The 133,238-nt window shown below is 45.3% G+C and overlaps 1 protein-coding gene across 1 annotated transcript; it reads right to left on the reverse strand.

Moving 5' to 3' along the window:
• Positions 1–27,577: 27,577 nt before the first annotated feature.
• Positions 27,578–99,711, reverse strand: HS3ST6 (heparan sulfate-glucosamine 3-sulfotransferase 6). The gene is made up of 2 exons (XM_087728912.1): positions 99,007–99,711; positions 27,578–28,473 (listed from the first exon to the last, which is right to left on the reverse strand). The coding sequence occupies exons 1-2, from the start codon at positions 99,453–99,455 to the stop codon at positions 27,855–27,857; spliced, it is 1,068 nt and encodes a 355-aa protein (XP_087585038.1). The 5' UTR covers positions 99,456–99,711; the 3' UTR covers positions 27,578–27,854.
• Between the last annotated feature and the right edge of the window lie 33,527 nt (positions 99,712–133,238).

Here is a 133,238-nt window from a genome sequence, read left to right on the forward strand (position 1 = left end):
GCTTGAAACATGGGAAAGAATCTGGGTAAGAATGTGAAATTTACACAAGCACAAAACTTGAGAGAAAATTTTTATAAGATGTTTTATAGATGGCACCTAGATCCTAAAAAGCTTGCCTCTATGTATCCAAATGTTCAACCTAAATGTTGGAGATGTGGTTCTTGTGATGCTACATATTTTCATATATGGTGGACATGTCGTAATGTCAAGGCATTTTGGATAAAAATATGGTGGATCCTGCAAAACATCTTTAAAAGAAGGATAAAATTTACCCCCCAGTTGTTTTTACTGGGTATATGTATTGATTTTACAGCAGCAGAGACTAATTTGGTTCTGTATTTAATAACGGCAGCAAGACTCTTGGTGGCGCAGTATTGGAAGAAGAAAGATTTACCTACAATTCAAGAATGGACTTTGAAAGTTATGAACTTAGCCGAAATGGCCAAAATCTCTGCATATCTCAAAGAACATTCAAACGAGAGATATAAACGAGACTGGAAAAAATGGATTGATTACATAAAAAGTAAATATGGGACTAAGAAACTCCAGATAGCTTATGCTTAGTATCAGTAATAATTTAAATTGTTTAAAATTTGGGTAACAGTAAGAAGCTGAGTTCAATGTAGAGATATCTTAGACTGTGATTGTTCAAAAGTTATACCACGTATGGTCTTTGGGAAGTCGGGGGGAGGGAAGGGAGGTGGGGATTTAGGGGGAGGGGGGTGGGGGGAAATACAATATGTGTTAAATTCCATGATTGTATTTGTATACTGTGGCTTTTCAATGTTAGTGCGAAAATAGAACAAACCGAATATACTGGAAGGTAATAGATACCGAAGGAAAGAGTCGAGTGAAAGAAGAAGGAGGGTGGAGAGGGTGAAAAGAGAGGAGGAGGAGAAGGGAGGGAGGGAATGGAGAGGGTGTGATAGGGTCAAGGTTAAAAGAAGGGGAGGGGAAGTAGGTGTAGAGGGGTGTGTGAGAAGGAAGAATGAAAGTTGGAGGGGGTTGAAAGAGGGTGTATGGCGGGTCAAGGTGGTATACTGGGTTTGTATTGTAGAGGGCATTTTCTATATTCAATGTTATATGCACTGATTAAGCACAGTGAATATGTGATTGTATAGAATGAAAACATAATAAAATATATATATTAAAAAAAGAAGAGGAGGAGGAGGAGAGAGGAAAGAAGAGGAGAGGGTAGAGGGGAAGAGAAGAGGAGGGGGGAGGAGAGGAAAGAAGAGAGGGTAGTGGGGAAGAGAAAGGAGGAGAGGAAAGAAGAGGAGGGAGTAGAGGGGAAGAGAAGAGGAGGAGAGAAAAGAAGAGGAGAGGGTAGAGGGGAAGAGAAGAGGGGAAGAGAGGAAAGAAGAGGAGAGGGTAGAGGGGAAGAGAAGAAGAAGAGAAGGGGAGGAGAGGAGAGCAAAGAAGAGAGGGTAGAGGGGAAGAGAAGAGGAGGAGAGGAAAGGAGAGGAGAGGGTAGTGAGGAAGAGAAGACGAGGAGAGGAGAGCAAAGAAGAGGAGAGGGTAGAGGGGAGGAGAAGAGGAGGAGAGGAGAGGAAAGAAGAGGAGAGGGTAGAGGGGAAGAGAAGAGGAGGGGAGAGGAGAGGAAAGAAGAGAGGGTAGAGGGGAAGAGAAAAGGAGGAGAGGAAAGAAGAGGAGGGAGTAGAGGGGAAGAGGAGGAGAGAAAAGAAGAGGAGAGGGTAGGGGGAAGAGAAGGGGAAGAGAGGAAAGAAGAGGAGAGGGTAGAGGGGAAGAGAAGAAGAGAAGGGGAGGAGAGGAGAGCAAAGAAGAGAGGGTAGAGGGAAGAGAAGAGGAGGAGAGGAAAGGAGAGGAGAGGGTAGAGAGGAAGAGAAGACGAGGAGAGGAGAGCAATGAAGAGGAGAGGGTAGAGGGGAGGAGAAGAGGAGGAGAGGAGAGGAAAGAAGAGGAGAGGGTAGAGGGAAGAGAAGAGGAGGGGAGAGGAGAGGGAAGAAGGGAGGGTAGAGGGGAAGAGAAAAGGAGAGGAAAGAAGAGGAGAGGGTAGAGGGGAAGAGAAGAGGAGGAGGATGAGATAGGAAAGAAGAGGAGAGGGTAGAGAGGAAGAGAGGAAGAGAAGAGGAGGAGTGAGAGAGCAAAGAAGAGGAGAGGGTAGTGGGGAAGAGAAGAGGAGGAGAGAGAGGAAAGAAGAGGAGAGGGTAGAGGGGAAGAGAAGAGGAGGGGCGAGGAGAGGGAAGAAGAGAGGGGTAGAGGGGAAGAGAAGAGGGAAGAGAGGAAAGAGGAGGAGAGGGTGGAGGGGAAGAGAAGAGGAGGAGGAGGAGAGAGGAAAGAAGAGGAGAGGGTAGTGGGGATGAGAAGAGGAGGAGGAGGAGGAAAGAAGAGAGAGGGTAGTGGGAAGAGAGGAGGAGGAGAGAGGAAAGAAGAGGAGAGGGTAGAGGGGGAAAGAAGAGGTGGAGAGGAAAGAAGAGGAGAGGGTAGAGGGGAAGAGAAGAAGAGGAGAGGAAGGGAGAGGAAAGAAGAGGAGAGGGTAGAGGGGAAGAGAAGAAAAGAGAAGAGGAGGCAAGGAGAGAGGCAAGGAGAGCATAGGGGAGAGGAGAGGAAGAGAGAAGAGAACTCTTTATTAACCGTGTGATTGGACATGCAAAGAATTTGTGTCTGGTGTATAAGTTTTCAGTGCACATACAGAAAACAAAGTGTCATAGATTGTAAAATATAGTTACAATCATTACTCAGTGTTGTGGCCCAGCAGGAGCCGTTGGAGCTGCCACCAGACTGCCACCAGACAGTGAGGGGCCCTGTGAGTCGGCTCTGGAGGATGTGGAGGACCCTGGACAGGGTTCCGACTCCGATCAGGGCGCAGAGAGGCTGGTTGGCCACCAGGAGGCGCCTGAGCCTTGGACCAGTGGGGAGGAGACAAGGCAGTGTGATCCCGATGTCATGCATTGGAGTAGTGGGGAGGAGACAAGGGAGTTGTTCCTGGATGCCCGGCACCGAAGAGCTAATAGGTGTAAGGAACAGTTGCGCAGTTACAGGAGATAATTGCACTCAGCTAGTGGTCATTAGGCTCCTCTCAAGACTATAAAAGGAATGATTGTGCACATGCCCTTTTGCAGGAGTCAACATATTCACTAACGTTGGAGAACTTTCGTGGCTAGCTTGGCAGGCTGGATTGCTTCCAAGGTTAGTCTGTGCTGGATTGCTGCCACCGTATTGTCTGTGCTGGATTGCTGCCAAGGCCTGGACTGTGCTGGCTTGCTGCCAAGGTCCTGTCTGTGTTAATAAATCCTTGCAGTATCTTTGTCTTGGCATGCTTTGGTGTAGGACGAGGGGGGTCAAAACAGTCATGATACAATCAACAAGTGATAAATCATAAGATACAGAAAGATAAGAGCAGAAATGAGAACAATGAGAAGGATAATAGTAACATAACCTACTACATGGGTAAATACTGTATCTTTAGGGCTAAGGGTGCTGTGGGAATTGGGTGTTCAGCAGAGTGATGGATAAATCCATCTAATATCCAGTAACATCCAGTAACAAAATTTTAATTCAGTCTTATTTCCTTGAAAATATACCATGTCAACACATTTTCTTTCTTATTTCCCCTACACTTTTCCCTCCCCTATTTTCCCCACTATTTTCTTTTGTACTTTTGTGTTTTATATTATAAAATAATAAAAAAATAAAGAAAACATACAGGTTGGGGAGGGGTGAGGGAGGCACTGAGAACAGGAGGAAAAACTTTCCATATAGTGCACAGACGTTTCCCAGAAAGCTGCCCACCTGGTACCTTTGTTACCTGTTGCCTTCTGGGGATGATGTAGTGATGCCTGGAACGATGGGAAGCATAGCAGGGTAAGAACGTGAGTGGTTAGGATATAGCAAAGGTACAGATTCCTCCCAAAGGAGCAGACAGGATGTTAAAAGGGCTGAAATCAGGGAACGGGTTCAAAGTAAATGCACACATTCTTAAGGATTTGTTCAAAGAAACATGATGACTTATGACACTGTTCACACTTATCACTTATCATTGCAGCATCCCCATCATCAGCTGATCAAAATTCATACGCTTGGAAATCGACTCCCATTTATGACGGTTGCCCTGTCCCATGTGATCCATTTTGCGACTTTCTGTCAAGCAAAGTCAATGGGGAAGCCAGATTCAATTAACAACCAGGCTACTAACTTAACAATGCACTGTTTCACTTACCAACTGGGTCAAAAAAGGTCGCAAAATGGGGCAAAACTCACTTAACAGCCATCTCACTTACCAACAGAAATTTTGGGCTCAATTGTGGTCATGTTACCTGTATTAAAATCAGATATGTAGCTGTTATGATGATATGGTGGTGCAGTGGTTAGAGTGCTACTTTTGCTGCCTGCTGGCTGCCTGTAATTTGGCAGTTCAAATCTCACCAGGCTCAAAGTTGACTCATCCTTCCATCCTTCCGAGGTGGGTAAAATAAGGACCCAGATTGTTGCGGGCAAGAGGCTGACTCTGTAAACCGCTTAGGGGGAGCTGTAAAGCACTGTAAAGTGGTATATAAGTCTAAGTGCTCTTGCCATTGCTATGACATTAATGTATTACTGGTGTACTAAAGAAGTTTTTTTTTTTTAAAGGAAAATTACATTTTGAAGTGATGTCTTTCATTGTACACACATTTCTGGAAAAAATATTTCCAAAATTATTGCTGAATATGGGATAGCTTTCTGTATTTAGGAGCTGAGATTTCACTAATTGCGTTGAGTTTTTCTACACATATGAGGATATAAAATATAACCAAAGCTGCCCATAGTTTAATATTCATTTCTTAAATGCATCCCAGTGTGGTCTAGGCTGAAATATGTTCATGCAGTTGCAAGGACTTAAAGATGCACCGTATTGTCTTTTGCTATTTTTAAAAATACCGCAGAATGAATGAAGGAGAGGGCTCATTTTCCCTGCCCTGCTGCCTGCTGCACCTTCAATGCACCAACCCATCAATATTTGATTAGCGGTGCTTAGAGATGGCCATTGATTTATACCTTCTGCCTTGTTTGACATGGCTAAGTCATGTTCACGTTAGGTGGTTGGCTTTCACACCAGATGTCACCCATCAATGTCAGACAAAGACCAGAGGGAGAAGCAGAAAGGAGAGAAACAAAATTAAAATACAATCAGTAAATCAGAGCATCGATTTTTTTTAAAAGTCCTGCTGCTTTTCTACCCTTTTACATTCACCCCCATGCAACTGCACACAACACATACACACATAGAACTTGTGACTGATGCGGATAGGCTGGTTAACATATAGATGGTCTTAGGAACAAAAATCGGCTTGCAGCTTTCACAATAAATGTTTCCTTCAAGGTATTGGGCAGTAGCCAGTATCATTTCACCAGTGACGTGCGGTGAGGTTTATGGCTGGTGAGGCACTGACACAGGGGTTTCAAATTTTTTTAGACTTGTAGACTTCAACTCCCAGAATTCCACAGCCAGGCATGCTCAGTTCTGATTTAAAGCGACAGCATTTGTTTTTCTCCTTTGCGAAAAAGTTTCCCTCATTCTTTTTCTTCTCCCTCCCCCTCCTTCATCCCTCTCTCCCTCCCTCCCCCCTCTCTTAAACAGACACACGCACACAGAGAAGTTGGATTCCTCTCTCACTCACTCTCAAACAAACAAATACAAACACAGAAGTTGGATTGGATATATTTTCCAATGGCTTGAAAGCAGCTCCTTTGCCATACCCCCCCACCCATTCCCCTGCTGCCTTCCGATCCGAGCCTTTGATTGCAGGTGGAGCCACGTTGCCTTTTCAAACTTGTAATCAGTGAAGTTGAGCTTATATAGTTTTATCCAGCTCTCTCTGTGTCTGTGTGTGTGTGTGTGTGTGTGTGTGTGTTGTGTGTTGTGTGTGTATGAAAAGGCAACGTGGCTCTGCATGCAATCAAACTACACTTGGGGAGGGAACTACACTTGAGGATGAACTTTGAATTCCTCCCCCTCATGAAAAGAAAATGTCAGGAATTTTTCAGCTTTTAATCCTTGCTTAACTCTGCTCGAGTGATCATAAAATGCCAGATGAGGCACGTCGTTCTCCCACCTCCTCCTGTAGAGGGCACTTTTTAAGAGGCTTTTTTAAACAGTTAAGCACTAAGCAGAGTCATCCACGATGACTCTGGCAGCAACTAGCTCAGCCTGACCTCAGCTCTTGCCTTTTTCCTTTTACATTTTTTTTCTTTTCATGATGACAGTGGTGAGGCTCTGCCTCCCTTGCCTCCCCTGACTGCACGTCCCTGCATTTCACCAGTATTGTACAAATACCTAGAATGGAAAGAGCAATTCTACACCTCCTTGCTGCTTTCAGATACCAACACATCATCAGTCATGAGTCCAGTGGTGGGATTCATTTTTTTTTCCTACCAGTTCTGTGGGCGTGGCTTTGTGGCCGTGTCTTGGTGGGTGTGGCAGGAGAAGGATACTGCAAAATCCCCATTCCCTCCCCACTCCTGGGGGAAGGTTAATGCAAAATTCCCTCCCTATTCCACTGACCTGTTTTCCAGCTGCATTCTCCTGTTCAGGGCAACAAAAGAAGATCAGCTGGGAGGCTGAGAGTCAGTGGGGGGTGGAGCCAACCTATTTGCTGGTTCTCCGAACAAATCAAGATTTCCGCTACCGGTTCTCCAGAATCTGTCAGAAGTGGCTGAATACCACCTCTGCATGAGTTCCTTCACACCAACAAGAGATCTAAGTCCATCCCACCATGAATTCGTTACCTACCGCTAAATTGCTTTAATTGTTAGTAGTTCGGATTCTTGTAGAGAGCTTAAGTTTGCCATGAATACACATTTGAACTGCCTGGATCTGCAAATTTCCCTGGCGCTTGACTGCAGGATTTTAATCTCAAGTAAGGCAGGCCACATTGTATGGTACAACATACAACACATACATACATACAACATTATGGGATATGGTGACTCAGTGGCTAAGATGCCGAGTTTGTCAATCAGAAAGGTCGGCAGTTTGGCAGTTCGAAGCGCCGCATAACAGAGTCAGCTCCCGCTACTTGCCCCAGCTTCTGCCAACCTAGCAGTTCGAAAGCACATAAAAAATGCAAGTGGAAAAATAGGGAACACTTTGTGGGAAGGTAACAGTGTTCCGTGCCCCTTTGGCGCTGAGTCACGCTGGCCACATGACCACAGAGACGTCTTCAGACAGCACTGGCTCTTCGGCTTTGAAACAGAGATGAGCACCACCCCCTAGAGTCAGGAACAACTAGCACGTATGTGCGAGGGGAACCTTTACCTTTACCTTTTTAAGGCAGGTCAGAGAAGACTAATATTGGGGAAATAGGAGATAAAGGCTTTGACTCCTTGAACTCAGTGGTATAATTTTACATTGAATTCCTTGGCAAGGGTATCCAACACCTTTGCTCTTCTGGTTCTCCCTTCTAATGTAGTATCTTTCTGGTCCTGCATTTTTGCTTCCAATTTCAAAGAACAACATTTTATATTGCAAAGTAGAATATAGGCTTGATGTCGTGAAGGTTCAGGCATGCTTGCCTGCTCTCAAACTATAAAGATGTACATATGGAACAAGTGGTACATGTGTGTGTGAGCGGGAGGGAAAACGTGTGATGAAAGAAGAAGAAAAAAAAGAATCCTTGCAGAAAAGCATTGTTCTTAAAGCATTCCAGTGCGGGACAATGACATGAACCAGCTGGGAGGGAATTCCAAAGCTTGTAATTAAAAGCTGACTCTTCTATAGGCCTTCAGACACCCCACATCTGATCCTGCTTTGTTTCTTTCCAGCCTTTTAACCAGAGCACCAGCCGCAAAATTCCTCCATTTCATTCTTTTTCTTTCCAGCATGAATCTCCAATCTGGTGAGGGACAGAAAATAAAGAGATAGTGAAGTTTTGGAGCACTGAAGAATTTTCCTTGCTTCATTCCCTTTCTGGATCTGTAATGGAATTTCTTTGGCCAGCCCCCATATTTTAGATGTCTTGAGGATGCGGGATAACAGGAATGGCAAGACCTAAGTTTTTGTTTCGTATTTGTAAGCCGCCCGGAGTCCTCGTATTTGTAAGCCGCCCGGAGTCCTCGTATTTGTAAGCCGCCCGGAGTCCTCTGGGATTGGGCAGCATATAAGCTTATTAAATTGCGAATTGCAAATTTGCTCTTCTCATCTGGAGAAGTCTTGACTGGACAGTCTTGATTCCACAACAGCCATCTCGGAAGACCTGTCAGCTGAATGGCTTGTGTTGGCTGCCACTTTATGCTTGGCTTGTGCTTTGTTGCTGTGTGGTGATAGACTGCCATGAATTGTGGGGAGGAGGACTGGAGAAGGGAATGCTTGGGGAAATGAAAGTAAGTTCTGTGTCTCCTTGAGACGCTGCCTCAAGGTCACCCAGCTGGAAGAAGGAGGGAGCCACATACTATACTGTGCTTGGACTGACCGTTATGAAAACATCTTGCCTGAACCTAACAGATGATGCTAGAGTGCGCAATGAGAGGTGCTATGGAAAATAATTCAACACCCTCTTCCCTGTCATAACCATTTAAGTATTGGAATACGGCTATCACACCTCCACTGAGTCTTCTCTTCATTAGGTTGAACATACCTAGTTCCTGTAGCTGTTCATTGTATGACTTAGTCTCCAGAACCCTTAACATCTGTTAGAATATAATATAATATAGTGTAGTGTAGTGTAGTGTAGTGTAGTGTAGTGTAGTGTCGTGTCGTGTCGTGTCGAGTAGGGTAGGGTAGAGTAGAGTATCATTATAATTTGGCAGGTTAGGATTAGGGTTAGGTTAAATAGAATAGAATAAGAATGGGATCTTGGAGGTCTTCTAATCCAGCCCTTGCTCAAGCAGGAGAACCTACACCACCTCAAACAACAGACTGTCCAGTATTTTCTTTAAAACCTCCCTCTATTGAGCTCCCATGATTTCTGGAGGAAGTTTCTCCTTAATTCCAGGTTGCTTCTCTCTTTGGTTAGTTTCCAACCTTTTGTCCTGACCTCTGGTGGTTTGGAGAATAATTTGACCCACTCTTCTTTGTTGCTCCTCTCTGTACTCTTTCTAGGGCCTCAGTATCTTTTTAATATCATGATGGTGACCAGTATTCCAAGTGTGGTCTCACCAGTGCAGTATAAATCGGTACTGTCACTTCTAGGGATCTTGATGCTATCCCTCTGATCCTTCTGTTGATGCATTGGCTGTTTTTGGTAGCTGCAGCTTCCTGCTGATTCCTAGGGAAGTGATGATCCATCACAACACCTAGTTCCCTTTCTCAGTGTGTGCGCATTGGCCCACCACTTGCACAAGGGCTGTGTGTGCACCAGCCCACCACTCATGCGACCCAGTTCCCCTCTCTTGCCCCCCAACTGAGCTGCAAAGGTTGGGGACCACTGGCCTAGAGAATCAATGTGAGTGAATAGGCAGCTACATAAATTTTCTAAATAAATAAAATGTTCCTTCCCTAGTTCTCATTTCTTTCTTCTCTGAAATTCCAGGGAGGTGAACTTTAATCTCATGATCGTGACCACTATTTTGACATTTCCAGCCCCCTCCCATACCAGTCCCATAAGTGCCAATCACACATCTCAACAGTATGTTATTATCCACTCAGATTGAGTTAAAGCCAATGAAACAAATAAAAAAGAGAGAAAGGTTAAATAAACATGTTCTGAAAATTTTACTGAGTGTGAAGCCCTGTGAGTCTGGCAGACTCAGGAAGCAAGAAGCATTAGATTTCTGGAAAAAAATCTTTATGATAGAAGGGTAATGTAACATAATCTTGAAAGCCTCCATAGTCATTCTCCTGTGCAAGCTATACCTACAAGTGTATTTAAGGCAGAGATACTCTGAGTCTCATACTTCTCATGCTTCCCATTTCCTCTCTTAAATGCTTTTCTGCCTCCACTCCTGTCCCCAAGTCCTATGGGCTGTAGGAAGTCCCCCCTCCTAGAAGAATGATATAATTTGGGAAATATTAAAAAGGCAGAATATTTTAATTTCCTAAAGGAGAAATGGAGAAACATATTTTTAGAGGTAGGAAGCAGCTCCCAAGTCTTTCTTAATAGTGCACAGCAGATGCCAGCACTTAAGAGATAAAGAACTTATTGAAAGAAGAAGACAACTATCTAGATGTATCTATTCATAAGCAAAGCAAATACGGCAGAAATCCATTCAAGACAGGATATTTCAAAATTCCTTGCAGCAAAGTTTGACAGTTAATGTTGTGGCCTGCCAGAGTCGGACAGCGAGGAGGTTGGGGAGGAACATGGGCCAGTCCTGGAGTCTGGGGAAGGCTCTGATGATGGCTCTGTCGGAGGCAGAGATGGGGCTAAGGCTGTCTGGCAGTGATCAGGTGCCTTCGAAGCTAGACAGCAGTGAGGGAGAGGAACAACTGGAGCCTGTTCCCAGTGTGTGCATGCGTGGAGCTGCCAGAAGAAAAGAACAACTCAGAAATCACGGTAGACTAGTCACTAGGGAATAAAGTCACAGGTGGAAGGTGAATGGCCCCTCTCATAGGAAATAAAAGAGGAGCAAAAGGGGAGTGGCCTTTTGCAGGAAACAATTTGTTCAGTTGGTCATTAGTTTTGTTTCAGGAGTCTGAAGATCTGTCCGTGAATCTCAGAGACTCTGTGCCCAGTCTTTCCTTGCACAAGACCTCATTTGGACAATATTTACATGGCAGCTTTCCAAGATAGATAAGGTCTGCAGTCATAAATATTCCTTTGAAAGACTGTTTGCCAGGCCTTGTTGAATGTGAATCAGAGGAACAGAGCAGAGCAGAGCAGAATAAAAGAGTTGGAAGGGACCTTGGAGGTCTTCCAGTCCAACCCCCTGGTCAGGCAAGAAACCACTTCAGACAAATAGTTATCTAACATCTTCTTAAAAACTTCCAGTGTTGGAGCATTCACAACTTCTGGAGGCAAGTTGATCACTGATTAATTGTTCTAACTGTCAATAAATTTCTCCTTAGTTCTAAGTTGCTTCTCTCCTTGATTAGTTTCCACCCATTGCTTTTTGTTCTACCTTTGGGTTCCCTCTACCCTCAGGAATTCACATTGTTTAATAAAAGAAGTTTTGTCGGGACTAGGACTCTGCCTTGTGCTTTTTGGGGAAGCCTCGGTCAGAACTGTTGACAATGGCAGAATGGTAGGATTCAAAAGCTCCATTTTGTTTCTCCTGGCTTGGAACTGATCCAGATGGATTTTTCTTCCAACAGAAACTTCCATCCCATTTAAAGATCATCAAAGCCATTTTTCAAATGATGCAGAAGATATTCTGGAAAAAGGTACCAAGGCAAGCACTGAGCATAGCTTTATGTCAGCTTCCTCTTTTTCTTCTATGAATGCCAGTCCGAAACGGCAACGAACACTTTATAAGGAAAACAAAGTCTGAAATCTGCTTGCACGTCTCTTTCTTCACCCTACTCTGCCTACGAAAGAGGCAGGCTGGTTTTTCAAAACTTAAGCTCCATTGGCATGCTCTGTTCAACTGTGCATCTCTGTATTCAATCCATGATGGAATCCCAAGCATTGTCAATTTGGCATCTCAGCCTGCCTAATACAGCAACTTTACGTGCTAGTTATGTTCTCACAGTGTGCTTGGCTAGCTTATACTAAGGCAGTGGTTCTCAACCTGTGAGTCGGGACCCCTTTGGGGGGGTCGAACAACCCTTTTACAGGGGTCGCCTAAGACCATTGGAAAACACATATTTTCCAAAAAAATACGGAAAACTTAAAATAATTCTATGGTTGGGGGTCACCACAACATGAGGAATTGTATTAAAGGGTCGTGGCATTAGGAAGGTTGAGACCCACTGTACTAAGGCTTGGGAACTGTACTGTACTCCTCCAATTTTAGGTTCAGCAGATCTGGGCTGCAAAGCATAGTAAGACCACTAGGTGGCAATGAAGGAAAACATGAAGGAAATATGCTGCCATCTTCTGGGGTTAAAAACATTTGCAGCTCAGGTACTGTATAGCCTGTTTTCCTGAAAATAAGTCCTCCCTGGATAATAAGCCCAATTGGGCTTTTGAGCACATGCACTAAAATAAGCTCTCCCCCCGAAAATAATCCCTTCCCTAAAATATTTAACCGCATGTGCAGCTGGTCCTCGCCATTTCCTGGGGAGAGAGGGGGAACATGCTCCAGGAACTCCACATGCATCTGCCATCCATGCAGAAGGGCCTCGCGGAGGCTACTCCCGCAAATCCTAGCTACCGCACCCCTTCTCTTAGTGGCAGACGCAAAACAGCAACAGGCCCAGCGACGCTATGGCTGGCACGAGTGTGCCAGAAACAGACAGAACTTCCAGCCCTCTCTGAATCAGCTGATCCGCGGACCATGGGCCGAGGTTAAGGGTCCTCCTGCACCTCAAAAATAATAAGACCTCCCTAAAAACAAGGCCAAGCACTTATTTCGGGAGTCAAAAGAAAATAAGACCCTGTCTTATTTTGGGGAAAACACGGTAGTAGCTACAGATAGTCCTCAAGTTACAACAGTTCTTATAGTGACCGGGGGTCAAATTCAGCAGGTTCTGACAGGTTCTGGAGAACCAGTAGCGGAAATTCTGAGTAGTTCAGAGAACCGCCAAATGCCACCTCCGGCTGGCCCCATAGTTGGGAGGGAATGGGGATTTTGCAGTGTCCTTCCCCTGCCACGCCCACCAAGCCACACCCACAGAACTGGTAGTAAAAAAATTGAATTTCACCACTGATAGTGACCCTTTGGGGAATCTCTTGAAGGCAGCTGAGTGATCTTGGCCAGTGATTCCCTCTCAGCTCAGGAAATAGGACGGGAGATAAAACGATTTCTGGAATCTTGGCAAGAAAATTGCAGGGATGTCCCATTGCCAGGAGTGATGACTGACCTGAAGGCCCCAAAATAATAATTAACAGAAACATACCAGGAGTAAATGGAGGACTATCTGTACAGGTAAGTCCTCGACTTACAACAGTCCACTCAAAGTTACAACAGCATTGAAAAATGTGACTTTATGACCAATTTTCACACTTACGACCATCACAGCATTCCCATCATTTACCTGTTTGACAACTGACACATTTATGACAGTTGCTGTGTCCCAGGATCGTGTGACCCCCTTCTGACCAGCAAATGTCAGATGGGAAAACCAGATTCACTTAACAACCGTGTTACTAATTTAACAACTGCAGCGATTCACAACAAATGCAGCAAGAAAAGTTGTAAAACAGGGCAAAGGTTACTTAGCGAGTTTCTCACTTAGCAACATAAATGTTTGGCTCAATTGTGGTTGTAAGTTGAGGACTACCTGTGCTTTTTTTGGGTTAGTCTTTATATTTTGTGATTTTCTCCACTTCTTTTTCTTCTATTTGGCTGTCCCCAGGTTTTATGATGTCCACCATCTAGAGTTTTATCATGAGGAAAAATCTATCTGGTCTCTTTTTCTTCTTCTGCCATATTCATCATGGAGATCATGTTATCGATCCTATTTTAATCTACAGCCCCACAAAAAAGCTCTGCTGAGTTTTGTCCAAACCGGTCCCTTAGATTTTGAAGCCCTGATGTTCTTCTTCTGCCTGGACCTCCTTCGCCTTCAATCTTTCCCCAGAGGATTAAGTGAAGGATACCGCATTTTCCCGGATGTCGGATCACATGTCTGAAATAATCTACCTTTCACTTTTTAATGGCTTTGATGTTGGGTAGGGAACCCTCAATCCAGAGGTGGGGTGCAGAGGTGGGTTCCTAACTATTCGTTTAGATAGTAACTTCAGCGGACACGTGACCATACCGGTTCTATGATCGGCGGCTCCATCTTGATTTTCTGTTCTGCACATGCGCAGAACAGCCTTCATTTTAAAAATGTAATTTTCATTCATTTTTTAATATTGTGCGCATGTGCAGATTGTTTTAAATGAAAAGGCGCATGCGGGTGGAACAATTTTTTTTTACTACTGAACCGATAGTAATGGCGTCTGGATCCGACCCCTGGTGGATTTTTCTCCCGGTTCGGCCCAGTTCAGCTGAACCAGTAGGGGCAGCGATGGGAGGCTCCACCTACCTGTCTGGACGCTTCTGCGTATGAACAGAAGCTTCGGCACATGCGTGCGAGCAGGAGTGATGTGGGAGTAAACCAGTTGGCAAACCACCACTGCCCCAATCTGCCACCCGGGGATGCATTCTGTGGGGGTTCCAGGCTCCCCTCCTAATAGATCTGGTTGCTAGGAATTGAAAATCATTTGACAGCACAGTCAAGAAGATAGCATGATGCAAGCAAGCATATATTTCCTCATGAACAGGTGAGTTTTTCTGTTTTTAATACAGTGGAACCAGATTTTTGACAAAATAGGAGAGGGTTTTTGTTTTTTTTGGATAGGAAAGAGCCACTGGTGGCATTCAATGTTCATTAGCTTTCCATTCCTCCAGGCATAGCATGGGTTCCATCTGAAGCCCAAAAAAGGCATTGTTTGTACTCAAGAAGCCAAAGGAGACAGCTAGATAATTATTCCTTTTTGCCTGTATTTTAAGTTAACCCTAGACTCACAGTCTTTTCCAGCCAAGTTCCAGAAAAGGATTTTTAAGGATTACATAGCATTTTGATGTGGCCCAGATAGAGAGATCATCCAGCACTTCCCATCCCTGGCCAAGGTAAAAGGTAAAGGCTCCCCTCACACATACAGTATGTGCTAGTCGTTCCTGACTAGGGGGCGGTGCTCATCTCTGTTTCAAAGTCAAAGAGCCAGTGCTGTCCAAATATGTCTTCATGGTCATGTGGCTGGCATGACTTAAATGCTGAAGGCGCACAGAACACTGCGTTCCTATGTGGGTTGATTCAGATAAGAGTCCGAGTGGTAGGATTTTAATTGAGAATAAGCAATTAATGGACACAAACAGAATTAAACAGTAATCATTCCATTTGCCGCAGCTTTGTTAGAAGTTTCTTTACTTCCATCATTTTAGACAACTTATTTATACCATGGAAACCACATGTAAATTTTTGCCATGGTTGCATGCCCTAGAACTTTGCCAGAGAGCTGGACTCACTCACAAATCTCACTCTTGTTCGAGGAGGAGCTATGATGCTAAGGGAATGGCTAGCTCTGTAGAACAGATGGGAGGCAATTAACTAAGGTTGCTAATGAAGCATTATCAGGTCACCTTTGACAGTAATTAGTTGTAAAAATATTTTTCTTTCTGTAATAGGAGCAAGATAAATGCTTGATTGATTGGGTAAGCATAAAATTAAAATATTCTGGGAATCATCCCTACAAGGGGGGGGGGGATTAAAAATGAAAACAAATGGAGCCAGAGAGAATAGTGTAAAACATTTCAAAGCAGATTGATTGATTTTATAGGATAAGGCCCAGGATTTTTGAAGGAAGAGGTTCTGGTGTAAGAAAACTTGCATGCTGGCTAGGGAATTTTTGAACTGAAACACACCTAATGGCAGATCTGCCACCAAACCACTTCGCTTCCCTTTGATGCCAGCCTGCCATAAAGTGTGGGGAGGGGGCAATGGAGGATGGGAAGGGGAATGACAGGAACCAGAGGTTCCATCCAGAGACAACAGTTGAATGATCCAAGGAATACGCCTGGGAATGGAATGCAAATGCCCATCAGGGAGGCACCAAAAGGTGGAACTGTTACCAAAATACCTAATTTGAACCTTATTGGGCACCACCAACATGACTAAGGGGGGAGGGCCTAGGAGAAGGGGAAATTACCAGAATTACATGGGAAATCCTCAGATCTGGCTTTGCTACATTGTAACCCAGAGGTGTCAAACTCTATTTCATTGAGGGCCGCAGCAGGTTTATGTTCGACCTTGGGGGGCCAGGAGTCGAGGGTCTTTCTTTCCTGAGAGCCCAAGCTGGGACAGGCCTGACACTGATTTTAAAGCTGTGAGGTTTCTGAAACACTTCCCTAGACACTCGTGATGGTTGATAGGCCATCAAATCCCTATTCAGGAGAAAAGATGATTGCCATGGCATTTGCTGTCTGCAACCAATAATTAATCTCTCACCTTCATGAGAGATTACCAGTCACTTCCAATCTCTTGATTTCTCTCCAAGGAAATGGGTGGCAAAGTCTCATTGATTTTAAGTCCCTTGTGGCTTGGGTTGGTGTGGGAGAGAACACTCAGTTGAGCCTTTTTGCAAGGCATTCCATTTATCCAATGTTAACCCAACATTATGTTCCATTGCTGGTGCCACTCTTGCTCTCTGTTCTTTGTCACTGCAGTGATTCTCCTGACTTTCCCCCCATGGAAATGGATGATAATGTTGTGGAAAACCTCTCCCCCCGGATCCTTTGTTAAATAAACAAAGGGATACAATCAAGATCATTGTGAAGCATTAGTACCACTTTACAAAACCTTAGTAAGATCCACATCCGAAATACTAGTTTTGGTCGCAAATATAATAAATTGAGATTCTGGAAAGAGTGCAGAGAAGAACAACTAAGACGATTAAAGGCTAGAGACCACTTAAGGAACGGTTGCAGGAATTGGGTATATCTGTTGTTGTTGTTAGTTGCGAAGTCATGTCCGACCCATCGCGACTCCATGGACAAACGTTCCTCCAGGCCTTCCTGTCCTCGACCATCCTCTGGAGTCCATTTAAGCTCAGGCCTTCGGCTTCAGTGACTCCATCCAGCCACCTCATTCTCTGTCATCCCCTTCTTCTTCTTTTGCCCTCCATTTTCCCCACCATTAGACTCTTCTCCAGGGAGTCCTTCCTTCTCATTAGGTGGCCAAAGTATTTGAGTTTCCTCTTCAGGATCTGGCCTTCTAAAGAGCAGTCTGGGTTGATCTTGTCTAGGACTGACCAGTTTGATCGCTTTGCAGTCCAAGGGACTCACATGAATCTTCTCTAGCAGCAGGGTATGTCTACTTTAATGAAAAGAAGAAACTAGGAGTGACATAATAGCAGTATTCCAGTATTTGAGGATCTGCCACAAAGAAGAGAGAGTCAACCTATTTTCCAAAGCACCTGAGGGCAGGACAAGAAACATATCATGGAAACTAACTAAGGAGAAAAGCAACCTACAACTAAGGGGAAACTTCCTAAGAGTGAGAACAATTAACCAGTGAAATGGCCTGCCTCCAGAAGTTGTTGGTGCTCCATCACTGGAGGCTTTCAAGAAGAGATTGGGATCCCCATTTTGTGATCTTTCTTGCTGCCACTGTTACGTGAATCACTGCAGTTGATAAGTTAGTAACCTGGTTGTTAAGTGAATCTGGCTTCTCCGTTAATGTTCAAAAGGGGATCACATGGCCTTAGGCCTCAACAATGGTCATAAATATGAAGCGGGTGGCAAGCCTCTGAATTTTGATCACATGATCATGGGGAGGCTGCAAAGGTCGTAACTGTGAAAAACGGTCGTATTTCACATTTTTAGTGCAAAGTTGTAACTTTGAATGGTCACTAAATATACTGTTGTAAGTCGAGGACTACCTGTGCAAGATGGGACTGAATTGAAGTTCCAGCCTGAATTAAAGAGCTTCTTCCAAACCAATGTGACACCCTTAGTGAGTGAAGGGAATAGGGAATCACGAGGAATCTCGTAATGGATATAACGGTGCATATATGAAGGAGGCAGCTGGGTTTCCTTTCCAGTTCAGTACTTTTCCTTATATGCTCATTTAAGATGGTACCATGTGATAATGGTTAAGTGGAGTAACTTCACATATTTCAATTTGATAAGGTTTGGAAAGAATTTGCAGACATGTGGCTATCATTACTTCGTTTCTCCCAAGGCATGGGCATTTGTTATTTCATTTTCTTTTGGGAGGTGGGCAATATGGCACACGTTTATTCTGTGTCAGAGGATTACACATCAATTCAAAACAGCAGACTTACTGTTGAATTAGAATGCTCTTTCTCCCTTCTCAAAACCTGGGTCGAATTCTTCAGATGTCAGAATGGATGAAGAACTTATTCCAGAAATGACCCTTTTCCCTTTTCTATCTCTGAGAAAATATAAATTTCTTTAGGGCATTAGCCTTAGTAAGATCACACTTAGAATGCTGTGTCCAGTTTTGGTCACCACTATATAAAAAAGACATTGAGATTCTGGAAAGATTGCACAGAAGATCAACAAAAATGATTAGAGGACTCATCCTAATATATATTGTAGAAATTGTGTATGTCTAGTCCAGTGAAAAGAAGGACTAGGGGAGACAGGATGGCACTATTTCAACATTTGAGGGGCTACCACAAAGGAGAGAGAGTCAACCTAGAGAAGCAAGAGAAGAAACAATGGAGAGAAACTAACTGAGGAGAGAAACAACCTAGAAATACAGTAGTGGCCAAAATTGTGGAAACCTTTTGGGAAAAGTGTATTTTGAGGTTTGATGGCTAATAGCTTCACTTTTTTTGGAGTAGTACCATAAAAGTATATATCAATTGATAAAAGATAATTTAATCAAGAATGTAATGCAACAAAATTATTTGTATTCTATGAAAAGCCATAGCCAATTATAGCAAGAAATAAAACCCAGTTAATAGAAGTAATCATTCAATCTTGGTTACACATTATAACAGCTGCAGAAAAGACTTGGTTCACTCCATGGGAAGATGTTGTAAGGCAGAAATTCATGCTAAAGGTTACCTAACTACCATAAGTATTAAATGACATGGTGATAATTTTTGTGTATCTCATTTTTTCTATGGTGATAATTTTTGTATATCTCATTTTTTTCTACGTTTCACTTTTCTTCTTTATAATAGAAAATCCTTTATAAAAGTTATGGCATTAGATTCTTGATTAGATTATCTTTCCATTGATATGAAATTTTATGGTACTACTCAAAAAAAGCAGTGTTATTAGCCATCAAAGCTCAAAAATATTGTACACTTTTCCCAAAAGGTTTCCACAATTTTGGTCGCTATTGTAAGGAGAAATTTCCTAGCAGTAAGAACAATAAACCAGTGGAAAAGCTTGTCTTCAGAAGTAGTGGCTGCTCCATCACTGGAGGCTTTTAAGAGACTGGACATCCACTTGTCTGGAATGGTGTAAGATCCCCTGTTTGAGCAGGGGGCTGGACTAAAAGACCTCCAAGGTCCCTTCCAACTCTGTTATTCTATGCTATTCAAGACCAGCTCTTCATTGTGGAGTGTCGGTTGGCCCATCGATCAAACAAAATAAAAAAAAATTCACTTCTTACTTAATGGCTTGGGGGATGCAGTGAATTTATTGAGGTGGACTCCATCTCTCGCTGATGCCAAACATTCTTATCAGTGTAGCCAACTCTCTCCCAGGCAAGTTAATCTCAGCTGACAGCAAAGCCTGCCCCCTGTCCAAATGCTTGACAGGGTCACATGACGAGAAAGCCAGGGAGATGGAATGGGAGGCCGGTGAGTGACAAGGTCACATGATCACTCGCTGACCCTTCCAGGAAGGGTGACTGTAACTGACACTTCAGTTCCCCAATGTTGAAATGGTGAGAATCCCAGCAGAAAACTCCAGGAGAGAGAGGACAGTGATGCTGGCAAGGATGCTAATGAATTCTGCAGAATCGTGTATTTCTTGACCAAAGGAATATTCACGAAAGAGAGATTTGCAATACTCTCAGCAATCAGGCTGAAAGTTTTCATATTAAATCACATATAATTTCATATTAAATTCACATTAATTTCATATTGAATCATATTAAGAGCCGTGGTGGCACAGTGGTTAGAGTGCAGTATTGCAGGTTACTTCTGCTGACTACCAGCTGCCTGCAATTTGACAGTTCAAATCTCATCAGGCTCAACGTTGACTCAGCCTTCCATCCTTCCGAGGTGGGTAAAATGAGGACCCAGATTGTTGGGGGCAAGAGACTGACTCTGAAAACTGCTTAGAGAGGACTGGAAAGCACAGTGAAGAGATACTGTATATAAGTCTAAGTGCTATTGCTATAGCCCTCCCTCCCTCCCTCCCTCCCTTCCTTCCCAGTGGTTAGAATGCAGTATTGCAAGCTAACTCTGCTGACTGCCAGCAGTTCGATCCTGACCAACTCAAGATTGACTCAGCCTCTCATCCTTCCGAGGTGGGTATAGTGAAGACCCAGATTGTTGGAGGCAAGAGGCTGACTCTGTAAACCACTTAGAGAGGGATGTAAAAGCACTGTAAAGCGGTATATACGTCTAAGTGCAATTGCTATTTGAGTTTCCCTATTAATTCTTGTGTTATAAAAGACCATAATATGCCATCAATTTTAGCCCATGACTGTCCCCAGCATAAATTAATCTCTGTTTAAATACAATGATAAAGGCATGTAGGTGACCCAATGTTGTTTTTTTTGGACAAAATCCAAGCAGATACTGCATATTTATAGCAAAATGAGAACTTTACATCACATGCATCATGACATCCTAAAAATGTCATTTTGTGTGATGATGTCATTGGGATTGCCATAGATTCTGTCAAATGCCCACATGCAAGTGGTTCATTTTTACTTTTCCTTCTTTTCTTCTGGGTTGTTCTCACACATTATTCCTGTTCTACATTTTGGTTTTGTGTGAACAACCAATAATGGGAAATATACTGGGTTCATATATCATAGTAAACTGTTAATATTGTGTGCTTGATTTCTTTGGACATTTACTTATTTATAAAGTTGAGAGGCCACCCAACTTACTTCAAGGTAACTCTGGGTGGCTTACAGCCATAAAATAAAACTATTGTTGTGGCCTGCCAGTGGCCATCTGAACTGGCAGCAATCAGAAAGTGAGGAGGTTGGGGAGGAACATGGGCCAGCCCTGGAGGCTGGGGAAGGCTCGGATAAGGGCTCTGCATCAGAGGCAGAGACAGGGCTGAGGCTGTCTGGCAGTGTTCAAGTGCCTATGGAGCTAGACAACAGTGAGGCAGAGGAACAGCTGGAGCTGTTCTCAGTGTGCAAATGTGCAGAGCTGCCACAAGAAAAAAAACAACTCAGAAATCAGGATTGACTTGGGAGTAAAGCCACAGAAGGTGAATGGCTCCTCCCATAGGAAATAAAAGAGAAGCAAAAGGGGAGGGGGCTTTTGCAGGAAACAATTTGTTCATTTGGTCATTAGATTCATTTCAGGAGTCTGAAGATCTGTCCGTGAATCCCAGAGACTCTGTGCCCAGTCTTTCCTTGAACAGAACCTCATTTGGACAATATTTACATGGCAGCTTTCCAAGCTAGATAAGGTCTGCGGTCATAAATACTCTTTTGAAAGACTCTTTGCCAGGCCTTTGCTGGATATGAATGATAGGAATTTACATTCGTTTAATAAAAGGGGTTTTGTCAGGACCAGGACTCTGCCTCGGGCTTTTTGGGGAAGCCTAGGTCAGAACAACTATATAAAATAAAAACGTAAATGAGTTAATATAAAATCCAGAACTTTATGGCCCAATTAAAAATGGGGGGAGGAGGGATCCATTATCAATCCATCAGCCACCTCTATTGATGCTCCAAGCTGAGTGGCAGAACGAGCTCTCTAAGCTTGTCTGGAAAGTCAGAAGGGTCAGGATTGACCTTAACCCTGGGGGGGGGGGCAAGGCGTTCCACAGGGCAGGTGCAACGGCAGAGAAGGCTCTCCCATTGGACCCTGTCTGTGCAATAATGGGGCTGATAGGATCCACACTGCCGTTGTAACTTCAAGCCGTGACTAAATGAACTGTTGTAAGTCGAGGACTACCCGTATCATGTATCGTGCCTGCACTCTGCATCCAATCCTATTGTCCAGCTTTGGGGAAAGAGGAAAGAGAATAGGGACTAAGATGCCATCCCATTATAATCCCAAAGATCTTTTCCAGGAGGCAACTGGACTTTCTGGTTTTTCTTTTGAAGACGTTTCGCTTCTCATCCAAGAAGCTTCTTCATCTCTGACTAGATGGTGGGGAATGGAAGGAGTGATACTCCTTGCAGACAGCCGGTCATTTGCATCTTTTTGGAGGGTCACTGAAGCCCTTGGAGGTTTACCTGTGTCCTCAGGGTCACCTGAGTGATGCTCCTGGTTGACACCCTGTGGACCCTGAGGAAACAGATAAACCTCCAAGGGCTTCAACTACCCTATAAAAGGATGTAAATGACCAACTACCTGCAAGGAATATCAATCCTTCCATTCCTCATTCTTCTGTCAGAGCTGAAGAAGCTTCTTGGATGAGAAGCAAAACATCTTCAAAAGAAAAAACAAAGAAAGTCCAGTTGCCTCCGGAAAAAGCACCTTTGGGACAACCATGACCTGGATGACTGAGAATCTCTACAGACTTTGAGATATACAATTTGGGATGAACAACCTTTGAATGGTGTGGGAGTGGGAATGGAAGTTCCAGAGGGAAAAACTGCAGACTACAGGAACCATTTGCACCACTCAGGTGACCCCGAGGACACAGATAAACTTCCAAGTGGCCTCAACAACTATCTAAAAGGATGCAACTGACCATCTGTCTGCAAGGAACAAAAATCCTTCCATTCCCCAGTCAGAGCAGTTGCCTCCTAAAAAAAAAAGCACCTTTGGGACAACCAATGACCTTGGCGAGAATCTCTATAGACCTCCCATTATAACTTATTCCCTTTCAAAGGGAGATCTAGCAGGCAATGACCCAAGGTTTCCCCTGACATTCTACAAATCGGATGGAAAGTTGACTCTTTCTGGCCTATGTAAAATGGCTTACTCCTCAAAACCCTTAGCAGTACACAAATTTTTTATTTGAACGCAGAAGCTTCTGTTCTGGAAGGAGCTGGTCTCCCTCCTTCCTCCTCTTTCGCCCCTCTCCTCCGCCCACAAAGGGCCGTTTTAAATTGTCTTTCATTGAATGAAGTGGATGCTTCACCTGGTCAACCCCACAAGTGGTGCCGCTCAATGCCATGAATGCAAACACTTGACCCCTTGAGCTGTGGGGCAGCAATTAGTTTAAACAGAGGGTTCATGTAGTCCTTCAAAAGTCTTAATCTGGGCTTGCCTCCCCACAACCCTGCCCTTCCCAGTCTCCTCCTGGACACAGAATGTCCTTAATGAGCCCCTTCCAGACCTTTGGGGTGGTGTCAGCGCCTCTGAAAGCCCCTCTCCCTCCGGCATTGTTTGTGGGGTTTTTTTTTGGGGGGGGGGGGAGAGATTCCAGCTTGCTTTTGTCAAAGCGGGGAGGGAGGAGAGACCCTTGCACGCCCACTCCCACCCCAACCCTATTTTCATAAGGCCGAGACAGAAAGCAGCTTTCCATGGGGCTCTCTGCATCTCAATGGCCCCAAGGCCTCAATGCAGGCATTCAGATGAGGGAGGAAAAAGGATCACTATCACAGCTTCCCCTGGCTTTTAGGAATCTTGAAAGGCCTGGGTGGAGAATAATTTGGTCGAATGTCAGGCTGGAAACAAAAGCTAAACAAGCTGGGGACAGTCTATCATGGGAGGCTGCCAGGAAAAGCCACAATGGAGGCTCCCCGCTCCCCAAGACCTCTGAAACCCAAGCCCCCTTGGGGGGGGGCATCTGGGATGTTACTTCCACTGGTATAATGGCAAGCCTGTGTGTGTGTGTGTGTGTGTGTGTGTGTGTGTGTGTGTGTGTGTGTGTGTGAAAGAGGGACAGCATACCAAACAATGAAGTTTACAAGGACCAGGTTGATTCACAGGTTAAAAGAGATGCTCAGATTGCAGTTTGGTTTCCCAGCATAAAATACTGTAGAATGAATGAGCTGGAAGGGATCTTGGAGGTTTTCTAATCCACCCCTCCCCCTGCTAAAGCAGAAGAATCTGTACCATTTCAGATAAGTGTCTAGAGTCTCTTCTTAAAAACCTCCAGTAGTGGAGCACCCACAACTTCCGGTGGCAAGCTGTTCCACTGGTTCATTGTCCTCACTGCTAGGAAGTTTCTCTTTAATTCCAAGTTACATCTTTCTTTGATTAGTTTCCAACCATTGTTTCTTGTCTTGCCCTCTGGTGCTTTAGAGAATAGATACAGATTAACAGAGTTGGAAGGGACCTTGTAGGTCATCTAGTCTAACCCCCTGCCCAAGCAGACCCTACACCATTTCTGACAGAAGGCAGTCCAGCCTCTTCCTGAAAGCTTCCAGTGACAAAGCTCCCACAACTTCTGAATAATTTGACCCCCTCTTCTTTGTGGCAGCCCCTCCAATACCAGAATACTGCTATCATGTCACCCCTAATTCTTCTTTTCTTTAGACTAACCAGACTCAAATCCTATAGCCATTCTTTGTATGTTTTTGTCTCCAGGTCTTTGATCAGTTTAGTTGTTTTAGTCTCCAGTCCCTTAATCATCCTGGTTGCTCTTCTCTGCACTCTTTCTAGAGTCTCAACATCTTTTTTATAGTATGGTGACCAAAACTGGATGCAGTCCTCTAGGTGTACGTGTCCATTCTTTGTGGCATGTTTTATGATTGCCAAATCATCACTTGTGCACAAATTGCAGCCCATGAAGAAATTAAAAAAAGCAAAATCTGGTAAATCTCTAAATTTTCCTACATCCTTCTTCTTCTTCTTCTTTTAAATCTTGCTCATCTCTGTGCTATCAGATGTGTAAAAGAGAGCATTGCTATTGTTTTTGGCTTTGTAAATCCATGCGGCACAGCCCTGTAAATGTATGAACAAGAAAAACCAGTCGAAAACATTTGGAGAGTGAAACAGAGACACCTTTGTTATTTTCTTTTTTTTTTACTAGCTACGGCTCAGAGTTACTACAGGAACCCTTGTTGAAGTTCCACCGAACCTTTGAGTTATCTTTACCAAAAAACAATCCTATAAAAATAACAACATCTCTGCCTCTTGTCCAAACTGTTTGTTATGTTGGCTGTTGCCTCTTGTAGGAAGTTAGCACTCACCGCTTTCCTAGAAGAATGAAATATTCTAGGAAATATTAAAAGGGTAGAATATTTCTCCTAAAAGGGAGGCAGAAACCAAGCCGCCCCCACCTTTGTCCATTAAGGCCTGGGCTAGTCTATTCTACATAACAAAGATCTACCTCCTTCAGGAAGAGCCATAGTAGGAATTGCCCAAAGCCCTTCCATTGCATCATCACCCAGCAAGGCTCAACCAAGCTTGGGACTCAGGACAGCCTACAGAGTTGCCCCTGCATGGCCCCATGGGAGTCTGACAACCAATCAGAACACAAGCTCAAATTCAAAAGCCCAGAGAGGGCATATAACCAGGCACTCTCAGCATCTCTTCCCTTTTTTCTTCCTTCACCCAAGATCTTCAAGGCATGGGATCCTGTCCACCATTAAAACCACCTTTCCAAGCAGCCTCCATGTTTCCAGTGTCTTTCTCCTTACTTTGAACTGAACCCAGATGGACATTTCTTCCAACAGTCCAGCTGCCTTTCGAAAAAGCACTTTGGAGATCACAAAACATTTTGTTTCCTCACTCACTTCATGAGTAGTGATGAAGTTTCTTGGATGAGAAACAAAATGTTTTGTTCTTCTTCCTCAAAAAAAACAACAACAAAAAAAACCCCAGTCCAGTTTGCCTTTTGCAAAAGCAGATGACTGAGAATCTCCACAGACCTGTAATGTAAAGGTAAAGGTTCTCCTCACAAATATGTGCTAGTCGTTCCCAACTCTAGGGGGCAGTGCTCATCTCCATTTCTAAGCCGAAGAGCCAGCGCTGTCGGAAAATGTCTCCGTGGTTATGTGGCCGGCATGACTCAACACCGAAGGAGCACAGAACGCTGTTTCCTTCCCACCAAAGGTGGTTCCTATTTTTCTACTTGCCTTTTTACACGCTTTCAAACTGCTAGATTGGCAGAAGCTGGGACAAGTAACGGGATCTCACTCCGTTACGCAGTGCTCGGGATTCAAACCGCTGAACTGCTGACCTTTCTGACTGACAAGCTCAGCATCTTAGCCACTGAGACTTCAATGTAGCTTCCCATAAATCTCAGTGGGAAAAAAATGACCCCTTGATTTTCAGATAGTGTGCAACTAACAGTTGTACATTTAAGCACATCTTCTTGGTCATAATGGCTGGAAATTATGAATTTTAAATTTCAAAAAAGCTAAAATTGTCAGGAGCTGAAAGCGCCAATGAAATACTGTCCCGCAGCCTGTGTTTTTGCTGTACAAAATGCACTCTTGATTTTTCTTTGACCAGTGGTTACTTCAGCTAAATGGAGATTATTAATTCTTTATATGCAGCCTAGACCTTGGGAAAGTGGCAGCACCTTATTTCACTTTAGTGTGAGGATTCTGAATAGGTAGTTGTGCTTTCTCACACTGCACACAAACATATGCTGGGCATGCAATGTGTGCTGTGCAAATTGAAATGTTGTGCATTAACATACTAATCTTGGTTCTTTGTAAATGAGAAAGTTTTGGGATTGTTGTGGCCCACCAATGGAGTTGGCAGCAGAGTCAGACAGTGAGGAGGTTGGGGGGGGGGGGAGGAACCTGGGCCAGTCCTGGAGTCTGGGGAAGAGTCTGGTAAGGGCTCTGTGTCGGAGGCAGAGTGGGGACCAGGGCCATATGCCAGTTATCAGCTGCCTTCAGAGGCGGACATCAGTGAGGCAGATGAACAGCTGGAGCCTATTCCCAGTGTGCGCATGCACAGAGTTGCCAGACGAAGGGAACAGCAAAGGAACAAGGGTCGACTTGGGAGTGAGATCACAGATGGATGGTGAATGGCCCCTCCCATAGTGAATAAAAGAGGAGCAAAAGGGGAGGGGAGTTTGCAGGAGACAATTAGTTCATTCCTGCATTCTTGCCAAGTATTGCGGCGTCTGAAAGATATCAGCCTGGCCACTCTCCATGCCTGATAAAGGTAATTGTGAACTATCTTGAAAGACAGTGGGGGAGGAAAGACTTTGCTGGAGAAGAATTCACAGTAAATAAAATAAAATAAAAGGGGTTTATCGAGATGAAGACTCGGCTTCGTGCTGCTGGGGAAGCCTAGGTCAGAACAGGGACATACCAAGAAGTTCTCACAAAATTGTTAGCACAATGAGAGTTTTCCCAAAATGAATATAGACTTTAAGCACATCGACTCATTTCAGTAAATTCTACGTTGGTGTTGTCCTATCCACCACCCACCATGAAGGCCAGTCATTTGATTTGGAGTGAAACTGTAACCTGACTTCTTTACATCATCCACATGAAATAAAACTAGTCCTTGACTTATGACAGTTCGCTTAGCGACTTTTTGAAATTACAGCAGCACTGATAAAGTGATTTACTTTTTGAAGTTACAACAGCACTGATAAAGTGATTTACTTTAAAGTGTAAAGTTTTTCAGCTTTACAACCGTTGCGGTCTCCACATGGTCCAGGGGTGGATTGCTGCTGGTTTTACTACCGGTTTGCAACCCATGCGCAATGCTGCACGTGCCTGCCCTGTTCAATATAAATTGCTCTTCGCACATAAAATATATATAAATGTTTAGTGACGTGCAGTAACTAAAAACCAAAATGGCGGTGGCCCGGGGTGGCTTGGGAACTGGTTCAGGTGTTTGTGACTCAATTAACAACTGTGGTCAGAAAGATTGTAAAACGTGGCAAAATTCACTTAAATGTCTCACTTAGCAACATAAATTTTGGGATCAATTATGGTCGTACGTCGAGGACTACCTGTACAATCAATCACATAGGTAAGAGGAAAACTGACCGGATGACATTTCAGACCCAAGGAAAGCTCTTTTTGACTTATTTTCTCTCACCCAACACGAATTCAGAAATCTTATCATTTTTGGCCAGATTTATTTAGCATAATATTTCAATCAATCTATGCTTCCCGTCCTTTGCTCTTCAGCTGGGGAAGGCTCAAAGGCTTTTTCTCTGTACACCGTAAGCATAACAATCCTCTCTTATTGGAAGGAAATTATATAAATTAGTAAGGGGTCAGAAAATGTTCCTTGGATATGGCATTTCAGATGCACCTTTGCCCAGCAGAAATATGTGACCTTGGAGAAGGCCTCCCATTGCCTCCATCTGCCTCCTTGGTGCCAGGAGATCTCTCAGTCCCACCCAAAGTCCTGCCCTGTCATTTGATAGAACTTTAAGTTGAAGGGCCTGTAGAATTCCTGCAGGCGTTGGACAACCTGCAGGTCGATTTTGGGGTGCGGCCGTCCTTTGGACTTCCCCAAACACCGTGGCCGGCTGCTCCCTTCCGGTTTCTTCAAGCAAGGAAAACCCTTGGTTTCGTTGAAGTAGAAATGCTTGTCCGTCACCACGCGCTTGAGGCCCAGGAAGTCTTGGACCCGGCCCATTTCCCCAGCTGGGTCACTCACCAACCTCTCCCCGCTGACAAACAGAAATTTGGAGAGAGGGAAGTAGCGCAACCAGCGGTCCAGATGTTTTGCGTAAAGGCCGATCTTCACTGCACTCCAGGTGGTATCGATGAGGCCCAGGCTCAGGTTCTTGAAGGCCAAGTTTTGGAAGCTGGGGATGGTGGGATTCTTGGAAAGGGTCTGTGTGTAGTCTGAAATAGCCCGAGTCACAGGGTTGCGAACCACCACGATCAACTTGGTGTCTCTGGACATGTTGTAAATGCGCCGCGGGGCTTCCTTGGTCACAAAATAACTTGGTGTTTTCTCCATGGTGATCTGTCCTTCCAAGGTCCTTGGCATCAGGTTTCTGTAGGGATAAAAGCCACACAGATGCCCTCAAATAAACACGTTCCATTGGTTTGTCAGAACACGATAACTGCAGGAGCATTGATTTTTTTATAGGAAAACTAGATGATAACCCAGCGTTGCCTGGATATTTATTTATAGAGGGAAAATGTCCGGACCAAACGTAATTTCTCATGTTGGTTTTTTCTCCTTACCAGAAGCCATTTTACGGCAGCACATAGAAGCCATTTTAAGGCATAACAGGCTGTATCTTAACAGAACACCCCCCACCAAAGGGGTGTTAGGGGTGTCTTATTCCCACATTATTTGTTTCCACAGGGTAAGTAATCTGTGCACCAAGTTTGGTTGAAATTGCTTGAGGTCTTCCAGAGTTATGCTAGAACATACATAGACACACAGACAGCCACACATACACAGCCACAGCCACAGCCATACACACACACACACACACACCACCTCTGGAACTGGGAGCTCCAAATAAACCCTTCCCCATTTAAGTAACTTTTTCGGGACAAGACCTTTGGTGTTGCTCTAGTTCTGGTTTTCTTAAAAGCAACTTGGAATTTTAAACCTTGCATTTCTTTTCTTTTTGAGAAATCTCATCAAAGCCTTGCTTAAATGATGCTTGTTGATACCTAGGCAGGGTCTCTCATGATGGGATAGGCTTAATTTTGTCAAAAAATGCATTTAATGAAAGTTAAAAAAAAACAAAAACGGAAATAGAACCATTTTTAATAATTGTTGCTAGAATAGAATAGAATAAATATAGAATGGAATAGAATAGAATATGGAATAGAATGGAATAGAATTGAATAGAGAATGAAATGGAATGGAATACAAAATGGAATGGAATAGAATATGGAATAGAATAGGATAGCATAGGATAGGATAGGATAGGATAGGAGAGGAGAGGAGAGGAGAGGAGAGAAGAGAAGAGAAGAGGAGAGGAGAGGAGAGGAGAGGAGAGGAGAGGAGAGGAGAGGAGAAGAGAAGAGAAGAGAAGAGAATACTTTATACAGGTCCTCCGTAGAAGGCAGGTTGGTAGCGATTGTTACCAACAATTTGTTGGTAGCAAAAATCAAAAATAGTTTGATTTTATTGTCTATTTTTCTAAGGACATTCAACAATGTTGCAAACAAAAGGAACAAATTTAAGCTTTGTTGTTCAGGTTTATTATGGCCAAAGACTGGATATTAAAGTCCACCCTTATTTGGATCAATTGGTATTTAAAAACGTAGAAAGAAGATGTAGAAATGTATTTTAAAATGTAGACACAGAAAATTGAGCCCAGCAGCAAAGAGCCTTGAAGAGTCTTTTTAATTACGCATGGCTTTATTCACATTTGGTTTGTGTTTTAAATAGTTCAGCCAAGTAATTATTAAAAGGTTTCTTCCTTTAAAAATATCTGTATTTTTCTGTACTAAGAGTGACATGATAGCAGTCTTCCCATACTTCAGAGGGGGCCAACCTATTCTCTTGAAGGCAGGACAAGAAGCAATGGATGGAAACTAATCTTAGAGGATTAAAAAACTCATGAGATAAGGAGGGACCACAGAAAATCTATCCTTGGTGTCATGCATAGCAGAGTTGTTCCAAGATGAATAGTTGCCCGCAGAAGCTGATGAATTGTTTTAACTGTCAGGAAATTTCTCCTTAGTTCTAGGTTGCTTCTCTGCTAGATTGGTTTACATCCATTGTTTCTCGTCTTGCCTTATTCAGTTCAAGATAGTGTCTTGACTTGAATAATTGAATTCAATTGAATAATTGGGTATCATTCCATTATTATTCAATTGCATAATTCTTCTTCCAATGCATTTATTCATTTGAATTGAATTATTCAGTTCAAGATAGTGTCTTGACTTGAATAATTGAATTCAATTGGATAATTGGATATTATTCCATTATTATTCAATTGCATAATTATTAGTCATTGCACTTATTCAATTGCATTGAATTATTGAATTCAAGATAGTGTCTTGAACTGAATAGTCAAATTCAAGATAGTGTCTGGCTTCTACTGGCAACTCCATCCCACAGAAGGAACTAAATGCCCCAAACAAGCCACGACTTCACAACACACCAGCCAGCAGGGGTTACAGCAGAGCAGCTGCAGAGAAAGGCAGAAGCAACAGATAAGAGTAGAGAACTCATTTTCTGGGATGACTAAATTCAAGTTTGTTTTGAATGGATATTTTGAAGCTGCATCTCCTTCAGCTAATATCTGTTGAAGATCCTATTCTCCATACATACATACTTAGATTCTTGAAGAAATTAGGTGCCACTTTTGTCTCTCCCTTCTTCCCATCATGTTGTGCCCACAGGTTCTACATGACAAACATTTGTGCGCTTATTTCCAGGCTTTGGACACAGGGTGACCATTTCCACTGGGCGGGACAGCTGTCAACACCTTCAGCAAGTTTTTATGGACAAATACAGTTCTCTCTCTTTCACTCTCTCCTCTCTCTCTTTCTTTCCCTCTCCCCCTCTCTCCTCTCTCCTTTTCCCTCCCTCTCTCTCCTCTCTCCCTTCTCACTCTCCCCCACACTCTCCCTTCTCTCCCTCTCCTCTCTCCGCTCCCTCCCCCTCCCTCTCTCTTCTCTCCCCTTCTCCTCTCTCCCCCACATTCTCCCCCTCTCTCCTCTTCTCTCTCTCGCCCTCTCTTCTCCTCGCTCTCCCTCTATTCTCTCTCCCTCTCCCTCCCTCTCTTCTCTCCCCTTCTCCTCTCTCCCCCTCCTCCTCCCCCTCTCTCCCCTTTCTCGCCCTCTCCCCGCTCTCTACTCCTCCCTTTCCCTCTTCCCCCTCTCCCCCTCTCTCCTCTCCCCTTCTCTTCTCTCTCCCCCCTCTCTTCTCTCCCCTTCTCTTCTCTCTCCCCCCTCTTCCTCCCCCTCTCTTTGTATGCATGTGCATGCTTTTTAAAAAAAAGATGTCCCAGGAAGTGTTGTGCCAATTAGCCTAATGGAAGTTAGAGGCCAGAAATTAGGACAATTTTATGGAATTAAATAAGACAAGCTTTATATGCATTTGAAAGATGTAAGAAAAATCCTCTTGGTTTTAAAGAGGTTAGCTGTCCTCTCTCATCTTTTTTTTAAAAGGTCTAAATTGCTTCATGCTCATTCTCAATCCACATTCCTCCCCCCCAAGCAGGGATAATTTAAAAAAAAAAAAACCATAAAAGGAAAAATTAAAACCAGAGCAGTTTGTCAACTTGCCTCTGTCCTGTAGCAGCTTTTTAAAAGGGTGTATAAAACCATTTTTTTCCTAAAGCAATGTTCTCTTTCCTGGTTTTCAAAAGGACATTTTCCAGAATTCCCAGCAAACTTTCTTTTAAGTGTTTACATTTATACTTTTTATGACATCTCTTCACTGCATCCCTACTTGAAAGAGAGATGTAGGAGAGAAATCTAGAGAGGAGGATTAGGGAAGAAGGACAAAAGGAAGTTAGGCGGGGATCAGGGCTGCAGAAACTCTGCCCTAAATAATCTTTTTGATATTTGCATTTATAATGCAAATGTGATTAAAGTTTCACCGCCTTTTAAATACAGGTAGTCCTCGACTTACAACAGTTCATTTAGTGACCCTTCAAAGTTACAACTGAAAAAAGTGACTTATGACCATTTTTCTATCTTACAACCTTGCAGCGTCCCCATAATCAGATTCATACTTATGACCGTTGCTGTGCCCCAAGGTCATGTGATCACTTTTGGGTCTGTAACCACTTTCTCTTTTTCCTTAAAGTCAGGAGAAAAGGATTAAAAATGGAAGCCTCCTCTGGTGATGGCAAACCTTTTTCGCCTCAGGTGCCAAATGGACGCACGTGCGCCCTATTGCATGCATGACCCCCCCTCCCTGCTGCCCTGCGCATGTGCGCACGGCTTTCTTGGAGCCTGGAGAGGGCAAAAATGGCCACCCCTGCCCCTCCGGCCCATTTTAAGGCTTCTGGTGGGCCCGGTAGGTCCATTTTTCACCTTCCCCAGGCTCCAGAGGCTTTCTAGGAGCCTGGGGAGAGCGAAAACATCCTTCCCTGCCCCCCCGGAGGCCCTCCCGAGGCTGGAAACGGCCCATTTCCAACTTCCGGGTTATCCGATGGGCTGTTTTTCTCCCTCCGGAGTCTTCAGGAGGCTTTCCTGAAGCCACTGAAGGGCGAAAAACAGCCCAATGAACAAACCGGAAGTTTGGGAAGAGACTTCCAGGTTGCCGCTTGGGCCATTTTTCTCCCTCCGGAGGCAAAAAACGGCTGAGGTTGAAACACAGCTGAAAACCAAGGCCAAAAATTAGCAGGCTAGTGCACGTATACGTGCTGGAGCTGACTGGCCGCAGTCATCCAGGTCATGGTTGCCCCAAGGGGGCAAAGGCCTGCCCCAATCTGAACCCTCAGGAAAGAAAGACCCTGGACTCCAATGGGTTGAAATGAAAATTTATTTTACTAAAAGGATGCGCACTGCAGTAAAGTCAGGTTAGCTCTGGATTTTGCCTGCCAACAGATACAGAAAGGTTTCCCCTCCTCCCTGCCCTCCTCCCATGACCAGTCCGTCTTCAGCCAATCTGAACTTGTCGAGAAATTATGAGAAAACAGAGATGTTTTGGAATAATAGACATCCTTTCTTAGGATGTCTGGCTTTGGATTCCGGAGCAAACTGGTGCTGAGCTTACTGGTCTTCCTGTCATCTCCCCCCAGGGGTGAAATTCAGCAAGTTCTGACAGGTTCTGGAGAACCGGTAGCAGAAATTTTGAGTAGTTTGGAGAATCGGCAAATATCACCTCTGGCTGGCCCCAGATTTTGCAGTGTCCTTTTCCCTGGAGTGGGGAAGGAATGGAGATTTTGCAGTATCCTTCCCTCAGGAGTGGGGAGGAAATGGAGATTTTGCAGAATCCTTCCCCCAGGAGTGGGAAGGAAATGGGGATTTTGCAGTATCCTTCCCCTGCCACACCCACCAAGCCATGCCTACAGACCCAGTAGTAAAAATATTTAAATTTCACCACTGTCTACCCTCCTCTATTTCCCATCACATATACACACAGCTTTATTGCCCATGTATCCAACTCTCCCCCACCAGCTTTGATGGCAGGATTCCTGCAAAGCGCCAAGCCATACCTGGCAGACCTTAGAAACACTTAGGAGAATCCTGTAAAGCACTGTGAAGTGGTATACAAGTCTAAGTTGCAATTGCTATTTATCTTGTATTTTCCAGTTGTCATGCGAAATTGAATTCACATTTATTAAATCACTTGGAAAGAGTTTTAAGTAGCTTCTCTCGATATTCTAAGATATCTTGGGGCTGCCAGTCCTTGCTTCCCTGGCACTAAAGCAGTGGCCTATTGCCCCCAACAGACTGGGTCCTCCTCATTTTACTAACTTCGGAAGGATGGAAGGCTGAGTCAAGTTTGAGTTGGTGAGAATCAAACTGTCGGCGGCTGGCAATCAGCAGAAGTAGCCTGCAGTACTGCGTTCTAACCACTTTGCCACCACGGCTCTGATAAAGGGTCTGGAGGCTAAACCATATGATGAACCATTACAGGGTATGCCTAACCCCACCGAAGAGAAGGACTAAGGGTGATATGATATCAGTCTTCTAGTCCTTGAGCAGCTACTGCAAACAAGAGAGGGTCAACCTATTCTCCAAAGCAACTAAAGGCAGGACAAGAAGCAATGGGTGGAAACTAATCAAAGAGAGAAGCAGAAACTAAAGAGAAATCTCCTAAATGTGAAAATATTCATCAGTGGAACGGCTTCCCTTCAGAAGTCGTGGATGCCTCATCACTGGAGGTTTTCAAAAATAGATTGGAAGAGCATTTGACTGGGATGGCTCATCGCTCTTATTAAAGATTTAATACTGACACCATGAAAATAACAATACCCTGATTATATTTTCAGCCCATTCATTTCTTCCCAGGGTTCCTTCTTTTGCTGCATTTCAATTTTCCATGATATTTGAGAACGGTTGCTTAACTCTCTGGACCGTGGCTTTCCACCGTCTCTGGGAAAGCAACAGGGGTACCTGTGACTTTGGTTGTTTTCTTTTGCAGGCTTGCTTCCCCCTCCACCACCGCCCCCATATTAACCACCCAGTTAGTATCTGTTGGAATTGAATCAGCCAATAATCAACGGATCCATGAACATCCCGAGCTAGACACAGCAGGCCAAAAACATGTCAGAATCTAAGAGAAATAGATGAATGAGCCACAGTCAATCGTCACGGGTAAAGGATTCGACAGCTGAAAGCACAAAGAATTAGACTGCCAAAAATGAGAAATAACCATCTTTTTTTAGGGCCCAAAGAATGGCCTCTAGTTTGCAGAGCCAGATCTGATATTAATTGTGATGGAGTTGTTGTCTTAGGGTCCTTGACACCATCTAATGCACCAACCTTTTGAACCTCAGGGACCACTGAATTCATAATTTTAAATCCCATGGACCACTAATATGATCTGCCTAATGACTGGGTGGGTGGGTGTGGCTAGGTGGTCATGTGACTGAGTGGGTGTGGCCAACTCAAGGTCACATGCCAAGGGATGCCTCGCTGGCCCTACTCACCCCTCCCTTCCCATTCACTCCTCACCTGTCCTCCCGGGCTCCTTAGGGTCCCAACAGGAAGCAGTTGTTGGAGCTAAGCAGCCACCATGAGAAAGAGTTGGCAAAACAGCTCAGTTCAAATTGGATCTGACTGAGAAAGAGGCTCAGGAGAAGCACCTCACTGAGGACTATCAGCATAGGCTTTTCAAGCAGAGGAAAGACCTGCGGGAGGGCAAGTCCAGATACTGGCACATGGAGGCTCAGCGGGCTGAGATGGTCAGCCACTTCCAGGCCATGATGCAGCCCCACTGGAACGAGGCCCTCTGGCTCTTCGCCACCAGCAGTGCTTCCCTCCAGCCTTCGCCCAAAGCCCTGCACCAGGAGGTTGAAGCAGACCCCAAGTCAGAATTTCTGCCCTCCCGGTCCACACAAAAAACCCCCGAAGGGGGAGGCTCTCTGCAGCAACACAAGCATTCATTGCATGTATCCGGCCCAGGGGCCGTAGTTTGAGGACCCCTGATTTAGTGCCATATAAAAAATGCAAATAATTTTTCTGCAGACCACCAACATTTTCGCTGATCTAATGGATTAATCCGATGAATATTTTAAATATTGCAAGCCTAATTAAATCAACCTGAGGTCAATAAAGAACAAAGGGTTAATTGACCAAATAAAAGGAAAGGAAAGGAAAGGAAAGGAAAGGAAAGGAAAGGAAAGGAAAGGAAAGGAAGGAAGGAAGGAAGGAAGGAAGGAAGGAAGGAAGGAAGGAAGGAAGGAAGGGAGTGCCAGAAACACCTCTGGGAATGTTTCCTGTCACATCAAGGCCCCCCTGAAAAAGAACTCAACTTACACCCCTGGGGGGAAATGGTGGTCCCCTAAATACTTCAGATTAAAGTTTGCTCTTACAGGTGGTCCTCGAATTACAACAGTTCATTTAGTGACCGTTTGAAGTTACAACAGCACTGAAACAAGCGACCTGTGGCCGTTTTTCACACTTACGACCGTTGCAGCATCCCCAGGTCAGTCAGGCGATCAAAATCCAGAGCCTTGGCCGTTGGTTCATATTGCAGTGTCCCATGTGTGTGTGTGTGATGCGATCCCTTTTGTGACCTTTCGACAAGCAAAGTGGATGGGGAGCCAAATCCGCTTAACAAACATCTCACTTAGCAACAGAAATGTTGGGCTCCATTCCAAGCAAATAGTTTTTTTTATTTTTTCCCTTTCAAATTCATTCATAGATGTGCATTCTTATAATTGCTATTTAACATTTATCTATTCATCATTAACCTCTATACTCATTTTACACACACACACACACTCACACTCACACACACACTCACACACACACACCAGTCTGGGTCACTTTCTTGCCACCCCATGCTTCCATCTTATTTCGCAACAACCTTACTCCTTCTATCTTCTCAACCTCCCTTCTCTGCCTTCTTCTTCCCTTCTCTTTCCCTTCTTCTCCTTCTTACCCTCTCTCCTAGTCTTAATTCCCCACCCTTACTTTCTCTGCTTTACCCTTTCTTCCTTTTCCTCCTCATCCTTCCTCCTTTCCGTTGTTGATGTAGGGCTCCATTAAGGTCGTAATCTGAGAACTTTCTGTAGATATAACCTCTACATAGCCAGCCTCACAGCATTTTACTGATTTTTACAGAAAGTTTGTTTGCTTGTTTTTTAAAAAACCCTTCCTCAAATCCTTCCTCCCAACTTGGTTTCATGTGGCTGGAGCATCTGCATTTATTTCCAATTCCACAGGAAGAACCAATTAGCAGGGAGGAAGCAAGATTTTCACAGCAGAATCTGCACAATTTCTATTGTTCTCTTTTTAAAAGCTCAGAGTTAACCGAGAACGGATGGTCAGAACAAGCAGCATTGTAAACAGACGGACGAAGAGAGACTCACCCGTTGTTGCTATCATTTGGCTCTGTCCACCTGCACTGAATCACTAGAAAATGTCCTCCTCAGCTTACGAACACAACTGAGCCCAACCTTGCTGTTGTTAAGTGAGACATTGGTTAAGTGAATTGCGCCTTGTTTTACGATCTTCCTTGCCCCCTCGGTTAAGTGAACCGTGGGCTTTGCTAAGTTAGTCACACGGTTGTTAAGTGAATTTGGCTTCCCCGTTGACTTTGCTTATCAGAAAGTCACCAAAGGGGATCACCGTGACTGTCATTAATATGAAACTGTTTGACAAGCACCGGAACTTCCATCACGTGACCAAAGGAGGCTGCCATGGTCGTAAGTGGTGTGAAAAACGGACTCGTAAGTCACTTTTTTCCAGTGCTGTTGAAACTTCAAATGGTTACTAAATGTTGTCAGTCCAGGACTACCTGCATTTGGGTTGGTTTTTTTCTGCTTTGAAGGAACAACAACAAAAATAAAATAAATCCACAAAAATCATGTCTTTTGATTATTAACTGTTGCCTTTCAAAGCTCTTACAATATAAGAGTAATTTCCTGACAGTTAGAACAATTAATCAATGGAGCAACTTGCCTCCAGAGGTTGTGAATGCTCCAACACTGGAAATTTTTAAGAAGATGTTGGACAACCATTTGTCTGAAGTAGTGTAGGATTTCCTGCCTAGGCAGGGGGTTGGACTAGAAGACCTCCAAGGTCCCTTCCATGTACTGTTCTGTTCTGTTTTATTCTGTTCCTAGATCTTTTTTATTCTATTCTTAGTTCTGCTGTGTTCTGTTCTGCTCTATCTTATCCTATCCTATTCTTAGTTCTACAATACAATACAATAGCAGAGTTGGATTAAATGCTATTAAATGCTTGGTTTTGCTTGACAGCAGGAGTGATAATCTTACCCAAACATGTTACATGCACATAGATGATTTATGACTTTTAGATTGCTGGGGACAGAAATGTTCTGTATCAATTAATTCTCTGTCCCCGCTGTTCAGTTTAAATGTTTATCCAGAAAATCTGTAAATTTAATGTCAAGTAACTCAGTCCCTTTCTTGAATGGGTGCAAACCATCTCTTTTGTACAGTTTTTCATTGAAGCAGCTGCAGGCATCATGACTAATAAAACCAAAGCCATCCCATTTACACCACTCCTTTAGCCACACATTAAACTCTGCTACACGCTGGCCCTTCCCTTTTTGTTCCTTATATACTGGTAAAACCTCTGCAACGATAAGCCTACAACCTACACTACTAAATTCATACCCCAAGATCTGGAAATCATTCTTCACAGAAAGTACATCTTTTTGGGATGGATCATTTGTGCCAAGTTGTATAATAGCATCAACGTCACAGTCCTTACTTGCATTCTTAACTATCTTAAGAATACGCCTCTTGTCTCTGCTGGCAGTAGCACCTGGCAGACACCTGACCTCTTTTAAAACCTCCATATCCTTTCCTAAATTTACATCCCTTACAATTGAATCACCAACCAGAAGGTGACTTTTCCTTTTACATACCATGATCTTCTTGTGCGAATGATGTGTGATACCTGGGTCCCCATTTCCCCTTTCCAAAGAAAGTTCTTCATTTTGGACCACGATTCCCTGCTTATTTGAGTCATCATTATCACAACTACCTTGACCTGTCTCTTTAGTGTCCCCTTTAAGGTCAGCAAGGGTGCTATATCTGTTATGCTGGGTCACAGCAAAAGCTTTGTGTTTATGGTTCACAGCTCTCACCCTGCCAGATCCCACAGTTGTCTAGACTGCTCTTCTCCTGCAGGATATTTGCAGTAGAGGGGGCTGATAGCGTGGCATCTCCGTAGAGTGGAATGGCCGAATTGGGCACCTAATTTCTGCTTGGAGAGCACAGATTAGAGATTCTAGATAGGTAATCGGTCTATGTAGACTAGTAATTTGTTTACAAAGGGGATAGTATCCAAATTTGAAAAGAGTACTGTGAAAGACAGGTGCAACACAGCTATTACATTGAACTAAGCCGGTCATTTTTAAATAAAATAAAATCACAATCTCAAGCGCACTAATCCAGAATGTATTATTGCTATTTTGGTTTATAGATATATGAAAGGCGCGCGGGCCACTCTTTGTCTCTCTGACTCCCCCTTTGTAGAAAACAACTCTAATCACCAGCCTCAGGGAAGTTCAATGTTCTGTTCTGTTCTGTTCTGTTCTGTTCTGTTCTACTCTACTCTACTCTACTCTACTCTACTCTACTCTACTCTACTCTACTCTACTCTACTCTACTCTATTCACAAACAAGAAAACAGAAGCCTTCACTGAAACCCTACAGAGACAAACATTTGCTTCAGTTTTGTGGCCTCAATGACTAGCCTCCTGCCACCATTTTCACACAGTTGTGTCCACCCCGAGGGTTATGTTCTCCATCTAGAAGCAGCATGTTTTCCAAAGGCAGAACTCAAGATTAATTGTGACAGAACCTTTTTTGTACCAAAAATGTAAACCAGGCTAGGGAATGGGATCCATTTGAAAAGAGGTTGGGCAAAGGCCAGAGAGATATGGGCAGTTTCATCCTGCTACTCCCTCCCTCTGGAAACAGAAAAGTCCCCACATCAGCATATCAATTGCAAGATACAGACAGGGAGGAGGTCTGCGGAAACAAGACAGCCTTTGTGGACCCAGGAAAATCACTTTCTGCAATGCTCAAATGAAGCTAAAATGGGCTTTCTCCAGATTGCACTACATGGCCCAAAATGTTGCTGTCCCTTAGCAGCTGTTTTGACCGAGAGCCTGAAGCAAACTCCTTATCCCGACAAAACCTCTTTTATTAACTGACTGTGAATTCTGCTCATTCACATCCAGCAAAGTCTTTCGAGGGAGGATTTACAGTCACAGACCTTCGCTGGCTTGGAGAGCTGCCAGGCTGATATCTGCAGAACTTTGCAAAGAGTCTCGGAGAGTCACGAACCAATTAAGCGAACTAATTGTCTCCTGCAAACTCCACTCCCCTTTCGCTCCTTTTTTATTTCCTCTGGAAGGGGCAATTCATCGTCCACCTGTGGCCTTACTCCCAAGTCGACCCCTGTTCTTTCGTTGTTCCCTTCATCTGGCAGCTCTGTGCATGCGCACACTGGGAACAGGCTCCAGCTGTTCTTCTGCCCCACTGATCTCTGACTCCAAAGGCAGCTGATAACTGGCATACTGCTCTGGCCCTCTCTTTGCCTCCGACACAGAGCCCTCATCAGAGCCTTCCCCAGACTCCAGGACTGGCCCATGTTTCTCCCCAAGCTCCTCACTGTCCGAATCTGCTGGCAGCTACGCTGGCCACTACTGGGACACAACAACAGCTGGGGCAAGACCGCTGAAGTCCACCTTCCTGCCAGGATGGTACAGGCAGTCCTTGACTTACAACAATTCCCTTAGTGACCATTCAAACTTACAACGGCATTGAACCATGTGACTCATGAATGTTTTTTTCACCATTATGTCCATTGGATCATCCTCCTGTTCATGTGATCCAAATCTGGTTCATATTTATGACCCAACAAGATCACATGATCCTGTTTTGCGTCCTTCTAACAAACAACATCATTGGGGAAGCCAGACTCACTTAACAACCAACTTACTAACTTTTCAACTGCCGTGATTCATTTAACAGCGGTGTCAAGAAAGGTCGTAAAATGAGGTAAAACTCACTTAACAATGGTCTCGCGTAGAAACACAAAGTTTGGGTAGTTGAAAGTTGAGGACCGCCTGTTTTCTATTTTATTGAATGAAATAGGCTTTATCACCCTACTACAAAAAAGATGTTGAGACTTTGGGAAAAGTTCAAAGAAGAGCAACTAAGATGATGAAAGGCCTGGAGACTAAAACATATGAAAAACAGTTGCAGGAAATATGTTTCGCTAGTCTAGAGAAAAGAAGAGTTGACATGATAGCAGTATTCCAGTATTTGAAGGTCAAATTATTCTCCAAAGCACCAGAAGGCAAGAAAAGAAACAATGGATGGAAACTAATCCAAGAGAGAAGCAACCTGGAATTAAGGAGAAATTTAACAGTGAGGACAATTAACCAGTGGAACAGCTTGTCTCCAGAAATCATGGGTGTTCCATCACTGGATGTTTTTAAGAAAAGACTGGCCAGTCACTTATCTGAAATGGTATAGGTTCTCCTGCTTGAGCAGGGGGCTGGACTAGAAGACCTTCAAAGTCCCTTCCAGACCTGATCTATTCTGTTCTGTTCCGTTCCGTTCCATTCCATTCCATTCCATTCTATTTGAAGGCCAATATCAGTTTAAAAACCATGTTGGATGTTTTTAAGAAGAGACTGGCCAGTCACATATCTGAAATGGTATAGGTTCACCTGCTTGAGCAGGGGGCTGGACTAGAAGACCTCTAAGGTCCCTTCCAGCACATTCTATTCCATGAATGGCAATAACCGTAGTAAGAAGGAGAATTCCTTGATATTCTAGGAATAACTAGAATACTGGGTCTACTTGTCTATTGTTTTGTGGTGTATTGTATGGTGCACGGTCCCCACGGCTCCCTTTCAAGCAGGCGTAGCCCATCCTTCACGCACAGGAAACCCGTTCTCTCTCCTAATTGCTTCCTTTCTCTCCCACCCACCCACCAGCCCTGGGATCTCCCAGTGTTTCCCTTGAGCCTTTTCAGAAAAGCAGCCCCCGGAGGAAAGGACTGGGTCATTCTTCCAAGCCCCCAACCCCCAATGAGGCCAGAAGGTTTCCAAGTCAGTTCAGGCCACAAGCTAATTGGGTTGAAGGGGCTGAACCCAACTGTGTTAATGGGGACCGAAATGAGGTGATGATGTCCCCTTTGGCAGAAAAACTGCCCTCCCTTTTCCTGCCTCAAGAAGGTCCCCGTTTTGAGACAGGACCACTCACAACAAGGGGAAGAAATGTATGAATGGTCCTTCCCCTCCCCTTCTGCCAATCCGGTCATCTGCCTTCTCTCCCCAATTAGACTTTGATGCAAGAAAGGGGAAGATCGGCTGTGCTTTTCCTTCCTGCATGTAAAAAAACTCAAAAACCAACAGGCTAAACAATCAACCTTTGGAAGCAGAGGATGTTTTGGAAGGCAGAGACAAAGCCGGCATTCCAAGGGGCAAGCAGAGCCAAGGACCAGGGAACTCATTCATGCCAGATTTCATGCAAGATCCAGCAAAAAAATAGTTTATTGGGGAGGTAACCAGAGGGTGAGTAATGTGAGCAATCAATCAATCAATCAATCAATCAATCAATTAATCAATCCAGAACAGAGCTGGAAGGGACCTTGGAGGTCTTCTAGTCCAACCCCCCGCTCAAGCAGGAGATCCTATCCTGTCTCAGATAGCTGGCTGTCCAGTCTCTTCATAAAAACCTCCAGTGATGAAAAGCTACCCATGATTTCTGAAGGCAACTTCTGTTCCACTGGTTAATTGTTCTCACTTGTTGAGAAGTGAGAACCTTAATTCCAGGTTGCTTCTCTCCTTGATTAGTTTGCATCCATTGTTCCTTGTCCTGCCCTCTGGTGCTTTGGAAAATAGGTGGACCCCCTCTTCTTTGTGCAGCCCCTCAAATATTGGAACACTGCTATTCCAATATAGGTTAGAGGCTATACCAGGGTTACAGTCTTGCCATAAAACATTTTGCAATGAATACAGAATAATAGAGCTGGAAGGGACCCCCAAAGGTCTTCTAGTCCAGCCCCATGCTCAAGCAGGAAACCCTGCACCATTTCATACAAATGGTTGTCCAACCTCTTCTTAAAAACCTCCAGTTTTGGAACATTCACAACGTTTGGAGGGAAACCATCCCACTGGTTAAATGTTCTGTTAGAAAATTAGTTGTAGGTTGCTTTTTTCCTTGATTAGTTTCCATCCATTATTTCTTGTCCTGCCTTCCAGTGCTTTGGAAAATAATTTGACCCCCCCTTCTTTGTGGCAGCCCCTGGGATATTGGAACACTGCTCTCATGTCCCACCTAGTCCTTTTTTTTCCTCTTGACTAGCCATGCCCTGTTTCTGCAACCGTTCTTCATCCCTCTTTTAGATCTTGATTCTATCCCTCTATTAGATTCTATCATCTATCCCTGTATTAGATTTTATCCCTTTTTTAGATCTTGATTCTATCCCTCTATTAGATTCTATTGTCTATCCCTCTATTAGATTTTATCCCTTTTTAAGATCTGGGATCCTACCCCTCTGTTAGATCTTGATTCTATCCCTCTATTAGATTCTACCCCTCTATTAGAATCTATCATCTATCCCTCTATTAGATTTTATCCCTTTATTAGCTCTTGATTCTATCCCTCTATTAGATTTTGTCTCTTTATTAGATCTTGATTTTATCCCTCTATTAGATCTTGATTCTACCCCTCTATTAGATTCTATCCATTAGATCCTATCCCTCTATTAGATCTTAAGTCAATCACTCTATGGTCTCCGGAAGCTATGAAGAGACAAGTTTGGTTAACACTTGGATGAGAGACCAAGTCCCAAAATATATCCAAAGAGAGGGCAAGAGCAAAACTCTTCCACATCATTATCAGAAACTAGAAGGAATCATCCATACAGCTCAATTCTTAAGATGCAGATCTGAAACTCCAACATGCCTTGCCAAAGCAACCTCTCCCTGATTTTACTTAAACTCAATTTACTTTAAACATCTCACAACAATGGAGCCAAAGCCAGAGAGGGTGCTACTTATTGTATCGTGGGAGAACGAGGTGAAAGCAGTTGACTTAAACCCAAATAGGAGCAAAATAATAGGCATAATTGTATCTTTTTTAAACGGTGGGCAACATGAAGGGACTTCTACAAGGCTGGGGCAGGTTTGAGTGTTGTTGAGTGTTGAGTGTTCTATGACTGGAAATCATTAAATGTGTGGACAGAATAGAGAAAGTGTTGGGATAGCAATAGCAATAGCAATAGCAGTAGACTTATATACCGCTTCATAGGCCTTTCAGGTCTCTCTAAGCGGTTTACAGAGAGTCAGCATATTGCCCCCAACAATCTGGGTCCTCATTTTACCCACCTCGGAAGGATGGAAGGCTGAGTCAACCCTGAGCCGGTGAGATTTGAACCGCTGACCTGCTGATCTAGCAGTAGCCTGCAGTGCTGCTTTTAACCACTGCGCCACCTTGGCATCACTAATCATCCACGTAAGGAAAGAAGCAGAGACTCTGCTTACATCTTTCAATTGGCAAGAAGCTGCTTATGGGCAGAAGAGCATTATCAAATGTAAACTGCCCACTTCTTGGTAAGACAGAACAATGTGGGATAGACAGGACTACTACCTGATGGATTCGCAACTGGCTGTTTGACTGCACTCAGTGGGCAATCCTTAACGGGACTACATCTACATCTACAGGGAGAGAAGCATGCAGTAGGATACTTTGCATCACTAATCACCCACGTAAGCCAAGAAGCCAAGACTCTTTCCTTGGAGAAGGTAGTTTTAATCCCCAGGCCTTTAATCGTTTTAAGCACAGTCTCACTGTCCAGGAACAGACAATTAGAATCAAAAATGGCGCACAGACATCGTTGTGCCAAGGTGCTCATGACCGCAAGCTCCCACCCGCTTCTTGAGTAGGCATTGTGAGTCCAGGAGAACTTGCAAAATGTGGACTGGGTCTATCTGGAGCAGTGTCCCTTCATCCCGTACCAAAAATGGTAATGTCCCAGAATGAAGAGGAGCTCAAAACCCAGTCACCCAATCTCATCAGGATTCATTAACATCGGTTGCTCTCCATCTGGGTCCCCAAAGTCTCCAGCTTAATTCCCATCCACAGCATTGCTTAATTCCCCAGGGTCACAGTAGTCCTTGACTTACAACCACAACTAAGCAGGGGCAAATCAACTTACCTTCACTTCCAGTTCGCAAATGTGAGCTCACGCTTTGGGTTGGACTAGAAGACCTCCAAGGTCCCTTTTCAAGTCTGTTATTCTGTATTTTGTTTTGCAAGCTGTTGGTGCAGAAGAATTGTGGCCTGCTATTCTTCCTTGTGTCTAAATCCACCTTTTTCTTAAAAAAACTAGCATGTTCCTAACTCTGATTTCAATCGCCCTTAACTGTGCTTGTGTTAAAATGAATCTTCCCTGTTATTCTGATGTGGTCAAACAACATACTGGTGTAGGTGATTTGGGGGGGTGGGGTTTTTGCACCAACTCTGCAGGGGAGAAAGATACCACGAACATCTCTGGCATAAACTAGAGAAACTGATTATAAACACAGGCCTTCAGTTCTCCTCTTACTTGGAACTGACAGATAAAATTAAGTCAGAAGACAAAAGGAAACCTCGCTAATCAGTCATGATATGTACACGAGTTCAATCAAGAGGTTTTGTGATCTCCATTTCATCTTGGTTTCTGTTAATTAAGACTGGTGGTTAAAAGTGCTTCGAATGAACAATGATGTCTCACAACCACAGTCGCACAGAAGTCCCAACTTGCTTGGGTTGGTGTGGCAGTATGTATGCGTCTGTTAAGGAACACTCCCTGAATTTTGGAAAAACAACATAGCTGCTGAATTTTAACTGAAAGCTTTTGCTGGAAGAAATGCCCATCTGGGTTCAGTTCCAAGTTGGGAGAAAGACACCGGAAACAATAGTGAATCTAATCCCTCTATTAGATCTTGATTCTATTCCTCTATTAGATTCTATCCCTTTATAAGATCTTTATTCCTCTATTGGATTCTATCCCTTTATTAGATCTTTATTCCTCTATTGGATTCTATCCCTTTATTAGATCTTTATTCCTCTATTGGATTCTATCCCTTTATTAGATCTTTATTCCTCTATTGGATTCTATCCCTTTATTAGATCTTTATTCCTCTATTGGATTCTATCCCTTTATTAGATCTTTATTCCTCTATTGGATTCTATCCCTTTATTGGATCTTTATTCCTCTATTGGATTCTATCCCTTTATTAGATCTTTATTCCTCTATTGGATTCTATCCCTTTATTAGATCTTTATTCCTCTATTAGATTCTATCCCTTTATTGGATCTTTATTCCTCTATTGGATTCTATCCCTTTATTAGATCTTGAGTCTATCCTCTATTAAATTATATCCCTCTATTTGATCTTGATTCTACCCCTCTATTAGATTCTATCCCTTTATTATCCTATTCCTCTATTAGATTATAAATATATCCCAAGAGAGGGCAAGAGCAAAACTCTTCCACATCATTATCAGAAACTAGAAGGAATCGTCCATACAGCTCAATTCTTAAGATGCAGATCTGAAACTCCAACATGCCTTGCCAAAGCAACCTCTCCCTGATTTTACTTAAACTCAATTTACTTTAAACATCTCACAACAATGGAGCCAAAGCCAGAGAGGGTGCTACTTATTGTATCGTGGGAGAACGAGGTGAAAGCAGTTGACTTAAACCCAAATAGGAGCAAAATAATAGGCATAATTGTATCTTTTTTAAACGGTGGGCAACATGAAGGGACTTCTACAAGGCTGGGGCAGGTTTGAGCGTTGTTGAGTGTTGAGTGTTCTATGACTGGAAATCATTAAATGTGTGGACAGAATAGAGAAAGTGTTGGGATGGCCTTTGCATCACTAATCATCCACGTAAGGAAAGAAGCAGAGACTCTGCTTACATCTTTCAATTGGCAAGAAGCTGCTTATGGGCAGAAGAGCATTATCAAATGTAAACTGCCCACTTCTTGGTAAGACAGAACAATGTGGGATAGACAGGACTACTACCTGATGGATTCGCAACTGGCTGTTTGACTGCACTCAGTAGGCAATCCTTAATGGGACTACATCTACAGGGAGGGAAGTATGCAATAGGATACCTCAAGGTTATGTCTTAGGTCCAGTACTCTTCAACATCTTCATGAATGATTTAGATGAGGGGATAGAAGAGGAAGGCAGCCAAGAAACTAAAAGACGCTTTCTCCTGGGGAGGAAAGCTATGGCAAATCTAGACAGCATACTAAAAAGCAGAGATATCACCCTGCCAACAAATGTTTGTGTAGTCAAGGCTACTGTTTTCCCAGTTGCAATGTATGGCTATAAAAGTTGGGCCATAAGGAAGGCTGAGCGCCAAAGAATGGAGGCCTTTGAACTCTGGTGCTGGAGACTGCAAGGCGATCCAACAGGTCAGTCCTAGAGGAGATTAAACCCTGACTGCTCTTTAGAAGGCCAGATCCTGAGGAGGAAACTCAAAGACTTTGACCACCTGATGAGAAGGAAGGACTCCCTGGAAAAGAGCCTCATGCTGGGAAAGATGAAGGCCAGAAGAAGAAGGGGACGACAGAGAAGGAGGTTGCTGGATGGAGTCACTGAAGCAGTCGGCATGAGCTTCAATAGACTCCAGGAGATGGTAGAGGACAGGAAGGCCTGGAGGAATGTTGTCCATGGGGTCGCGATGGGTCGGACATGACTTTACAAGTAACAACAGCAATGGAAGAGGAACTCATCAAATGTGCAGACAACAACAAGCTGGGGGGGGGGGATAGTGAACACTTTGGAAAATGGGCTCAAGGTTTAGAAGGATCTTGAGAGACTTGAACCCAGGGCCCTATCTAACAAAATGCAATCCAGTGGTGAGAAAAGTAAGATCCTGCACTTAGGCAAGAAGAACCAAATTCACAAATAAAGAAAAGGTGGAGTAATTGGTGGAAATTTATCAAAGAAGAGATCCAACCTAGAACTGAAATAATTCTTGACAGTGAGAACAATTAACCAGCGGAACGACTTCCCTCCAGATGTTGTGGGCCCTCTAACACTGGAAGTTTTTAAGAAGAGATTGGACTGCCATTTGTCCGGAATGGTGTTGGGTCTCTAATGCTTGAGCATGGGGTTGATGTAGAACAGTGATGGCCTTTTTGCTGCTGCATGCTAAAAATGTGCGCACATGTGCACACATAATACAAAGCACGTGTGACCCCCCGCGCTCTCCCCACACGTGCACATGTGACCCCTGCATGTGCAGCCCCCTGCATGCGTGCATGACCCCACACATGCTCCCCACCCCGTGCATACATGCGCATCTCCCACATGCACCCCACCCCTCCACACATGTGTGGCAGAGACCTGAAAACCAGCTGGCCGGTGGGATGTACACACGCATGTGCGATGTAGCTGAGCTGGGGCTCTGCATGCCACCTGTGCCATAGGTTCACCATCACAGGTGTAGAAGATTTCTGAGGTCTGTTCCAGCCCTGGGATTCTATGTTCTAAATCTAAACTGGATAGCAGCAATTTTGCAGATTTTTACAGTAAAACTTTTTAAAGGGAAAAACATATTTGTGTTGGATGGGATGAGGCTGTAGCTGATTAAAAATTATGCTTTTTAATAACATGGATAGGTTTGAAAAAGTGCTACCAGTCTCCCGAATCCTGGAATTCTAGTATCTCATTGTGCTATATAGGACATATAGGAGTGCTTTTTTTTCAAACTTGCAAGTTTAAGATGCATTTATTTCACCCATCTTAAAATGGCCAAGTTTGAAAAACACCAATGTACAGACTCATTTATGCACAAAAAAACATAACCGATGCAAATTTGATGGTGGGAAGAAGCCAGGGGTGAAATCCAGCAGGTTCTGACAGGTTCTGGAGAACCGGTAGCGGAAATTTTGAGTAGTTCGGAGAACCGGCAAACACGACCTCCGGCTGGCCCCAAAGTGGGGAGGGAATGGGGATTTTGCAGTATCCTTCCCCTGCCACACCCACCAAGCCACGCCCACTGAACCGGTAATAAAAAAATTTGAATTCCATCACTGGAAGAAGCCCCCCCAAACTCAACCACTTCAGATGATGGGGAGGGGGACAAAATGTGTTATTGTGGTTTACCAGGCTCAGATTTATGCAATGTTATTTATGCAATGTTATTTATGCAATGTTATAAACGCGTAATAGAGTGAGCTTCCGTTACTTGTCCCAGCTTCTGCCAACCTAGCAGTTCAAAAGCATGTAAAAAATGCAAGTAGAAAAATAGGAACCACCTTTGGGGGGAAGATAACAGTGTTCTGTGCGCCTTTGGCGTTGAGTCAGGCCGGCCACATGACCACGGAGACGTCTTCGGACAGTGCTGGGTCTTCGGCTTTGAAATGGTTATGAGCACCACCCCTTAGACTCCAGAATGACTAGCACATATGTGTGAGCAGAACCTTTACCTTTACTTTATCGTAACTTTGAACAGTTGCTAAGTGACCGGTTGTAAGTCAAGAACTACTGTGTTCTTGGGGATGGTTTATATCACTTAGCTAGATGTAGCGAGGCTGAAGTTAGCTGTATACAAAACCACTATTGTCACTTAGAAAATAGAGAATTCATATTGGCAGATCCCGAAGTTGCTTTTTCCAAAGGCAACTGGGCTTTGTGTTTCCTTGAAGATATTTCAACTGCTATCTTGTGGTGGGGGTGGGGGAGTTGTCCTTGGTATAAGATACTAGTCTACAGGGAGCGTATTTTATTTCAGAGGGGGGTGTGTGTATGGCCATTGTCTTGCCCTCTTCTAAACCAGGGAGCTTGTGATGCTACTGTTACTAAATCCCACTGGTTTTGCATGCTGCGGAAGACCCCTCCCTTCCCCTCCCATCGCCGCTTGCCCCCTCCCCCTACTCTGAGACAGCAGGGATCTGGGACAAGCACCTGCATAAGCTTGTTAGTTGCTCTTTTCCTTTGCCAGGAAAGCAAGAAAGCCGACTGTTGTGATAACAAGCCCCCTCTCCCATCTTCCCAGTTTTAATTGTGTGCGGCAGAGGCTGACCAAGGCAGTAGTAAAGTCTTTGAATGGGAGAAGTGAACCTTTTACCCGCAGGCTCCCTCCTTAGCTGGCTGGACCCAGAATGGCCTCTAGCTGTTTTTAGCTTTGGATGGAATGGTCCCTAGCAATCGCAGCCTAAAACTGACCTAAGACGTGGGCAGGAAACCTGTCCCCGGGTGCCGCCCCTGATTCCATCCTCTGCCCACCCTCAGGCCTGTTTCCCAGCATGGCCATTATAAACAGGTTCCAAATTGTGATTTTTCAAGGCAGATAATCCTCCAACGGAGCCCCAAATTTCTGTTCTTAAGTGAGTTTTTCCCCAAATTAGGATTAACTCACTAGCAGCAGAGCTCACCACATTGCATAAACTCCTAAAGACATTGCATCACCCTCCAAACTTCAACGAAACATAGCTCAGGCAACCTACAGAGCCAGCTATGACCCCTACGACAGCCAATAGAATACATGGTCTTAAACAGGAACAGGAAGCTCAAGGGCAAAGCCCAAGAGAAGGTATAACAAACCCCTCACTCTCAACTCCATGGGGGTCAAAACCAACATGGTTCTGCTTCATCATTAAACCTTCTTTCCAATCTGCCTCCATGTTTCCAGCTTGGAACTGAACTAGATAGATATTTCTTCTAACGGATCCAATTTATGAGCACATGACAATGGAGATGCTGCAGTGGCCGTGTGTGTGAACAATGGTTGTGTCACTTTCTCAGCACTGTTGTAACATCAAACACAGAGGTGGTGTTCAGCAGATTCTGACCAGTTCTGGAGAACCGTCAAATACCACCTCTGGCTGGCCCTGCCCCCATCTATTTTCTGCTTCTGGAGTCCCAGCTGATTGGGAGGAAATGGGGTTTTTGCAGCAACCTTCCCCTGCCACGCCCACCAAGCCATGCCCACAGATGCGATAGTAAAAAAAAAATTGAATCTCACCACTGGTCAAACGGTCATTGAATGAACTGTTGTAAGTCAAGGACTACCTGTACAGAGGCTGTTAGTCACCTTCTCCTTACTTTCTTTGTCATGTTTTCACCTCCTCCTTTCTCCCCCAGGAGAATCCGTTAAAACTAGGACTTGGAGGAAGAAAATCCTTTTGGAACGCCGAGAGACGATAAACAGACGCAGGTCAACATCCTTCTGGAAACTTTAATTGAATCCCAAAGGTCTTTTTCCAGTGGGGGTGGGGAGGAGGGAGCGGCAGAGGGCGGCTTCAGAAGATGAAAAGGTGAAAAAGAAAATGCTACCCACAGCTGAAGCAGCCCCTCTGCCTTCCCCAGCATCCACCTCCGTTCTCAGAAACATTACACGGAACCATAAGCTAAAAGGCACCTTCTCAGGTATCCTGGAAAGTATCAAGGCTTTTTTGCGGAGGATGAAAACTCCTGAGAAACTAAGAGATAAGATTTTGGCAAAGGGCTGGAATAAATGGTGTTAGCCCCCCACCCTGTTTTTTTTGTTAGGCATGTACGGCAGCAGTCAAAAAAGATAATGCAATCCCGGGTTGTACGAACCGAGCCATAGAATCAAAATCACGTGACGTATTAGTAGCGCTTTATAAACTCTTAGTAAGACCACACCTGGAACACTGCATCCAGTTTGATATTGAGACCAGGGGTGGGTTGCTACCAGTGTTACTGCCAGCTACACAACCCCCGCGCAGCAAGCTTGCACTGTTTAATATAAATTGTTTTGCATGCATGCCAGGGATCGGTTGCCACCGGTATTACTGCCAGTTCAACAGACACACAGAGACTCCCAGACAGACAGACACAGAGAGAGAGAGAGACAGACAGAGGCAGAGACAGTGACAGACAGTTGATAGATAGACAGACAGATTGATGATAGCGAGACAAAGAGAGAGACAGACAGAAGAAAGAAAGAAAGAAAGAAAGAAAGAAAGAAAGAAAGAAAGAAAGAAAGAAAGAAAGAAAGAAAGAAAGAAAAATACTGTAGATTGCAACTTCTGGATATGGAAAAGTCTCTTAGTGTGCAGAGAGTTCTTTGCTGAAACTGACATTTCAAGAAAGACATAATGGAATCCCAGCACCCTGGAAGGGGAAGGGACCACGCACTCCAGCATGCAAGAAGATCAGTGGAACCAGGGCAACCCAAAGTGGCTCTATTGAGCTGTGCACTATTAACCTTGAGATTGTTATCATCACGATAGACTTTTGCTGTCACATTATAAAATGATCACATCTCCAATTGTCAACTTCCCAGTATGATGGCTCCCGACATGGCCAACATCCAGATTGCTTTGGGAAAACTACTTCAAAAATTCCCAGTGAGAAGAAGGCTGTCCTAACACCTTTGCCTCCAAATTTTCTGTGAGGGTCCTTTTAACATGTATCATATTTTTAATAACTCCCAGTGCCAAGAGTAATTTTGTAAGCCTTGGGAATGCGTATCAGAGAGATGAGAGGAATATTTAAAACCGGGTGGAGTCTGAATGAATGAAACCAGAGGTTCCCTCCTAGGTAAGCCGGTTGTATCAGATTGTAGCCTTTTTTAATTTCCTTTTTAATCATTTCTCTTGCTGTCAGAATTGACTATCTCGACATGTCATATAGCTTTGGAGCCTGAGGGTGAGGCCTCTTGTATCTACTGGTAATTGTAGGTTGTTTTGGCTGCCGTTTTTGTATGAAGATCAGGATTCTGTTTTTTTTAAGGGAATATTTAAATACACAAATCATGAAGCAAGCCCGCCCTATCAAGCCACCCAAATTCAGCAGGCAAACAAGGAATCTGTCACATTTCGCCTTTGGTGATTTGTATTTGCTTACAGGTGGCCCTTTCTTAACAGATTAACAAAGTTGGAAGGGGCCTTGTAGGTCATCTAATCCACCACCCCCCGCCCTTCCAAGCAGGAGACCCTACACCATTTCTGGCAAAAGGCAGGCAGACAGACAGACTAACAGAGTTGGAAGGGACTTGTAGGTCATCTAGTCCAACCCCCCGAACAAGCAGGAGACTCTACACCATTTCTGACAGATGGCCATCCAGTCTCTTCTTGAAAGCCTCCAGTGATTTTGCCCCAAATTCAGGCAAAGATGGATATGAGATCTAGGTTTTAAAAAAAGAAAATAATGTTTCATGAGGGTCCTTCAAGCATTACCACAAAGAAGTCTGTAGGTTTTGTCTCCCATCTACACACTGGAGTAAAATGAAAAGGCATCGACCCTTTGTCATGATCCCAGGCCTGTAAACATAACTTGTGCTATTTAATGTTCCAGTTGCTATATAATCAAAATCAAAAGCAGTCCTGAGTCCTAAAAACTAATCTAAAATTACCCTCCCATCTCTCAGATAATCCCCTACAGGTTCCTTTCACCAAGGGAAATCAAGGCTGGTTTCAGAATAGAGCTAGAAGGAACCTTGGAGGTCTTCTAGTCCAGCCCCTTGCTCAAGCAGGTAACCCATTACATACAAGGGGTTGTCTTTTCTTAAAAGCCTCCAGTGATGGGGCACCCACAACTTCTGAAGACAAGCCGTTCCACTGGTTAATTGTTCTGTTAGAAAATTTCTTCTTAGTTCTCCTCCTAGATTAATTTCCACCCATTGCTTCTTGTCCTGCCCTCAGGTGCCTTGGAGACTAGCTTGACCCCCTCTTCTTTGTGGCAACCCCTGAGATATTGGAAGGAAGGAAGGTGGAAAGGAAGGAGAGGAGGGAGGGGGAATGAGAGAAGGAAGGAAGCAAGGAGAGAAAGAAGGAAATAAGGAGAGAAAGAATTTCTCCTAGATTAGTTTCCACCCATTGCTTCTTGTCCTGCCCTCAGGTGCTTTGGAGAATATTTTGACTCCCTCTTCTTTGTGGCAGCCCCTGAGATATTGGAAGGCTGCTATCATGTCTCCCCTGGTCCTTCTTTGCATCAAACTAGACATACTCAGTTCCTGCAACTGTTCTTCATATGTTTTAGTCTCCATCATCTTAGTTGCTCTTCTCTGCACTTTTTCCAAGGTCTCAGCCAGAGTTGGGTTGCTGTTGGTTCAGCCAAACCAGTCGTGGAATTCAGGCCTGGGTCACAGAACTGGTAGCGACCCAGGCCTGCCACGCCGCGGAACCAGTTCCCTCGCTGCCGCTTGGCAACCGCCATTTTGGATTTTAGTGACTGCGCATGCACAGTTCACTGTAAATAGTTCTGCGCATGCACCAGATGTGAGTTCCTACCGGTTCGGACCGGTTCAGCCGAGTAGGTAGTAACTCAGCCCTCCCCAGACTCCAGAGGCTTTATAGGAGCCTGGGGAGGGCGAAAACAGCCTCCCCCCCTCCCGGACGCCCTCTGGAGGCTTCAGGGACCTTCAGGAGGCTTCCCTGAAGCCTGCGGAGCAGTCAAAACGACCCTCCAAGCAAACTGGAAGTCCATTCCCGAACTTCCGGTTTGCCCGTTGGGCCATTTTTTTTGCGCTCCGGAGGCTTCATGAAAGCTCATGAAGCCTCAGGAGGGCCTCGGGGGGGGGGAGGCTATTTTCGCCCTCCCCAGGCTCCTATAAAGCCTCTGGAGCCTGGGGAGGGTGAAAAATTGCTTTTAAAAAGGGTGAACTCAGCTGCCCTGACAAATGGCTCCGTGTGCCACCTGTGGCACGAGTGCCATAGGTTCACCATCACTGCCCTAGTCCTTCTTTTCTCTAGACTAGCCATACCCAAATCCTACAGCTGTTCTGCATATGTTTTTGTCTCCAGGCCTTTGATCATCTTAGTTGCTTTTCTCTGCACTTTTTGCCAAAGTTATCAACATCTTTTTTACATGGTGGCATCCATAGCTGGATACAGTATTCCAGATGTGATATTCATGTGCTTGCTGGGCTGTGATTGATATTCCACTAAAAGTATTTATTTATTTATTTTATGTATTTATTTGTTTGTCAAACATATACAAGAAAAAAAGTATAGGTATGAACATGGACATGAACAAAGGAAGTGAGTGCAGATAAGTGGGGACAGTGGGACAGGGACGGAAGGCATGCTGGTGCGCCTATGCAGGCTCCCTTTACGGACCTCTTAGGAATGGGGTGAGTCCACGCTAGACAGTTTAAGGTTAAAGTTTTGGGGGTTTGAAGATGTAACAATGGAGTCGGGTAGAGCATTCCAGGCATTGACCACTCTGTTGTTGAAGCTGTATTTTCTGCAATCGCATTTGAAGAGGTTTACCTTTGAGTTTGTATCGATCGTTTGCCCATGTTGTCAGGCCTGCAGCCATCTTTTCTTTTGGATCTTTGGCCTGCCACACTTTCTATTATTGTACTATGCATTTTCTATTGTGGGCAAATGGGAGGGGGGATTGTACGGAGTGAGATGCTATGTAGCCATAACAAAAGTCTTTCTAGAAAGCCAAGGTCATCCTTTGTCTTTGCACCTCTGCACCTGACCGGAACTGGATGGGTGGAACTGCCTGTATGGCAGTAGACTATTGGACCATGGGATGGATTGGGGGGGCAGGATCTTGAACTTTCAACTGGGTGGGGAAAACCAGGAAGCTTTCAGATTCAGGTTTTCCCAGATGTGCCAACATGGCTCTCTTAATAAATTGGAACTTTGAAGAATTCTTTGCCTTGGACTCTGATTTACTTTCGGATGCTATTTGGAACCCTGACACGTATATTATTGTGGTTGAAGCTGAAGAAGTCATTGACAGGCAAGACATTGAAGCAGGCAATTTTGTGTACTGTGTTTAGATCGGACCGCGCAGTTCCAGATTGTCCAAGTTGCAGGTGATCATGGTCATTCAAAATCCCTACTTTAAAAAAAAAAAGTTCCAGACCTTCGAACACATCATCTTCTCATAGACGGAGCTCCAAGATGGGAGAGGTTAGAAGCTCAGCCTCTGGTGGTTCCAATCTGGAAGGAATGACGGAACTGTTGATAGCTTAAGTGTACATTTGCTGTATGTGCCATTTAAGCCACTTAGCACTTCTGTTCTCCATTAAACATTCTTTCTCGCAAGCCCACTTCAGAAAACAGACCCACCGCTGAAGGGGAGCCTCTAATGCAAGCCAGAGCAGAGAAACTGTGATCTGCCTTTCATCAGACCCTCCGGGGCGGGGGGGGGGGGGTTGAAAAAAATTCTAGAGCAGCACTGGGGATTGCAACAGCCTGTAAACCCTGCAGTGCTGGGGAGGGGCAGGGGGGGGGCAAGAAACACTAACAAAGTTGTGGACCTGAAGGCATTTCCATCGCAACGGCTTGCAGTCACAGGAGGCGAAAAAAAGCACATGGCCCAATAAGGATTTGTTGCAGTCAAAACACTTTATGTTGGTTATGACGCCGTAGTAGAGGAGAGCGGCTTAAACTTTGCAAGACTTACTACAATGTGTGAAGTTCTTTTGTACTGAATGACTATTCCTTCCTTCCTTCCTTCCTTCCTTCCTTCCTTCCTTCCTTCCTTCCTTCCTTCCTTCCTTCCTTCCTTCCTTCCTTTTGAAAGAATTACAGGGCTGGAAGGGACTTTGGAGGTCTCCTAGTCCAAACCTAAGTCTAGCTGGCCGGCGCATGTGACTACCAGAAACCCGAAGTGCATTTTCCGGCATGCGGATGCCCCCTGAGCAGCTCCTCTTCCGGGTCACATCCCAGACAAGTGCATATGCAAAGCACATGCAGGTGCTCCCTTTCTGGCACTTGGTACTGACAAGGGTCACCGTCACTGGTATAGGGTTTGGTGCTTGAGCAGGGGGTTGGACTAGAAGACCTCCAAGGTCCCTTCCAACTATTCTATTCTATTCTATTCCTATTCTATTCCATTCCTGATTCTCTATTCTGTTCTGTTCTGTTCTATTCTATTCCTATTCTATTCCACTCCATTCTTGATTCTCTATTCTATTCTATTCTATTCTATTCTATTCTATTCTATTCCATTGCTAATTCTCTATTCTGTTCTATTCTATTCTATATTCCTATTCTATTCTATTCTATTCCATTCCATTCCTGATTCTCTATTCTATTCTATTTTATTCTATTCTATATTCCTATTCTATTCCATTCCTATTCTATTCCATTCCATTTGATATTCTATTCTATTCTATTCTATTCTATTCTATCCTATTCTATTCCATTTCACTCCACTCCATGCAAGAAAAGTCATAAAACAAGCTAAAATTCACTTAACAATTTTCTCACTTAGCAACCTAAATCAGTTGTGGTTGTAAGTGGAGGACTACCTGTGCAAAACACAAAATATAATTCTAATAAATCCCATATCTCAATAGCTCTAGGATTGGAGAGAATGGGCAGTTTCTCCTCTGCATCAGACCTTAAAGACTGTACAAGCTCCAATGTGCTAATGTCTAAATTTCTGCGTTCATACAACATCATAATTATAAACTGAGCAAATAGGCAGGGCTTATCCCACACCTTATTAGAAACTAACCCAAGGTTAACACAACCCAGACTTGGAAGCTTGTACACTTTCAGCCAACCCTGTTAAATATGATGTGTGAACCCACCCAATGAATGCTACCAGATGTTTTGTGCTGGAAAGGAAAAAATGCAGATGAGAAAAACCTGATAATACAATGACTGGAATGCAGGCATTTCCCATGGGTTTCTTCCAGACATTTTGCTACCAATTCAGGGATGGGATTCAATTTTTTTTCCTACCAGTTCTGTGGGCGTGACTTGGTGGGCGTGGCATGGCTTAGTAGCAGGGGTGGGTTGCTGCTGGCATTACTGTCGGTTTAGCGTGCAAAAGATCAGAAAAGAAAATTACATTTCTGCAATGAAAATTGTTCTGCGCATGGGCAGAACTGAAAATCAGGATGGCACCGCCAGAGGAGAACTGGTTCAGGGGCATAGCAGGCCTGGGTCCAATGACTCGGGCCACCAAGTTACTACTGGTTCAGCCCACCTCTGCTTGGTGGGTGTAGCTTGATCGGCATGGCAAGGAAAGGATACTGTAAAAACCCCATTCCCTCCTGATCATTTAGGACTTGGGAGGCAGAGAATAGAAGGGGCGGGGCCAGCCCGAGGTGGCATTTGCCGGTTCTCCAAACTACTCAAAATTTCCGCTACCGGCTCTCCAGAACTGGTCAGAACCTGCTAAATGCCACCTCTGTACCAATCTACTTTCAGAAAAGATGCAGATTGCGTTTACCCAGTTTTGAAAAGGTCCAGTGCAGAGGTGGGTTCCTACCGGTTTGGACCGGTTCGACCGAACCGGTAGTGGTTTTCAGACCTGAGTTGCCAGAAACGACAGAGACCCCAGGCCTGCCACATTCCCCGGTTGATGTGGCATTTTCCCCCATTTTTTAATGTACTTTGCATTCGCAGACCTGTTTATGGGCAACTGTGCATGCACGCGAACTGGCAGTAATGCAAGCAGCAACCCACCCCGGTCCAGTGGATTGCACAGCCAACAGCTAACCTTTTCATTTTACATTTTAACTATGCTTTAAAAAATTCCTTTTTGTTACTTTATAATTTCTTTCCCATATAGTTTGCCATTTCTCCAATTCTATATTTTATCCAAAGTTGTTGGCCCACTGCATTATTGTTTCTTTTACGTGTTCATCTTCCATCTTCAAATTTAATAGAAAGTTATATAGTTTCTTAGTCAGTTTTTCACTGGAGTTCAACAATATCTGATTGAAAATTAATATTTTATTTTTTTAAAAAATAATCTTTTTTGAGCCTCTGGACAGGAACAACCTAGCCATCATAACAAAGAGAGTGAAAACACACCCACACACCAGGGGTGGGCATTATTGCTGTTTCAGTGTGCGCAAAACGTTTGCTCCCCACACGTCCGCATTCGCACAAAAATAGGTTTGTGCATGCGCAAAACCTATTATGTTAAAAACATAAAAAATACATTTGTGCAATTACAATTGTTCTGCACAAGCGTAGAACAGGAAAATCAAGATGGTGGCCCCGTAGGAGAACCAGTTCTGGGATGTGGCAGGCCTGGATCACTGCCTGTTCCAACGACCCAAGCTGCCAAACCACTACTAGTTCAGCCGAACCGGTCCAAACTGGTAGGAACCCCCCCCCCCACCTCTCTCTCTCTCTCTCTCTCTCTCTCTCTCTCTCTCTCTCTCTCTCTCTCTCTCTCTCTCTCTCTCTCTCTCTCTCTCTCGCTCTCTCACACACACACACACACACACACACACACACACAATTTTGAAATAGATTCCTTTCTTTTCTGTTATTTTTTTAAGGATGGCTGAGGAAGGGGAGGACACCTGTCACTTTTCCTCTGCAGGTGTTTCTCCTAGAACTCCTGGGGGATTCATGCAAATAGCATCCATTAGAATGCAGAAGGCAGCCCCCCCCCTCTGTCCGTCCACCCACCCATCACAGGGGGTGGAGCAGGGGGCTTTGACTACAACCGACACACTCAGGGTCTCCAGCCACAACATCTGTTCCCTTTCAGCCACAATGGGGAAATCAAAGCTTTTGTTGGGTCAAAACTTGTTTAAGGAATTTTAAACAGGGGGCAGATTAGCCGGCGCAGGCCGCAATCCACCTGGGAGAGCTTCCTGAGCTGCCGTTGCTAATTCGAAGCTGGCCTGCCCAGGGCTCCTTCGGTGGGAAGGGTGAGCTTGCAACTTCTTCAGCAGCAGCTGATGGACACCCAGAAAGGAAGCTCGGATTGTGAAGACGCCCCCAGAGCTGTCATAAAACTGCTGGAGTTGAGAGAAGAACTTGGCATGTGGGCCCAAAGAGCTCTGGGTGTTTTTAAAACTGAGAGAGAGAGAAAGAGAGAGGGAGGGAGAGGGAGGGAGGGAAAGAGAGAGAGAGGGAGGGACAGAGGGAAAGAGAATGAGGGAGGGAGGGAAAGAGAAGGAGGGAAAGAGAGAGGGTGGAGGGAAAGAGAGAGAGATAGGGAGGGAGGGAAAGAGAGAGAGACAGGGGGGAAGAGAGAGGGGGAGGGAGGAAGAGAAAGAGAGGAGGGAGGGGGGAGAGGGAGGGAGGGAGGGAGAGAGAGAGTGAGAGAGAGAGAGAGAGAGAGATGCAAGCAGTCCCTATGAAGAGGGGATCTTGAAGGGAGGCTGTGACCGAGCGCTGGGAAATTTAATCTATCTTTCTTTCTTTCTTTCTTTCTTTCTTTCTTTCTTTCTTTCTTTCTTTCTTTCTTTCTTTCTTTCTTTCCTTCCTTCCATTCCTTCATTCCTTCCTCTTTCTTTCTTTCCTTCCTTCTTTTCTCTTTCCTTCCTTTCCTCCCTCCCTCCCCCTTCCTTCCTTCCTTCCTTCCTTCCTTCCTTCCTTCCTTCCTTCCTTCCTTCTTCTTTCCTTCCTTCCCTTGCTATTATAAATTTCTCCAAATAAAACCATTATATCTCTCGTTCACTGCTGGTTTTATTTCGATTTCATCGGCTGTTATGCCAATGATACATGACCCAGAGTGAATGGACTAATAACCGTTGAGGTTTTAATTTTAACTGATGTGTTTTACTGCCGTGTATTATAATTCTCAGCCCATCTAGTCATTTCAAGCAATGAATCTCTTTACATGTGGGTGGCCAGGGGCAATACCCCCACCTTATGCCTTGCTTGAAAGCCTGCACTTTCTTACCAACAAATATAAAAACGCCCTTGTTAAATTTATATATTTTTAAAAAGGGTAATTAGGACAATTCTAGGAAATTCAGCTCTTTGACAAATCATTATTTCCTACACCCCAGAGGGAAAATGGGCCCTTTTAAAAACCTCCTTTGGTGTTTTCTCCATCCTAAATTTATCAGCGGGAAAAATGCTTCCATGTGTTTTGGGCCTGCTCCGTTGGCGAATTTGGCAGGGAAAAAAATGCTCTCTGAGTAAAATTACAGTCGGTGATTTGAGGAGATGTTTGTGGCTTCGGGCCCTGTTTTGGGTTAATGATGCTGCGATGGGCTTGGCCGAATTGGCCAGGAAAAGCATCTCTCCGGACTGAGCATTGAGCCAAGAGAAAGAGGAATGGAGGTCTACCTCCCACACCAGACACCGACAAAATGGCAGTAGCCAAAAAATCCAGAATTAGAAGAAAGTTCTAAAAACACACACACACACACACAAACAAAGACACAAACACAAACACACACACACACACCATGTCTGAGGTACAGGCATCCATGACGAACAAGCGAAACCATTGCAAGAAGCATGAAGCGACCACATGTGAAGCCGACTCTCTGAGAAAATTCATATCATTCTATTTTATTAATCGAGGAATGAGGAGCCCACCGCCAAAGAGCTGGGTTTAAATCAACACTGGGGAAAAAAATCTGCTTTAAATCAGTCACTGAAACAAATGAAACGTATCAATATTAAAAAAAAAAATGGAATGCAACGTATAAAAGAAGAATGCCGGGGCATGCAATGTTTTAATACATTTTTTTCCTTTCCTGGGATTACATAATTTGCATCATTCACAAGATGCTATGATGTATCGGACATTATTGGCCCCTGGACAGCCGGGAGCATGGCTCATCTTCCAAGCATATTTTGCAATCTGATGGGCCTTATAACAAAGGAAAGCTTTAATCCTTAAGACTGTATTTCCTGTCATCTGGATTTGTATCACAAGCCTATTTGTTTTCATGCACCGCATCTGTTTTCAGCCTTGCGTTGCAGGAGGGGAAGATAAGAGCTGGGGCTCCCTCAAATCTCATCTCCTAAGTTGGGCAAATGGTTGGCTGGAAAATGGAGAAATGCTCCTCTGGGTTTATTCATTTATAAATAAGCAAAAAGTATGCAAAATATAGAGTAATAGAGCTGGAAGGGTACCTCAGAGGCCATCTAGTCCAACCCTCTGTTCAAGCAGGAGGCCCTATGCTATTTCAGACAAGTGGTGTCCAGTCTCTTTTTAAAAACCTCCAATGGGAGCACCCATGATTTCTGGAGGCAAACTATTCCACTGATTAATTGTTCTCCCTGTTAGGACATTTCTCCTTAGCTCTAGGTTGCTTCTCTCCTTGCTTAGTTTCCATCCATTGCTTCTTGTCCTGCCTGCAGGTGCTTTGGAAAATAGGTGGACCCCCTTAGCTTTGTGGCAGCTCCTCAAATATTGAGTGTGGAAAAGTGTGGAAAAGAGCAACAAAGGTGATTAGGGGACTGGAGACTAAAACATATGAAGAACGGTTGCAGGAACTGGGCAAGTCTAGTTTAATGAAAAGAAGGACCAGGGGAGACAGGATAGCAGTCTTCCAATATCTCAGGGACTGTCACAAAGAAGAGGGAGTCACGCTATTCTCCAAAGCACCTGGGGATAGGACAAGAAGCAACAGGTGGAAACTAATTAAGGAGAGAAGCAACTCAGAACTAAGGAGAAATTTCCTAACAGCGAGAACAATCAGCCAGTGGAAGAGAAGTTGCCTTCAGAAGTTGTGGGTGCTCCATCACTGGAGGCTTTCAAAAAGAGACCGGACACCCACTTGTCTAGAATGGTATAGGGCAGTGATGGCGAACTTTTTTTGGCTCGCGTGCCATAAGCGGGGGGAGTGCAGGGGGGTTGTGCACGAGTGTACCACACCCATAATGTAATGTGTGACCCCCCCCCAGCACACATGCGCGCATGCCAGGCGCAACCCCCCATTTTTTGCATGCTTTTTTCGCCCTCCCCAAGCTCCAGAGGCTTTATAGGAGGCTGGGGAGGGCGAAAACAGCTTCCCCCGCCCCCCCCCAGAGGCCCTCCGGAGGCTTCAGTAGCTTCCGTGAAGCCCCCGGAGTGCAAAAAACTGGCCCTATGGTCAAACCGGAAGTTCAGAAACGGAACGTAGGGTCATTTTTAGTCCTCCGGAGCCTTCAGGGAAGCCTCCTGAAGGCCCCTGAAGGCTCCGAAGGGCTTAAACTGGCCCTACAAGCAAACCGGAAGTCCGCTCCTGAACTTCCGGTTTGCCCGTAGGGCTGGGTTTTTTGTTCTCCAGGGGCTTCAGGGAAGCTCCTGAAGCCTCCGGAGGGCCTCCGGGGAAGGAGGGAAGCTGTTTTTGCCCTCCCCAGGCTCCTATAAAGCCTCTGGAGCCTGGGGAGGGTGAAAATAGTTTTAACGAAGGCTGAACTCAGCTGACCAGCGCGCGCATGCGCACTGATTAGCTGACAGGGCAACGCCTCGCATGCCTTGACAAATGGCTCCGTGTGCCACCTGCGGCACGCGTGCCATAAGTTCGCCATCCCGGGTATAGGGTGTCCTGCTTGAGCAAGGGGTTGGACTAGAAGACCTCCAAGGTCCCTTCCAACTCTGCTACTCCGTTAAATGTTAAATGAGAGCTTATCTGCTGGTGTTCTGGGGGGAGAGGGAGAAAGGGAAGGGCAGCTCAAAGGAGTCCTTCCTTCTTTCCCAGAACGGTCGGGCAACAGTCTAGTTTAGCAGAGCAGTGGCAACAAGGCAAGGCTGCTGGTCACACGCAGCTCACAAGGCAGGCTCAGTGGGCAGCTGATTCAGCTGGCAGAAGGAGCAGCTTTGCCTGAAAAAGATGCCACATGGGAGTGGCTCCAGCTCTGTGGGCAGGGAACTGCAAGTGCACAGAACATACTCAAGCAGGGTCCTCTGCTTGAGCAGAGGGTTGGACTAGAAGACCTCCAAGGTCCCTTCCAGCTCTATGCTGATTGATTGATTGATTGATTGATTGATTGATTGATTGATTGAAATGGCCTAGGGTCCTCTGCTTGAGCAGGGGGTTGGACTAGATCTCCAAGGTCCCTTCCAGCTCTACGCTGATTGGTTGGTTGATTGATTGATTGAAATGGCCTAGGGTCTTCTGCTTGAGCAGGGCGTTGGACTAGAAGACCATCAAGGTCCCAGGATACTGCGACGGTCGTAAATGGAGTCAGTTGCCAAGTGCCTGAATTTTGATCACATGGCCATAGGGATACCACAACCGTCGTAAGTGTAAAAAAGAGAGGTAAGTCACTTTTTAAAGTGCTGTTGTAACTTTGAATGGTCCTTAAATGAACTGTTGTAACTCAAGGACGACTTCTAGATGGTAGGTCACAAAGAATCCATGTACCTCTTCAGCATAAAGCCCCAAACAAGGAAAAGGAGAGGAAACTACTGGAAATGCCATCTGTGCCCCACCAGCAATGCCCTAGTGTCACTTACCACTCATAGCACACTTTGATAATCAATCAATCAATCAATCAATCAATCAATCAATCAAGATCCCTCCAATTCTATTCTCTTGCTCTCCACTTTCCATCAGACCTGAAGGGAAATTGGCACTTGCATGCAAATTATGTGTCAGAATCAATCAGTACTGGTGAATGTTTCAAAAGCTGAATAGCTTCACCTTGGCAAAAAGTTAAACAAACAGCATCATATTTAAACAAGCAAGCAAAAACCTTCCTTCTTGGGAATAAAAAGAATAGGCTTTCCCTCACAAAAATGTGTTAGTCGTTCCCCACTCTAGGGGGCAGTACTCATCTCTGTTTCAAAGCCGAAGAGCCAGCGCTGTCCGAAGACGTCTCCGTGGTCATGTGGCCGGCATGACTCAACGCCGAAGGCGCACGGAACACTGTTACCTTCCCACCAAAGATTTTTCTACTTGCATTTTTTACATGCTTTCAAACTGCTAGGTTGGCAGAAGCTGGGACAAGTCACGGAAGCTCACTCCGTTAGGCCGCACTAGGGATTCGAACCGCCGAACTGCCAATCTTTCCGATCAACTAGTTCAGCATCTTAGCCACTGGGCCACCGCGTCCCCTAAAAAGAATAGGAAATTATCTGTTGGCAATTGTTTCCAGGGTGAGGAAATGATCCTCTCTCCCTTTTTCAAGAACAAACAGACAAGTCCTAAATGAAGGTTCATCTCTTTACGTCTCTTCACTCCCAGCCAAGGGGCCTAAGATCAAGCAATAAACCCAAGGTGGGCTTTTTTCAGGGGTCTAGGAGAATTCGCTAGGGCCAACTTGCCACAGCCAATTTGCTCCGGTCAACTAGCTACAGCCAATTCACCATGCGACAGCTCGCCACGGAACAAGAGTTACACTAATGTCGAAAAAATAGTGGAATAGAATCATTAAAGAAAGAGTTAGTTTACTTTATTGTCACTGCACCTCGTACAACGAAATGAAATGCCCTCTTCCATTTACATCATACGTAAGAAAACTATAAAAATAAAACAAAAACACACATCCTTCACATTCTATACAATTGAATTGAAAACCCCTGAAATCGCATTAATATTGCGCTATACAGTGGAATTCAATATAGTTACTGCTCTGGGATAGAAGCTGTTTTTCAGCCTATTTGTCCCTGTTTTTATTGTCCTGTACCATCTGCCAGTTGGTAATAGTTAAAAAAAAAGGGGGGTGCTCAGGATGAGATGGATCTTTAAGGACGTTTTGAACTTTCTTAAGGCAGCGGGAGCTCTAAAGCTCTTCCAAAGAGGGGAGAGGGCAACCTATGATCCTCTGGGCAATGACGTTGACCCTCTGGAGCGCATCCTATCTGCCAGTGAGCAATTGGCAAACCAGACACAGGTGCAGTGAGTTAAAATACTCTCTATGATGCAGCAGTAGAAGGTCACCAGCAGTTTTCCATTCAGTTGCTGTTTCCTGAGAAGTCTCAGGTAGTATAATCTCTGCTGGGCCCTTTTGACCAGGCCTGCAATGTGAGTTGCCCCAAGTCAGGTCCTCTTTTATGATAACACCCAGAAACTTAAATTAGTCACTTGCTCCACTCGCTCTCCATTGATAAGCAAAGAGACAAAGTAGAGCAAGTGGCCAGTTTTATGTTTTTGGGTGTTATCTTAAAAGATAACCTGATCAGGGAAGGATGCCAAAGGAGGGACAGAATGAAATGTGAATGACAAAAAATAAACCATTTTAAATTTTATTTTAAAAGAATTCAATCAAATGGTTCAGTTGTCCTGTGGCGAGTTGGCTGCAACCAGTTGGCCCATTCCAAGTCTACAGCCCTGGGGCTCTAAGGATCAGAAGGCCCCTGTTCTCAGCAAAAAGCATGAAAGAGAAATGGCTGAAGGCCAAAGGATATTCCATGGTAGACAGCTCTGACAGCATTCCTGGGATAGAGGGAACATTTGGGCAGAGGGAACATTTGGGAGAACCAAGGGCCGCTATTCCACCCAGAGGGCCATCCTATGGGAAATAACAGAGTTGGAAGGAACCTTGGAGGTCTTCGAGTTTATGGTCACCCACACTATAATAAAGATGTTGAGACTTCAGAGTGTCAGAGAGAAGCAACCAGGATGATGAGGGGACTGGAGGCTAAAACATACGATGAACGGTTGCAGGAACTGGGCCTGGCTAGTCTAGTGAAGAGAAGGACCAGGGGAGACACGATAGCAGTCTTCCAGTATTTGAAGGGCTGCCCCAGAGAGGAGGGGGTCAAGCTATCTCCCAAAACACCCGAAGGCCAGAGAAGGAATAATGGATGGAAACTTTACAAGGAAAGATTCAACCTGGAAATAAGGAGGAATTTATTTTAATTAAATACACACACACACACAAACACACACGCAAGCAAGCACACCAGTGGTGGGATACGACCGGTACGCTCTGGTACGGGCGTACCAGTGCCTGCTGGGAGCACCAGGTACTGTTCCGGTACGGTGCTCCGGAGGGCCCACCCGCCTGCCTGCCGTCCTTACCTCTATTTGAGCCGAGCGGGGCTTCTGCGCACACACATGGAGCATACGATGCCTGCGCGATGCTCCGCTGAGCAGCTGGAGCATCGTGGGCGGTGCTTACCGTATTCATGCGCATGATTTGCACGTGCCGTGCACGTGCCTGTGGTGGGACACCCAACCTCGTTGCACCGTACTCATGGCAACGGGATCCGAAACCCACCACTCACACACACACACACACACACACACACGTATATATGTATTTAATTAAAAGTAATTTTTTTAAAAATGGAAACACCACGCAGTGCCCCCTCCCCCCAATTATCCTGGGTGCAATCTGAAAGCACCCCTCAGTCTGGTAGCCTCGAATTTCATTTCATTTCATTTTATTTGTCTTGTATGCCGCCCACTCCCGGAGGACTCCGGCCGGCTCACAACAGACAAGGGAAGGGGGATAAATAGACAAAGACAACACTTTAAAAAAAGACGCAACATTTACAATTTCCGTGGGGCTGGATGTTTCACAAGCCCCCCGGCCTGCTGGAGCAGCCAGGACTTGGTGGCTTTGCGGAAGGCCGGGAGGGTAGTAAGGGTCCGGATCTCCACAGGGAGGTCATTCCAGAGGGCTGGAGCTGCAACAGAGAAGGCTCTCCCCCGGGGAGTCGCCAGCCGGCATTGGCTGGCAGATGGAATCCGGAGGAGACCTAACCTGTGAGATCTAATCGGTCTATGGGAGATAATCGGCAGGAGGCGGTCTCTCAGGTACCCAGGTCCGATGCCATGTAGAGCTTTATAGGTAATGACCAGCACCTTGAAGCGGGTCTGGAGACTAATGGGTAGCCAGTGCAGCTCACGGAGGATAGGTGTGACGTGGGTGTACCTGGGTGCACCCACAATCGTTCGCGTGGCTGCATTCTGGACTAACTGAAGTCTTCGAACACTCTTCAAGGGCAGCCCCATGTAGAGCGCATTACAGTAATCCAATCTTGAGGTCACAAGGGTGTGAGTGACTGTCTGAAAGGCCTCCTGATCCAGGTAGGGTCGCAATTGGTGCACCAGGCGAACCTGGGCAAAGGTCCCCCTGGTCACAGCCGACAAATGGTGTTCTAAAATCAGCTGAGGATCCAGGAGGACTCCCAAATTGCGGACCCTCTCTGAGGGGCGTATAATTTCACTCCCCAGCCTGAGAGATGGAATAGTTGGCCAATCTTTGGGAGGGAACATCAGAAGCCACTCGGTCTTGTCTGGATTGAGTGCCAACTTGTTTGCTCCCATCCAGACCCTAACAGCCTCCAGGCACTGGCACATCACTTCTACTGCTTCGCTGAGTTGGCACGGGACAGACAGATACAGCTGCGTATCGTCCGCGTATTGGTGGTACTTAATCCCGTGCCGGCGTATGATCTCACCCAGCGGCTTCATGTAGATATTAAATAGGAGGGGGGACAGGACCGAGCCCTGCGGCACCCCATAGTTGAGGGGCCTTGGGGTCGACCTCTGCCCTCTGACCAACACCGACTGCGATCTGCCCAAGAGGTAGGAGGAGAACCATCAGAGAACGGTGCCTCCCACTCCCACGTCACAGAAGGATACCATGGTCGATGGTATCGAAGGCCACTGAGAGGTCAAGGAGCACAAGGATAGAGGGGTGACCCCTATCCCTGGCTCACCAGAGATCATCGATCAGCAGTTTCCGTGCTGTAACCAGGCCTGAAACCCGACTGATAGAAATCTAGATAATCGGTTTCATCCAAGGACTGTCGAAGTTGAGAGGCCACCACTTTCTCAACAACCTTCCCAACCAAGGGCAGGTTGGAGACTGGACGATAGTTGCTCAAAATGGCTGGGTCCAGAAAAGATTCCCTCCCGGAGAGAGGTGTTAACTATCGTCCGGATCCAGCCACCTGTCACCTCTCTGCTGGTCGAGACCAGCCAGGAGGGGCATGGGTCCAGTATACAAGTGGAGGCACTCACCGCTTCCATGGCCTTGTCCACTTCCTCAGGAGAAGCAAGTTGAAACTGAATCCATAAAGTATGCTCAAGACCTTCCCCCGGTACCTCGGCTGGTACCGTGCAATTGGAGTCCAGCTCTGTCCGAATCCGAGCGACTTTATCCATTAAATACTGAACAAATTCCTCAGCTCTACCTTGTAAAGGGTCATCCGCATCCCTCCCTTTCAAGGGGGAGCGGGTTATTCTAAACAAGGTGGCTGGGCACGATTCAGCGGATGCAATAAGGGCGGCAAAATGCGAGCATTTCGCCGCCCGTATTGCCACAAGATAGGCTCTGATAAAGGCTCTCATCAGTGCTCGGTCTGACTCAGATTTACTGGCCCTCCAGCGGCGCTCTAGGCGTCTCTTTTGGCGCTTCATCTCCCGGAGTTCCTCAGTAAACCAAGGCGCCCTCCTGGATCCGCTGCCTCGGAGAGGTCGCAAAGGCGCAATCCGGTTTAGAGCCCCCGCCGCCGCTGTATTCCAGGCAGCGACTAAGGACTCCACCAGATTGTGGACGATAGTGTCAGGTATTTCTCCAAGTGCCGTCTGAAATCCCATAGGGTCCATCAGGCGCCTGGGGCAGAACCACCTAATCAGTTCCCCCTCCCTACAGTGGGGGATTGGTTTCCGAAAGTCAAGCCTCAGTAGGAAGTGATTAGACCATGACAAGGGCAAGGTTTTAATGCCCTTCAACTCTAGATCACATCTCCACTGCTCCGAAAGGAATACGAGGTCAAGCGTGTGACCCGTTGAATGAGTCGAACCCCGAATTACTTGGGTCAAGTCCATGGCTGTCATGGAAGCCATGAACTCCTGCGCCCCGTCAGAGAGTTCACCAAGTGTAGGCAGGTTGAAATCCCCCAGAACCATAAGCCTGGGGAACTCTACCGGCAACTCGGCTACTGCCTCGAGGAGCGAGGGGAGGGCTGTTGCAATGCTGTTGGGAGGTAGGTACGTTAGCAACAAACCCACTTGACCACCAAGGTCCAACTTCATCAACAGGGACTCACACCCGACAAGCTCCAGAGCAGGGATCCTACGAGGAACTAAAGACCTTCGGATGATGACAGCCACTCCCCCACCCCTTCTCTGGGGTCGCGGCTGATGAAGTACCTGAAATCCTTCTGGGCACATTTCAGTGAGGGGGACTCCTCCCTCCGGGCCCAGCCAGGTTTCAGTAATACATGCCAGGTCTGCCCCCTCATCTAAAATTAGGTCCCGGACAAGGGGAGCTTTGTGAACCACAGAGCTGGCATTTAGCAACAACAGCCTGAGACCAGGGCCCTGACAGTTCTGGCCATCTGGCCCTGGAGTGGAACTAGCAGGGCCGGAAGGAGAGATCTCTGTGACGTAGCGAACCTGCCTTCCCCGGTAATGGCTAGCCCTGAAGTTCCCATCGTACCTGCCTCTCCCCATAGTGACCGTAATGCTCCGGCCCACCCCCACACCCGTAGACCCCATACCCCCTCCCACAGCCTCCGCACCATCCAGCAGGCGATTTTTGTCACTCATTCTGGGATGGGAGGTAGGCCTGGGCCCCCTACCACTTCTGCAATGGCACTCAGTGGAGGAGGCACCGGGCTGTACTCTCAATCCTCTCACACAAACACAGCCACTCATCCATGCATTCCCCACATAGGCCAATTAAAACACAAAAAATACAACAATAATAAAGTTAAAAAGTGGGTACAGTCATCAATCAGGCATACCATTCACACCGCATTCCTAAAATTTATGGCGCACTGCGCAAGTATAGATTAATAACTGTGCAGATAGTTCTTAAAGTTTGAGATAGCTGAGCACCAACGGTGGTATACAGGTGGTATACAGGTGGTAGGCAGGTGGTATACCTGGTTCTTGGAAAGGTATAACAAAGGATCCAGAGTCTTAAGTCCGGGGTGGCCGAGGTGGATCGTGAAAGAGGGGGGATACATTAGAAACATTAAGTCCCCCCTCGTAGTTCTGCCATCTTCCGTCGCTCCCTCCGTTGGACAGATGTACCAAGGAGCAAACCAAGGAGCAGACTATAGATGTTACCGGCAAGTCTGAGGGCCTCCGCACTCGTTGTAAGTGCCCCCACCCATCCAGAGTCCAGCGTGCCGCAATGAGATGACTTGAGCGGGCGCTATCCAAGATGATACCCCAGGGGCAATGGCGGGTAGTAATGATGGTAATGATGGTAATAGTCAAAGCCAGATGGGGCTGCACCAGCGAGTCCAGGAGCCCAGAGGCCGTGGCCAGGGGAGGCCAGGTGTTGAGAGGCCAAAGCAGGGGAGAGCCAGATGCCAGGCAGAAGACACAGGAGGAGACCCCACAGCAGCGAGGGCGGGCAGAGGAGAAATCGCTCCAGAAGAGCAGTCAGGCCAGGCAAGGAATGGAGGAGGAAAGAGGCAGCGTCGGCAAGGAAGCGGGGCCAAACAGGGAGGGGGGCCGTCCGGAAGGGCTGCTGCGGCGCCAGGCAAAGCCAGCCGCCCAATTTGTCCAGTCCCAGTAATAGTCCAGCTCGCTCACCCCCTCTCCGGGGCGATGGTAGTCGAACGAAGCCCCCAAAGGCTCAGCAGATCGAGTGAAATCGCTGAAATCGCTGAAAAATGCCGCCGCTGCTGCCAGCGTAGCGCCGCCTCCCCCACCGCCGAACAGCACAGGCAGCACAAAAGTCTCCAAAAATTGTATGGTCCAGGGCCGCCCAGAAGTGGTGACCCCCATAAAGGTCTGGATTCCTCGGGTCCCCTGAATTCCAGACATCCCCAGAGACCCTTTTCCGAAGGTACAAGGTTGTTTTCTAAAAGCTTTTCAGCGTTTTTCGCCTGATTAGTTCAGAGCGAAAACGCCTGGCAGCCATCTCTAATCTTACACATGCGCAGAATAATAACTTTTATGTAACACAGGAGGAAAATGATTGCATAAAGGGAGGTGATCACACTCTATTAATTATACTTTAAGTGAGTTACACAGAATCGAATCAGATTTTGTCCTGGCTTGATGATTTAGAGTGTGACCTCAATTACCAAGCACAGACCTCAGTTGGCTAAAAGGTTGTGCCCTTTGCAATGTAGCTACAGAGCTGTGTGGATCACCACCTTAAAACCCTGGAATTATATTTAAAATGTTTGCTATTACTCTCTGTTTGCAGCTAATTTTTTCCCTTCAGCAGTCTTTATTGTTTTTGAAGTCAGCCATAAGGCTAAGGCCTTGAGATCACATCATTTGTGACTCTATTTCCTATTCTTTTCTTCCCCTTTCCCCTACTTCCCCCAACCACGCATACTCACACCCTGATGGACAGTTTCCTTTTTACTACCAGTTCGCTCATGTGCAGAAGCGTCCAGGTGAGTGGGCGAAGCCTCCCACCACCGCCACTATCACCCAATCTGGGCCAAACCGGCAGAAACCCACCTCTGCCTATGGAGGAGAAAATGAAAGAATTGTAACACCTAGAGTACTGCGTCCAGTTTTGGTCATCACACTATAGGAAAGAAGTTGAGATTCTGGAAAGAGTGCAGAGAAGAGCAACCAGGATGATGAGGGGACTGGAGGCTAAAACATACGATGGATGGTTGCAGGAACTGGGCATGGCTGGTCTAGTGAAGAGAAGGACCAGGGGAGGCAGTATTCCAATATTTGAGGGGCTGCCTCAAAGAAGAGGAAGTCAACATTTTCCAAAGCACCAGAAGGTCAGACAAGAAATAATGGACAGAAACTGACCAAGGAGAGATTTAACCTAGAAATAAGGAGAAATTTTATGAGAGCCAACCTTTGATTAGCTCTCATAAAGTTGCCTTCAGAGGTTCTGGGGCCTTCATCATTGGCGGCTTTAAAAAAGGGACTGGACTGACATTGGTCGGAAATTGTGTAGGTTCTCCTGCTTGGGCAGGGCTCTGTATATAAAGCCTTAGTAAAACCACACCTAGAATCTTGCATCTAGCCACCACACGATAAAAAAGATGTTGATACCCTAGAAAGAGTGCAGAGAAGAGCAACCAAGATGATTGGAGACTAAAATGTATGAAGAATGGTTGCAGGAACTGGGCATGGCTAGTCTAGTGAAGAGAAGGACCAGGGGAGACATGATAGCAGTCTTCCAATATTTGAAGGGCTGCCACAGAGAGGAGGGGGGGTCAAGCTATTTTCCAAAGCACGTGAAGGCCACACAAAGAATAATGGATGGAAACTGAACAAGGAGAGATTCAACCTGGAAATAAGGAGAAATTAACAATCAACCCATGGAACAGAAGTTGCCTTCAGAAGTTGTGGGAGCTTCATCCCTGGAAACTTTCAAGAAGAGACTGGACTGCCATCTGTCATGAATGATGTAGGGTCTCCTTCTTGGGCAAGGGGGTGGGTTGAACTATATATATAAAGCTTTAGTAAAACCACACCTAGAATACTGCATCCAGTTTGGTCACCACACTATAAAAAAGATGTGGAGACTCTAGAAAGAGTATTAGTACCTCAGTACCTGTGGTGCTGCTTCTTCCTTCCAAGAACTTTGCTTCATTTCACTCAGCAGGGGCCTCTCCGTATAAATTGGACTCCGAAATGGGTCCATCCAAGGGGTCTGCATTAAATAGGCAAAATCTTCTACCGAAGCTGCTCTCGGGGCATCGTTTTCTCCCAGGACCGCCAAAGTTGCAAGAGCCCTGCATTTCTAGCCTGCTAAGTAACCAAAGTATCACTCGATGCGCTAATGAGTTTGTAAAAGATCTATTCAGCAAAAGGATTAGCTTTAAACTCAGAAAGTCAGCCCCCTCCGCCTCCCCCCACCAAGGCCTTTTCATTCCACATCACATTTTCATTTTAGGAAGATGCCCATGAGATGGGCTGGAGAGATTCCTGGTGGAAAAGGGAAGGGTTTTGGCTCCAGAGCCGAGTTTCCTGCATTCCGAAGCAAGGAAGCCAGTTGGCTGCAGGGACAGGAGTCCTGTCAGCATATCGGTGGACCTGAAGTTGGAGCTGAGCATCTGTCCCAGAGACTGGAAGGCAGCCTGGAGCCAAGAAGCGGGTGGGGGAAAAAGACAAACTGCAAACATTTTAGCAGGAGTGAAATGCAAACAAGTCTTTTTTGCCATTGAAGTAGCCTCACTATTTTAACCCTCTGTTCCCATAAGGAATTTAGTCACTGCTTTCTACCGGGAGATTTCATCCAAGCACTAACCAACTCTCTCGTTCTTCTTACATTCTGTGGAATCAGTAACACCAGGTTACATTCCACAGACTAGACTAGACTAGAACAGAACAGAATAGAATCTGGAAGGAACCTTGGAGGTCTTCTAGTCGAGCCCCCTGCTCAAACGGGAGAACCTATACAATCTCAGACAAGTGACTGTCCAGTGTTTTCTTAAAACCTCCAGTGATGGAGCACCCACAATTTCTGAAGGCAAATACTTCTATCCTATCCACCCCTAGTCCTTCTTTTAAACTAGACATGCCCAATTCCTGCAACCGTTCTTCTTATCCTAAGTGCAGTTTCCAAATCAGGCTCATTGATTCTGCTCTAACGCTGCTTCTGATTGGCACAGGCTGGTTTAAACTGAGGATCTTTTCACTTGCCTTCCATTGAACACATCTAGTAAAAAAAAACCCACCCTAAAATTAGCTGGTGGAGACTGAAGAATCTCTTGGGTGTGGTAATGTCCATAAGTGCCCTGCTGGGAATTCAGAACCATCATTTAACCTCATATTCCTTCCATCCTCCCGAGGTGGGTAAAATGAGGACCCAGATTGTTGGGGGCAATAGGCTGACTGTAAAATGCTCAGAGAGGGCTGTAAAGCATTGTGAAGCAGCATATAAGTCTAAGTGCTCTTGCTTTTACTATCCATGGGTGTTCCCTTTAGATTTCTGGGCACCAATATTCCCTTCCTACTATATACCTAAGCAACAAGTTACAAGCCAGAAACAATGCAGGTATTTCTTTCCAAATTCTGCCATGCCTTTCAAGAAGGCAACTCCAGCGGCCTTTGCTGAGTCACCCATCCAGCTCCCATAAGGGCAAGTTAGGGCCCAGCTTGTTTCTGATCCAGGCTGCTCCCACTATGCTGGAATGCAGGCCGTGTGCCAAGAGGGCATTTATGGTTTCAGGGCTATAAATCAATAGCAGCCAGGTGAAGCTTCCTCTCACCTGCAGGGAGCCTTAACAAGGTCGCCTCCATATTTTCTGCAGATTAATGGGAAGAGATTATAGGTATGTTGCTGAGTGACAACTGAAAATATTAATGCCATTCTTTTCTGTTTGTAATTCAATCAATCCAACAGAATAGAGCTGGAAGGTACCTTGGAGGTCTTCTAGTCAACCCCCTGCTCAAGCAGGAGACCCTGTACCATTCCAGACAAGGGGATGTCCAGTCTCTTCTTGAAAGCCTCCAGTGATGGAGCACCCACAACTTCTGAAGGCAACTTCTGTTGCACTGGTTGATTGTTCTCACTGTCAGGAAGTTTCTCCTTAGTTCTAGGTTGCTTGTCTCCTTGATTAGTTTCCATCCATTACTTCTTGCCCTGCTTTTTGGTGCTTTGGAATATAACTCAAAACACACACACACACACACACACACATCTTTTGTAGCAGCCCCTCAAATGTCGTAACAGTGCAATCATGTCCCAAGTGGGGAAATATTGAGGAGCAAAGATCTGAAAAAGCCTGGGAAATCCAAGGGAAATCATCAAAACTATAAAAAAAGCAAACGTTAGAATATTTTGGACATATGAGTTGCAGTGGCGCTGTACTGCAGGCTACTTCTGGTACTGCCAGCAGTTTGGCAGATCAAATCTCACCAGGCTCAAGGTTGACTCAGCCTTCCATTCTTCTGAGGTCAGTAAAATGAGGACCCAGATTGTTGGGGTCAAGAGGCTGATTCTGTAAACCATTTAGAGAGGGCTGTAAAAGCACTGTAAAGTGATATATAAATCTAAGTGCTATTGATGCGACACCCAGAAAAAAATGTGGCATCCTTCACTTAAACCTCCAGGGATTTCTCTCCTTCTCTCTTTCTTTCCTTCACTCTGTCTGTCTCTTTCTTTCTCTCTTTCTACTAAGACTAAAACATACAAAGAACAGAATTAGGTTTGTCTAGTCTAGTGAAACATGTGATGCGACACCCGGAAAAAAACACGGCATCCTTCACTTAATCCTCCAGGTTAAGATTGAAGGCAAAGGAGGTCCAGACAGAAGAAGAACTTCAGGGCTTCAAAATCCAAGGGACCAAATTGGACAAAACTCAGCAGCCCTTTTTCGTGCAGCTGTAGATAAAAATAGGATTGCCAACGTCCGATAACGGATATGATCTTCTTGGAAAATCATTTTTAATGGATGGCAACACAGGAGGCAAAATGGGAGTATCAGGTCAGAGAATCTTCATATTTTGGGCACCTAAGTAACTTGTACGCAGACGAAGTCTAAATGCAGAGGTGGGTTTCTGCCGGTTCGGCCCAGATCGGTTGAACTGGTAGTGGCTGCGGTGGGAGGCTCTGCCCACCTGCCCAGACACTTGTGCACATGCACAGAAGCATCATGTGAGCGAACCAGTAGTAGAATAAATTGAAACCCACCACTGTCTAAATGATAACCTTTCACAGAATGAATCTTGTTTTTCACCAGCAAAGAGCCACTATATCTTTACAATTTGATAGCCTGCAGTTATGTTTGGCTTCACCAACCACAGCTGCCCAAACAGCAATGGGATTATATCCAAAATTGGCATAGATTATAATTGGCCTGGGGTTATTTAGGCAATAAGCCTAATTGTTTTAATGACTGATAAATAGATTCTATGAATATTTGGAAAAGCAATCTCAAGAGAGATCAAATGGAAAAACTGGAATGCAATGACTGCTGAAAAGAGAGAACAGCTGACTTCTTATCTACCCAAGGAAAGACCAATTCACTGGTACACTTTAACTCCGCTTCCTCCTCCGCTTCCTCCTCCTCCTCTTCCTCCTCCTCCTTCTTCTTCATTTGACTGAGTCTTTTTCGTATGAAGCAGGAATTCTGCAAACATGTTAAGGACAGAAGCGAAGAGTGGAAATTCGCTTCAAGAATGCTATGCTTCCAGTCATGTGGATTCTTTTTCCATGCAAAAAATTGAGGGGCTGCCCCAAAGAAGAGGGTGTGTGTGTGTCAGTTTATTCTCCAAAGCACCAAAGAGCAAGACAAGAGACAACAAATGGAAACTCATCAAGGAGAAAAGCAACCTGGAATTAAGGAGAAACTTCCTGACAGTGAGGACAATTAACAATGGAACCACTTGTCTTTAAGAAGTGGTGGGCATTCCATCACTGGAGGTTTTTAAGAAAACCCTGGAGAGCCACTTGTCTGAGATGGTACAGAGTCTCCTGCTTGAGCAGGGGTTGGACTAGAAGACCTCCAAGGTCCCTTCCAGCTCTATGCTGATTGGCTGATCAAAAACATTGTGGACTTTGCTGCTGTAGTTGAGACAGACCTGGATAGTTACTTGAGATAGCTTTTAAACGAGATTATCTCTGAAGAAGGGGGGTGATAGTATTAGTACTAGGGGCATAGTACTTAGGCCAGGGGTCGGCAACCTTACACACTCAAAGAACCACAAAGGTTCTAACCGGAAGCCCCTCATTCAACTCTGAAGCCAACCGGAAGTCCGGTTCTCCCACCATAGAGTCTCCTCCTAGTGTAGCATCCTTTTTCCTCTACCTGTCCTAACTGAAAGCCCTATCAATTGTGGAGCCTACTGGCGACAGGGAGCCACAGCAGAGGGATGAAAGAGCCATATGCAGCTCCAGAGCCACAGGTTGCTGACCTTAGGGTAAAGCACCAGCAGCAAGTAGTTACCTCTACTAGGAATAACCAGCAGGGCTTTTTCTTTTGTGTTCTTATGGTTTTTCCAACTCAGTTGACAAATCTGGAGGGCAACCCTTGAAATTGGCATATCACCCTTGACAAACCTCCAAGACTCTTGTTGTTTTTTCTCTGAACTTGAAACATTTTGCACCGTCCTATCACCAAACCAAAAAGAAAAAAAGAAAAAAGAATGAAGGCTGCATGCAATATGGGAGGGATCATTCAGATGCATTGATGCAAATTGGGTAATCATTACACCGTTCAAATCATTAAATAGAATGTAGTGCCCCCTAGTGGGGAATTGGGTATTCCACCTGGCTGCCCCATGGTCCAGATGCTATGCCTCAACCATCAATTTTCAGATTTTCAGATTAACAGAGTTGGAAGGGACCTTATAGGCCATCTAGTCCAACCCCCAGTCTAAGCAAGAGACCCTACATCATTTTTGACAGGTGGCAGCCCAGTCTCTTCTTGAAAGTTTCCAGGGATGAAGCTCCCACAATGTCCGAAGGCAACTTCTGTTCCATGGTTTGATTGTTCTCACTGTCAGAAAGTTCCTCCTTATTTCTAGGATGAATCTCTCCTTGATCAGTTTCCATCCATTATTCCTTGTATGGCCTTCGGATGCCTTGGAAAATAGCTTGACCCCCCTCCACTCTGTGGCAGCCCCTCAAATATTGGAAGACTGATATCATGTCTCCCCTGGTTCTTCTCTTTACTAGACTTGCCATGCCCAGTTCCTGCAACCATTCATTGTATGTTTTAGCCTCCAGTTAACTTAAACTTAACTTAACTGAATTCCATACTTAACTCTTCCTTTTCTCTGTTTTGAATTTCTTCTCTTTAAACCACAGCTGAGCGAGCATCATTTTTGGTATTTTGGCATGTTGTGGTGCTCCCCAAATGGTTGCCATGAGTGGTAGAAATTACTGATTCACATCAGGGCCATCATACTGAGCAGAGGTAATAAAAACATCAAATAACAACAAGGCCATCAGGTAAGGCAGCTCGTCCCCACCTTTTTGAACTGCCAATAATGTGTCCAGATGATGCTTTCATTCTGTGCTGGAAGAACATTTCCCAAGCAAGCCTCAGATAGCAGTTCTCTGTCATTTTTATCTTCTCGGAAAGTTTTTTGGGCACCAGAGAATTCTTGGAAATAAAGATGAAAGATAATGAGGGCTGCAGTAATCCCAGCTACCACTAGGGAGTGAGCAAGAGGAACATGGCTATGTCTCTCAACTGACTTCTGCTGGCCATCCAGAGTTAGCAGCCCAGATATGGGAGCCATGCAGTCCCCTATTATTATTATTATTATTATTATTATTATTATTATTGCAATACATCCAATTCCAAGAATCAAAAAATGCGAGTGACAATGACTAATCATAATGGCCATCAGAGTCAAGGGTCCTGGGGTTGCCAAGATAAGATATTTCTCTCTGCTACTTTTGTCAATTCATCCATCAGATAGATTGAGAAAAGCTTTCTGACTAAGGCTGGTCCTTTGTAAAGCAAGAGAAGCCCCCCCCACCCTTTGTAACCAGTGAGGCTCCCCTAATCATTCCATTTCCAAACTTCCCAATTCGATCTGAAAGTGGATCCTTGCTTCCCTCTCTCTGTTCTTAAAAGTGAGAGAACAAGGAGGTGATGTGTCTTTTGGGTACCAATTCCAGCTTTTGGAAGTGATCTCTATTTTTTAATTGGGGAAAAAAGAAAAGAAGGAAGGAAGGAACACAGGGAGAGAAAGAGACAGAGAAAAAAGAAAGAGACAGAGAGAAGAAAACAAAGTAAGTGACAGTGAGAAAGAGTAAGAAAGAAATGAGACAGAGATAAAGAAAGAGACAGAAAGAAAGAAAGAAAGAAGGAGACACAAAGAAAGAGATAAACAGAAAGAGACAGAGAAAAAGAAAGAAATGAAGGGAAAGAAGAAAGAAGGAAAGAAGGAAAGAAAGAAAAGAAAGAAAAGAAAGAAAAGAAAGAAAAGAAAGAAAAGAAAGAAAGAAGAGAAACACACAGAGAAAGAGACAGATAGAGAAAAAAGGAGACAGAGAGAAAGAATAAGAAAGAAAGAATAAGGCAAAAGAAAGAAAGAGAAAGAGATAAAGAGAAAGCAACAGAGAAAAAGAAAGAAATGAAGGGAAGGAAGAAAGGAAGGAAGGAAGAAGGAAGAATGGAAGAAGGAAAGAAAGAAAGGAAAGAAAGAAGAGAAAGAAAGAAGAGAAAGAAAGAAAGAAAGAAGAGAAATACACACGCACAGAGAGAAATAGACAGAGAAAAAAGAAAGAGACAGAGAAAGAGTAAGAAAGAAAGAAATGAGACAGGGCGAAAGAAAGAAGGAAAGAAGGAGACAAAGGGAGACAGAGGGAGAAAGACAGAGAAAGAAAAAATAAAGGGAAGGAAGGAAAAAGGAAAGAATGGAAGGAAAGAAAGAAAAAGAAACAGAGAGAGGAAAGAAAGAAAGAGAAAAGAAAGAAAGAAAAAGAAAGAGAGGAAAGAAAGAAAAGAAAGAAAGACAACTCTAACTTAGAGGTGATGAATCTCCTTTGCTGACACTGAAAGTGCTTTGAAAAGCCACTTAGGAGCTTAAATCCTGCTATTAATGCCAGGCTTTCATTAGCTCGCTTTGCAATCCCCACCCAGCTTAAGACTGTGAAAACGTTCAAGCTCCCCTTCCCTGCTTCACAAAAGGGTCAGCCATAAGCTTTTAAGCCTGCTCTCCAAACAAGTGGAATGCCTCGCTCGCCCACTTCCCCCTCGGAGTAGCTTCCTTCTCGGGGCTGCTGTTGCTGCTGGGGTGAGAGACACCGGGGGGGGGGGGAAGACTTTGGGGCAAAACAGCCCTTTCCCATTTGCTCAGCCAGAACCAGCCCACATTTAGCTTTGCTCTCTGCTTTTCTTTCTTGCCCCCCCCTCAAAGCTGCAGAATGGGGTGAGGGGTGGGGGGCAGACAGAGAGAAGAACCGTCCCTGGATTGCAACAATTGGGCTGCCTTTGCCAGGGAGATGACCGGATTCCCCCACATCTCTCAACGCTGAAATCACACTGGTATTTCATCCTCATCAGTTGCACAAGATCCTTATTGTAAATTTGCCAGGTTGTTAATTCACTACAATAAAACCTGGAATACAAACTGAGGCTCATGAGGACTAAATTCAGATAGGATGCCGGGGCTTAACGTGCTTTCTGGGGCTTTAACTTAGTTGTGTTTGTGTGAATCCTGTCATTACGGTTAGGACCTGGGCTTTTATGCTTTAGTATGGGATCGCAAACCACAGCACAAAAGTCAAGCCTTGTGGGACTCTCATTCACACTTTATTGTGGATTTTTTATCTTCTTTACTGGTGTAATTTGGAAAACATGAGAAGCTGTGACAACAGTCTGCAATTTCTCAAAACTCTTTGGAATGCTTTCCGCATTTCACATTGGGTACAATTACAATGGGGTGTGATGGCTCAGTGGTTAAAGACACTGAGCTTGTCAGCTGGAGAGCTGACAGTCCGGGTTCGAGACTTGTGCTCTGCACAATGGTGGCGGGGGGAGGGGAAGCTCCTGTTACTTGCTGCAGCTCCTGCCCTCCTAGCGATTCGAAAGCATGCAAATGCGAGTAGATTACTAGGTATCACTTCAATGGGAAGATAACAGTGTTCCGTAAGTCTTTGGCATAGAGCCAGGCTGGCTACATGACCATGGGAATTGTCTTTGGGCAATGCTGGCTCCCTCGGCCAAGAAACGGAGATGAGCACCATGTCCTAGAGTAGGACACAACAGACAGGGAAATCTTTATCCTTTTAAAATTTCAACAGCATCCCTGGAGAATGGATGAATACGGAGGACTTGCTCACTTCTCAGTTGGACTATGGCAATGAACTCTGATTAACAGATTTTCAGATTAACGGCGTTGGAAGGAACCTTATAGGTCATCTAGTCCAACCCCCCATTCAAGCAGGAGACCCTACACCATTTCTGACAAATGGCAGTCCAGGCTCTTCTTGAAAGTCTCAAGTGATGAAGCTTCCATAACTACCCTGGCCGTGAGAACCACGCAGAATCGTGAGGGCGAACCTTCGGCATGTGTGCCCAAAATGGCATGCGAAGCCATGTCGCCCGGCATGTGTGGCCTTGCCTGTTTGCCTTCTGGATTTCTGGCATGCATATGCGCACAACAACCAGCTGTCCTTCATGCGCACAGCAGTGCTGAAACTGGTGAGCATATGCATGCCGGCCAGCTGATTGTTGGGTGTGAAGGCATGCCAGAACCCGTAAGTCCAGCTTTTCCAGAGTGTGATCACTTTGCATGTGCGGCAGTGCTGAAAACCGCTTGCGCGCCGGCCAGTAGATCATCGGGCATGCATGCGTCCTAGAACCTGGAAGTTCGGCTTTTCCCGAGCACGGCACTGATGAGCTTGCGTGCAGGCATGTAATGTTTCCACGCAACCTTTGACGCACTCAGTGCTGAAGAGATTCGCCATCACTGACCTAGAAATTCATATTGGTTCAGAATGCGGTGATGCACATGTTGTTGGGCACCCCTTGGCTTGCCCTTGTGACACCACTGATGCATGAGCTGCACCGGCTTCCAATTTCCTTCTGGGTGCAATCTAAGGTGCGGGCACCACCTAGAGAGCTCTACGTGGCATGGGGCCAGATCACTTGCCTTGCCTTGAGGTTGGGTTCCCGCCTGCCAGTGGTGGGATTCAAATAATTCGACAACTGGTTCTCTGCCCTAATGACCAGCTGGGTAGGCGGGGCTTAGTGGTCATGTGACTGGGTGGGCATGGCCAACTCAACATCACTCACGTCGATGGGCGCTTCACCTTAGTTAACCGGAGAGGCAGTTTCTGTAAGCAGGGCAATAAAGATTAGGCTAGAAACAACACCAGAATGTTCCCTTCCTGCCTTCCTTACAGAATTAGCCCTGCAAAGTGGAAAAAAAGAAAATAAGATTTCTTCCAACAACCAGGTCTCTGAACTGCTTAGAAAGTTACCAACCGGTTCTCCCGAATAGGTGCGAACTGGCTGAATCCCACCACTGCCGCCTGCCCACCAGATGGGGGCATTTTCAGATTCCTCTCCCTTAAATATTGCCATCTAGTAGGCCCTAGGAAGTATGCCTTTCCCATAGCAGCTACTTCCCCATAGAACCCCTGGGAATTTTGCATGAGGAACTGGTCCTTCCCCCAAGTGCTGGAGGAGAAGAGGATGGCAGCCCTGGGCTGATTTATTGGGGCATCCCAGGAGGGTCTATGACAATTCACCACTCACCATGATCAACTTGCCACAGCCAACTCGCTGCCGGACAAGAGTTACTGTAAGATGGAAGAAATTGTGGAATAGAATCATTAAAGGAAGGATGCAAAAGGAGGGACAGAATAAAATGCGAATGGCAAAAATTAAAATATTTTTGTTGATTTTAAATAATGAAATAGAATTGTTACATTGTGCCACAGCGCGTTGGCCATGATGAGTTGGCTGCGATGAGTTGTCCATGGCAAATTGGCTGTGGCAAACAGACATAGGCGTCCTATTAAACCCCTTCCCACAAAGGGCCCTGCAAAATCAGAAGGGTGGCGAAGCTTCCTTTAAAAATGATAATAATCAAAATGTTTCCCTGAGAAAAGAACAAAACATTCTGAGGTTGAAAGGTTCAAATTCTGAAGTGTTCGTTCTGACCCTGAAGAGCTTCTCCAAAATCAGAATCTGACATTTCAGAGTAGGGTTCCCCCCCCCTCAAAGGGTTTTTGGTTTGTTTGTTTGCACCCTCATCATCTCTGGCTCAGTGGCTAAGACGCTGAGCTTGTTGATCAGAAAGGTCGACAGTTCTGCAGTTCGAATCCCTAGCGCCGTGTAATGGAGTGAGCTCCCGTTGCTTGTCCCAGCTTCTGCCAACCTAGCAGTTCGAAAGCACATAAAAAATGCAAGTAGAAAAATAGGGACAACCTTTGGTGGGAAGGTAACAGCGTTCCATGCGCCTTTGGCGTTGAGTCATGTCAGCCGCATGATCATAGAGACGTCTTCGGACAGCGCTGGCTCTTTGGCTTTGAAACAGAGATGAGCAATGCTCCCTAGAGTTGGGAACGACTAGCACATAAGTGTGAGGGGAATCTTTACCTTTACTTTATATCTCTGTCCTTGCCTGGGAACACACACCTGTTTTCCAGGTTGAGTCAATTTCCTTTGACTAGAATTCCATTGGCCGCATTCGGAGGGTTTGCACACAAAGAACCTGATTTGGCTTTTGCTGTAAGGCAGATAACGGTTCAATTGCCTATTATCGCCCCTGGAAATCTATACGCTGGCAGGAGGAATCCCACATCATGAACATTTGTTACCGGAGAAACAACACAGATAGCAGACTTTTTAATCATCTTCCCATAACTCACTGGTACTTCAATTCTCAAACAAAGTTTAAACCAAGGGAGAGTTACAGCTAGATAATATCTTTGCTAACCAAAAGAATGCCAACTTGCCAAGCAGTGTTATCTTTGTTTGCAAAAGTTGGGAAAGATGTAAAATCTCTGTTGACACTCAAAACTTCAGCTGCTCAGTCCAGACAATTCTGCACTTTTACACACTTCCCAGGGAGTCACTGTCACACATATCCTCCACCAGTAAGACACACTAGAAAAGCACACATGCACCACACTCTAATCTACTGCTTGCTTAATCGTGGTTTATCTTGTAAAAACACACAATTCTCTAGCACATTAAACCAACTCTAACTTAGCACAAGGTTATGTTATGTTGACTCTGCGACTGGGGTTGTGTGGCCCAACATGTTGCATGAACCCAGGCAAGGGAGACTGATTCAATAAACCATAGTTAAAACAATCCAGGGCTTAATGAACAAAGTGAGCCCAGTCAGTGCATTTGGCTTGAAGGACCATGTTAGCTAGGATATTCTTGGAGTTGAAGTCCATGCATCTTAAAATTGTCAGGATTGATAAAGTAGCATCTCTTTGATTTTAGACAGTCTCATCTCAAAAACTAAGCAGTCTCTGATTTGATTAGTATTTGAATGGGAGGCCCAAGTCTTATATCCTAGATTGGAAAGATGAACAAGCATGTTTGGAGGACAAAGGCAAATTGTTTCTGCATTGTTGCCAAGGAATCTATATGAAATTTTATTTTATTGCAACTTCAGAATAAAAATCATATATGGTACACTCCGAACAGCCACCATAACAATACCCTGTCCACCCATTCAACATGAATAAGACTCGTACCATAAAAGTGTACATCAAAATATCTGTTTTCTAAAAATTATTAGTACCGTATTTTTCGAGTATAAGACACTCCAAAGTATAAGATGCACCTAGATTCTGGGGAGGAAAACAAGGGAAAAATATCTGCCTCTGCTTCTCAGCAATTTGCCTCCTTGCAACAAACAGTACAGACAATATACACTGTTTGTAGTGTTATATTTCAGACTATACTTGTACAGATGCTGTTAAAATTGATGTGCTTTCTGGAAGTATAGTTATTCTCTGCTTTTTACAAGAATAGTACTTTTTAAAACAATAGCACAGGGCCTCTTCAGATCAAGCATTTATTTTAAAAAGCTTCTTCATTTTGTTAAGTTGTCTAGAACAATAATAAAGCAGCCTTTAAAAAATAAGTCCAATTATTTGAACATTCTATAGGCATTTATAGTTTTTGACTTACCTCCTTGCAGCAACAGCCTGATTAGCACAAAGAAAAAAAAAATCTGCCTCCCAGCAATTTGCCATGTGGAGCAAACAGCAAGTTTAACTTTCAATTTCTCCAGATCATCAGCTGTTTCAGGCTGCAGGGGTTGCTATAGCTTATTGAAGCCTCAGCAAGCCCCCTGTTTCCTGCAAAGAGGTAAATTGCTGGGAGGCAGAGGTCAAAGGGTGGGAGCCGGTGGGTGGGTGGGGCTACATTCAGTGTATAAGACGCACCCAAATTTTCACCCTCTTTTAGGGGGAAAAAGGTGCATCTTATACTCAAAAATATGGTAAATAACTAAGAAAGTATCAATACAAAGAAGGATCTTTAGTTCTTTACCTAGTTTTTCCTGTAGCAAAATGTAGCACAACATTTTGCTTTGGCACAACTGGTTGCTGAATGGAAACTATATGTAACCAGGAGGTCATGGAAGTCAAACTCAACACAAAATAAATTTTATTAGGCCTTGAAAGATACTCTAAAGCAGAGGTGGGGAACTACAGCCCTCTTTATGACTTGTGGACTTCAACTCCCAGAATTTCCGAGTCAGCTGGCTCAGGAATTCTGGTGTCAGGGTTCCAAGTAATACACCCATAACAAGCAAAACTCCGAGGCAGATGAATTCCTCAAAGAATAGCTTTATTGGAAATATCATATTGGCACAGATCGGGTGAAAACCGACTCCGAAGGTTCCCATGGTTTTCACTTAATTAAAAGTAAAAGTTTTCCCTCAACTCAAAATAATTAGTCACATGGTCCAATCAAGCCTCTGTCTGGTTGCCTGGTGACATCACCCCTCCTTCCTCTGACCAGGTGCGAGAATGTCCTTGGTTCCCAAGAGAAAGTATTTTGTTTTGGCTACAAAATCCCCCCTCTATTTGGCTCTATTCCCCCCCTCCTGATCCCTCAGCTCCAGTGTGGCAACACTGAAGCTGTCAAGAATGGCTTTGGCCAGATCAGCTTCAGGGTTGACAATTGAGAGTTGAAGGCCATAAGTCACAAAGGGGGCCGAAACCCCCCACCTCTGCTCCAAAGGAACAGAGGAATGAGTAGGACCCCTCCCAAATCTGATGCATATTCCCTATGAATTAGAGGGGATCCATAGGAGGGTAAATATGGCACCTGTGATTGTGTGAGCAAAGCCATTTCCCGACATGACCAGCGCTAGTTTTTTTTAAAAGAAGCGGCACTCTGATTGTGTGATCACATTTGCCATCTTGATTTTTCTGACTTGCCCTATTCGTGAACATCCTAAACTGTCCGCAGTTTCAATTCTCAAAATTAATCCCCACCTCCCATGACTCAAGTGATTGCTAAGATCAAAAAGTTTTGGCATCCTGAAGTGAGATCAGATGAGTTCTGGTGGGAAAATGTGTGAGGTTTCAGCAATGAGTCTGGGTAGCAACAAAAATCAGAACACAAAATACAAGCTGGGTGGATACAACCTCGTAGAAGGCCCTCACTCAGTCAAAGACCTTGGAGTCCTCATCTCAAATGATCTAAGCCCCTGAGCTCATTGTACAGCATTGCCAAAAAGGCATTAAGAGTTGTTAACCTAATTTTGAGAAGCCTTTTCTCCAGTAACCCTGTACTGCTAACTAGGGCATACAAAACCTTTGCCAGACCAATCCTTGAATACAGATTTTCTGCCTGGAATCCATACTGTATATCAGACATTAATACAATCGAGCAGGTCCAGAGGCATTTCACGAGAAGAGTCCTCCACTCCTCTGCTCACAAAAGAATACCTTATGGGTCAAGGGATGAAATTTTAGGCTTGGACAACCTGGAACTATACCGCCTACGGTCTGACCTAAATATAGTACACAAAATTGTCTGCTACAAAATTGTCTGCCTCAACTGCAATAATACACGGGCAAACAATAGATACAAACACAAGGTAAACCGCTCCAAACTTGATTGCAGAAAATACGACTTCAGCAACAGAATGGTCAATGCCTGGAATGCTCTACCTGACTCTGTTGTTACATCCTCAAACCCCAAAAGCTTTAACCTTAAACTGTCTACCGTGGACCTCACCCCATTCCTAAGAGGTCCGTAAAGGGGGCGTGCATAAGCGCACCAGTGTGCCTTCCGTCCCTGTCCTACTGTCCCCATTTATCTGTACTCATTTCCTTTGTTCACGTCCATGTTTATACTTATACCTGTTATCTCGTACATGTTCGACAAGTTAACTAACTAAAATAAAATAAATAAAAAACTGTGATACTCGGAGCAATCTGTCATATTTTGATGGGGGAAGAGCATGGCAGTTCCTGGTGCGTGACATGCTACCGACTCCTGGGCTACACGGTTACACCCTTATACATGTAAAGTTCTCCCAAAACCCTGAAGCAATCCGGCACGCCTGCTTGTTCAGAAAGAGTTGTAAATACACACTGCTTGTTTGCAGACGAAATGAATAAACACTTTTTTCTCATCTCACCCAGGCTACTCTTTCAAAAGGTTTCATGATGATGGGGTGAGGAGGTCATTAAAATACCGAATGGGACAAGGGAGAGGAAAAAGAACCGAGTCTTGGCAAAGGCCAGGCAAGTGGCCATAAATCAGAGGTGGGTTCTTACCAGTTCGGACCGGTTCAGCTGAACTGATAGTGGTTTGCCGGCCTGGGTCGCCAAAACCGGCAGCAACCCAAGCCTGCCACACCTCCGAACCAGTTCTCCAGTCAACGCGGCATGTTTTTCTGCCTTTTTAAATGTTCTGCACATATGCAGATCTATTTTTGCCCATCTGCGCACTCTTGAGGTGTGCGCACACTGAGCCGGCAGTAATGGGGGCAGCGGCCACTGCTGCCATAAATCATTTATCAACCACAACCACGAAATGTTTTTCTGCGCCTCTTTTCTGCATAAAAAGGAACCATTCCTACGCCATCTGAAGCTATTGCTATTATTATTAGCCATAGAAATCTAGCATGGAGAAGAACAAACAAACCCCTGACTGAATTCTGGAGAGCGTTGCAGATATTCTGATGGCTGCATGATTTGAGTTTTAAGGCTACGCTTACATCCCAATTATCTGCTGGTCTCCATCCTCCAAGTCCAGCCAACTCAGAAAAAGAGAAGATAGAAAGGAAGGACAGCGGACCAAGAATCGGCCAAGCCAAGATTATTTCTCTGACTCATAAAACCGAGTCTGTTAACTATGATTAAAACATACCGGGGCTTAGTATGAGTATGAAAACAGCATACCATTTACTAAAAGAAGAAAACAAAATAAACATTGAAAATGAACAAAACGGACTCTTATCCTGCCTCCAGGCAGTGCCTTCCTTCAAAGACTGCGGTGAGAACAGGGGCTCCACCCAGCGCCCAGAAAATTAATATTAAATTAGAAGGATAGCCTAACCACCTGCATGAATAGAGGTGGTCCTTGACTTACGACCCATTGTTAAGCGGGACATTTGTTAGGTGAGGTTTGCCCCATTTTACGACCTTCCTTGTCCCAGTCATAATGTGGTTGGTAAGTGACTCTGGTTTCCCCCATTGTCTTTGCTCATCAGAAGGTTGCAAAAGGGGGTCACATCATGCAGCAGCCATAAGTATGAAACCAGCATCTGAATTTTGATATGCAGTAGACCCTCAGGTCACAGCCATAATTCATTCCATAACTTTGGCCACAACCCAATTTAGTCGTGACCCAAACCTAACCAAAATTAATGCCGCAGCCACATGTGGGTCGCTGTTGTTTGTAAACAAATGACAGGAAATTTGGCGCTTACAAAAAATCCCAATTCGGTTGTGGTCAGAAGTGTTCGTGACCAGAGGTTCTACTGTACATGGGGATTCTGCAAAGGTCATAACTGTGGAAAATAATCCTCAATTGCTTTTTCAGTGCCGTTGCAATTTTGAACAGTCTCTAAATGAATCGTTGTAAATCAAGGACTACTTGCACATATTAATCCCACGACGGAGAGAAGGTTAGCCTGTGCTATCTGATTAAGCAGTTGACGAAGCCCTATTGATCTGGACATGGGAATAAACTCAGGAACTTTGGGCTGCTCTCAGAAAAAAATTAATATATTTAGCCTCCCTATTGCCAAGAAAAACTTGTCTTCTTGACTTAGCCAAAACATGTTTTGAAACCGCACTTTGCTTCTTTGCTGAATTTAATTGTGGCAAGAAATCATTAAGAGGGATAGTTATTGCTTGCTTACCTGTTGCAACATCGCCCCTTTTCCACCGTAGCTAGAACGCATCAGTCTAGCCATGCCTGGACAGGTGGGGTTTGCAAAAACTTCCTTGTGCTTGTCTGAATTCAGCTTGTTGCACAGCTGTTTACAGCTGCAAGGAATAACTAAAACTCCTTTTTCTAAAGTTAAGGTTTAGCCTAGGCCTAGGGCAACATATAACCCAAACCTTTTAAGTGTTTAGATTAGGGGCATCACAGTATGTTTGTAGCAAAACCCAACAGCAAATACATGATAGTCACACCAGCACAACACAATGCACATATAATATAATATAATATAATATAATATAATATAATATAATAGAATAGAATAGAATAGAATAGAATAGAATAGAATAACAGAGTTGAAAGGGACCCTGGAGATATTCTAGCCCAACTCCCTGCTTAGGCAGGAAACCCTCCACCACTTCAGTCAAACTCTTCTTATAAACCTCCAGTGTTGGAGCATTTAGATTTATTTATTTTTTTTTAGATTTTATTTAGCATTTATAGGCCGCCCTTTTCCCTGAGGGGACTCAGGGCGGCTTACAATAATAAGGGAAGGGGAGTGAAGACAAATATAGAAAAAAAAATGTGAAATAACTAAAAAATACTAAAACACAACATTCACTCAGCATTCGGGAGGGGCAGAAGAGTTTATCCCCAGGCCTGACGGGCTAGCCAGATCTTAAGGGCTGTACGGAAGGCCTGGACTGTGGTCAGGGTACGAATCTCCACGGGGAGATTGTTCCATAGCGTCGGAGCAGCAACTGAGAAGGCTCTCCTCCGGGTAGTCACCAGTCGGCACTGGCTGGCGGATGGAATACGGAGGAGGCCCGCTCTATGCGATTTACAACTTCTGGAGGCAAGTTGTTCCACTGATGAATTGTTCTAACTGCCAGGAAATTTCTAGGTTGCTTCTCTCCTTGATTAGCTTCCACCCATTGCTTCTTGTAGAGGAGGCTACAGAGGCAGTTTTGCAGCTGCAATCTTGCCCTTCTTTAGGCCCCTCTGCTGGTTTGAATTAATGATTTCCTTAAGTCCTGGACAGTCATAAATGTAGTTGTGCAAGCAAGGAAAGCTGTTCTACGTCCTGTTTTATTCACTTACTGATCCAATTTGCATCCTGCCCTTTCTATTGAATCGGACAGTCTTCTCCTGCCCTGCACTGAAGGGTTAAAAGGGTTTAGGCAATCTAGGGAATTACTCATGGCTTTCTAACTGAAGGTTTCTTTTGTTATTAACAAAGGGACCAAGTTGCAGAAAAAAAGGTAGGGCCAAGAAATGTATTTAAAAAACCACTCCAGGAAAAAACGCTACCTTTGCCTTTTGTTGTGTTGCATAATATATTTATAAAGCAAAAGAACTTCTTTCTTTAAGGAAAGCCAAATGCTGATCAGAGGCCATCTATGAAATATTCAAGCTGCATCCACAAACCTGCATTAAGGATTAAACACTGTGGTGGGAAAACAGAAAGAAACTTGCGTCGTGCAGAAGGACTTGGTGGCTCAAAATAGTGTCTTCCTTTTAAAAAAAAAAAGCCATTTAAATCGAACAATCCCACAGGTGCAGGAGGTGGGGTCAACTTGCTGGCAATTAAAAGCTTTTGGCACAATTTGGAATTTCTCGGCTTAGTCAACTATTTCAGAAATGTTGACACTACTTTCAAAGATTTCCCCAGGAGCGAGAAAGCTCTACCTTTAAAATTCTTTCTCCAACCCCCAAGCGCATCTCCACACCCAGATTGAAATATCTCCATCCCCCTGCAACCGTAAGCGATCTTAAATACACCTGAACCCACTTTCTCTGCCAAAAAGAAAAGAAGAAAAAGAAACAGACATAAGTTTAACAAGCTTACAAACAAGAAAGGGAGGGGAACGAAAAGATATCGTTAAAGCCGGTAGGTTTAGTTCCTACTTTTTACACCGATCAAGAGATTATGATGGAGCTGCAGTTAAGGCTTGGGAACTGAGCAGGTGTTTAACTCTTCTCTTGAAAACCACGGGGAGGTGTACCATTTAATCTCCAGCATGGTTAGACTGAAGTAAACCTTGCCAGGATTTGACTGGGTCTCTCAGCAGATGACAACACATTGTTAAACCTGTCTAATTCTAAAGCCGAGCAGGATTTACTCTGGGTTGGTCCTGAGTAACCACCAGGAAATTTCAGGACCTTGGATTAGAATAGTGTTTTTTTTTTGTGTGTTGTTGTTCAATCTTGGCATTTTGAAGATGTGTGGACTTCAATTCCAGAATTCTCCAGCCACCATAAACTATTTCTATAATGATGACACAAGATTACTGCTTGTTTTTAACTTATTATTGGAGGCCAAAACGTACGATGGATGGTTGCAGGAACTAGGCATGGCTAGTTTAGTGAAGAGAAGGACCAGGGGAGACAGGATAGCAGTCTTCTAATATTTGAGGGGCTGCCACAGAGAGGAAGGGGTCAAGCTATTCTCCAAAGCACCTAAAGGCCAAACAAGGAATGGAAACTGACCAAGGAGAGAGTCAACCTGGAAATAAGACAGTGAGAACAATCAACCAATGGAACAGAAGTTTCCTTCGTAAATTGAGGGAGCTTCATCACTGGAGGCTTTCAAGAAGAGACTGGACTGCCCTCTGTCAGAAATGGTGTAGGGTCTCCTGCTTGGGGAGTGGGGTTGGACTAGATGACCCACAAGATCCTTTCCAACTCTGTTAATCTGTTAATTACATCAGTGAACCTACCTTACCACTTGTTGAACTTAACTGAAATGGCAAATTTAAGATTAGGTTCACACATGTTATGAGTATTTTAAAATACACGTTATGTTGACATGAAATGGGATTACCCCAGTTCATAAAGCATAATGACTGCCTGTTAAGGCAACGCCTGGGCATCAATGATGTGTTGAACCTAAATGATTCGGCTTTTTTATCTACTTAACCTATGTTACATCTGAGATGAATTTGAAAAAGGGAGGAGCTTAGATCACATGATCATGGGCTGCCATCTTGGCTATTTTAATTAACCCATTGTAAGGACATCCCTACTTGTTATGACAGAGTTTCAAAGTATACAGGTACTGTTTGGAATTACAATGGAGAGAAGTAAACTAGAACCAAGGAGAAATTTCCTGACAGTGAGAACAATCAACCAACAGAACAGAATTTATGGATACTCCATCATTGGAAGCGTTCAAGAAGAGACTGGACAGCCACTTATCTGGAATGGTATAGAGCAGTGGGTCTCAACCTTCCTAATGCCATGACCCTTTAATACAGTTCCTCATGTTGTGGTGACCTTCAACCATAAAATTATTTTATGTTTTCCATATTTTTTTGAAAATATGTTTTTTCCGATGGTCTTAAGCAACCCCTTTGAAATGGTCGTTTGACCCCCAAAGGGGTCCCGACCCACAGGTTGAGAACCACTGGTATAGGGTCTCGTGCTTGAGCAGGGGGTTAGACTAGAAGACCTCCAGGGTCCTTTCCAAATCTGTTATTCTGAGAAGGACCCAGATTGAAAAGACCCAAGGTGAAATCTACAGGTAGTTTAGAAGGTGACTTTTTCTTAGCTTACCGTAAGAGTTATGATGGGCCTAAACTGAAAGAACCTACCATGTGCTCCATCTGAATAGCTCATGGAAGGTGGGATAGAGGTACAGCACATAAAGAATAAATCAGAGACACCATTTCTGATCTCCAACATTAAGACAATATTTACTAGGGACCTTAAAGTTTTCCACCCCATCACAATTTTCTGAATTTAGACACAACAGACTTTACTGAGAAATGACATGTTTTTTGAAGCCCAACAAACTAGGTCACCTCTTCTCACAGATACCTGATTAGTGAAAATCTCCCATCTATTTTTTTAAAAAAGGGATAGCAGTAGAAATCACAAGACTTATTTACTAGCTAGATGAAATTCCCTTAGAAGGACCGTATTAAAATATCAGCAATATCCCATTAAGTACATAGTAGAATGTCCTTTATGACTAATTTTGATATATTTGATTGTTCTTATTGGAACTACTTCTTTACTTGTAGAAGATGATCAGGTTGAGCTTGAGGGAGGGGTCAAATGTGTCATAAGTCATGAATGCCTGCGGAACCAAAAGAGATCTGAGTTCAGCCTACCTCGAATGCTTTTCTTATCTCCTGCTCATTTTCCTTAATGGTCAGTTGGTCAGATTCTTGTAGAAAGCTTAAACTTGCAATAAATCTTTATGCTCACTTGAACTGCCTGGATCTCCTGATTTCCATGGGGCTTGACACTTGTTTACTTTATTTAATATAGTCTCACCTTTATCATTTCTATAAATAACTCAAGGTGGGGAACATACCTAACATTCCTTCCTCCTATTTTTCCCACAACAACAACCTTATGAGGTAGGTTGGGCTGAGAGAGAGCATCTGACCCCAAATCACCCACTGGCTTTCATGCCTAAGGCAGGATTAGAACTCACCAACCAAACTGACTTAATGAAAGTTGATCTTCTTCAAAATAAACAGATTGGATTAAAAAAATCAGTATTTTTTGAAGTTTCCCATCAGGAGGCAGCATTAAACAGTAACAGTGGAAAGAAGAAAAAATAAAAAAACAAAGTGTTAAAAGCTAACATATAATTAAAGATAAATGTCAACCCTGAAACTGACCTAACCAAAGGCATCTTGGATGCTTCCGTGTTGTCACACTAGAGCTGAGGGATAGGAAGGGGGGATTTGAGGTAGCTGGGGTTTTGTAGCCGAAACAAAATACTTTCTCTTGGGAACCAAGGTCATTCTCATACTTGGTCAGAGGAAGGCGGAGTGATGTCACCAGGCAACCAGAAAGCACTGTGATTGGACCATGTGACTGATTGTTTTGAGAAAGTGACAAACTTTTACTTTTAATTAGGTGAAAACCTCAGAGTTGGTTTTCGCCAGAACTGTGCCAATACGATATACCCAATAAAGCTATTGTTTGAGGAATACATCTGCCTCAGAGTTTTGTTTGCTATGGTGTATTACTTGGACCCCTGACAATTCATTTTCCTGGACAAGCGAATGGTAGACTTGAAAATTCTGACTGATGGTAAAATTCCCCAAAATCTTAGAAATTAAAAAGCCATTTTAAAATCCTCACTTTTTTTACCAGATAAGAAGAAAGGTACCACATCATCCAGTTGGCACTGCATTTTACTGACCAAATAGTAGACTTTCTCCAGAAGGTTTTGTTCTCAGCCTGGTCCTTTGGGACTCTGAACATGTCCACATCAACACACGATTGAGTTCATCCTCTGTCGGTCATCCTCTTCTCTTTTACCTTTTCCAAAATTATATAGGTGTTGCTGAACCACAACAGAGCCCCAAATTCATGCCGCTAAGTGAGAAATTTGTTAAGTGATTTTTGCTCCTTTTTCTTGCCACATTTGTTAAGGGAATCACTGCAGATGTTAAGTTAGTCCCACCGTTGTTAAGTGAATCTGGCTTCCCCATTGGCTTTGCTCGTGAAAGGGTCACACGTGACCCCAGGACATCGCAAGCGTCATAAATGTGAGTCAGTTGCCAAGTGACCAGGGGGATCCTGTAATGGGCATAAGTGTGAAAAGTGGTCATAAGTCACTTTTAAAGTACCATTGTAACTTTGAATGATATTGTTTCAACAACTGTTGTAAGTTGAGGACTACCTGTAATGATTGGCCAAGATACAATGTTTATTATTAGGCACATATATTGTGGTTCGGCTCCTTCAAACTCAGGCCACCCAGAGTGCATTTATATTAAAAGAATATCTCACCCCAGAATGAATTTTCACTGCACTACAGTCATATAGAGATTCTGATCAATTTTAATCCTACATTTTCTGTACTCACAGACAGTGCCATAATATTCAGTACTAGCAGTACTACGAAAACAGCTATTCAAAGATTCTCTCGGGAGATTTTTTTTTTTAAAGATATTTATATGCAGGTGCAAATCATTTTCAATCGACTAACTTTCCCACTAATCTATACCTGAAGAAGAATAGAAGAGTGAAGTTATACTTATAGTACAAAGAAATGGAGCTGAAAAGTGATTTGCAAGTCTAAGTGGTCAAATATTTTAATGAGGAAGAAAGTTTCAATGTTGCAAATAATTTCTATAATTCTCCAGATTTTGGGCATTCGATCTATACAGGAAGGGAAGCCAGCCTATCTATACATAATTGTTCTTGCTCCACTGCAATCTTTATTTCATGGGGGATGCATTCCACAGCATTTTAAAATCCTAGAATAATAATTTTAAAAAGTACAATTATTGTGCCTACCTGCCCTATAATACCAAACAAACACACTGGGATATTCATTTATGAAACAACCTAGATCATTGCACACACTTAGGTGCTGGTGTGTTTCTATAACCTATTGAGCCATAAACTTTTCAAATTTTAGCCTCGTGGTGGGGGCCTGGCTGTTGTCTCCCCTCCAGAAATGAGCCTCCACAGCGTTGTGTTCTCATAACAGGAAATTAAACTTTTGCAAAATGTGATTTTTTTTTAACGCCAAGGCCAATTTGCAAACATTTTACACTGAACTTAAAAAGATTTTTTTTTAAAAGGGAAACCAGAAGTTGCAAACAACTCCAACTGTTTTGCTCGGATCCCCGCATGGCGTCTGATGGGATCTGATAAGATCAGCTGCTTTCGAGGGCCTGATGATCGCTCTGGCCACAGGATTTGAACAGTGAAACAGTGCCGTGCCTCCCTTCCATTCTGAAATTAGAGGAGGATTGTAACATCCCCAAAAGACTCTCGTGCCATTATGAGAAGAAACCTCAGTCTTTTCACTGCTTCTCACCAAGAAACTCTTTGTCCAGTCAATTAAGAAGGCACAAAGGTCAGTTTGCAAAGGGAGCAGTTTTCTACAATTCTTCCAATTGTCCCCCCTCCTTCTTTTTGCTTATATATTTTGCTCAAACTTAAGAAGTAGCACAATTTCTTGGGAGGGAATGATGGGACACAGAAGCTTCTTTATCCTGCTGTTATGCCAGAGATAATGCATATCAAATGGATTGAAATGAAGGATCCCAGTCCTTAAACTCTAAATGTTTTTATTGATTTTTTTGGAAGCATTCATCGCAAGGAGCTTGGAGGCCCGGCACGATCCCAGGAGCAACAAAACAAAACCCCGAATCCCCAAGAGAGGCTCTCGAGACCAATACAAAAGAAAACAAAAAACAACCAGAAGATTTTTATTATTCTGTTTAAATCGAATTTGCAATAGACTTGAGGCCATTTATGCATGGCAAACACTCATTCCAGAGAGCCATTTATTTATTAGGTACAGCAAGGTATCTACACCCTTGACATCAAGAACTACTAGCCAGTTTGCCAACCGTTAATCCAATGAGTTGTAAAATAGTTAATTGGGGAAGAAACTGCAGAAGGCAGCCAAGAGGCAGAAGCCAAAGATTGAAGGCAAACTTTCTCTTCCATATAGTACTTATTCCTGCCCCACCCTGCAAAAAAGCAGCACTTTTGATTTAGCTAATAAATGCTACCAGACAACATTCTGATTTGGCTAACAAAATACCACCATACAACGTTTATTGCAAGGATCATTTGCAAGGATCTGACTGTGAAATTCTCCTTTTTTTTTTGAGGGCTGCTCAAAATGGAGACAAAGCCCCAAGAGATTTAGACCCTGATTTCAAATCTCACTGCTTGCATTCAGGAGAACCCAAATTTTCAGGAAATTATCATTCACACAAGAGAAGAGAAGGAATGTAGAAGGAGGAGGAGGAGGATGGGGATGGGGAAATAAGGACAACTAGAAGGCTGAACATAGGATCGCAGCATCAATTGTCCCGACTTTACTTTCAACAAGGTGGAAGTAAAGCCAAATTTGCAGGATTTTTTTTATTTTTTGCCAATTTTTTTATTTTTTTATTTTCTTACATACCATTTTAAGTATACATTCACATAATTGTTATTCTTTTTTACATTTGTCATTCTTATACATTTGTTATTCCATTTAATACATTATAATATACAGTTTAGGTTGCTTTATTTACCATCCCTTCTGCCTGTTGTAACACCACCTTATTTTCCCTTTCTTTACTCTCTTTGCTCCCTCCCTGCCTTCTCTACTTTCTTCCTTCCTCCTTCCCTTACCTCTCCCCTACTCCTACTCTTCCTCTTCCTACCCTTCTCTTTCTCTCTCTTCCACCCTCCTCTCCTTACCTCTTTCTTCCTTCCCTCCTCTTCCTCTCATTTTCTCCTCCTTTCTCCCTTTCTTTTTCTGCTGTTATAGGTATCTCTTTCAAATCTCAGTTTATGTTTTCTTGGGATGGTATTCAGGAAATTATTATTCATGCAAGGGAAGAGAAGGAATAGAGAAGAAGGAGAAGAAAAAGATGGGGAAATAAGGACGACCAGAAGGCTGAAAATGGGATCACCGTCCTGACTTTACTATCAAGATGGTGGGGTTGGATCTGTGAGAGGAAGGGGCTATAAGAACAGAAACTTCCTGAAGAAGAACAAGCGGCTCAGATCCGCAGAGCAAGACACCCAGGGACAATACCTGAACCCTCAATTCATCATTTGGTTTTTTTTAATTAACTTTAAAAGGGGTTTTCATAGGCGGTCAGCTTTTGTTAACTTTGTGGCTTTGTGAAATCTAGACCCCCTTTGAAGTCACAAAAGCAGACACAGACTTCAAAAGCAGACAAGCTTTCAGCCTTGGAAAGTCAGCATTTCTTTCGTACCCGATCCCATAATAGAAACTATTATAAAAAGCACAGAGGAGGAAGGCAGGAAAAAGCAGCAGCCCAGGCTTTTCATCCATTGTGGGAGCAGAGGTGGGCTCCTCGTTCAGAGTCACCACAGTATCTAGCAACAAAGTCTTGTCTACACCAGCAGGAAAAAAAAAACTTTTCAACTCCTGGCTGCTGTCAGCCTTTGCCATGTAAAAACCAGAATGGTTGACCTCTCTTAGGATCTCCTAACACAGGGGTCTGCAACCTGCAGCTCTGGAGCCTCATGTGGCTGGCTCTTTCATCCCTCTGCTGTGCCTCACGCCTGCCAATACCTGCTGGCACACAATTTATTGTGGTTTTCGACCCATCTCTCCGCCCTCCCCAAATTCAAAATGTTTTTGTTGCATGCAGAAATAAAAATTTCCTTTCTCTGTAGCTGTTCATTGATTTCATAAATTTTAATTTAATTTGATTATTTATTTGTCAGTGCACAACATATGCACAATGAGATTGCTTGAGCAGTGCTATCTTCATTGTAGATGTCAGAAGGGTTTTGTGGCTCCTGGTGTTTTCTTTTCTGTGGGTCCAAATGAAACTTTGAATGTTTAAGGTTGCCAACCCCTGTCCTAACAGGATAGGAAGGGAAGGGTCTGGCTAGGAGAAATACACCAAATCATTATAAAACCTCCCAGTTTGTAGCAGTGGCTGCTGAATTTCAAGAGAGAACCCAAGAGTTCCTCACGTGAGTGATTTGCGCCTCTTCTAAGCAAAACTTTACTGAAGGAAAAAAAAACAGCAACAGGAGGAATCGGAGAAGCAACCGGGGAAAGCAGGGGGACAACTCCATTGGAGAAAGGGATGGTGTGTGTGTGGAGGGGGGGGGGTGTTCCAGCCCAAATGATTCGGGGCAGCGTTTATTTTCAGCAGCAGGCAGCGGCACGAAGTTAGGTTTATTTATTTAGCGTAGGGTAGCGTGCCTACCGCCCCTGTCCTAATGTCCCTTTTTATTCGTATCCTTTTCATGTAGTCAAAATCATGTTTATACTTTTATCTGTTATCTGTTATATATGCTTGACAAAACAAACAAACAAACAAAATCAATAAATAAAAACCCGAGAGGTAAAAGATGCGAATTCCAGGAGGGACAGGGCGCACTCGGGAGAGGGAGAGGGCACAGCCGGAATGGACTGCCTTGGGGGCTCTTAAGCTCTCTGCAGGGTGGCCTGATGGATAATTGGGCTTTTGACCTGGAAGCGAAACGTCTTCAAGCAAAACAAGAACAACCACCACGCACTCACACATACCCCCCCCCCCCAAAGACAGCCCAGTTGCCTTAGGAAAAAAGCACCTTTGGGGATATTTCCCAACCCGCAGAAGCGCCGTGGCCGGGGCAGAGGGGCGCAGGAGCTCCCAGCGAGCACAGCGCTGGATCCAAAAGGGGCAACGGGGCGAGGGGCAGCTGCGCCGAGTGGAGCGCATCCTCCTTGGCCGGGACGGAGCCCTCTTACCTGTACCAGAGTAACCCCTTCTCGTAGCAGCGGTCGAAGAAATGCGGCTCGGCCCCGACGGCTCGCACGTCCGGGTGAACGCGCAGGAACTCGAGCAGCGCGCGAGTCCCGCCCTTCTTCACGCCGACGATGATGGCCTGCGGGAACTTCTTCTGGCCGGAGCCGCTGGCCACGGGCAGAGCCCCAGCAGGAGCATCGGGGGGCGCCCCCTCCTCGTCTTCCTCCTCATCTTCCTCTTCCTCCCCGGGGGGCTCGGGAGGGCGCTGGGGGAAGAGGGGCGCCCGGGGGGGCGGACGGGCCTGGGGGGGCCAGCCGGGCGGGCCGGGCCGTCGCAGGGGCTGGCAGGGGCCGGTCAGGCAGTAGAAGAAGTAAGTGCAGAGCAGCAGCATGGCCAGGGCGAGCGGGGCGCGCGGGAGACCCCCCAGCGGCCCGCCGCGGCTACATCCCATGGGCAGTGGGCGCCCCCGGACAAAGCGGAGACCCGGCGGCGGGCTGGCCCGGCGAGGGCATCGCTCCCCCGGCGGGCGCGGGCCGGGCCGTCCCCTGGCCGCTCCTTAAGCAGCCCAGCCGGCCAGGCGTCTCTTCCCTCAGGTCCGATCCTCGCTGCCCCGGGCGCCTTTCAGCGCCTCTGCTGCTCCCCGGGCTCCCTTCGGCGCCGCCCCCACTTGCCCTCCCGGCGCGGAGGCGGGAGCCCCGACCGGCTTCTTCTTCTTCTTCTCCTCCGCTCGCCAGCCCAGCATTCAGACCAGGCGGGGCGGGGCGCGGCGAGGCGGGGCTGGAGAGTCGCACCTTCCTGCCCCGCCGGGTTCCCGGCCAGGCTCGCCATCTGGCAGGCGCCCCGCTTTCCCACGGACGGAGCCTTCCCTGGGAAGGCGGAGAGGCCCGCCGGCGCTACCCCGGGCCAGGCGCCTTGGGGAGCAGCGCTCAGAGGAGCTGCCACCCGGGGAGACGCGCAGCGGGGTTGTCCGGCTTCGCTGCTTTCTCTCTCTCCCTTTCGAGGGTCTCCAGCCCAAGCCGCGCGCTCCCGGGATGCGAGGATGGGGGCTTCTCCTGGGGAGGGGGCGATTCTCTGCAAAACGGTGGACGTGCGCTTCGCCCCTTCCCACCTCATGAGTTGCGGGGGTGAGGGCTTGCCCTGGGGGTTGGGGTGGGCAACGATCCTCTGCAAGGCGGCGGACATGCGCGGAGCCCTTTCCCACCTCCCTGGATGCGAAGATGGGGACTTGTCATGGTGGGGGGGGGAGCGCGCGAGCGATCCTCTGCAAGGTGGCGGACGTGCGTTGCGCCCCTTTCCCACCACCCAGCTCGATCCTCGACGGCCGTCGCTTCTGAGCGCTTCCAGGCAGCCTCTCCCGAGAGGGGGAAAAAAAACTGATCGGAGTTGAAAAATTGACCTGCCCTTAAATGACTACCATCCATAACGACGTTTTCCTAAAGAAAACCAGGAAAACCGACTCCCTTGTCCACACAACTTGCAAACCTTCGACCCTATTTACGTTTTAGCACGATGGCCCAAGTGGGGGGCAGAGGGCGATTTAGTAAGGAATCTCTCCTAGAATCTTATGGCCTGCTGAGCTACTTTTGATAGATATGTCCCTATTCTGTGTGGTGTGGCTTCCTCACTAAGCGGAGCCTTCCCTGGGAAGCGACTGCTCCCTTTTCTGCTTCTTAATTAGTTTTTAAAAACTAATTTCACTCCGCTTCCTCCTTGTCTGGAAAATACCTTCTTGTGCCTGTTTCAAAGTTAATGAAGGTGAGAAACAGACAAAGGAGGTTTGTGTGTGTGTGTGTGTGTGTGTCTGTGTCTGTGTGTGTCTGTGTCTCTCTGTGTGTAGTTATACACGTTTAAAATAGAATTCTGAAGATCCTTATTGGATGAAAAAATATATTCCATTGCAGAAAGTGAACACAAATTAATAGTCACCGACACTCAAAGCCTATTTTAAGAATTAATGCTCAATTTATACACTTGTATCAGATATTAGGATATGAAAAGATTATGATGTCATTGCAGTTTGGCCCAATGGAGGGATTCATTTTTTTTTACTACAGGTTCTGTGGGCATGGCTTGGTAGGCATGGTGTGGTTTGGTGGGCGTGGCTTGGTGGGAATGGCAGGGGAAGGATACTGCAAAATCCCCATTTCCTCCCTATCAACTGGGAGACAGAGATTAGATGGAGGGGGGGGGGGCAGCCAGAGGTGGTATTTACTGTTTCTCCGAACTACTCAAAATTTCCGTTACTGGTTCTCCAGAACTGCTCAGAACCTGCTGAATGCCATCTCTGGTTTGGCCTATAGACTTTGGAAATGAGAGTATTATGATGCAATTGTTAAAAAACTGCTATTCTTGAGTAATATAAAGCCAAATTCAGGCAAATAATTGTCCCATTGCTGCTCTCTCACTAGTCAAACTGCAGCTGGAATATTTGCTCCGTTGTGAGTCCCACATTTAAAAGGTGAGCCCCTCAAACTTGGGACACAACCTGTGGGGGTAGGAGGAGGAAGAGAGGAGGGGTAAAACCAGAGAGCTCAGCCAGGCAGGGTTTGACAGATATGGGGCCAGAAAAGGAACAGCAATTAAATTCAAGGTAGAGAAAAGTAGTCTTGCGCTTAAGCAAGAAAAACCAAAAGTACACAAATAGACTGGCTTAATAGCAGTGACTGTGAAAGGGATCTTGGAGTCTTAGTGGACAACCAGCTAAATATGAATCAGGAGTGTGCAGCGGCAGCCAAAAAAGTCAATGCAACCCTAACTTGCATTAACAGAGGGGTACAGTCAATAGCAAATGAGGTACTAATACCACTCTATAAAGCCCTAGTAAGACCACACCTAGAATCCTGCATCCAGTTTTGGTCACCAGACTATAAAAAAAGATGTTGAGACTCTAGAAAGAATCCAGAGAAGAGCAACCAGGATGATGAGGGGACTGGAGGCTAAAACATACAATGAACAATTGCAGGAACTGGGCATGGCTAGTCTAGTGAAGAGAAGGAGCAGGGGAGACAGGATAGCATTTTCCAATATTTGAGGGACTGCCACAGAGAGTCAAGCTATTTTCCAAAGCACCCGAAGGCCAGACAAGGAACAATGGATGGAAAGTGAACAAGGAGAGATTCAACCTGGAAATAAGGAGACATTTTCTGGCAGTGAGAACAATAGAACAAAAGTTCCCTTCGGAAGTTGAGATGTTCAAGAAGAGATTCTGCCATCTGTCAGAAAGGGTGTAGGCTCTGCTGCTTGGGTGGGGTGGGGGTGGGGGTGGACTACGAGGTCCCTTCCAACTTTTTAGATCTGTAATCTGTAACCCCTGTGGCCACTTAAGGTTGGGAGAAACAGGTAGAATGTACCTCTGGTTTGGTATAAGTATAGCTGGATTCCTACATCTTGCAATACAGGTAGTCTTCATCTTACGACAGCTCATTTAGTGACCGTTCAAAATTACAACTGACATGACCATTTTTCACACTCATGACCATTGCAGTACCCCCATGGTCACGTGATCAAAATTCAGTTGCTTGGCAAATGGTTCATACTTATAACGGTTGCAGTGTCCCGACATCATGTCATTCCCCTTTTGTGACCTTCTGAAAAGCAAAGTCAACGGGGGAAGCCAGATTCGGTTAACAGCCAGGTTACTAACTTTTCCACTGCAGCAATTCACTTAACAAGGGTGGCAAGAAAGGTTGTAAAATGAGGCAGAAATTTGCTTAACAAATGTCTCAACAGTGGAAATTTTGGGCTCAATTGTGGACTACCTGCAGTCGATTTCCATTATTAGAGCTTCTTGTACATTTGCATGAAACACCATCGTTTGAGACTTTTCCTTGACTGTGGGTGGGGTAGGGGTGGCTTGAATTCCTAGAGAGAGAGAGAGAAAAAAAATTAATTTTGTGTCCTGGGTGATGCTGTGGGGTGAACAGATAATCTCCCATTAGAAAAATAGAATAAATGTTTTATTAAAACATAAAATAAAAATAATTCCTGTGGCCATTTTTGTGTCTGGATAATGTACCACTCCAGCTGGTTTGCTGGCCCTTGAGTGAAACAGGAGAAATTGATGGCAGAGATGGAGGATGTGTGGGGCAAAATTATTTGTATTTCCAAAGGAAATGGAGAACTTGTAGTGAAAATGGAAGGAAATCAGGGAGGAATATTAGACATTCCTATTTAATAATGAGAAAGGCTAAGCGCCAAAGAATGGAGGCCTTTGAACTCTGGTGCTGGAGAAGACTCCTGCATTGAGTCCCTTGGACTGCAAGGCGATCCAATCGGTCAGTCCTAGAGGAGATACAGCCTGGCTGCTCTTTAGAAGGCCAGGTCCTGAAGAGGAAACTCAAATGCTTTGACCACCTAAGGAGAAGGAAGGATGCCCTGGAGAAGAGCCTCATGCTGGGAAAGATGGAGGGCAAAAGAAGAAGGGGACAGCAGAGAAGGAGGTGGCTGGATGGAGTCACTGAAGCAGCTGGTATGAGCTTGAATGGACTCCAGAGGATGATAGAGGACAGGAAGACCCGGAGGGGTGTTTTTCATGGGGTCGGACACAATTTCACAACTAACACAAATTTAATAATGAATAACCAACGAGTCCTATGAGTTTAGGAGTCCATATGCTTCCAAGAAAGCAACCGAGAACTAAGGAGAAACTTCTTGACAGTGAGAACAATCAACCAGTGGAACTGCTTGCCTTCAGAAGTTGTGAATGTTCCATCACTGGAGGCTTTCAAACAGAGACTGAATAACTATTTGTCTGAAATGGTACAGTGTCCCCTGCTTGAGCAGGGGGTTGGACTAGAAGACCTCCAAGATCACTTCCAACTCTGTTAATGTTCTATGTTCTTCACTGGAGGATTTTTCTTTCTTTCCTTTTGTGAAATGCTGGATGGCCCTCAGTCTATATATGAACTACACATCCCAGAATCATACATTGGGCAGGAGTGAGATAAGATACTCACTAGATGCCTCCAAGCTCTCTTCCTACTAGAATAGAATGAATGAGCTGGAAGGACCTTGGAGGTCTTCTAGTCCAGCCCCCTACTCAGTGGTGAGATTCAAATAATTTAACAACCGGTTCTCTGTCCTAATGACCAGATGGGTAGGCTGGGCTTAGTGGTCATGTGACCATGTGGGCGTGGCCAACTCAACATTACTCAGGTTGATGGGCACTTTGCCTTAGCTGGTACAATGTAATAAGGGTTAACCGGAGAGGCAGTTTCTGTAAGCAGGGCAACAAAGATTAAGCTAGAAACAACGCCAGAATGTTTCCTTCCTGCCTTCCTTACAACAACCGCTTCTCTGAACCTCTTAGAAAGTTAAGAACCGGTTCTCCCGAATAGGTGTGAACTGGCTGAATCCCACTACTGCCCCTACTCAAGCAGGAGAACCTATACCATTCCAGACAAGTGGCTGTCCAGTCTCTTCTTAAAAACCTCCAGTGACGGAGCACCCATGATTTCTGGAGGCAAGTTCTGTTCCACTGGGTAATTGTCCTCACTGTTAGGAAGTTTCTCCTTAATTCCAGGTTGCTTCTCTCTCTGGTGAGTTTCCAACCATTGTTTCTTGTCCTGCCCTTTGATGCTTTAGAGAATAATTTGCCCCCCTCTTCTTTGTGGCAGCCCCTCAAATACTGGAAGACTGCTATCATGTCACTCCTGATTCTTCTTTTCTCTAGACTCGCCATATCCAGTTCCTGCAACCGTTCTTCATATGTTTTAGTCTGCAGGCCTTTGATCACCTTAGTTGCTCTTCTCTGAACTTCTTCCAAAGTCTCAACATCTTTTTTATAGTATGGTGACCAAAACTGGATGCAGTATTGGTCTTACTAGGGTTTTATAAAGTGGTACTAATACTTGACATGATCTTGATTCTATACCTCTGTTTATACAACCCAGGACTGAATAATTAGAAATGCACGGTGGGTAGGTTTATGTTATGAATCTGTCAAGAAGTCAGATTGAGGAGAGAGAATCAGTGCCTGCATTCTGCTCAGACAACGAAGGGACGCAAAGCAGGGGTGGGCTGCTACAGGTTCGCCCGCGTTTGGGAGAACCCGTAGCTAACGTTACGGTCAGTTCGGAGAACCTCCAAATCCCACCCCTGGCTGGCCTCACCCACCATGCCCTGCCTCTGCCACCCCACCATGCCCCTCCCATTAGTCTCCATGTGGCCTGTTTTGGGTGCGAGGTAAGTGCAGGGCCCACATGGAGGCTGGGGGAGGGAGGAAGACAAACCTGCAGAGCCTGGGAAAAGTGAAAATGCAACCCTAACCCCTCCCCCACCATGGTGATGAAGGCTGACATGGCCACGCCCACCATGGCCACGCCCACCCAGCAACTGAGCAGAGAACCCATTGCTGAGATTTTTGAAGCCCACCCCTGGCACAAAGAGATTCTTTTCTGTTGCAGTGACTTTCATCTGTAATATCATCACTCTCCCCCACTTGTCCACTGTAGGGATGGAGCAACTACTGGTTCTCGTTTGATGGCGACGGAGGTAATTTTGCTGTTTTTAATCAATATATGAACCAAAACTCACTTGCCAACTACAGTTGAAAGCTGACCGCTCAACTATCTGAACTTTACAGTCCCCTGAGTGTGTTGCTTCTTTTTTTAAAATGCAAGTTTATTGCAGAAACGTCTGTCAAAAGACTGCATATTTATCAAAACAATGCAGACAATTGGATTACTTTAGGAAAAATGGATGGGAAAACGGTCAATGGAGCAAACTGACAAACAAAACATGGAAATGTTTGGGAAAAGCTGAACTGAAGGTGCCACAACACCAATTAATGAGTGGAAAAATGAGAGAAAAACAAATGAAACTGAAACAGATGTTTTTAGGGTTTTTTAAAATCTACCTTGCTTCCCCTCAAATGTTCACCCAAGTTTTACCAAATACAATGTAGTAACAAAGTAAAGTATTACAATGTCTCAGAATCTACAGCAATGCTTTCACAGCCTTGGAATAAAACAGAATAAATGTTAGAGTTATGCATTTCTGAGACATCTGGGAGGAGTGGAGGAGAAAGGAGAAAGAAAAAAGGAGAAATGAGAGGAAGAGAGGAGGAGGAGGAGGAGGAGGAGATGAACGAGGAGGAGGAGAAGCAGAAACAGCAGAAGAAGAGAAGGAGGAGAAAAAGAAGAAGAGGAGGAGGGGAGGAGAAAAAGAAGAAGAAGAGGAGAAGAAAGAAGAAGAAATGGGAGGAAGAGAAGGAGGAGGATAAAAAGGAAGAGGGGAGGAAGTAACATTGTAAGAACGAAAGTGTCACCATGCCAAAAATAAACATACCAACTGTGAGTAAACTTAAAAGATATACAAAAGTTTGAACCAGTCAAGGGAGATCTTTTTTTCTCATGGCAAGAGCAATAAAACAAATGTGGTGTTTTGATGAGGTATATACTGTATGTATATAATTTATAATCCCCCTTGAACTTTCAAGATACTGCAGGATACAAATCAAAGGCAAATGTGCAAATGTGTCTCTGCCAGGTTTATTTATTTGTATAAATGCATATGTATGTATGTGTGTATATATGTGTGTGTGTGTGTCTATCTATATCTATATCTATGTGTGTGTGTGTGTGTGTGTGTGTGCGTGCGTGCATGTGCATGCATATATAACTATATATATATATGTGTGTGTGTGTGTGTGTGTGTTGTATTTGTGCTGATAAATAAGTAGATATCTATTATATCTATCTAATATCTATTAGATTTTTACAACCCCTGGTAAGCCCCAATTATGGGAGGAAGCTAACTGCTTCCATCATCTGTCAATCGGCTCATCACAAGAGTCCATCATGATAGAAACCCAATATTTTCACTGTTGCCTTTGTTATATTTGTGGGTTTTTTTTATTTGTGCTGATAAATAAATAAAGGGAGACTAGTATAGATCTATTTCAAGCTATTTAGCTCTCATCAGCTAGCCAAATCCCAGTAAGGGTATGGCTAGCTGATGAGAGCTAAATAGCTTGAAATAGATCTATACTAGTCTCCCTTTATTTATTTATCAGCACAAATAAAACACACACACACACACACACACACACACACACACACACACACACACACACACACATATATATATATATATATATATATATATATATATATATATATATATATATATATATATATATATATATATGCTTTCTGTCGTGATGGTCTCTTGTGACGAGCCAATAGACAGATAATGGAAGCAGTTAGCTTCCTCCCACATTTGGGCATACCAGGGGTTGCAATACATACCTATTTCACTGGCTCAGCTGATAAGGAGAAGAACCTTGTGGCTTAATGGTTAACACATCTGCCTAAGATGCAATACAGCACAGGTTCTAATCCGAGTAAGGGTCTGGCTAGCTGATGAGAGCTAAATAGCTTGAAATAGATCTATACTAGTCTCCCTTTATTTATTTATCAGCACAAATACAACACACACACACACACACACACACACACACACACACACACACATACATACATATATATATATATATATATATATATATATATATATATACATACACATACATTCATACATACATACATACATATATATGTTATATTTGTGCTGATAAATAATACACACACACACACACACACACACACATATATATATATAGTTTTTGTAGATTTTCACAGGTACAGGTATGCAGGTCTTGTACCCATAACTCAGGATATCACTACACTAGAGCTCAGGAGGTCATCACACAGCCCAATACCCAGGTTGTTACAACACAAAAGACTAATGGGCACACAGCCAGTACCTCAGCCACACAGGATGTTACGAAACAGCCGACTAATCTGCATACATCAACTCCATCAACTAATCAAGATGTAACAACACAGCCAACCAACCCGCTTACAGCAACAAAGCCAGCACTCCACACACATCCACCAATATTTATAGAGTGACGGCAGCTCCGATCATGCTTTGCTTGCACAAGCACGAAGCTGAAGGCACCAGCCTGAAGATGGTGAGTGGGACTTCATAGAAACGTCGCCAAAATACTCTCAATCTTACACAGGAAAAGACCCAAATACACCAAGACCTGCATATATATAGGACTGGAATTAAAGAAAGATCAAACAACATTTGGGAACGGAAGTGGTAGGTTAAGTGAGTGAGAGGGGAGGAGATGATGGTTGATAGCACACATTCAATTAATAATTTTTGCAACTGAATTTCCCCTCCCCCATAATTTTTCAAGCCTTAATTACTGTTTGCCACAATTTCTATCATGAGAAGGGATTGCAGGGAAAATCCACTTCTTTTCTGCTGAATTTTTAAATTAAAAAAGGGAAACATATTATAAATAAACAGCAATGAATTTGGTGCTAGCCACATGCCAACAATTAATGCTTGCGATTGTCAGTTTTAATTAAAGAACTACAGATTTTTATGTAGCTGAGTTGTTATGTTCACGAACATCAATATGGATTCTTTCTTTCTTTTGCTTCATCAGCCAGAAATGAAGTTTAAAAGATGTTCTGGTTCACACAATATGTTAATCCATAGGTAAAGGTAAAGGTAAAGGTTCCCCTTGCACATAGGTGCTAGTTGTTCCCGACTCTAGGGGGTGGTGCTCATCTCTGTTTCAAAGCCGAAGAGCCAACGCTGTCCAAAGACATCTCTTTGGTCATGTGGCCGGCATGACTAAGCATCAAAGGAACAAGGAATGATGTTACCTTCCCACCAAAGGTGGTTCCTATTTTTCTACTTGCATTTCTTACGTGCTTTCGAACTGCTAGGCTGGCAGAAGCTGGGACAAGTAACGGGAGCTCACTCCGTTACGTGGAGCTAAGGATTCAAACAGTCGAACTGCTGACCTTTTTGATCAACAAGCTCAGCATCTTAGCCACTGAGCCACTGCATCCCACATTATGTTAATCCATAATGTGTTTTAAATACAGTTTGTTAAACAAACCATAATTGGCTGCATTCATATATTGTGCTTCAAGTATGAATCATAGTTTGCAAATCCATGCACCTGACTTCCCATAGTGCAACATAGAACCCAGCCAGGAGATCTTGATTATCAGGAATAGTTTTACATTTAATTGGAGAATAATGAGCAAACCAGGAACAAAACCCTTTGCAAAGTATTCCTTTATAAAGCTCAAGCGCTCATTAGAGACTGAAAACTTACTATAAGTTTATTGTCACTTTGAATCGGCATACATTAAAAAGAAATTTCGTTGCATACAGCTCTCAAAGGGTCACCCTCTCATTTGTTATTTCCAAACATATGTGTGTTTTTGTTTACTACGAGTTTTACAAAATCTGGAGAAGTATGAATTATAAAGAGTAGCTCACTTTGGGTTGGTATGTTACATTAATACAAATTAGACAAATCTGTACTCCATTCTGAGTAAAAAATAAATAAGTTCCATTGATGGTTGCTATATCAGTATAATCGGTATGTTTGAGAGCCACTGAAGCCTTTGGAGGTTTAACCTGTGTCCTCGGGGTCACCTGAGTTGGTGCTCCTGGTTCCTGCAGTCTGCAATTTGTTTCTGAAAATCCGTTCATAGTCTCACTTCATTTGAAGTGTTCATCCCAAATTGCATAGCTAAAAGTCTGTAGAGATTCTCCATCATGCAGGTCACAAACATCCAAGTGCTTCAACGACCCTCTAAAAGGATGCAAATGATTAGCTGTCTGCAAGAAATCTACATCCTCCCATTCCCCACCATCCAGTCAGAGCTGTTCTGAGCTAGGCTTCCCAAGATCATGGAGCCGACTCCTCGTCCCCATAAAATCTTTTTTATTTAGGTTAAAGGCAGGGATGGGTTGCTGCTGGCATTATTGTTGATTTGGTGCATGCAAAAAACCCCACTGCTCAATGGAGACCCTACACTATTTCTGACAAATGGCAGTCCAATCTCTTCTTGAAAGCCTCCAGTGATGAAGAAATGTCCTTCTGGGTTCAGTTCCAAGTGGGGAAAAAGACACTGGAAACATGGAGGCTGCTTGGAAAGATGGTTTAATGGTGGACAGGGTCACACGGCTTGAGCTCCTGAAGGGGATCACGTGCTTCCAGATGTTGGGTGAAGAAGAAGAAGAAAGACAGAGATGCTGAAAGTTCCTGGTTTTATGCCCTCTCTGTCCTTTGATCTTGACCTTGTATTCTGATTGGTTGTCAGACTCCCATGGGGCCACGCAGGGGCAACCCTGTAGGCTGTGAGTCCATGTTTGGTTGGACATCGCTTCTTCCCAGGTGCCCTGTGGTGAGATGGGCAAAGGGCTAATACTGTTGTTGTTGTTGTTGTTTATTATATTTATATGCCGCCCTTTTCCCCCGAAGGGGACTCAGGGCGGCTCACAACTCAAACCAGGGAAGGGGGATACAGACAAAAATTAAAAAACGACACATAACAATGTATAATTTAAAACACACGACAGTCATACCATTCAAGACGGGAGCAACAGCTCTTTAGCCCCAGGCCTGTCGGAACAGCCAGGTTTTAAGGTCTATGCGGAAGGCCTGGAGGGTGGTGAGGGTTCGAATCTCCACGGGGAGTTCGTTCCAGAGGGTCAGAGCAGCCACAGAGAAGGCTCTCCTCCGGGTAGTCACCAGTCGGCACTGGCCGGCGGATGGAATTCGGAGGAGGCCTAATCTGTGGGATCTAATCGGTCTAGTGGAGGCAATTGGCAGCAGGCGGTCTCTCAAGTACCCAGGTCCAATACCATGAAGGGCTTTATAAGTGACGACTAGCACCTTGAAGCGTATCCGGAGACCAATAGGCAGCCAGTGCAGCTCACGGAGGATAGGTGTTATGTGGGTGAACCGAGGTGCACCCACGATCGCTCGCGTGGCTGCATTCTGGACAAGCTGGAGTCTCCGAATGCTCTTCAAGGGCTGCCCCATGTAGAGCGCATTGCAGTAGTCCAGTCTAGAGGTCACAAGGGTGCGAGTGACTGTTGTGAGGGCCTTCCGGTTCAGGTAGGGACGCAACTGGTGCACCAGGCGAACCTGGGCAAATGCCCCCCTGGTCACAGCCAACAAGTGGTGTTCAAAAGTCAGCTGTGGGTCCAGGAGGACTCCCAAATTGCGAACCCTGTCTGAGGGGACCCCCCAGCCTGAGAGATGGAACACTTGGCCAATTAGTAGGAGGGAAACACACCAGCCACTCGGTCTTATCTGGATTGAGTACAAGCTTGTTAACCCCCATCCAGTCCCTAACAGCCTCGAGGCACTGGCACATCACGTCAACCGCTTCACTGAGTTGGCACGGGGCGGACAGATACAGCTGCGTATCGTCCGCATACTGATGGTATTTTATCCCGTGCCGTCGAATGATCTCACCCAGCGGCTTCATGTAGATATTAAACAGGAGGGGGGACAGGACCGAACCCTGCGGCACCCCATAATTCAGGAGGCTAGGGGTCGATCTCTGCCCTCCGACCAACACCGACTGCGACCTGTCCGAGAGGTAAGAGGAGAACCACCGTAGAACAGTGCCTCCCACCCCCACCTCTCGCAGTCGTCGCAGAAGGATACCATGGTCGATGGTATTGAAAGCCGCTGAGAGGTCAAGGAGCACTAGGACGGAGGCATAACCTCCATCCCTGGCTCTCCAGAGATCATCGATCAATGCGACCAAAGCGGTTTCCGTGCTGTAGCCAGGCCTAAATCCCGACTGGAAGGGATCTAGATAATCGGTTTCCTCCAAGGACCGCCGGAGCTGAAAGGCTACCACCTTCTCAACAACCTTCCCCACAAAGGGGAGGTTGGAGACTGGACGATAGTTGTTTAAGACGGCTAGATCCAAAGATGGCTTCTTCAGAAGGGGTCTCAGCACCGCCGCCTTTAGAGCGGGGGGAAAGAACCCCTCCCGAAGGGAGGCGGTAATAACCGCCTGGATCCAGCCCTGTGTCACCTCCCTGCTGTTAGCAACCAGCCAGGAGGGGCACGGGTCCAGTACACATGTGGAGGCACTTACAGCTCCCATGGCCTTGTCCACGTCCTCAGCGTGGCCTTAATCCCATCACCCTGGAGCTGAAGGGGGATCTTTGTTATGTAGAATAGACTGATCCAGGCTTTTTAATGGCGCATTGAGGAAGTTGGGGACTATTAAGTCTAAACTATGCTTCCTGCCTAAAAACATGTTTCTCCATTTCTGATCCAGGGAAATATAATATTCTACCTTTTCAATATTTCCCAGGATATTTCATTTTTCTAGGAGAGGGGTGGATTTTAACTTCCTACACCCCCACAACTTCCAAAGGCAACTTCTGTTCCATTGGTTGATTGTTCTTACTGTCAGAAAACTCCTCCTTATTTCCTGAATCTCTCCTTGATCAATTTCCATCCATTATTCCTTGTCTGGTCTTCAGGTGCTTTGGAGAATAGCTTGACCCGCTCCTCTCTGTGGCAGCCCCTCAAGTATTGGAAGACTGCTATCCTGTCTCCCCTGGTCCTTCTATTCATTAGATTAGCCAGGCCCAGTTCCTGCAACCGTCCATCGTATGTTTGAGCCTCCAGTCCCCTCATCATCCTGGTTGCTCTTCTCTGGACTCTTTCTAGAGTCTCAACATCTTTTTTGTAGTGTGGTGACCAAAATTGGATGCAGTACTCTAGATGTGGCCTTACCAAGGCTTTATAGAGTGGTACTTTATAGAAGGTACCTCCCTTGATCTTGACTGTATCCCTCTGTTAATGCAATTTAGGATTATGAAGATGGAAAGGCCGTGCTTTTTTCTCCTCCTTGACTTGAGTTGGCTTGCTCCAGCTTGGCTGATATTCCTGATTCTTACTGCATGACTTTACACGCCAGTAGTAGACACTTCAGGTTAAGAATGTGGGATCAAAAAAATTGTAAGAGAAGATATTAATATGAATTCTAACAACGGCAATCAGGATTAAGAAACATGTGTTGGCCAATCCATCCTAGGGCATTTCAAGAGCTCCTTTTTGGTGTTGAGTTCTGAAGAGAGAGAAGCCACCGTCTCCCCCCAGTGGGCAAGCCGGAGCTTGAAAGGCAGCTGGGATTTGCTGAGGTTGGCTCTGCACAAGAGAACTTCCTGCGGGTTCTCAATTTAACTGGAATCCAAAAACCCTGGAAAGGCCACAAGGGAGATTATGTCACGGATCCCCCGATAAACCAGATTCCAACTGAAAGACTCACAATCAAGATCTCTAGCAGCATCCAGGAGGGCTAATCAGAAATCACTGCCATGGATCTCGTTTAGGAGAACTCCGAGTAATTTTTTTTTCATTATTATTTTTTTCAAACCGAAGGACGTGTTACGAAATACAAACGGTGCAGCTGAAGGGTGCCCAGGCTGCCCAGATTCAGATTTCTGTCTCCTGGTCACCCTCCAGTTTGTTTCCTCTGGTATCACGTGAAGTTCTAGGACTGCTTTACAAAGAACATCGGAATACAGCAACCAGTTAGCCATAGCATTTAGGCTTATATGGCACTTCACAGAGCTTTACAGCCCATTCTAAGTAGTTTACAGAGTCAGCCTCTTGCCTCCAACAATTTGGGTCCTCATTTTACTGATTCTTGGAAGAATGGAAGGCTGAGTCAACCTTGAGCCGGCCAGGATTGAACTCCTGGCAGTTGGCAGAGTTAGCCTGCAATACTGCACTTTAAAACCACTGCGCCACAATGGAAAGAGGGAAGGGAGGGAGGAGGGAGGGAGGGAGGAAAGGAAGAGCCATAGCAATAGCACTTAGACTTATATACCGCTTCACAGTGTTTTTACAGCCCACTCAAAGCAGTTTACAGAGTCAGCCTCTTGCCCCAAACAATCTATGAAAAGTCAGCTGGAAAATAATGAACACATTTCCTTGTGGCTTTTGCTGCAGTAAATTCACCTCTACTCCTAATTCCTTTGTGGATTGTGTTGAATTTATTTCTTTGTCAAATTTATTTCTTTGTTGGTCAAACATTAATTCAACACAAAAATAGTTTGTCGCTAAAGTGGCTGCCTGCAAAGGCTCCTGGATTGGGGTTGAAAGACGAAAATGAAAGCAGTATGCTCCGTCCCATGATTGGGTAGACCAGTTGCCCTGATAGACTGGTCCCATCAGGAAAACCTCTTTTGTGGATTGTAGCAAGAAAAACAAAATGCACAGATACAGTATATGTGGCACCTCGCTCAATAGTAGTAACTGTGCGAGGGACCTTGAGAGGGAGCCACTTAAATAGGAGCCAACAATGTACAGCAACTGCCAAAAAAGCCAACACAGTTCTAGGCTGCATAAACAGAAGGACAGAATGAAGATCATGCAAAGTGTTAACACCACTTTATAATGCTTTGGTAAGGCCACAGTTGGAATACTGCATTCAGTATACTGCACGATATAGAAAAGATGTGGAGACACTAGAAAGAGTGCAGAGAAGAGCAACCAAGAGCGTTAGGGGACTGGAGGCTAAAACATATGAAGAACAATTGCAGGAACTGGGTACGTCTAGTTTAATGAAAAGAAGGACTAGGGGAGACATGATAGCAGTGTTCCAATATCTCAGGAGCTGCCACAAAGAAAAGAGGGTCAAGCTCTTCTCCAAAGCAGCAGAAGGACAAGAAGCAATGGTTGAAACTTCTCAAGGAGAGAAGCAACTTAGAACTAAGGAGAAAATTGCTGACAGTTAGAACCAGTGGAACAACTTGCCTCCAGATTGTAAATGCTCCAACACTGCAAGTTTTAAAGAAGATGTTGGATATCCATTTGTCTGAAGTGGTGTAGGGTTTCCTGCCTGAGCAGAGGGTTGGACTAGAAGACTTCCAAGGTCCCTTCCAACTCTGTTATGCTTTTCTAGATTTTGGGATTGGTGGGGAGGACCTGGAGAGAGGGAGTACATTTTATACATGAAGAACAAAGATGGAGTTGTCCCTGGGGAAGGGGGGGTCTTTTATGATTAAAGTTTTTCCTTATTCTCCTGATGATTGGCAGCAGCTCTTTCCAAACAATGCAATTAGACAAGAAGCTAAACTATTCCTTGCACCTTGAGACAATGGATACAGGAGAGACATTCCAGGTTATTGGGATGGATGGAGAATGTCGTATGCCATGCACAATCCTCACGATGTACAATGGGGGATTTTTTTTTCTGTGTAAATAAAATAAAACATAATAAAATGCAATGAAACTCCTTGCCTTCTCTGTCACCATCCCTTCTCATAAACCTGATGAAAACTTCTGCTTCTGACTTGCTTTTTAAAGGAAGAGAACATTTGGGTGAAATTCCTACTGAAGAAGCACAACATCCTTGCATTTCCTTAGTGATGAGATGCTCCAGGGCTGTGTGGGAATATCCTGCCTTTTACTGGACAATTTTCTTTCCAACGGTTTGCAGTTTCTTTGCTTCCCACACTTTCCTTCTGTCCCACAGGACTGAAGAGCAGTAAGTGGAAACAGCCAGGGAGTGTATACTTAGAAGGCCAAACTACCATCTGTTCTACACTTGAAGGCCTCCAGCTAAGAGAGATCAGAAAAATTACCAAGAGAAATATGGAAGAAATTCCCAACTACCCCAAGAAAATAGTAGATGAATTAACCAAAGATGCTTTTTCAAGAGACAACTGGATTTTCATTGTTTTTTTCCCCTTGAAGACATTTTATTTCTCATCCAGAAATGAAGAAGCTTCTCGATGAGAAATGAAACGTCTTCAAGGAAAAAACCAAAGAAAGCCCAGTTGCCTCTTGAAGAAGCACCTGTCAACTAATCCTTGCTTGGGTGCTTCACTACCGTGCAGTGGCAGTCTGCCATAAACTTTGGGGGATGCTTGGGGAAATTGAAAGTACTTCTGTATCTCCCCAAGATGCTGCTTCAAGGTCACCCAGTTGGGAGAGGAAGGCAGCTTGCATACCAACCTACGTTTGACATGTCCATTCTGAAAACATCTTGCTTGAACCTGATTGGTCTTGGGGAGTCAGTGATAGGAGGCAGTTGAAGGAGGAAAAAGTCGACTTAGGGATTTTGGTGCGCAATTCCCAGTTCTGGCTATGCATTACTGCAGTACACTTGACTTCTAATAAAATTACACCTTTCTCAATAAAGGGATCGTTTCTATTTAAGAGGTTTAAGTGCCAGCAAGTCTGGTGGCACCTTTGGGAGAACCATAATCTGGATGACTGAGAATCTCCAAGGACATTGAGTAGATAAACAGATGATACAGCCTATTTCTCAGGGGAGGAAAATTCCTATTTCTCAGGGGAGGAAAATTCCTGGAAAATTCCTTGAGGTCTTACGTGGAGGAGCCCTTGAAAAGTAGATCTAGATCTCACAGAACCTGCGGGACAGAGAAGCTCCTTGTTCTGACCAAGGCTTCCCAAGAGCATGCAGCGAACTCCTTGTCCCGACAAAAAACCCTTTTATTAATTTACTGTGAATTCTGCTCATTCACATCTGGTGAAGTCTTTCAAGGGAGAATTTACAGTCACGGACCTTATCTGGCTTGGAGAGCTGCCAGGCCAATATCTGCAGAACTTGGCAAGGAGTCCCGGAGAGTCATGAATCAACGAAGTGAACTAATGGTCTCCTGCAAACTCCACTCCCCTTTCGCTCCTCTTTTCTTTCCTCTGGGAGGGACCACTCACGCTCCACCTGTGGCCTTAATCTCAAGTCAACCCCTATTCTTTAGCTGTTCCCTTTGTCTGGCCACTCTGCATATGGGCACACTGGAAACAGGCTCCAGCTCTTCTGCCTCACTGACATCTGACTCTGAAGGCAGCTGATAACTGTCAGATGGCCCTGGTCCCCTCTCTGCCTCTGACCCAGAGCCCTCATCCGAGCCTTCCCCAGACTCCAGGACTGGCCCATCTTCCTCCCCAACCTCCTCACTGTCCGACTCTGCTGCCTGCTCTGGTGGCCACTGGCAGGCCACAACACTCCTCAGTGGGGGGATGCATACCATAGCTTTTGATACCATGGTATCCTTCTGGATTGTCTCTGTATTGCACTGTTTTTCTTCCTTTCTCCATGGTCAATGAGTATTGATAGGGGAGGAGAGTTCCTGCCCATGGCTCCGGCTTTGTGAGGTTTCCACAAGGTTTGATTCACTCTCCTGTCCCTTTTTTAACATCTACATACATTGCTGGATAAGGACATCAATGGCATGGGCTGAGGTATCTCCCAGTAGACGTCCTGCCCAGGTGTCTGAGGGCTATGGAGGTTTGAATGGGAAACAGCAGCTGCTTGACCAGGGGTGAAATCCAACAGGTTCTGGAGAACCGGTAGTGGAAATTTTGAGTAGTTTGGAAACTGGTAAATACCACCTCTGACTGGCCCCAGAATGGGGTGGGAATGGGGATTTTGCAGTATCCTTCCCCTGTCACGCCCACCAAGTCACGCCTGCAGAACTGATAGTAAAAAATGTTCACCACTGAGCTCGACCCTAGCAAAAGTGAGTGGCTGTGGGTATTAGCAAAATACCCAATTTTGGGGATTTCCTGCCTTCCATCATGGATGGGACTAAATTTTCCCAAACAGAACCAGTACACAGATTGAGGGTTCTCTTAGATTATGAGCCATCCATCCATCTATCCATCCATCCATCATCCATCCATCCATCCATCCATCCATCCATCCATCCATCCATCCATCCATCCATCCAATACTCATCCATCTATCTATCTATCACATTTATTTGCTGGTCACCTCACGTTGAAGGCAACACTGAGTGGCTTTGTGCTGTTTGAAGAACAGATGATAGACAGATGATATTGAGGAAGTACCACAAAAGTTAAGATGATGGTCACAACTCTCATAAAAGATGCAATGTGACTTTGATCAGGGATGCTATTCCCTTCCCCCCACACATAGACTATTTCCCAGATGTTCTTGACTGAATCAGTGAAAGGTTCCATTCCAAGACTTTTAAATCAGCCTCCTCTCTGCTGGATTTTGGGGACATGGGCTTAAAGCTCTTGTGTCTTTATTCAATTATATCTTCCAGCAGCCACAAGGACTAGTTTAAATAAATGTAACTTCAGCCACAGCGGGCAAGAACTTGCAACAAAGATGACAGAATAACAGAGTTGGAAGGGATCTTGGAGGTCATCTAGTCCAGCGGCCTCCAAGCCTTTGGGCACCAGGGACCAGTTCCAGGGGTGGGCTTCACAAATTTCAGCAACGGGTTCTCTGCCCAGTTGCTGGGTGGGCGTGTCCTAGTCGGCCTCCTGCACCATGCCGTGATAGGGCCATTATCGCCTTCCCCAGGCTCCGGAGGCTTTCCTAGAGCCTCTGGTAGGTCGAAAACGGCCTCCCCCAGGCCCGAAGGCCCTCCAGAGGCTGGAAATGGGCCTGTTCCGGCCTTCTGGAACTTCCAGGAGGTGAGTTTTCCCCATCCCTGAGCCTCTGCATGGGCCCTGCACTTACGTTGCATCCAAAATGGGCGGCATGGAGACTCCTGGGAGGGACGAGGTGAGAGGGGCGGGGCAGCCAGGGGTGGGATATGGAGGTTTTTCAGAACCAGCCATAACTTTAGCTACAGGTTCTCCCAAACCCGGGCAAACCCGTAGCAGCCCACCCCAGACTGGTTTTGTGGAGAAAGGTTTTTCAGTGGACTAGAGGGTGCGTGGTTTTGTATGCTGCCTGCATACCACGGATGGGGCTTTGCTTGTTTGTGTGGCCTGGGTTTTGGCATGCCGTGGACTGGTGCCAGTCCCCATATGGGGTTGGGAACCTCTGATTTAGTCCAATAGACTACTGTTCAAACCTGTCAAGGTCCATCTGGATCTTGAGCCTATCATCCATGGCAGGGGCCTGCTGGCCGCATCTGGCCCACGGGATGCTTAAATCTGGCCTGTGGGGCCCGGCCTGAAAATATCAAAGGACCGGACTGCGGTGGCTCTGGCGGCTCAAACAGGCCGCATGTGATCCTCCCATGTAGAGCAACTCTCTTGGCTGTGTTTTGAGTCCAGGTTTGGTTGAGCATTGCTTTTTTCCCAAGTGCCCTGTGGTGAGATGGGTAAAGGGCTAATACTATCATGAATTAATCCCATCGCCCTGGTGCTGAAGGGGGGAGATCTTTGTTATGTAGAATAGACTGGCTCAGGCCTTTTAATGGCCCATTGACAAAGGTGGGGGCTATTAAGAGGAAGTCTGCTTCCTGCCTCAAAACATGTTTCTCCATTTCTGACCCAGGAAAATATAATATTCTGCCTTTTCAATATTTCCTAGGATATTTCATTCTTCTAGGAGAGAGGGATGGGTGCAAACTTCCTACAGGCGGTTCAAATCTATTTCTGGAAGGTGATTTCCCCTCTCCTCCCACCTTCTCTTTGATCTTTATTAACAATGCAGGAATTCGAAATCAAGGATAGGGAAAAGGTTATTCTGCCCTTCCAGTTAAGTAAACATCGTCTGCTGTGTTTTCTGTCTGTCTTGGAAAGTTTCTGTGAAAGATGGTTGGAATTGTCCAGATTGCCACATTCTAAGGAAGCCGTTTTCTTTAATCGGAAGCACATTTCTATGAGGTTGTAGCTTCTTCTCATTTTGTGGTCAAAATTTCTCATTTCCCAAAGTGGAGGCCCCATGAAATTAGCCATTCAAAGCCAACTACCACTTGATGTGGGAGGAATATTTAGATGGGACATCCAAGAAATAGAAATAGATGGAGACTTAAGAGAGGAATGGGGAAGATAAGTCCAAAAAAAACATTGAAGCGGGCAAGAAATGGTGGGTAGAGGATTCCTTTTTCTTTATGGCTGCTTTGACTTCTTTTTCTCACACCCCTCTTTTGTTTTAAAGCACAGCAATGAAAGTATAAAGCGGGCAAGAGAGGATGGGAGGATGCTCATGGTTGCTGTGTTGAACTACCTCTCCCTATCTCTCCTTCTTTATTATCTTCCTTTTTTTCTTTTTTCTTTCTCTTCTTGTAGGCAGTGGTTTAGTGGTTTATTCGACTTGTATGCCGCCCTATTCCCAAAGGGACTCAGGGCGGCTGACAAACCAGGAGGGAAGGGGAACAAATACAAAGAGTAAAACAGAAACAAAACAACAATACAAAACAATTTAAAAAGTCACAACAAGGACAACCAATTCAAGTAGGGGTGGAACTCAACAGCCCCAGGCCTGCTGGAACAGCCAGGTCTTAACGGCTTTACGGAAAGCCTGAAGGGTGGCGAGGATCCGAATCTCCATGGGGAGATTGTTCCAAAGGGCCGGAGCAGCCACAGAGAAGGCCATCCTCCGGGTGGTCGACAGCTGGCATTGGCCGGCAGATGGAATTTGGAGGTCTAATCTGTGGGATCTAATGGGTCTGTGCGAGGTAATTGGCAGAAGGCGGTCTCTCAAGTACCCAGGTCCAATACCATGTAGGGCTTTATAAGTGACGACTAGCGCCTTGAAGCGTGTACCGAGGCGCACCCACAATCGCTCGCGCGGCTGCATTCTGGACAAGCTCAAGTCTCCGAACACTCTTCAAGGGCTGCCCCATGTAGAGCGCATTGCAGTAGTCCAGTCTTGAGGTCACAAGGGTGTGAGTGACTGTTGTGAGAGCCTCCCGGTTCAGGTAGGGACACAATTGGTGCACCAGGCGGACCTGGGCAAATGCCCCCCTGGTCACAGCCGACAAATGGTGATCTAAAGTCAGTTGTGGATCCAGGAGGACTCCCAAATTGCGAACCCTGTCTGAGGGGCGTATAATTTCACCCCCCAGCCTCAGAGATGGAATACATGGCCAATTTTTGGGAGGGAAAAACACAAGCCACTCGGTCTTGTCAGGATTGAGAGCCAACTTGTTCACCCCCATCCAGACCCTAACATCCTCCAGGCACTGACACATCACGTCAACCACTTCACTGAGCTGGCACGGGGCGGACAGATACAACTGAGTATCGTCCGCATACTGGTGGTATTTTATCCCATGCCATCAGATGATCTCTCCCAGCGGCTTCATGTAGATGTTAAACAGGAGGGGGGACAGGACCGACCCCTGCGGCACCCCATAATTAAGGGGCCTAGGGGTCGACCTCTGCCCTCCAACCAACACCGACTGTGACCTGTCCGAGAGGTAGGAGGAGAACCACCGAAGAACGGTGCCTCCCACCCCCACCTCCCGCAACTGCCGCAGAAGGATACCATGGCCGATGGTATCAAAGGCCGCTGAGAGGTCAAGGAGCATCAGAACGGAGGCATGGCCCTCGTCTCTGGCTCTCTAGAGATCATCGGTCACTGCGACCAAAGCAGTTTCCATGCTGTAGCCAGGCCTGAAACCAGATTGAAAGGCGTCTAGATAATTGGTTTCATCCATGGACCGCCGAAGCTGAGAGGCCACCACTTTCTCAACAACCTTCCCAACAAAGGGGAGGTTGGAGACTGGACGGTAGTTATTTAAAACGGCTGGATCCAAGGATGGCTTCTTCAGTAGGGGTCTCACCACCACCACCTTTAGAGGGGGGGAAGAACCCTTCCTGGAGAGAGGCGGTCACTATCGCCTGGATCCATCCCCGTGTCACCTCCCTGCTGTTCGTGACCAGCCAGGAGGGACACGGGTCCAGTACACATGTGGAGGCACTCACTGCTCCGATGGCCTTGTCCACTTCCTCAGGAGTAACAGACTGCAAAACAATCCAAAGATGTCGTTCAAGACCCTCCCCCAGTACCTCGGCTGGCTCTGCGCAATTGGAGTCCAGATTTGCCCAGAGCCGAGCAACTTTATTCACGAGAAATTGGACAAACTCCTCAGCCCTACCCTGTAAAGGATTGCCCGCATCCCTCCCCTTCAGGAGGGAGCGGGCTATCCTGAACAAGGCGGTTGGGCGCGATTCGGCGGATGCAATCAGAGTGGCAATGTATGTATTTTTTGAAGTCCGAATTGCCCGAAGGTAGGCTCTGATGCAGGATTTTAACAGTGCTCGGTCTGACTCGGACTTGCTGGATCTCCAGCAGTGCTCTAGGTGTCTCTTTTGGCGCTTCATCTCCCGGAGTTCCTCAGTAAACAAAGGAGCCCTCCTGGATTCACTGCCTCGGATCGGCCGTAAAGGCGCAATCCGGTTAAGAGCCTCTGCCACCGCCGAGTTCCAAGCAGCAACCAAGGCCCCAACCGGACTGTGGGCGAGAGCATCAGGTATAACACCAAGTGCCGTCTAAAAGCCCGACGGGTCCATAAGGCGCCTGGGGTGGAACCACCTAATCGGTTCCTCCTCCCTACAGTGGGGGATTGGCCTCTGAAAGTCAAGCCTTAGTAGGCAGTGGTCCGACCATGACAGGGGCAAGATCTCAATACCTCTCAAACCAAGATCACAACTCCACTGCTCCAAGAGAAATATGAGGTCAAGTGTGTGACCCGCTGAGTGGGTCGGATCCCGAATTACTTGGGTCAAGCCCATGGTTGTCATGGAGGCCATGAACTCCTGTGCTCCATCAGAGTGCTCGCTGAGCGAAGGCAGGTTAAGATCCCCCAGAACCATAAGCCTGGGGAACTCAACTACCAGTTCGGCTACCGACTCGAGGAGCGAGGGGAGAGCTGCTGCAACGCTATTGGGAGGCAGGTACATTAACAGCAAGCCCACTTGACCCCCAGGGTCCATCTTCACCAGCAAGGACTCACACCCGACAAGCTCCGGAGCAGGGGTCCTACAAGGAACTAGAGACTTTCGGATAACAATGGCCACTCCCCCACCCCTTTTCTGGGGTCGCGGCTGATGAAGCACCTGAAAACGCGGCTGATGTGCACTCTGGGCACATCTCGGTGAGGGGAACTCCTCCCTCCAGGCCCTGCCAGGTTTTAGTAATACATGCCAGGTCTGCCCCCTCGTCTAAAATTAAGTCCCAGACGAGGGGAGCCTTGTGAACCACAGACCTGGCATTTAGCAACAGCAGCCTGAGACCAGGGCCCTGACTACTCGCGCCATCTGGCCTTGGAGTGGGACTAATAGGGCCGGAAGGAGGGATTTCTGTAACATAGCGAACCCTCCTTCCCTGGTAATGGCTCGCCCTAAAGTCCCCGCCATATCTGCCCCTCCCAGTTAGGACCGTAATGCTCCGGCCCACTCCCATGTCCATAGACCCCCCCATCCTCTCCCAAAGCCGCCGAAGTCCCCGGCAGGCCCTTCGAATCATACATTCTAAAGATGGGGTTAAACCTAGCCCCCCCTAACACTTCTGCAAAGCACACAGTGTAGGAGGTACCCGGTTATAGTCCCAGCCTTCTCAGACGTACACAATCATACAATCAGGCAATCCCCACAGCAATTTAAAAACACAAATACAGCAATATGAAGATAAAAGTGGGTACATTCATTCAACATTATCACACCACAAACACTCACCATACATTAAAATTCACAGAGCACTGCGGTAGTGCGCTATCAAACAATGGTGTCAAGATGAAGAGAGAGCTGCTCCACTCCTCTCTCCTACTCTATGTCCCAGAGAGACGTCCACGGCCACAAGACCAGAAGTCAATAGTGTACAGGACAATCGTACGTGGAGGAGGGTAAGGCATAGATGTCTGATGTTCACAGATAGCAACTGTTCAGTCTTACACCCTCTAAGGTCCAAAAGAAGATCAACGGACCACGTGCAGGGGAGTGGCTCTTCTCTCTCTCCTGAGATTATACAAGGTCCATAATCTGGGGGGCCAGAGTCTGAGACTGGCCCGAGCTGCTCAAGAAGGAGGGGGAGAGAGCGCCAATTTCCCCAATACCAAGTCCTCGCCCCTACGGCCGCCATCATCTATCGCTCTTAGCCCCGACCTGACCCGACCCTACTCCTAACCCTAACCCTTAAATCTAATCTAACACTAACCCACACCCTAACCCTCACCCAATCTTAGCCCTACACCAATCCTAATCTTAATTCTAAATCCTAAAGTTAGCCCAGCCCTAATCCCAACCCCAACTCTATCTCAAGCCCTGACTCTAGCCCTAAGTCTAACCTCTATCAGTCCTTCCCACAGTCCGGGTGTCACCATCGTTGCCCTAGTAACTATATCTATCTACAATATCTACCTATACCTATGTCTACCTATACCTATACCTACCTATATCTATCTATCTATATCTATCTCTACCTATTTCTACCTAACTGTCTAGGGCAATAGCAGGAGGCAGACGGGCGGGGGAGAACAGGTGTTATGGGCAGAGCAATTGGACACAGGCCAAGGCGGAGGAGAGTCAATGATGGGTAGGGAGATGGTAAAGGCTCCCCAATAGCCAGGGAAGGGAGGCAAAGGAGCAATGTCAGAAGAAGGCTATGATGGTAAAGAGGCCAGAAGATGGAAAGGGAGGGGCATCCAGGCCTCTCTTCTTCTCGGAATCAGAAGTGCAGAATGATGATTACGCTGCTGTCAGGGCGCCATCTTCCTCTCCACTCCGAGCACCGCAACCAGGCAGACGAATGGCCAGATCTTTTCCTTCCCCCCCCCAAAGGACCGCAGAACAACAAGGCAACAAGGCGAGCAGAGTAGAAAAGAGGGGAGGGGAGTCCAGGGCCCGCTACGGCGGCGGCAAACACAGCCAGCTGCCCGATCCGCCACTCCCAAAGTCTTCAGCAAAGTCTCCGACAACCCCCGCCTTCTTGGATTACAACAATACCGAGTCCCCAAGCTCACTGCACCACTGGGATCAGTCAAAGCAGGCAGAGAGGAGGGAACACCGGAAATTTGCAAATCGCTGCATTCAGCAGCGCGGCGCCGCCATCTTCTCCTCCATGCCACAATCGCCGTTCCAGGCCGCTGCAGTTCCGCTGCTAGGGGAAACGACCAAGGCAGCTACCAGATGAATGCCGGTTCTCACACGGTTCCCGGGACCGAGCCCCTCCAGGGGGCTTTGTTGAAGTTGTAAACGGACTCCGGAGGCTCTCAAAGATCGTCTATTTTGTCACTGGCTTCAGTGGAACAAGAAGCCAGGCAGCCATCCGAGTCCCGCACATGCGCAGATAAGGATTAGATGATAGGATTAGAAGTCAAACAGAAAAGAAAGAAAAAGGCTTTTTAATATAGGGTGATATGATTAAAAGCTAGAGTAAGAGATAGAAATAAAGGGAATATTAATGTATTACATTTTTAGTTGATAAAATGGAAGTAATAATAAGAAATAGGTGGAATAATTGAATAATGATAGCTTGTAACCTAATATAGATCTGTTCTGTAATGGGAATTTCATGTTGATTGAATGTAATAATAATTCTCAATTTGATTAGTTTTGTTTGTGTTGGAATGTACGGCACCCAGGTGCCACACTGTTCATGCATTGGTTTGATATTTTAATTTTAAATTTTTTTTTTTTTAAAAAAAGGCCACTACTATGAGTCACAGACTGCTGGTGAGAGGAGGTTGCTCACGCTGTCTCTGTGTGAGTTGCTGCTGAAGAAAACAGGAAAATCAAAGCAATTCTTGGCTTGCCAAGGTCAACACAGCCTGCAATATTTGTTCGCAGGAAAACAGACATAGGGAGTTGACAGATGAACAAACAGGCTAATGGGGAAGAATGTAGGAATTAAACCAACCGAATTAAAACTATAGGCTGAGTCAGGCTTTTTAAAAATTTTATGCTATGCCAAATAACTGTAAGAGAGTCTCCTACACATGTCAGGCAAAAAAAAAAACAAAAAAAAAACAATAGCTGGGTTTATTTAATCCACTGAATCTACAAATATTCTTTTCTATGGGCTGTTTTGATTTCCCAGATTACCCTACTATCTGGGCATTTCACAGTGGTCTTTTTCCAAGTATAAACTAGGTCCGCTTAAATTTGAAAGACTGGCCCTGGATGAAAGGAGTAGATGATTAAACCTATAGATGCCCCTTCACCATGTTCTTACCTTAACCAACCCAAAGACTTTGGTCAAGGTGAAGGCAGTCAACTAACTCATAAGCACACAAAGACCAGAGACCACTCCTCATGCCTTCAGGGGAAGGGCCTCTGCCATCAACAACCATGTGATGGGATCCCAACCCATGGCATAGGCTAGAAGAAGAAACACCATTTAAACAAAAAAAACAAAAAAGAATTAGAAGAAGAAGAAGAAGAAGAAGAAGAAGAAGAAGAAGAAGAAGAAGAAGAAGAAGAAGAAGAAGAAGAAGAAGAAGAAGAAGAAGAAGAGAAATTAAGTTAATCATTGATTTAAAACAAATTGTTTAGTGACGGTTGGAAGCTTTGGATCCCATCCCCTATCAGATCCATGTAGCAAAAATTAATCAGTGGAACAACTTGCCTCCAGAAGTTGTAAATGCTCCAACACTGGAAGTTTTTAAGAAGATGTTGAATAACCATTTGTCTGAAGTGGTGTAAGGTATCCTGCTTAAGCAGGGGGTTGGACTAGAAGACTTCCAAGGTCCCTTCCAACTCTGTTATTCTATTCTATTTCTACGTTCATTTCTTATTCAGAAATACAAACTTTTTAAAAACAATAAAATGCATGGGAATTTAACAAATGAACATAACTTTACCAACTATCACTGGATGTTTCACAAATCAATGAATGTTGTGAGAATGTTGGACTGAATCATGAAATACTGAAGGACATTATTAGTTGCTGACTCAATTTGGCTGATCTACATTCATGGCATTTGAATCACAGAATAACGGCGTCGGGAGGGACCTTGGAGGTCTTCTAGTCCAACTCAAGAAGGAGACCTTGTAACATTTCAGACAATCTCTTTTTGAAAGCCTCCAGTTATGGAGCACCCTCAACTTCTGAAAGCAAGCTGTTCCATGGGTTGATTACTCTCACCGATAGGAATTTTCTCCTTAATTCTTGGTTGCTTCTCTCCTTGGTTATTTTTCCACCCATTGTTTCTCATCTGGCCTTTTGGTGCTTTTGAAAATAGTTTGACCCCCCCCCCCTCATCTTTGTAGGAGCTCTTCAAACATTGGAAGTCTGCTATCTTGTTTCCCCCTAGTCTTTCTTTTCATTAAAGTACCCTTACTCAATTCCTGCAACCGTTCTTCATATTTTTTAGCCTCCAGCCCCCTAATCATCCTGGTTGCTCTTCTCTGCATTTTTTCTAGAGTCTCAACATCTTTTTTATATTGTGGTGACCAGAACTGGATGCAGTAGGCAGTATTTTGTGCACAGCATCACTTCTGACTCAACTCCAGTGGGTTGGATCTCTTGAGGCTCAGCATATGGTAGAAACTTGGCCATTGCTGTATCAGATTATGTTTGATTTGGGGGACATAAGCAATTTTATGTACGCAAGGTGTGTTAACTTGCATTTAGAACACTGTGTGAACACAGGCAAGGAAAAACGGCAACAGGAGAAGCTGTACAGAGGAGGGACCTTTCCTTCCTGCCTTTTGTTCCTCTTGAAATATGGCTCAGCGTGAACAGCGTTGTGCAGCTGTGATGGCTCTACCCACAGACACACACATTTATAATCACTGACCTCCTTGTTTGAGGTTCTCCCCGTTGGTCAGCTTTCATGTATGTGTTCTCATTCTGTCCTCTGAACCCACACACTGAGGCAACTTTTCAAACCATCCCCAGCTCTGTATGGCTGAGAGTCTGTCTGCCCCCTTTATGAGTTTTTGTGGTACAGTAATAATATTTCACCCAGCAAGACAGTCTGGTTATACTTTATTAGATGGATTTCTTTGGGAAGGATGCTTTTTCAGCTGGTAACCAACCTTTGATACTTCTTGGGAGACAGTTGATCTAGGGGACATTTCCAGAAGTTCTATATATTTCTGGAGGGATGAAGGGAAAGATAGATGATAGGTAGGTAGGTAGGTAGGTAGGTAGGTAGGTAGGTAGGTAGATAGATAGATAGATAGATAGATAGATAGATAGATAGATAGATAGATAGATAGATAGATAGATAGATAGATAGGCAGGCAGGCAGGCAGGCAGGCAGGCAGGCAGGCAGGCAGGCAGGCAGGCAGGCAGGCAGGCAGGCAGGCAGGCAGGCAGGCAGACAGACAGACAGACAGACAGACAGACAATCAGATGATAACAGATAGAGAGCTAGATGAGAGATAGATAGAGATAGGTAGATAGATAGATGATAACAGATAAATGATAGAGATAGATAGATGATAACAGACTAGCCTTGTATATCATCAATCTCTGGCCTTCCAGCTGTGGACTTTCCTTTGGGACATAGAAGAGGGAGAAGAACGGAGCAGCTCCCTCCTCATTTGTTACATCACTGCCTGATAGCGCACTGTTGCAGTGCTCCGTAACTTTTAATTTTTTTTAAGCTTAATTTTTTATTGGTATGGTGAGTGCATGGGATTGCTAGTGATAGAATGAATGATCCCACTTTTATTATTCCATTTTGCTGTATTTTGTGTTTTAATTTACCACGTGGGGACTGACTGAGTGAATATATGAGTATGACTGATTCGGAGGGCCTGCCGGGGAATGCGGGAGCCATAGGGGTGGCTGAGGGAACCACGCCCACGGGAGTGGGTCGGGGCATTACGGTCATAACAGGGAGGGGCAGATATGGCGGGGACTTTAGGGCTGGCCATTACCGGGGAAGGAGGGTTCGCTACATCACAGAGATCCCTCCTTCCGGCCCTATGAGTCCCACTCCGAGGCCAGATGGCGCGGGTAGTCAGGACCCTGGCCTCAGGCTGCTGTCGCTAAATGCCAGGTCTGTTGTTCACAAGGCTCCTCTCGTCCGGGACTTAATTTTAGACGAGAGGGCAGACCTGGCATGTATTACTGAAACCTGGCTGGGCACAGAAGGAGGAGTCCCCCTTGTAGAGATGTGCCCAGAAGGATTTCAGGTGCTTCATCAGCCGAGAGCCCAGGGAAGGGGTGGCGGTGTGGCTGTTGTTATCCGGGAGTCTCTAGTACCTCGTAGGGTCCCTGCTCCGGAGCTTGTCGGGTGTGAGACTCTGCTGGTGAAGTTGGACCTCAAGGGTCAAGTGGGTCTGCTGCTAACGTACCTGCCTCCCAACTACGTTGCAGCAGCCCTCCCCTCGCTCCTCGAGTCAGTAGCCGAGCTGGCAATTGAGTTCCCCAGGCTTATGGTTCTGGGGGACTTCAATTTGCCATCGCTCGGTGAACACTCTGATGGGGCGCAGGAGTTCATGGCTTCCATGACAGCCATGGGCTTGACCCAGGTAATTCGGGGCCCAACCCACTCAGCGGGTCACATGCTCGACCTCGTATTTCTCTCGGAGCAGTGGATGTGTGATCTTGGTCTGAGGGGTAGTGAGACCATACCCCTGTCGTGGTCAGACCACTGCCTACTGAGGCTTGACTTCCGGAGGCCAAACCCCCACCGTAGGGAGGAGGAACCGACCAGGTGGTTCCGCCCCAGGCGACTGATGGACCCTATGAGGTTCCAGACGGAGCTTGGGGTTATTCCTGATACCCTCGCCCACAGTTCGGCAAAGACTCTGGCTGCTGCCTGGCACTCGGCAGCATCGGAGTCTCTCGACCGGATTGCGCCACTACGGCCCCTCCGGGTCAGCGGATCCCGGAGACCCCCTTGGTTCACCGAGAAACTCCGGGAGATGAAGCGCCGGAGGAGATGCCTAGAGCACCGATGGAGGTCCGATAAGTCCGAATCGAACCGAGCAATGGTAACCACCTGCACCAAGGAATACACCAGGGCACTTAGGGCAGCGAAAAGATCTCATATAGCCACCTTGGTTGCGTCCGCTGAGTCCCGCCCAGCCGCCCTGTTTAAGATAACCCGCTCCCTATTAAATAAAAGGGAAGCGGGGGAACCCTTGCAGGGCAGAGCTGAGGATTATGCCCAATTCTTAGCGGACAAAATTGCTCGGTTTCGGTCGGACTTGGACTCCATCCCCGCAGTTCCAGCCGAGGCACAAGAGGATCAGGTGGAACATCTCTGGGTTGAGTTTCAGGATGTTACCCCCAGGGATGTGGACAAGGCCATGAGGGCTGTAAGTGCCTCCACCTGCGTACTGGATCCGTGTCCCTCATGGCTGGTTACCAACAGTAATGAGGTGACACGAGGCTGGATCCAGGCGGTTGTGACCGCCTCTCTTCGGGAGGGGAACTTCCCCGCCGCACTGAAAGCAGCGGTGGTGAGACCCCTCCTAAAGAAGCCATCCTTGGATCCAGCTGTTCTTAATAACTATCGCCCAGTCTCCAACCTTCCCTTCCTCGGGAAGGTTGTTGAGAAGGTGGTGGCCTTTCAGCTCCAACGGTCCTTGGAGGAAGCAAACTATCTTGACCCCTTCCAGTCAGGCTTCAGACCCGGTTACAGCACAGAAACCGCTTTGGTCGCATTGACCGATGATCTCTGGAGAGCCAGAGATGGAGGATTCTCCTCCATCCTGGTTCTCCTTGACCTCTCAGCGGCTTTCGATACCATCGACCATGGTATCCTTCTGCGACGACTGCGGGAGGTGGGAGTGGGAGGCACCGTGCTGCGGTGGTTCTCTTCCTACCTCTCGGACAGGTCGCAGTCGGTGTTAGTGGGGGGGCAGAGATCGTCCCCTAGGCCCCCAACATATGGGGTGCCTCAGGGCTCGGTCTTATCCCCCCTACTATTCAACATCTACATGAAACCGCTGGGAGAGATCATCCGCAGGCACGGGATCAGATACCACCAATATGCGGACGATACTCAATTGTATCTGTCCGCCCCGTGCCAACTCAATGAAGCGGCAGACGTGATGAACCGAGGCCTGGAGGCTGTTATGGACTGGATGAGGGCTAACAAGCTTGTGCTCAACCCAGAAAAGACCGAGTGGCTGTTGTGTTTCCCTCCCAAAGATTCCACCAATATTCCATCTCTCAGGCTGGGGGGTCAAATTCTATACCCCTCAGAGAGGGTTCGCAACTTGGGAGTCCTCCTAGATCCACAGCTATCGTTTGACCATCACTTGACGGCTGTGGCTAGGGGGGCATTCGCCCAGGTTCGCCTGGTGCGCCAGTTGCGACCCTACCTGAATCGGGAGGCACTCACAACAGTCACTCGGGCCCTTGTGACCTCTAGGCTGGAATACTGCAATGTGCTCTACATGGGGCTGCCCTTGAAGAGCATCCGGCGTCTTCAGCTGGTACAGAACGCGGCCGCGCGAGTGATTGTGGGTGCACCGCGGTTCACCCACATTACACCTATCCTCCGCGAGCTGCGCTGGCTACCTGTCGATTTCCGGATGCGCTTCAAGGTGCTATTAGTCACCCATAAAGCCCTGCATGGTAGTGGATCTGGATACTTGAGAGACCGCCTTCTGCCAATTACCTCCCTGCGACCAATTAGATCACACAGATTGGGCCTCCTCCGTATTCCATCGGCCAGCCAGTGTCGGCTGGCAACCACAAGGAGGAGGGCCTTCTCAGTAGTAGCCCCGACCCTTTGGAACGAACTCCCCGTGGAGATTCGTACCCTCACCACCGTCCAGGCCTTCCGCACAGCCTTGAAGAACTGGCTAGCCCGTCAGGCCTGGGGATAAAGATAGTTGCCCCTCCCGAATGATGAATGCATGTTGCCTATTGTTTTTATTATATGTGTCTATGTTACTGTTTGTATTTCCCCTTCCCTGATTTTATGTGAGCCGCCCTGAGTCCCCTCAGGGAAAAGGGCGGCCTACAAAATTCAATAAAATCAATAAAAAAATCAAAGACAGATAGACAGACAGACAGATAATAACAGGTAGATAGAGAGATGATGATAGATAGAGAGAAGATAAGATTGATAGAGATATAAGATAGATAGATAGATAGATAGATAGATAGATAGATAGATAGATAGATGATAGATAGATAGATAGATAGATAGATAGATAGATAGATAGTTGATAACAGAGAGATAATGACAGAGATAGAGAGATGATAAAATAGACAGAGATATGATAGGTAGATAGATAAATAGATAGATAGATAGATGATAACAGATAGATTATAGAGATATATAGATGATAACAGATAGATGATAGAGATAGAAAGATGATAAGATAGAGATATAAGATAGATAGATAGATGATAGATAGATAGATGATAGATAGATGATTGATAGATAGATAGATAGATAGATAGATAGAGAGAGAGAGAGAGAGAGAGAGAGAGAGAGAGAGAGAGAGAGAGAGAGAGATAGCTTCTGGAAATGTCTCCAGGATCAACTGGTTCCCAAGATGTATCAAAGTTTGGTTTCCAAAAATGCACAAGAATCAATATTAATATACAAAAACATACATTTTTGTACACTATTTTCTACAAATGAGGCATTTTAAAACAGCATTGTAAGTTTTTCTTCAGCCAAGGTTTGCACCACAAAACTTCGAAAAGGTTGCAGTCTGAAGATTGACAGTGTTTCAATGCAGCATACATGTTAATCTAGGATGGAGCATGTGACTGGGGACTTTTGGGGGAAGTGACAAAGTTTTACTTTTAATTGCGTGTACAATCAGTGGGAACTTAGAGCCGGTTTTCCACCAAGTTCGTGCCAATATGATATGTCCCAATAAAATGTTCTTTGAGGAATATGCCTGCCTTGGAGTTCTCATTGTTGGGGATGTTTTACTTGAAACCTTGACATCAACATTCCTAAATCTCTCACCCATCCTTCCATATTGCTCATAATCAGGCACATATGTTTTGCATACATTGAACATTTGACAAAATTTCAGAGTTCCAAGAACTCAGGTAAAAAGCAAGGAAATGAAACAACGTAAGCCAACCAGTTTGGACCAGGTTGGCTGAACCGGTAGTGATTTGGTGGCCTGGGTTGCTGGAACCGGTTCCCTGGTTGCCTGGTTCCCTGGTTGGCTCCACGACAGACGCCATCTTGTTTTTCAGTTCTGTGCATGTGCAGAACAATTTTAATTACACAGTGCATTGCACGAGCACTGTGCAAAGGGAACAAAGCGCACACACGATCAAACCGGCAGTAGTGCCGGCCGGAACCACCCCTGAAACCAAGCAATTAGTTGTTACCCATTAAAAGTTCAAGAGAATGAGAATGAGCAGTAGTTGAGTATTTAGAATGGAAATATTCATTAAAGGTTTACTTATTTGGGAAGGAAGGAAGGCTATGTGGCGCTGGGCATGGCTGCCATTTTGTCCAGCCCATTTGTGAATGGGAACAAAATGGTGGCCACCAGACAAATGCTTTTGGTGCGCTGCCTTATGGTAAAGTGACCAGATTTTAAAATTGGTAAAGCGGGACACCATTGGCGGGCGGGGCGGGGTGGGGTGGGGGGGTGTTCTTGATTAAAATTTTTGCCGCCTGGCACTGAGGTGAAGCCGCCAAAGGTCCCGCCCATGGCAGCAGTGGTGCTTCCTCCCTCTCCGCTCGGAGCACCTGAGCTGGGCACCGCATTACCCCTGCCCTGCCCCCTCCTCCGCCGCCGTGCTTTTGAGGAGCCATCGGGCCTTTTTTCCTGCTCCCGCCCCTC

The sequence above is a fragment of the Thamnophis sirtalis genome, unplaced genomic scaffold, assembly GCF_051295495.1.
Source record: "Thamnophis sirtalis isolate CommonGarterSnake01/CBP01778 unplaced genomic scaffold, rThaSir2_p1.2 scaffold_14, whole genome shotgun sequence".
Classification (NCBI taxonomy): domain Eukaryota; kingdom Metazoa; phylum Chordata; class Lepidosauria; order Squamata; family Natricidae; genus Thamnophis; species Thamnophis sirtalis.

Excerpts from the sequence above, each read along its gene's own strand:
- HS3ST6 (XM_087728912.1), bottom strand. The coding sequence starts at position 99,455 with ATGGGATGTAGCCGCGGCGGGCCGCTGGGGGGTCTCCCGCGCGCCCCG. Across the intron at positions 28,474-99,006 it reads AAGGGGTTACTCTGGTACAG|AAACCTGATGCCAAGGACCT; the intron begins GTAAGAGGGCTC and ends TTATCCCTACAG.